Source organism: Carassius gibelio, chromosome A3 (assembly GCF_023724105.1).
Source record: "Carassius gibelio isolate Cgi1373 ecotype wild population from Czech Republic chromosome A3, carGib1.2-hapl.c, whole genome shotgun sequence".
Classification (NCBI taxonomy): domain Eukaryota; kingdom Metazoa; phylum Chordata; class Actinopteri; order Cypriniformes; family Cyprinidae; genus Carassius; species Carassius gibelio.
The window spans coordinates 30,171,870-30,316,048 of record NC_068373.1 but is presented as its reverse complement, the minus strand read 5'-3'; the positions used below and the strand labels follow the sequence as shown (position 1 = coordinate 30,316,048).

The window sequence follows — 144,179 nt, the reverse complement described above, 5'->3', positions numbered from 1 at the left end:
ACTTGATGAAGCTCAGTGCTCTCTGGATCTTCTCCCGGCGCTTCTGACGCTCACCGCTCATGTTTGACCATCACAGACCTGGAAAACAAACAAACACATGTGCAAAGGTCCACGTTTACCAGCTGTTCACCACTACACTCTCAAAAGACACCAATGCTTTCTATGTGAAAGGGTGCATTATTAACCAAACAATGAGTCAAAACCCAGTTGGCTACAGAGACAGCATTATTATTATTATAGCATTATAAGAACGATTAGCTAACATTTCTGTTAAGCTACGAAAATGGTATTTCTGAATGATCAAGACTTTTTATTTTTAGAAATCATTAGACAAAACATTAAAGAAACGTTCCATGTTATCATTTTGCAAACAATATGGGAAAGCAGGGCTCGCAAAATGTAAAGATCCCTGGTCGCCCTTTGTGCAGGTCTTAAGATTTTGGTGCCCGTAATTTAGCCCATATTTTGATTTAACTAGCTCAAAAAAATAAAAATAAAGTTTTATTGTCAATCAAAAATATTTTCAATACACGTATATAAACAAATGTGAAGGAAGGAATTTTATTCTCTATTTACAGGGTATTTGCACATTTTTATTTTTTATTTAATGCAATTTATGACCCACTTTAAATGTAAAATGAACACTGTATGAGTTTGGTTGGACAATGTCTATGGTAACATACAATACTGAGCCATAAGATGACATGACTTACAGTTCATATACAGGTTTTCACAAAAACAAAAATCTTATACAACTGCATTTCAGCCTTTAAACCATTTTTTTTGAAAGACGATAAATCAAGGATATAAATTATGTTCATTTAAAATGTATAAATATTACTGTCTTAATTGTTCAGATTTTCTGAAGACGTCTTGAAATTATAAGACATTTCTTATACCACTTAAGTTTGTTACTACTCACTTTAAGAGTTTTTAATGATCCTGGAAAGTTACTTTTTAAAGGATCAAAATACTATCTATGTTGATGCCACGATTTCAAATGAGAGAGGAAGTGACCAATATCGGTATCGGCAGATAAGTATTGTTAAAATCAGTATCTGCCCCCCAAAAAAACATTTTGTTTTTATAATCCGAGTCTTATCTTGTCCCTGTCATCCTGTTGGACTGTGAGCTTCTGTCACCGACACAGATTCCTCGTGAGTTCTACGTGTAAACACATAACTGGCACAAACTCTTTCTGACTAACGTTACAGACTGAAACACGCCCAAACTCACACGACTTCACTTCCTCCCACACACAGTTTCCACAAAAACGAAACCGAAGCAGCTGGAAACAAACATCCAGAATGACAACACAATAATCCATAAAGTCGGTCACAAAAGCAGAGGATAAAGGATAAAGTTAACATTAGAATCGCAGCTGTGGACTGGAAAACTTTCCATATGACTCCAGTTAGAGTCTTTACTCACCTGTCTGGAGAAAACCACGACAAACAGCTCTTTCCTCTGACTTTCGAGAGTGTTTGTCTGGCGGTTTGTGTGCAAAACACTAGTGTAACCGCTGACAGATAATTATCTGATCGATCTCAAGACATTTGCCAGTGCATTTCTGTGAACGCTTCCCCGCTCCCTCTCCGTGAACCCGACTAACGTCTCCAGCTAATAACGGCTCGCGGTGACTCCGCCAGAAGGCGCTCGGTGGCTGGTAGAGCCCAGTCCCTAATTCAAATAAGTTCAACTCTCTGGACGTTTTTTCGCATTATTGGGAACGTATATAATATAGGAAATGTATTATTTTGAGCATGTACATTTATAGAATTGATAACCTGGATACAAATTAAAATACACTATATCAAAGATTATAAAATTGTGTCCGAGTAAACCATGTCAAGGAATCAACGAACAACTGTGATTGGTTCATCCTGACCGGCGCTGAGTAAAGTAACACGTATCACGTGACAGTGACGATGTGCTGAATTAACGGTTGTTAAATATTATTTTATTTTACCTGTATCTTAGAACTTTAACTTAATTTTAAACCATTACGTTTTTGTCGTTTATATTTGTTTAGTACTTGTATATGTTGGAAATCAATTAAAAAAACAGTTTAAATGTAACATACTATGCCTTAAACGTTTTAAATAAAATAAATCACTGAATATACTCTCAAAAACACGCATTGACCTGTTTTTTGTTTTAGTAAAAAAAAAAAAAAAGAAAACCTGAAACCAATTAGTTTCGGGGTTGAAAAGCAACCCGTGTCAACAGTGTTAGAGCGCCCAATCCCACAGGAAAACTGCGGTCAGGACCTGGCAACACTGGTTAGTTTGTTAAATAAATGTGTCCTTGAGTTTTGGTTGATTACAGTGGCCTTGAATTCCCTCCAAGCAGCGCAGTTACTCTACAATAATTTAGTCACTGTGAATAACGTATTTTTAAGTGATTACACTCACGCCACTCTTTAACATGAATTATTATTTAACATTAACATTATTTATAAGAATATTTTACGTTTTAACATGTACAGTAGGTTTACTTGGGATGAAGTTATCAGTGAAGTTTAATTAATATTATGAAAATATTTGAATTACTTATTTACATTGTTAATAATAGTAAATAATGTTAGTAAAATGTAGTGGGTTTGATTGTAATGTTTGTCAGATGTTATCTTTATAATACATATGAACTTTGTTTCTTTAACAGGAGAGTTAAAATCATGTTAAACTCTTGTGTCCATGTGTTTTTCTTCAGGTGGTGTCCAGATGGAGTCAGATGATTTGGCAGATCTCACTGACTCATTGGCCAAGTAAGTAAATTCATGCAGTCATGCATCATTTAGACAAAAATAAATCAACGTATTAATTTTTAAACAGCAGGAGAAGACAAATTAGATCTACACATTTAGCTGTCATTTGATCCAATTTAATCAAATTGAGACCAATGTCAGGTTATGTGACTTGAGTTAATAATAATAATAAAAATAACCATCCAGATGACATTTAATACAGGTTTGCTTTCAGCAAGAAAAAATATGATTTGTGTCATTCACAAATTTAACATGAAAATGCATCAAATATGAGGTGAGAAATAAAATTAGGAATTATTCTTCAGTAGTTTATCATGCAAAATCTTTGTGTTCCCCTAGGAATCTTTGGATTTTTCCAAGTAATTTGAATATAGAATTTTATTAAAGTATCATTTTTAAAATTTAAATATAATTGCTTATACTTTACAGTAAAAAAAAAAAAAAAAAAAAAAAACAGGAACAGACTAAGTCACAGCGCTGGCACAGGCCTTTCAGGTGCTGAACCACATCTGACTCATCCTCCAGAATAATATTAATATTTCTCTTGCTTTTCGTTAATTTGGTGTTTTAAAATCTACCTGATTGCTGAACTTTGTCATTTGGTGCATGATAGATGTTTTCAGTTTCTTAGCTGATTGGTCCTTTGGTTTTGGTTCATTGCTTTATCTTCCTCATTGGTCATCTGGTGTTGATCCATTGGTTCATTGCTTTATCTTCCTCATTGGTCATCTGGTGTTGATCCATTGGTCCATTGCTTTATCTTCCTCATTGGTCATCTGGGGTTGATCCATTGGTTCATTGCTTTATCTTACTCATTGGTCATCTGGTGTTGATCCATTGGTCCATTGCTTTATCTTCCTCATTGGTCATCTGGTGTTGATCCATTGGTTCATTGCTTTATCTTCCTCATTGGTCATCCGGTGTTGATCCATTGGTTCATTGCTTTATCTTCCTCATTGGTCATCTGGGGTTGATCCATTGGTTCATTGCTTTATCTTACTCATTGGTCATCTGGTGTTGATCCATTGGTCCATTGCTTTATCTTCCTCATTGGTCATCTGGGGTTGATCCATTGGTTCATTGCTTTATCTTACTCATTGGTCATCTGGTGTTGATCCATTGGTCCATTGCTTTATCTTCCTCATTGGTCATCTGGGGTTGATCCATTGGTTCATTGCTTTATCTTACTCATTGGTCATCTGGTGTTGATCCATTGGTTCATTGCTTTATCTTACTCATTGGTCATCTGGGGTTGATCCATTGGTCCATTGCTTTATCTTACTCATTGGTCATCTGGCGTTGGTCCTTTGGTTCATTGCTTTATCTTACTCATTGGTCATCTGGGGTTGATCCATTGGTTCATTGCTTTATCTTCCTCATTGGTCATCTGGCGTTGGTCCTTTGGTTCATTGCTTTATCTTACTCATTGGTCATCTGGCGTTGGTCCTTTGGTTCATTGCTTTATCTTCTTCATTGGTCATCTGGGGTTGATCCATTGGTTCATTGCTTTATCTTACTCATTGGTCATCTGGTGTTGATCCATTGGTTCATTGCTTTATCTTACTCATTGGTCATCTGGGGTTGATCCATTGGTCCATTGCTTTATCTTACTCATTGGTCATCTGGCGTTGGTCCTTTGGTTCATTGCTTTATCTTCCTCATTGGTCATCTGGCGTTGGTCCTTTGGTTCATTGCTTTATCTTACTCATTGGTCATCTGGCGTTGGTCCTTTGGTTCATTGCTTTATCTTCTTCATTGGTCATCTGGCGTTGATCCATTGGTTCATTGCTTTATCTTCTTCATTGGTCATCTGGCGTTGGTCCTTTGGTTCATTGCTTTATCTTCTTCATTGGTCATCTGGCGTTGATCCATTGGTTCATTGCTTTATCTTCTTCATTGGTCATCTGGCATTGGTCCTTTGGTTCATCCTTTGGCTAGAGTTCTTACTAGACCATATTAGCCCGGTCCTGTCAACACTGAACTGGATCCCTATCAAACATTGTATAGATTTTAAAATCTTGCTCATTACTTATAAAGCCCTGAATGGTTTATCACCTCAGTATTTGAACAAGTTGTTTTTACATTATAGTCCTCCAAGTCCACTACATTCTCAAAACTCAGGCAATTACTATAATACCTAGAATATCAAAATCAACTGCGGGCGACAGATGCTTTTCCTATTTAGCGCCTAAACTCTGGAATAAACTACCTAACATTGTTCGGGAGGTAGACACACTATTGAAGTTTAAATCTAAAGTAAAGACCCCCACTTAGCACCTGTTTCTCTAATGAGTGGGGAGCAAAATATTTAACTTTGCACATTCCCATCTTTTTCACATTCAAAAAGAAAAGTAAAAACAGACCAGTGAGCAAACGTTTCATACCATAGCTTTCTTCAGTTCTCATAGAACAAACAACATTTTCACAATTACAAATTGTCACCAGCTGAGCTTATACAATTAAAGGGTTTTGCCACTGAGCAAAAAAAAATTAATAAAAACCTTAAAGAAAACATGTAAGATCCATTTCTTCATTTATTCCTAAAGGGGACATTGAGGTCAAGATATTGTCAATCAAAAACTCACCAGCCAATGAGAACCCACAGCTTCTAGCCCCGCCCCCTCGAGGGATTTTGATCAAGGATGGTGAACAAAAACAATAGTAAACAAAAACTTCAGAAGTGTAAATGAAAACTCTTGACAGCGCTTTTGTAAGTCCAGATCATCAAAAGAAAGAAGAAAACTGTTAGCAATTAAAGCATACAGTATATTATTTAACAAATTAAGTTCACTAATTGTATTGTTCTTTATTGAAACCAAACAACAAACAAAATATAAAAGTATAAGTGTTTCTTTCAATAAACCAACATGAAAAGGAAAAGGTAACTTCATTAAATTCCACAAAAGCCAGAAATTTTTTTATATACATATTTTCAGTTCTTCTGATTATCTGATTATGACAATCTTATTATCATTTCCCACTCCCACAATACTACCATTATTACATGAACCTTATAATATACTGTCATATCTGAAGTATTTAGAAGTTCAGCTGTTGATTTAATATCTAGAAAATAAAATAATCCATTAAATTTCAACTTTATTGTTTTATCGTGGTGCTTAATACATGTAATATAACAATATTTTTGCACAATATCTGTATCATTAACATTATTTTGCCAAATTCGCACTGGAAAGGTGGCATAGGAGTGCTTCAGAAGTGGCATTTAGATGCTCAGAGGTGCCATGAATGCACTTACACAGCGTTTCACAACATTATACTTTGATACTAGAAGCATTACATCTGTACTTAGAATTGTTCAGAGCTTGTCTGTGTATAAGAGCTAAGCTTAATTGCGTAGACGACACAGTTTTGAGGTCGAGTAGAGACCCAATCCGAACCCAGGATAGAGCGGCTGAGTGAATGTGGTCTGTACTCTGTGGATGAGACTCATTGTGTCTGAGACGCTGTAGAAGGACAGAGTTCCTGCGCTGTGATCCACAAACACTCCTATTCTATTACTGGACACTAGAGGGAGATTACAGTTGATGTTGTTGTGACTAAATGAGCACTTCGAGGGAGAAGAGAACAGTATCCAGGACTGATTATTACACCCGAATGCACACTCCAAACTCTGTCCCTTTCTCCTGATGCTCTTATATGCCACTGCCACATACACACCTGCACTACCGCTGTACTCCAGCTCCCAGTAACAGCGTCCCGTCACACTCTCTCTACACAACGCCTGAGCGTAATCAAAGCGCTCTGGATGATCGGGATAACCATAGTATGTGTTGGTGTAAGTGATCACTGTGTTCCCCTCAGAGAGGTGGAGGCATGGATGCACTGTGTTTGGATCCAGAGAGAGCTGATGGAAATCTGGTGGAAACAACACAACACAAAACACAGTGTGTTTAATTGCTACAGAAAAGGCTTAACAAGTGTTTGTGTGGGTTTTTCTAGTAACTCACATTGTAGGAACTCCTTTCTGGTGTCATATTCAGGAGTCTGAATGATCTGGACGGTTTTCACTACGGACACCAAAACACATCTGCTGTTTAATTCCCACACCAACGCGAAATTAAACCTACATATACTGCATTTTAATATTCAGTTAATGGTGGTGAGTTCAATTAATATTCACCTGATCCAGATATGTTTTTCATAGTCTCTCTTAAGAACTGGTGTAGTTTGTCTCTGAGTTGCGAGACAGATTTCATCACATCGTCGAAAGGCACATGAGAACCGCCAGTGATGCCTTCGGTAGATCCAGAGAGAGAGGCGGACGACAAACTCTACACAGACAAAGACAAAAACTCCCTGTAAGTAGGAAAGATTTTTGAAGTCCTCAGTCTTTGAGACCAGCAGTCTGCTGTGTTTGAGAAGATCTGTTACCTGGAGGAAATGAATATGATCATCCGTGTCTGAAAGTTGCTTCAGTTCGGCGTCTTTCCTCTTCAGTTCATCGATCTCCTTCTTCAGTCTCTTTAGTTGTTCTTCAGCTCGACTCACTGCAGCTCTTTCCTGATCTCTGATCAGCTTCATCACCTCAGAGCGACGTTTCTCAATGGAGCAGATGAGTTCAGTGAAGACCCTCTCACTGTCCTCCACCGCTGTCTGTGCAGAGCGCTGTTACAGGACACACATCACAATCAGCTCATTCACTAATGGTTCTCACTGATTGATTAGTCTCAAAGTAATAGTTCCTCCATTTACTAAACTGAATTAGTTTTTTTTTCATACAATGAGATTGTTCTGTCAAGCTCCAAAATGAACAGCACTCTCTTCCACCCTCAATATCCATGGCCTGAAGTGCCCTTGAGCAAGGCACTGAACCCCCAGTTGCTCCCCGGGTACTGGATATATAGCTGCCCACTGCTCCTGGTGTGGGTTCACGGTGTGTCCACTCCTCACTGCTGTGTGTGTTTAACCCAATGCAGAACACCAATTCTGAGTACGGGTTACCATACTTGGCAAATTTCATGACTTCAGTTCACTAAGCCTGACTGTAGACTTTTATTTTATTGAAAGGAGTAGCTCAGACCTTCTTCTTCTTATACTCTTTGAATAAAGGATTTCAAAAAGCACTAGAGTAAATAAATCACGGCAGGATTTCCCATCCTTTTCCAGCTGTCAGCAGATTCTCTTTCTCACCTTATGAGACTCCACCGCCTCTCTCAGCTCCTGAAGATCTTTCTCTCTCTTCTGAATTCTCCGATGAATTTTCTTCTCTGTCTCCTCTAAATGTGCCTGTGTGAAACAAAAATATTGTTAAACCAGAGGAAAGGCGGGATGCACAATGCTCTTCCATGTTAATGGAAGTTGATGTCCTAAGAAGCCTAACTTCATTGTGTTTGCTTTAAAAATCATCTTGCTTATGTTAATACACAAAAACGTCTAAGTTACGTATGTAACCCTCGTTACCTGAAGGGAATCAGTCAGACAGAGACAGATGAATGAGGTCTTGTCCGAGAGCCCAATCACCTTCGAGTGGTAACAAAATGAGCCAATGGTAAACATTGTACCTTGGTCTGCGGACTGATGAATGGAATCCCGTACAAAACGCTACATGGCTTTCTTCCAGTGACCTGTGCGAGTGATAGCACCCTGTCATGAGGCCAGCATGAGTGAGGGCCTTTACCTAACACAGAATGGACTGGGTATCAACCCTGCAGGACATCAACAGTGCTGGAGGAACCCAGGGTTCTGAACTCAAGAACTCACCTGAGGGGAATAGAGTGGAATGGTGCAGCAAGTGGACTGACACAGAGCAGGTCCTCACTGGCCCGAAGAGGTGAGTACCTGGGAGGACACAGGCTCTACACAGAGATTATTATATACAATCTTGCAAATGTGTTAGATGTTGCCCAGTCCGCAGCTCTACAGATGTCTGTTAACAAGGCGCCATGCACCAGCGCCCAGGAGGAAGCTAAACTCCTAGTTGAGTGAGCCCTCACCCCTAGGGGGCATGGCAGGTCTTCAGCCTGATAAGCCAGGACAATAGCATCCACTGTCCAATGGGATAACCTCTGCTTGGAGACAGCCTTACCCTTCTGCAGGCCTCCATAACAAACAAAGAGCTGGTCTGAGGTCCTGAGGCACTGAGTTCTGTCCACGTTTACTGGACGGAGCAGCGCAAGGGCTTGGTCTGCCTCCTCCAGGGCCAGCGCTTGCAAGTTCACCACCTGATCTCTAAAAGGAGTTGTGGGAACTTTGGGCACATATCCAGACCGGGGTCTCAAGATAACGTGAGGGTTGGCTGGCAGAGGGGACTCTATACCTTTTAAGGTAATCAAGTCTCCATCTTAACACATAGATGGTCATTTCCCCGCAATAAGAGCATGAGTCATCCACGAATGCAGTCTCAGCATTCTGAAAACCCAGACACGTGACACAGCGATTGTGGCCATCACGAGGAACCATATATCGACCGCACCCAGAAACCAAGGGGCAGAATGACATCTTTAAAAAGACCCAAACACGGGAAGTCGTGGCCTAAGGGTTAGAGAGTCCGACTCCCAATCGAGAGTTGTGAGTTCGAGTCTCAGGCCGGCAGGAATTGTAGGTGGGGGGAGTGAATGTACAGTTCTCTCTCCACCTTCAATACATGACTTAGGTGTCCTTGAGCAAAGGCATCGAACCCCCAACTGCTCCCCGGGCGCCGCAGCATAAGTGGCTGCCCACTGCTCCGGGTGTGTGTTCACAGTGTGTGTGTGTGTGTGTTCACTGCTCTGTGTGTGTGCACTTCGGTTGGGTTAAATGCAGAGCACAAATTCTGAGTATGGGTCACCATATTTGGCTGAATGTCACGTCACTTTCACTTTTTTTTAGAAGTTCTTCAGTGGTGCTGAAGTGCTCAGGGGAACGCAGGAGCTGAAAACAGGAAGCTCTTGAACCGCTGAATCACGCTGTCACACCAACACCAGCTGATTTGCTTTGTAAGCACTCCGGTGAAACCAGCCGAGGATGTGCTTGGCCCCTCAAAGTGAAAGCTTGAATGCCAGTTGCTTGTGCTGCTCCTTGTATACCCACACAGCGGGGCGGAGCTCGCGATGCAAATCCCATGGACCAAGGTACACTGTGTACCATTGGCTCATTTTGTTACCACTCAAAGGTGATTGGGCTCTCGGGCGAGACCTCATTCTCAGTCTCTTTTTGACGTAAAATCTAATGTGACCAACTGAAAGGGAACTGTTTGGATATCAGGGACTTTAACTTAATGAGATCCTCACAAATTCAGACTTACCACACACTGTAATGGGCTAAATTAAATTTATGCTTGCAGGTACTGAAACTTATACTAACCCTGAAAGAGTGTATTTGGCATGTGCCTAAACATTCCTGTTTGTGTTTGTGCCAGTAAACTCACACACCTCAATTACGATTAATTCTGTAGTTATCATGACCACATCAATGTTCAGTTCATACCTGTTTCTCTGCTCTTGCCACTGCAGTTGATACAGTGTCGTGATTTTTGTGTTCATCCATCAAACACGTCATGCAGATACAGCTCTGGTCGGTACGGCAGTAAATTTCCACAATTTTATTATGATGAGGGCAGATCATCTGCCGCAAACGTCCAGTGGCATCCATCAGATTGTGTCCTTTGCCTCTGAAGAGATTCTCATGCTGTTCAAGATGAGTTTGACAGTAAGAGCTCTGACACTCTCTACAAGTCTTCACTGCTTTCTGTTTAATTCCAGTGCAGGAGTCACACTGAACATCTCCAGATCCAGCGTGAAGACGACGGCGAGCAGGAACAGGAGGAGGAACAGGAGCAGCTTGAAGTCTCGTCTTCTTGAGCTTCTCCACCATTTCAGCAAACACCACATTTTTACATAAAACTGGTCTTGGACTAAAGGTCTGTCTGCACTGAGGACAGCTGTAGATTCCCTTCTGATCGTCCTGATCCCAGCACTCTGAGATGCATCTCTTACAGTAAGTGTGTCCACAGGGAATCGTGACTGGATCCTTCAGCAGATCCAGACACACTGAACATCTGAACTGATCCTGATCCACTGAAATATTGGCTTCTGCCATTGAACTGTATATGAACACACAAACAGAGACGATACTCACAGTAGCTCTACAGTCAAGTTCCTTCTTCTGAACTGGAGGGTTGATATACAGTATATTCCTGATGACATTCTTGAGAAACAGGTTTTTCTGTAGGGAGTGATTTACAGAAACTTGTTTTGGTTTCTTTTTATAATTTTTTTTTTTTTAACACTGATTCCAGTTTGGTTGGCCGAAAATGGTTGTCCATGATTGTGGACAATAACCAAAATGATATAGATTGTCTCTTTGCAGGATGCATCATCCCACAATACAAATCACCACAATATCAAAACTGGTTCATGATGAAAACTTCATTGAAATTGAAACTTTTTTTCCCAAAGAAAACCATTTTAATAAATAGAGTGCAATTTAGGACTGCATTTATATTCTCATCTGCTGGCCTGTATAGAATATCCATTATCAATAATGTGTATATTGAATATTGTTTTTAATAGGGCATATTAACGCATTCATTTTTTCATATTTTTAGTTTAACACTGGCTGGCTTTCTTAGTGACTGAAAAACTGAGGGAGAAGCTGTATATGGATCGCAAGTGTGCAAAGCTGGCACTCTGTTTAGAGGTGAGCTCAATATTTTGGCTTAAAACAGATGGAAAATTGACACGTCTGTGTGGCAGTTCAAAATTTATTAAAGGTTTTCATCTACACAACTCCCCAGACACATGACTGAAACTTTTCCAACACAAACAAGCACCATCTGGAAAGATAATGAGCTGTCCTCAAGCTTAGCGTGTTTATCCAGTTTTGTTGCTTGCCCGTATTACTGTTACATTTTTCTGTAACCTCTTTCAGATCTCACCCATCCACATTACTAAACCTCTACAGAAAGTTCAGTGCTCTTAATACTGTGGAGATTCTGAATAAATGTGTTTCAGTCAAAAAAGGAAAGAATTTGTAACCAAAATAAAACATTTTACAAACGTGGAAATACCTGGCTGGATATGGCGGCAAGTGGATTGCAACATTGTGGGATCATTTATTTAGGTTTTGATTTACCATGCACTCATACATATGAACGTTTCAAAACTGAAAATTCTTTATAATTCATAAAGTCACATTAGTTTTTGGTCAGTGTCTATCACTATTTAACAAACAAAATCTTACCAATAGATGGGCAAATCTGTGCAAACAATGGGCAATTTAAAGATTATCCCTACAACCAGGTGCGTAGTCAACTTTTGAGGGGTGAGGGGGAAGTGAAATGATTCGCGAACCCGCTACGAACTCGCGAATTGATTCAAATGATTCGCGATCCCGCTCCGAACTCCCGAACTGACTCAAATTATTCGCGAACCCGCTCCGAACTCCGGAACTGACTCAAATGATTCATGCTCCGACCTGCCAAAATAACTCAAATGATTCATGCTCAGAACTCCCAAACTGAATCAAATGATTCGCGAACCGCTCCGACTGACTCAAATGATTCATGTTCCGAACTCCCAAACTGATTAAAAGGAATCACACTCCGAACTCCCGAACTGACTCAAATGATTCGCGATCCCCAAACTGACTCAAATGATTCGAGATCCGACTCCGAGCTCCCGAACAGACTCAAATGATTTGCGAACCCGCTCCGAACTCATGAACTGATTAAAATGATTCACGCTCGGAAATCCCGAAGTGACTAAGATGATTCACGCTCCCGAACTGATTCAAATGATTCGCGATCCCCAAACTGACTCAAATGATTCGCGAACCCGCTCCGAACTCCCGAACTGACTCAAATGATTCGCGATCCCCAAACTGACTCAAATTAACTCCCGAACTGACTCAAATGATTCACGCTCCGAACTCCCGAACTGATTAAAATAATTCACGCTCCGAACTCCCGAATTGACTCAAATGATTCATGCTCCGAACTCCCAAACTGTCTCAAATGATTCACGCTCTGAACTGCCAAACTGACTCAAATGATTCGCGAACCAGTTTTGAACTCCCAAACTGATTCACGCTCCCAACTCCCGAACTGACTTAAGTTTCTATATTCACTGAAAATATCCCACTTGCATGTATTCTGATGAATTGATGGCTTTTAAGAAACTTTTATGGTGCTTTATCATCAAAAATCTGACTGTCCTCTTGTTGCATTGAAAAGAGCAGCTCAGACTTTCTTCTAGACATCTCCTTGTGTTCCTTGAAGGAGTCGTCCAGTGGCGTCCATCGGATTGTGTGTTTTACCTCTTGTAACGGATATGCAGATCATCGATTCATGTGTTTAATTCAGATTTTCCAAATGAAACTCTTTTTGCACCAAGTGCCTGGCCTGGCGCCAGCCTGGCTGGACTTAAATTATTTACGATGCCCATGCGAGCTTCAAAGAAGAAATTAAAACCCCCAACCACATTCCCACATACACAAAAGGAAACCTTTCGTAAAGTTCCTTACTTTTAGAGCCACGTTTCTGCAACCCCCATCTTTGCAGGTCGTAAAACTTTACGACCACCCTGGACACTGGAGAGGAGAGAAGCCAAATCTTCTCTCCAATGCATTCTATGGAATGAATTCGTTACCTGTTAGTTTTTATGTTTTATAAATGTATTACGTATTCCCTTTTGATACATTTAGATGTTTCCCAACATCTTCAGTGTTATCATGTGTTAAGCATGATAAACAAGTTAAATATGTGTAATTCTACATTTGAATGTAACTTCATGTTTTGATCATATATATATTATGCTTAGTATCTTTCTAATCGTCATGCTCTGACAGACCCATTTATCTAGAGCAAAGTAATGGAAAAATGTATGTAATCTGAAGTACGAACCGATAGAAATATCCCTGATGGAATCGGACAAGCACTAGATCACCGGGGGGGTTGTCTCCACAGAGACAAAGGAACTTTTCCCTCCGCTTCAGATCGCGGACTTTCATTGGCTGTTTACGCGAAAAAGGGTCGTGAACCATTTCAAGCCATAAGAACGACCGAACAAGGTCCGCCCTCGCTCTTCTTCTCCTTCTCCGTTCTCGGACACGCTGCTCTCCAACGTTGCTTCCGCGCGGCCATAGGCCGCGCTCATAGCGCAAGCCCCCCCCTCAGCACAGGGGCTGAGAGAAAAAGCCATTTTAATGGCTCCTATGGAAGCTTTCGTTTTTGTTGTTTCTTTTCTTTTCTTTACTAAGTTTATTCAACTATTCGCCTCTCCACGCAAGGAAGACGAATTCGGGAACATTGTTTGTTGAACCTTTTAAATACCGCGCTAGGACAGAACAAAGGACCACGTGCTCCACGCTCACGCCAAGATCAAGCGCAGCGTGCACGCGCGTCACATGGCCTCCGGCACACGCCACGCACATTTGGACATTTTGCAAGTATCACTTTCTCTATGGAGATTTAAATGCTGCTTTAAATTGTTGCTATGATCTGATTTGTTGTTGGCTTCCAAAAGTTACTGACTATGATTTTCATACCTGAGCTCCTTATGTGATCTCATTCTATTTTCTCTCTCTCTTTTATTTGGATTCGTTATGTCTTGTATAAAGCTTACTGTTTGTAGTGTCGTACGTATATTTACTCCGTGTGATGTGTAGTTTGATGTATTACTAGTTTAATTATTAAAAACCCATATACTGACGATTGGCATGGACTCCACCCCACTCACATTATGAGTCACTGAGATGTCTGATCTATAGCTACAAGCTCTAAATTTAGAAACTAAATTTATCATAAGGATAGGATAATATTTTCATGGCCAGAGAATATTTTTCCTTGAATTATAAGGCGTGATAACTTTATTGAAAATTGATAGGTCAACAGTGGTCTGCTGGACAAACCGCTGTTTGATTTGCAGTAATTTACAGTAAGAGCTATCACAACAATTGATATGAAGAATGGAATATTGACATATTAATGAGTAAATTACAATGCCCTGTAATTATTTATTGATATAGGCAAATTGAGCTATTTTTCATAATCAAATTTAATGTAACTGTCATCTGAGATCTAAATTAATCATATTCCTGATTAATTATTCAAATTCCCTATATATCATTTGAGTTAATTATTCTGTAAAACTCATTGTTGCTACACTCTGAAGAGACTAAGAAGTTTGACAGTAAGAGATACGACACTCCAGTTATGATTTCACTGCTTTCAGTTTAATTCCTGTTTAATAGTCCAAAGAAGAATAAGCAAAAGGTTCAAAACAAAGGTTTTTAAGTGACTAAATTGAGTGGAAAACTATGCAAGACAACAGGATATGAAACAAAACCAGCTAAAAGTCCATGATAGTGAAAACTAAATAAACCAAATAACACATCACCACAATATCAAAACTGGATCATGATTGAAACTGAAGCATTTCACACACACACACACACACACACACACACACGTTGCAAAGAAAGCAAACCAGCAAATGACTTCAGATTTTTATATTATTATTGTTATTAACTGCATTTCTCTAAGGCTTTTTGCAGCATGTTCTGTAGTTAAATCAACTAAACTCATTTTAACTAGTTTTCTCAGCTCAGGTTTGGGTCAGTTCAGTTTGTTGTTGATGTTGTTTGTCTGCATTACTGAAACATTATGATAAAAGTTTCTCTATCCTCTTTTAAAATCTCTTCAACCACATTCCTAAACCCCATTCAGTGCTTTAAATAATGCTGTAAAGTTTTGTTTATACTGAATATGTTATTCCAAACAGTTAGTTACCTCCTTCTCCCAAAAATATTCTTAATGGGGCGGGGGGGTTGGCCCCCTCCCACTCCCCCAAATACACCTACAGGGGCGGGGGGGGTTGGCTCACTCCACCGCATAACCATACTGGGACGGGGTGGTTGGCTCCATCCCACTCCCCCAAATACACTAAATGGGGCAGAGGGATTTGGCTCACTCACACACACAAACTCTCGGGGGGTTTCGGACCCTCCCACCTCAAATGTGCTTGTGAAAGCTGCAATTTTGGGGGTGGGAGTTGGTTCTTGGAGCATGCACCTCCTCGATTCAGAAAGTTCTCCAGGGAGTGGTTCCCAGGCGATATTGAATATGGGCTCCCCATCTGAGGACATCGCTAGTTGGAAAGCAGATGGAGATAAACATTATTATTCAAGACCTTCCATCATTGATATTACACATAAGCATAAACAAATCTATGGCAAACACTCTCTACAATGATGGTACAGATAAACTAATCATTTAAGAGGTAACAAGTGTCTCACCTCAAATGAATGTGTTACTGTAATTTATTCTTGTATGCTAAAGGCTAAACCTGATGAAATAACATTACAAGTGACAAATATGGTTAATGTAAAATCTAAACCTACTTTTTTCCATCACTAATTAAGATTTTCATAAGTTCTCACAGATGCAACTAATCCATAATGACAATTGTTTATGATTATTATCTGTTGTGTTAATTATTCAGAGTAACTCACAGGGTAGGAACTCCTCTCTGGTCTCACATTCAGGAGTCAGAATGATCTGGACGCTTTTCACTTCAAAACACATCTGCTTTTTAATTGTCACGTCAAGGGGAAATTCAAATTAACCTATTGATTTCCACAAATAAACCAGTATTTACCTGTTTTAGATATATTCTCTATCTCATCTGTGCAGAACTGCTGCAGTTTGTCTCTGAGTTGAGAGACAGATTTCACTACATCATCAAAAGGGATATCTCGAGCACTGACCGTGAAGCTGTCTGTAGAACCAGTGAGACAGACAGACGGCCAACTCTACAGACACAACGACAAAAACACAAACTCTGTGTAAATAAAGAAGCTTAACATCACCGTTTGAGAAATCTCTCTGTTATACCTGCTTAATAAAAAATACAAATAAAAAGTTAAATGAATAAATGTAAATACCTGGAGGAAATGAACATGATCCTGTGTTTCTGAAAGCTGCTGCAGCTCAGTGTCTTTCCTCTTTAGATCATCGATCTCCTTCTTCAGTCTCTCCAGTTGTTCTTCAGCTCGACTCACTGCAGCTCTTTCCTGATCTCTGATCAGCTGCTTCACCTCAGAGAGACGTTTCTCAATGGAGCGGATGAGTTCAGTGAAGACCCTCTCACTGTCCTCCACCGCTGTCTGTGCAGAGCTCTGTTAAAGGACACACATCACAATCAGCTCATTCACTAGTATCAGTACATCACACAACAGTGGTTTCTGTGGGACTAAAAGAACTTCAGAACTGGAGGAGAGACTCAAACTTTTCTTCTTCTCTAAACTCACCTTATGAGAGTCCACAGCCACTCTCAGCTCCTGAAGATCTTTCTCTCTCTGATGAATCAGTTTCTGGAATTTATTCTGTGTTTCCTCAAAATCTCTCTGCAGAAAACATTATTTGATGAATAGAAAGTTCAAAAGAACTGCATAAAAAAAGAAATCTTTTGTAACATAATTTCTTTATAAGGGTGTGCGATATGATGACTTTTGAAAATGTCTCTACGACCTGCTTTTGAAGAAACAGTGCACCCTAAACAGCCTGTCAAACTGAGCCTGATTCCTGGACTAAGTTTTCTTTGGCGTCTGATAGCAGTAATACTTTCTAAAACACTCAAGGTTTACATGTAAACACCGTTGGTTATGTCTTATAGGTGCATCTCAATAAATTAGAATGTCATGGAAAAGTTAATTTATTTCAGTAATTCAACTCAAATTGTGAAACTTGTGTATTAAATAAATTCAGTGCACACAGACTGAAGTAGTTTAAGTCTTTGCTTCTTTTAATTGTGATGATTTTGGCTCACATTTAACATTGCGCCACAGCCCAAGATGGCCGCAAGATGGCCACCAGCCCAGCACCACAGCACAAGATGGCCACCAGCTCAGCGACACGATGCAAGATGGACGCCATCCCATGACAGCCACAGCTGACCTTCCAGAGTCGAGTAAGTTGCTCATGGACCCTCCAGAGTCAGGGCTAGTCACCGTTGACACTCCGGAGTCAGGGCTAGTCACCGTTGAACTTCCAGAGTCAGGGCTAGTCACCGTTGACCCTCCAGAGTCAGGGCTAGTCACCGTTGAACTTCCAGAGTCAGGGCTAGTCACCGTTGACCCTCCAGAGTCAGGGCTAGTCACCGTTGAACTTCCAGAGTCAGGGCTAGTCACCGTTGACGCTCCAGAGTCAGGGCTAGTCACCGTTGACCTTCCAGAGTCAGGGCTAGTCACCGTTGACCTTCCAGAGTCAGGGGTAGTCACCGTTGAACTTCCAGAGTCAGGGCTAGTCACCGTTGACCTTCCAGAGTCAGGGCTAGTCACCGTTGAACTTCCAGAGTCAGGGCTAGTCACCGATGACCCTCCAGAGTCAGGGCTAGTCACCGTTGACCCTCCAGAGTCAGGGCTAGTCACCGTTGACCTTCCAGAGTCAGGGGTAGTCACCGTTGAACTTCCAGAGTCAGGGCTAGTCACCGTTGACCTTCCAGAGTCAGGGGTAGTCACCGTTGAACTTCCAGAGTCAGGGCTAGTCACCGATGACCCTCCAGAGTCAGGGCTAGTCACCGTTGACCTTCCAGAGTCAGGGGTAGTCACCGTTGAACTTCCAGAGTCAGGGCTAGTCACCGTTGACCTTCCAGAGTCAGGGGTAGTCACCGTTGAACTTCCAGAGTCAGGGCTAGTCACCGATGACCCTCCAGAGTCAGGGCTAGTCACCGTTGACCCTCCAGAGTCAGGGCTAGTCACAGATGACCCTCCAGAGTCAGGGCTAGTCACCGTTGACCCTCCAGAGTCAGGGCTAGTCACCGATGACCCTCCAGAGTCAGGGCTAGTCACCGTTGACCCTCCAGAGTCAGGGCTAGTCACCGTTGACCTTCCAGAGTCAGGGCTAGTCACCGTTGACCTTCCAGAGTCAGGGCTAGTCACCGTTGACCCTCCAGAGTCAGGGCTAGTCACCGTTGACGCTCCAGAGTCAGGGCTAGTCACCGTTGACCTTCCAGAGTCAGGGCTAGTCACCGTTGACCCTCCAGAGTCAGGGCTAGTCACCGTTGACCCTCCAGAGTCAGGGCTAGTCACCGTGGACCTTCCTGAGTCAAGTTAAGTCACTGGTGATATTCAAGGACAGAGTTAAGTCACTGGTGATATTCAAGGACAGAGTCAAGTCACCATTGATCTTCATGACCAAATGCAAATCACCAATGATCTCCATGAACAAGTGCAAATCACCAATGATCTTAATGAGCAGAGTCGTGCCACCAATGTTCTTCAGGAGCAGAGTCAAGTCAGCATTGATCTTCTGGAATCCAGTCTAAACACCATGGGATTACCAGAGCCTCTCCATGTCTCTGCTGAACTATTGGAGCCTCTCCTCGTCTCGGCTGGATTACCGGAGTCTCTCCACGCCTCTGTGGAACTTACAGAGCCTCGTCACGTCTCAGTCGAACTCTCTGAGCACCCGACTGATCCTGTCGTAGCCACGGAGGCTACCCTTAACTTGTTCATGTTCTTTGTTTCAGACTTGCCCAACCAGACTTGTTCTCCTGCCAGTCCGATCCCACTGTGGTGGTCTTCGGCGCCACCCTGGTGGGCTTCGGTTTTGACCACACGGTTGTGGTGGTCTTCTGCTCCGCCCTAGAGGGCTCCGATCTCGACCACACGGATGTGGTGGTCTTCTGCTCTGCCCTGGTGGGCTTCGGTTTTGACCACACGGTTGTGGTGGTCTTCTGCTCCGCCCTGGGTGTCTGGGTGTCTGTCACTTCATGAACCACATTCCCCAAGTTCTCGGTCTAATCATTGCACTCAGCTGTCACTGGCCATTATTCATTGCACTCAGTCAATTCCCCATTAGCGTTTGTCATCTCCCTGTGCTTTTATAACCTGTCTGTCTTAGTATGTGGCATGGAGTCCTTGTTTGATTATCACGTCCATTTCAAGTCTTGTTCTCGCCTTGTAACCTTGTCAGTTTATGTTGTCTGGACTGATGTTTGGTTTTGACCCCTGCATGGACTGTTTACTCTTTGGATTACCCCTAATAAATGACATACCCGCATTTGGATCTCTCGGTGTGTTCCTGTATCCCGGCCGTGACAAACATGACAAAGAATCGTGATAAATTCGTGAATCATGATTCAACTTTATATTATATTTATGCTAAATCACCATGTCTCTTTAAAATAAAAATAATACTTATCCCAAATTATATTTTAGAATTAATTATCTAATGTCTGTATAAGTACTGCCCATCAAAACACAGTTAATTAAATCAGCTTCCCTAACTGAGAGAAAACCCAACAAATAAAGACAGAAACAACATGAACATCACTCATGAGATCCAGTAGTAAGCAGTACCTGTTTCTCTTTTCTTTCTGCTGCAGTTGATACCGTGTCGTGATTTTTGTGTTCATCCACAAAACACAGCATACAGATACACTGTTGATCAGTACGGCAGTAAATTTCCAGCAATTTATTATGTTGAGAGCAGATCAGCTCCTGGAGTCGTCCAGTGGCGTCCATCAGATTGTGTTTTTGATCTCTGAAGAGACTCTCATGCTGTTCAAGATGAGTTTGACAGTAAGAGATAAGACACTCCAGACACGACTTCACTGCTTTCTGTTTAATTCCAGTGCAGGAGTCACACTGAACATCTCCAGATCCAGCGTGATGAACGACAGGAAAAGCAGCCAGAAGTCTCGTCTTCTTCAGTTTCTCCACCATTTCAGCAAACACCACATTCTTATATAAAACTGGTCTTGGACTGAAGATCTGTCTGCACTGAGGACAGCTGTAGAATCCCTTCCAATCCTCCTGATCCCAGCACTCTGAGATGCAGCACATGCAGTAAGTGTGTCCACAGGGAATCGTCACTGGATCCTTCAGCAGATCCAGACACACTGAACATCTGAACTGATCCTCAGTCCATGAGATACTGGCTTCTGCCATTTCACTATCTACACATACAGAGAGAGAACACAACAGCTGATTAGATTATAAATGCACTATTCATGTTCCTTTGATTCAGTCATTGAGTGGGATTATTATAGTGCATCTCACATGTCTGACCAGTTGTTCTTCTGACTAGATTTAAATAAGCAAGTGGCATGTATTTATTTAATTCATGCTTTCAGTTGTAGTTCATTGAATTGCTTTGGTATTTAACACACAGGCTGATTTAGGTCTTAAATCAACAAATTAGCCCCTTTAATCAAGATGAATGTGCAAAGGGATGTGATAATTTATGTTTATTGATTTGTGCATGGATGCATTTAGGCTTCTAAAGTTCTATCATACAAAAATAAAAAAGAAACAGGTTTTTTGTAGAAGTTCAGCTGTTATGCATAAATTTACAATTATGATATTCATAATACTTTTAAGATATCACAGGTACGTCTGCAAGAGGTCTGTTAAAGATTTCTTCGTCTGGAAAACATTTGCTGTGTACAAACATCTGACAGACATCTTTAAGATGTCAGTTTTACATTCATTCTAAATCATAAACATCTATGGGAATTTCTTTGTTATAAGTTGTAATAGAAAGTAGGTCAGTCTCAAAACTACGAAAAATGCATGCCATGGTTTGGACTAAGTTGCTTCTATCGTCATTAAAATTTGAGGGGAACGTTCCTCTTATCATACAGAACACATTTCAGTTTGTGTCATTTTTGTGCTCAGGCCCTAATAATGACTACTGATTAGGTTGCAACCCTCTACGGACACGTTGGCAATTGAATCGCTATTGGCTATTGAATATTTTAGTTTACTCGCCAGACTGATTGAGATATATGTATATGTACACACACACACACACACACACACACACACATACATAATCATTCATATAAAGCGTTATTCAAGCTTAAAGGCAGGGTAGGTAAAAAATGTATAAACAACTTTCTTCCAAATTGGTTTAAACTTTCTATATATATATCAATGCATAATTAAAATGTAAGTACTCTGATAAAAAGAGTATAAAAATCGAGTGACTCTAGACCGTTTAAACTGTATTAAACACAGCTCATTATTTCATTTCGGGACGAAACATAGGATTGGCTTAGGCGACTGTCACTCTCTCGCAACCATGGCAACCACACTTTTGCCACACATGACCTGCCCACTTGCGCACGCACGTTTGATTTGAGGAATTCAAGAGGCACGGATCCTAGGAATACCAAAACAATTGTAGAGAAACAGCAAGCAAAATTCACAGTACCGGCCTATGCAGTTAGTGAAGGCAAACCAGGCAAAAAAAGGAAGACAGTAACTGTACAAGAAAAGGCAATGAACAAAAAGTCTTTGGATAAACAAAGAAATAAAACGTGAGTTAATATCGGCGTGGCTTTCCAGTGATGCGAGAACTGAGGGAACTCAAGGGGCTGAAAAGAGACTCCTTGATGGCTTTATTTCTGCTGGACAGGTAAATCTTTATTTTTGTATTTTGATCATACATATTTTTTTGTTTATTTTCTCATGAAGCATGTGTCATTAGCACACGTAGCTGCATAATATAGCTAACATAACATTACTTAGCGAGCCGTAGTAGAGACGATAAATAATCTATAGGCCTAGCTCAAGATGATAGCTATAGCGTGGCTTTGGAAGGAGCCCAGAAGGGAGGGGGTGGAGTGAATGGAAATAATGAGCTGTCTGAGAGGTCGTGAGAGGTCTACAGACACTCGATTTGTATACTTTCTTTTTCAGAGTACTTACATTTTAATTATGTATTGATATATAAATAAAGTTTAAACAAATTAGAAAAAAAAGTTTTTTATATATTTTTTACCTACCCCGCCTTTAATAATCAGGTATTATTTAATATAACTTAAGTAATTAGAAGTAAATTTGATATTCATGTTTGAATGCATATTAGTAATTTTAAGTGAACATTTTAACTTTGTTGTTTTTTTCTCTCATTCAATGTTTCTGCCAAAAAAAAAGAAATTGGGGAAAAAACAAACAAAAATACTGATAGGATAATAATTAAAACAGGAACGATAATAGGTGAGCGCCAGCCAATGGGATTGTCATTTGCCCATTAACTCCACCCACTACCCAATGAGCAGTATAGAGCGCCTTCTCGCGGCTATAGATGGTAATGTTTTCGCTTGGTTCATTTCTCTCGGTTTATGTCAAATTAATTTTGATAAATAAGTCGCACCTGACTATAAGTCGCAGGACCAGCCAAACTATGAAAAAAAGTGTGACTTATAGTCCGAAAAGTACGGTATTCAACCCACCAAAGTGGCTAGTTACCCGCATTTTGGCGGATTGGCGGGTGTTAATGTCAAGCCCTGCTTCAAATACTTAAAACTGCTGCGATGTGATGGAAGGCGGATAAATATTGTTCCAATGTCAACGACTGCGCATGCGCCTGTCGTCTGAGCAGAAACTCAGCTGGTTTACAATTGTGACGTAAAATAATATGCATTCGTCTACCAGGCAATACTAAAGACAAATTGTCAGACGAAACTTTTATTGAGCACTTACATTATATATTATAAGAAATAAAACCCATTCTATCTTTTTCTATCCATATGTAACATACAATTTGAAATTGATAAGGCTGCAAGGAAACCGCCCAGTTGTGCCATATGTGAGTTTCTTTTTGAGTTAATAAGAATAAAAATTACATCGTTCATATAATGCCCGAGTTTCGCTTTCTTTATTTTATTATTTGAAAGTCCGTTAAGGCGTAAGCTTGGTCACTCCGGATCCGTTTAGGCGCAGCAAAACCGAAACTACAACAAACATCGAGACTCTAAAAGTCATAAAAAGCTAAAGCTTGAATAAATCCTCAAAAAAAGAACAAAATACACTCACAAAACCACAGCTGTGAATAAGTGAGTCCTGTATTTGGAGAGATTTCCTGAAATATTTGTTTTCAATCTTGGGGCAACCTCCTGGTCTCTGTGTGAACCCAGAGAGTGAAACTTCAGCGACTGGCCGCTTGAGGCTGGCTGCAAAAGGGAGTCAGTCCCATAGACACCCCATGTTAAAATGCCCAACTTCACAGCTGAAAAAAATTGTGTTTACAACCTGGTTCAAAATGAGTTTGGTCTATATAGCTAATTTTACCCTTCATGAAAAATGTGAGAGGGTAAATTATTTTGTTATAACCGTTTCAATTATATTAAGCTTTTAAATTATGCATAATTAAGGGAGTGACCACTTGAATGACAGGTGGATTGACGCTGCTGTCACCGGTGTCGAGCGTATTTTTGCCTTTAGGCCCCGTTTCCACCAAAGCGTTTTCCCCGGGGCTAGCGTATTTCTTCAGTTGTTCTCAATGGGAGCGCCGCGTTTTTTTCTTCTTTTTCTCCCTGAGCTTGACTTGTGTTAATTTGTATTCAAAACTTTTATTTTATTATTGATTAAATGGCCACGTTTACATGCACAATATATTTATCTATATATCTATATATATATATATAGGCCTATATATATATATATATATATATTTTTTTTTTTTTTTTTGTGGTACAATCGGACTGAATTCATTGCGATTGATGAATCTAATTGTAGTGTTTACATGAACGCTAAATAAAGTGATCAGTGCGCGTTTAAATGTCACAAGCTTCAAATTTGAATAATATATATGTATATTATTTTTAATGTGCGCAAACTGCTCAAATAGTGAAAGTGAAGTGAAAGTGACATATATATAATAGTTTTTCACTGTTTGCACATAATAACCAATAACTGTCGACTGGTAAGGATTTATAGATTACAGAAATGGTATATTGTAATATGTGTGTGTGTAATATATATATATATATATATATATATATATATATATATATATATATATATATATATATATATATGAACCGTATTTCTAATGTTTTTAAAGAACTCTCTTCTGCTCAAGCAAGACTTGCATTTTTTTTTACTATTTAAAATAAGTTTTTTCTATTTTAATATGTTTTAAAATGTAATTATTATGTTGGCTTGGCAACAAGCCAACATACTGTTATGCTATTTAAACTTCTTCTTTTTCTTCTTATTATTTTTCTGACAGAAATTCTGAACGCTACTCCTCCTAGGGCTTTAAAGCCACAAGCCCCAAACTCAGCAGACACCTGCGGGATAGAGCGGTGCTGGTTGCTATATCTTTTCAGACTGATCAGACTTAAAGTTTTTTTTTTATTAATTTTTAAATGTCAAAATACATTACCCATAGACTTACATTGTCTGAGAAAAATGCGCCCCTAGTTGCAATAACCGAGATTAAAGGGAGGAGTCGGGTTTTGTTTCACTTTTAAACCGGTTAAAAATACCAAGTAAATAATACAATTTCCCTCAAACTGACAAGCTAAACCAACATATCTGATTATTACAGGGGTCAGGGCTCATTAATAATTTATTTCTGGGCAGAGAGCAGTCAGAAAGACGAGAGAAGAATCACTGCTGCTCAGCTCAGGCTGTCTCCACGGAGCTCACAACGAGCGAATTCATTCTAATTTAAGACCTTTTAAAACGGCGATTGCACGCAATCCACACGTTAGAACACACCAAGAGCTAAATTCAGATGTTTCTGAACTGTTTAAAGTAATAACATGATATATTCGCGGCAGCCAAATGTCCGCGAGCTCGATGTATTTCTCTGAACACTTGAAGTCCACATGACAGCCGCGTTTCGGGGCGAGATCGGACAAATAATAATAGGCTACACATTTCATTCACACTGACAAGCTAAACCAACATATGTTATTATTACCGGGTCAGATCTCATTTATAAATTATGTCTCTGGCCAAAGAACAGCGAGAAAGACGAGAGAGAAATGAGCGCGTCATCAGCATTTTTTAAGCGCTTCCAAAAATAATATCACAGCGAATTGCACTAATCCACCCATTAGAACACAACAAGAGCAGAATTCAGGTGTTTTTGAACTGTTTATGTGTGCAAAATGAAATATAATTTGACAGCGTGATACAGCTTATGAATACTTGATGTCTGGGCAGAGAGCAGTCAAAAAGACGAGAGAAGAATCACGGCTGCTCAGCTCAGGCTGTCTCCACGGAGCTCACAACGAGCGAATTTATTCTTATTTAAGACCTTTTATAATTAAATTATATCGGCGATTGCACGCAATCCACACGTTAGAACACACCAATAGCTGAATTCAGATGTTTCTGAACTGTTTAAAGTAATAACATGATATATTCGCGGCAGCCAAATGTCCGCGAGCTCGCGATGTATTCCTCTGAACACTTGAAGTCTAAATAGAGAATTCACAGCCTTTCACATTAAAACACTGCAGCGAAACGGCACAAAACAATTAGAAGAATATATTATACACATGAAAATGAGTGTTTATATGTGCTTGTGAGATTTTATCTGTCAGGCTGAAGTTCTGAACGTCACATCAATTGCTATCCATCGTCACAACATGATAAAGTCATTTATATATATATTTAAGAGCTTCTTAAGATATTAATGCACACAATCCACTCATTAGAACAAACAAGAGAAAAATCCAGGTGTTTGTTGAGCCGTGCAAAACGAAATATCATTTGACATCGAGGGGAAAAAAGTAACTGTAACTCCATGAATACTCAACGAAGAGACAGAGATATATCTATAGAAAGCTTGACATGTCTACTTTTAAACCAAACAAGTGCTGCCGAACAAATATTCTGTGATAAAGTAATCCATATCAAAACAACGCAATGTCCTTTTTTCACGTCTAATGTGTGGAAGGCCAAGAGGGTCAAATACACGTGAATTTTAACGTGTCTCTGTGAAGGGTCTACTTTTTTTGGATACAAACATAATAACAACAAAACTTTGGGCACTTATAAAATAAAGATAACAAACAAGGTGTGCTGTCTGCAGCCTTGGTCTGCGCTGATCTTCATTTACAAACACGTCATTAAAATGAACTATAACTCCATGAATACTCAACGAAGAGACATGAGAGATATATCTATAGAAAGCTTGACATGTCTACTTTTAAACTAAACAAGTGCTCCCGAACAAATATTCTGTGATAAAGTAGGCTAATCCATATCAAAACAAAGCGATGTCCTTTTTTCACGTCTCCTTTCATTATATCTAATGTGTATGGAAGGCCAAGAGGGTCAAATACACGTGAATTTTAACGCGTCAACAACACGTTAAATACGTGTATTTCATGCGTAGACAACACGTATTTAATATTATTTATTTATCGGCGCTGCACAACATGGTAAAGTCATTTATAAAAAAATTTAAGAGCTACTTAAAATACTATATTACTCCGATGTTATATCCAATATTATTTAACGTGTTAAATAGTGTTGTTTACAAGTGAAAAATCAGCGGGTATTTAACATGTATTTCACGTGAAATACACTGAAGTACACCTTAAAAATCAGTTTGAAGAGGTCAATGTCATTGGCTGCTGAGGACTTGGGTCAAACCACTTCTGTGAGCTTAGAGGGGTGTACCATTCATAGACAGGCAACCACCATTTAACATGCTATAGATCAGCTTATTCAGCCTTATTATTTAGTCTTTTTTCGTAACTGTTTTGTATAGCCTATAGAAATAATATATTTAAGTTTCAGTTTTATGAAATATTTATTTTTTAATAAATATTAATTAAAATTTTGTGGTGATAGTATAACGTTTATAAAAGTTACAGTATTTTGTAATGAAACAGGACTTTTTGTTTAGCTCTTGACTCACCGAAGTATACTATATATAGTGTCCCTTCTTTAATTTTTCAGTAGTGTGATAACTTAAAATATGTTGTCAGTACTATTAAAATTGATTATGGTTTTTGCATGACTTATTTCGCATTCAGCTAGACAACCCTGTCGTAGCTGTTATCATAGCCTAGGCTTTTTATTAAAAAAGAAAACAGCAAGGGACCATGGAAAAAGACTGTTGCAGGTGTATTTTTTATGGTATTATTATTTTTTTATTTTTTGCAGTGGGGCAACTCAAGAATGTTGGGCATACAAGTACTGTGGCTCTTTTGCCCCATGGCCAAGATGGCCAAGCCAACATCAAAGTTAGTTCACTAACTTTTAATTCTAGTTTATCTCTGTGTTCAAAGGTGTATTTTCAGCATAACTACTCCATTCGTCAGTGTCACATACTTCAGAAATTATTTTAATATACTGATTTGCTGTTCAGTAAACCTTTTTTTAATTATGTTGGCTTGCCAACATACTGATATGCTATTTAAACTTCTTCTTCTTCTTCTTCTTCTTTTTTTTCTTATTATTATTTTTCTGACAGAAATTCTGAACGCTACTCCTCCTAGGGCTTTAAGGCCACAAGCCCCAAACTCGGCAGACACCTGCGGGATAGAGCGGTGCTGGTTGCTATATATTTTCAGACTGATCAGACTTAAAGTTTTTTTTTTATTAATTTTTAAATGTCAAAATACATTACCCATAGACTTACATTATCTGAGAATAATTGCGCCCCTAGTTGCAATACCCGAGATTAAGGGAGGAGTCGGCCGGGTTTCGTTTCACTTTTAAACCGGTTAAAAATACCAAGTAAATAATACAATTTCCCTCAAACTGACAAGCTAAACCAACATATCTGATTATTACAGGGGTCAGGGCTCATTAATAATTGATTTCTGGGCAGAGAACAGTCAGAAAGATGAGAGAAGAATCACTGCTGCTGTCTCCACGGAGCTCACAACGAGCGAATTCGGTTTACTTTCACTTTTAAATCGGTCAGAAATTCCGTAAATAATACAATTTCCTTCAAACTGACAAGCTAATCCAACATATCTGATTATTACAGGGGTCAGGGCTCATTAATAATTTATTTCTGGGCAGAAGAGCAGTCAGAAAGACGAGAGAAGAATCATGGCTGATCAGCTCAGTCATTGTCTCCACGGAGCTCACAACGAGCGAATTCATTCTTATTTAAGACCTTTAAAAACGGCGATTGCACGCAATCCACACGTTAGAACACACCAAGAGCTAAATTCAGATGTTTCTGAACTGTTTAAAGTAATAACATGATATATTCGCGGCAGCGCAACTGCCCGCGAGCTCGCGATGTATTTCTCTGAACACTTGGAAGTCCACAGAGAAATTACAGCCTTTCACATTAAAACACTGCAGCGAAACGGCACACAACAATTAGAATAATATATTATACACATGAAAATGAGTGTTTATATGTGCTTATGAGATATTCTCTGTCGGACTGAACGTCACAGCGATTGCTCAGCGTTGCATGACATGGTAAAGCAGGGAGCTACACTGCGACAAAAATGATCGCATATGCATCACTGATTATTTTTGTACCTGCTTATGTGTTATGCTATGATTTAATATGAGCATTTATTAAAACAGAAATGTGTATTTTAAGAATACGTTTTATAACGTGCTCCGAGCATTCAACACATCAAGTTGGCTTCAAGAGATTCCAAAAATAATATCACAGCACTAATCCACCCATTAGAACACAACAAGAGCAGAATTGAGGTGTTTTTGATATGTTTATGTGTGCAAAATGACATATAATTTGACAGCGTGATACAGCTTATGAATACTGGAAGGAAAAAAGTCACGACAGCCTTTTAACTCTGGAGTCGATTAACGCATATACGCGTTTTGAGTCATTTTCTGCTGATAACCCTGACAATTACTTAAATTACATTTTCAGTTTTAATCGTACAGATAAGAGCAATACATCAATCGAATCTGTAAAGGGTCCACTTTTTTTGTATAAAAACATAATAACAACAAAACTTTGTGCACTTATAAAATAAAGATAACAAACAAGGTGTGCTGTCTCCAGCCTTGGTCTGCGCTGATCTTCATACAAACACGTCATTAAAATGAACTTTAACTCCATGAATACTCAATGAAGAGACATGAGATATATATCTATAGCAAGCTTGACATGTCTACTTTTAAACCAAACAAGTGCTGCCGAACAAATATTCTGTGATGAAGTAATCCATATCAAAACAACGCGATATCCTTTTTTCACGTCTAATGTGTATGGAAGGCCAAGAGGGTCAAATATACACTTTAATTTTAACGTGTCTCTGTAAAGGGTCTATTTTTTTTTTTTGGATACAAACATAATAACAACAAAACTTTGGGCACTTATAAAATAAAGATAACAAACAAGGTGTGCTGTCTGCAGCCTTGGTCTGCCCTGATCTTCATTTACAAACGTGTCATTAAAATGAACTGTAACTCCATGAATACTCAAGGAAGAGACATGAGAGATATATCTATAGAAAGCTTGACATGTCTACTTTTAAACCAAATAAGTGCTGTTGAACAAATATTCTGTGATAAAGTAATCCATATCAAAACAACGCAATGTCCTTTTTTTCACGTCTAATGTGTATGGAAGGCCAAGAGGGTCAAATACACGTGAATTTTAATGCGTCAACAACACGTTAAATACGTGTATTTCATGAGTAGACAACACGTATTTAATATTATTTATTTATCGGCGCTGCACAACATGGTAAAGTCATTTATATATATTTTTAAGAGCTTCTTAAAATACTATATTACTCCGATATTATATCCAATATTCCTGTCGTAGCTACGCTGTCGTAGCTGTTATCATAGCCTAGGCTTTTTATTAAAAAAGAAAACAGCAAGGGACCATGGAAAAACACTGTTGCAGGTGTATTTTTTTATGGTATTTTTTTTGCAGCGGGACAACTCAAGAATGTTGGGCACACAAGTACTGTGGCTCTTTTGCCCCATGGCCAAGATGGCCAAGCCAACATCAAAGTTAGTTCACTAACTTTTAATTCTAGTTATTATTATTATTATTATAAATATTTAAAACTATAAAAAAAAAAAATTAAAAAAAAATCGGGATTCTTTGACTAGAAAGATCCAAAGATTAGCATTTATGTTAAATAAAAAGCATTTGTAACATTATACACTATATCATACAAAAGCTTAGAGTCAGTTTTTTGGAAATAAATGTTAGAAATTAATACTTTTAAAATCATGGTGTGCACCAAAATAACATGATTACTACAGTTTAACTGCAGTATTGCTGCAATATCATTATATCTGATGTGCGTTTACATCTGGAAAAGGTATTTTTAAAAGGTATTTTTAGAGTGTTTAGGACTTTTCCTGTCAGATGTTAAATAGACATTTTGAAAATGTCTTGAAAGTTGGAAGTTGTAATAAAAGTTGGATTCATATTCACACAAGCAAACCAAAATCCCATGCTTTACTTTTAACTAGTCTATTTTGTATTATTTTTATTTATATCAATTATTTATTTTTACAGAACGTGTATTATAAATTAATTCTGTTATATCTGATCATGCAGTATGCAGGTGTAATCTGTACATTTCTTTATTTCATTTTCTTCAGAACTTGATGAGCTCAGCGGAAATAGTGGAACAATTGAAGCAAGAATTAATTTAAAAGTGCTTCAAGAAATTTGGAGATGTCATGTGATCCAACTAGGAACCAGCTTCACTTGCTTTCTCCACCCTGAAATGCAACTAAATACAATAAAAAAAAGTTACAGTATTTCTGTGTTATTAGTTTAGACAGATTGTGTTTGTCTAGAGCCATAAAATAAAGTTTTACAAGTTTATTCTTGCCACTTTATTCATCAAAATTATTTTACTGGGTGATCTGAAAACCTTTGACAGTTAAATGAGTAACATTAAATTTTAACATTATTTTCATTTTCATTCATTATCAGCTCTCTTACACTACAGCCGTTATTACATTCATCGGATGAGAAAATTTACTCCATTATTAAAGTAATTATATTAAACTATAATTATAAGCATTATTTCTGATTAGAACTTTAGAATTTTACTGACACCGATTCAGCATGTGATATGACAAAATTATCGACAGAGTTTCACCCTTGAGTTGCTATCCAGTCCAAACACAGCATAGAGCGGCTGAGTGAATGTGGTCTGGACTCTGTGGATGAGACTCATTGTGTCTGAGATGCTGTAGAAGGACAGAGTTCCTGCGCTGTGATCCACAAACACTCCTACTCTACTGGAAATACTGACTACAGGAAGGACAGACTCTGTGTTATTGTGCCAGAATGAGTAAGAGATAGGAGTGCAGTACAGTCTCCAGGACTGGTCATTACACCCAGCTACACTCTCAGGATTATTGCCCTTCCTGCTGATGCTCTCATATGTTACTCCTATATCCACTCCTGAGGGCTCTCTGCTGCTCCACTCCAGCTCCCAGTAACAGCGTCCAGTCACACTCTCTCTACACAACACCTGCCACCAATGATCAAATCTGTCTGGATGGTCAGGATAATGTTGATTTGTGTCAGCGACAGTAATCACAGTGTTTCCCTCAGACAGACAGAGGAAATAATTCACTGAGTTCAGATCCAGAGTCAACCGACAGGAATCTAGTGGACATAAACATACAGTTATTCCCTTTCAGATTCAGTTCAGAACAGTTCTGATGGATTTTTATAATAAGATTTTTAAAATAATTGCCATTTCATCGGAATGGTACAAAACCCAATAAATGTTATGGTGGACTTGATTTGAAAAAGCTAAATGGTCGTTAAAAAAAATGTGTTATACTTGTGTTGTTCACGGTCAACAATGACCGCCAATGGAAATGAATGGTAAATACACACAGACTGTATATGAACTAGTGTGACTGTAACACAAAACACACTCACTTACACACACAACACTATAATACACACACACAATTAAACTGGTGTGGCTGTAACAATATGGCAAAATTTTGCCAGAAAACTCAAATAAGTAGTTGAAATCAGATTGATAACCTCTGGTAAAGCATTCCTGTTCATATTTGTTACATTTATGCTTAACTTTGATGTTGTGTGTTGACAAAATGTCTTTCTTTGTGTGCAGGTTTGACTGTAGTAAAATAAACGCAAAAACTGACATTTCAAATCAACATTCCTCACAAAATGAAAAAAAAAAAAAAAAAAAAAAAAAAAAGATTTCAGGTGTTCGGTCACTTTTGACCGTGAACAACACAAGTGTTACCCCCAAATGTACAATGCCAGAGGATCAAATGTGTCTCTTACTGTTAAAATAATCAATTTATCAGTCTATCAATTTAAAATAAAAATCTATAAGAATTCAATTTTAGGCTGCAAATTACAACAATTTTGATAAGTTGCATTTGAAAGTTACTAAAGTCTCACTGGATATCTACAAGCAGGAATGAGCACTGTGTTTGCTAAAGCTTATGGGGCAAATGTTTCTCCAAAATACTGAAGCTTGATTTGATAATGTTTGTGTAGCTGTACGAACAAATGGTATTTCAGCCCACCAAAATGAGAAGGTCCATCTGCCTGTATAAGTTGGTGCTGAATGCCATTTCATTAAAAAGACTCCATCAGCATTGACTCATGCAGCACTTTAGCATGGCTGGATGTGTTCATTATCTCAGGGAACCTGGGTTATGTTAGGGACCAAACGTTTTCCCTTTCCATATGGTTCCCACATTGTGTTCACTAATGCTTATGGGGAAGAAAATCCAATGCCACCAAGCTATAAGTGCAGAATGAAAAGGCATCCTGTGAGCCCAGGCCCAGGGCATCCAAGGTAAGGGTCTTAAGGGAAGTGTGGACTTATAAGGAACAGAGCTAAACAAGAATCAGTGAGGTTCAGGCCATAAGGCCAGAGTCAAGTCCATCCTTAGGGGGGTGCCCTTGTCGGAGTCCTTAGACGGAAATAGACTGCGAAGACTAGCCGGTTGGCCCACAGATACTTTTACAGACTTACCCCTGGTGGAGTGGGCCCTCACTCTGATGGGGCACTGTAAGCCCACTGAGGTGTAAGCTAATGGCATGGCTCTGAAGCCCATAAGGAGATGATCTGATTACTGAAACTGGCTAGAGTGCTCTACATATACTCCGAGTATGTACATATACTCCTTCACATGTCCACTTAGATTGGAAAACCCAAGGTCCAACACGAGACCCAAATAGTACTCCAATACTTCAACAATACTTGTACCTTGAACATGGGTTGGGATCGGTATTAGCGGCCTCGGGTCTTGTGTAAACATGCTTTTTCAAATGGACCTGATTAGACCTGAATTTTTTTAAACTATAATGAAGGTGTAGGTTACTTTCACTTTTGTGTTAAGTGAGGAACCTATATATAGAAAAGGAATATACGTCTGCAACCTCAGACAGAACCTGAACCAGGAAGATAATGTGTGCGGCCTGGTCATCCACTATAGCAGGAAGAGCTGAGAGAGTAATAACATGTGCTTCGAACAGAGTAGAGAGCACCTTAAGCACATAGCCTAAGGTCATTAGGCCCAAACTCAAGGCAGAATGTGTTCACTGAGAGTGCCTGCAGGTCACCCACTCACTTGACTGATGCTAAAGCCTTAAGTCTTAAGTGTCAGGGGCTTTACAATTACAAATATGTAAAGGCTCAAACAGAGGACCTCACAGGACCCTGATGGTTGTGGATAGATCCCTGGTAGGAACAGTATAAGGCCATAGTGGATTGAGTCTCCTGGCTCCCCTCAAGAACTTCATGACCAAGTCGTTCTTCCCTATTGACTGGCCGGCCATGAATCGGCTATCGATTTATTATTTATCAGGCCAATGGTCACAATTGAAATCCGAGCTCAGAAATTACTTGCATCCATTCCTGTTGGAGTCTTGGAGGATATTTTGAAGTTGCTCCGGGCTGGACCAGGAACTGGAAGCCGGTCTGCCATCGCACAGTTCCCCCCAAACCTGAGTTCGAAGCATTTGTCGTGACAACCTTCCTTCTGGAAAACAGTCCCCAGCTGGATGCCTTTGTGATACAGGAGAGGGGTCTTCCAAGGGGCCTCAGCCTTGAGAGGCAGAGGCAGAAGTGTCCTATATGCCAAGCATGGGATGGGAAGTGTGCTTTTAGCCAGAATTGAAAGGGCTGCATATATAGGCCCAAGGCAACCACAGAGGAGGTGGCCACTATCAGGATTAGCATCTTGAGGGGAAGATAAACCCCCACTTCGAATGACGCCTCGAGCTGCTGAATGTTCAGGAGGATTCCAGCATGAAATAAGAACTAAATGAATCTCAAGAATGGTCAGATCCACCTATAAGATCCATTTCCCTGGGAAAACTTGGGTGAGGATCTTCTTTCAGGTCTACATCTTGAATAGTAAGGTCTTCAGGATGCAGTCCAGGTGCCTACAATTGAGGATGGGCCTGAAGACATCATCTTTCTTTGAAGCAAGGAAATAATTGCTGTCATAGCCAGACCCAGTGAGTACTGGCAGGACTGTTTCAACAGCACCCTTCGCCAACAGACACTCTATTTCGGAATGGAGTACATGTATCCTGTACCAAAGTTTGGACCACACTACTGAAGGTCTGGGAAGAGGTCTTCAAGTGAATTGGAGTGAGTGGCCTCATTTTATAGTCTGCACGACCCAGCTTCCAAAGCCTGACTCCAGGCAGTGAGGGGTCTGGGCTTTTCAATTTTTTTTGGTCCCCTATAACAGCAGTAGTATGCTTGGGTGCATGCATGGTAAGCAATATGGGCCAAGTGTTGCAATGGGGGATTGGAAGACAAATGGGTGACTTCTTGGAGGGATGTCTGGCCGCAGCAGGACTTCTGCTTCTTCTGTCCTCATGCATCAGGATGGATTATATGGCTTAGGCTCCAATGTCACCTTGAGATGGGGGCCTTGGCACTTGGGACAGTGCTTGCCAATCTGAGGGCACATTCAAAGCTCAGGCTCTGGCTTTAGTGCTGTTAACTGGGCAGAGCCTTCTGGCGACTTGAAACAGCTGCTGAGCTGGAGAGGCTGCAGTGAAGCATTCCGCAAACTCATCCACAATGGGGCCAGAAAGCACTGTGGGGGAAATTCGGGAGTCGAGAAAGGCATCCTTGATCTCTGTTGAGTTGAGCCAAAGGTCTGGCCATTCTCCAAACAATTGACTAGACGGTTGATTTTGTAGCACAGACCCAGGTTAGTAGCACTGTGCAGCTGTTTGAATTCAGCAAGGTCTGGGCTGGACTAATCCATGCAGCGGAGTTTGGCATGAAAGACCTAGAGGACCGCCATAGTATGGAGTCCAGGGCCAGCTTGTTAACCCACGGAGTAGACCTTAACTACTAGGACTGTGGTGGTCCTGCAGGGATTAGAAAGGTGAAATGCCTTGACTTGACATCACTTGGTTTTCTGTGAGCAAAACAAGACTTATGCTCGCTCTTACAGTGAAAGCAGTCCATCTCTGTGATCGCTACTTCAGAGTTGAGATGACCCTGGCAAGAGACATTCTCACCTTGCTCATCAGAGGCAAGACATTTTGCAACAAAAATTGCAGAAATAGGTTTAATTAGAGTGGAATTTGATGTTAAGTGTCGCCAGATGGCCGCAGAGGAAAAGCGCAGCGAGAGTGAACGTCTTTCCGCAGTTGGTGCTCTTCTAAAGTAAGTAGTAGGCTTCTTTGTCTAGCGAGGAGACAAACTTTGCACTGAAGGAGAAAGACTGATGTAATGGCATTCTTCTCTGACTTATATTGGTAGGCAACCCCACTTTTTTTTTGGCAAACTGAAATGCCATTGTGCAGCTACATGAACAATGAATTCAGTAAAAATCTGCTTCAGTATTTCGGAGAATTGGCCTTGCCCCATAAGTACTAATGTGAGTGAACCATATTAATAGAAAACTTAGAATTTCTCAGTGGCTTTTCATAGTAACTCACATCGAAGAAACTCCTTTCTGGTCTGAAATTCAGGAGTGCCAATGACCTGGATGGATTTCACTACAGATACCAAAACATATTTGCAGTTTAATTCTCATGAAGAACCTAAATTAAACTGTTTATATATTTTTAACAAATGGTGCAGAACTAAAATTTGAGAATAAATTAATATTTACCTCTTCCAGATAGGTTTTCTAAAGTCTCTCTGGAAAACTGCTGCAGTTCATCTCTGAGTTGAAACTGAACTTTAACAACAGCATCCAAAGAGAGATCAGAACTGACAGTGAAGTCATCTGTACATCCAGGGAGAGAGACAGACGCAAAACTCTACAGACACAAAGACAACACAAACTCCAAACACCCTGTAATTACAAAAGCGTATTAAAGTCTTCAGTGTTTGAGAACATCTCTGTTACCTGGAGGAAATGAACATGTTCATTAGTCTTTGAAAGCTGCTTCATCTCAGCATCTCTCCACCTCAGATCATTGATGTCCTGCTCCAGTTGCTTCAGTCGTTTTTCAGCTCGATTCATTACAGCTCTTTCCTGATCTCTGATCAGCTTCATCACCTCAGAGCGACGTTTGTCAATGGAGAGCATGAGTTCAGTGAAGATCCTCTCACTGTCCTCCATTGTTGTCTGTACAGAGCGCTGTTATAGGACACACATCACAGCTTATTAGTATTGGTAACTCATAGTGGGTTTCAGTGGGACAGTAAGTGGGAGCATGAGCACAGGAAGAGTTTCTCAAACTTCTCTTCTTCTACTCACCTTATGAGATGCCACAGCCTTTCTCAGCTTTATCTGCCTCTGCTGGGTTATCTTCTGTATTTTTAACAGTGTTTCATCAAAATGTCTCTGCAGAAATTATACGGGACTAAGTTGTTAATATTTTCTCTACATTAAATATATGTGAATAAACGTTCTGCTCACCGTGTTTATGTAATCATTCTAATGAAATCATTCTTAAATGCTCATTAAACATTTCTGATAATTATTAATGGTTAAAACAATTGTCCGGCCATTTATTTTATTGTAAACCATGATACATTTAATTTTTTCAGGATACTTAGAAAGCAGTACCTGTTTCTCTTTCCTTGCCGCTGCAGTTGATACAGTGTCGTGATTTTTGTGTCCTTCCACCAAACACAGTTTGCAGATACACTGTTGGTCGGTACGGCAGTAAATTTCCAGCATTTGATCATGTTGAGGACAGATCAGCTCCTGGAGTCGTCCAGTAGCGTCCATCAGATTGTGTTTTCGATCTCTGAAGAGACTCTCATGCTGTTCAAGATGAGTTTGACAGTAAGAGATAAGACACTCCAGACATGACTTCACTGCTTTCTGTTTAATTCCAGTGCAGGAGTCACACTGAACATCTTCAGATCCAGCGTGATGAACGACAGGAAAAGCAGCCAGAAGTCTCGTCTTCTTCAGTTTCTCCACCATTTCAGCAAACACCACATTCTTATATAAAACTGGTCTTGGTTTGAAGATCTGTCTGCACTGAGGACAGCTGTAGAATCCCTTCCAATCCTCCTGATCCCAGCACTCTGAGATGCAGCACATGCAGTAAGTGTGTCCACAGGGAATCGTGACTGGATCCTTCAGCAGATCCAGACACACTGAACATCTGAACTGATCCTCAGTCCATGAGATACTGGCTTCTGCCATTTCACTATCTACACATACAGAGCAAAAAAATAATCAGATTGGTATTTCTTAATTAAGTTGTTTGGGATTTGGGATCTTGGGCTGACAATACCACGGCTGAGGTGCCCTTGAGCAAGATGCTGAACTCCCAACTTCTCTCTGGGTGCCGCAGCATAAATGGCTGCCCACTACTCTGTAGCCCCTTTCACACTGCACGTCGGACCCGCAATATCTCCAGATCATTGCCAGGTCGCCTTCTGTGTGAAAGCAACCACATCCTGGGATTGATTACCGAACTGAACCCAACCCGAGTCGGGGACCTAGTAACATTGCGGGGTTCGACCCGGGACGAGCGCTGTGTGACCAAAAGCCAGATCTAATTCCGTGTCGAAGTGATGACGCGTGTTATCACGCGACTCTTTTACCGTCTGTTTTGATGGAAGATCAACGTTCGCGACGAAAACATATGTAATGAAGCAAACTGTAATGAAGCAGAGATCAGTTAGTTCCTCACTTTCCGCGCTGACGCCGAGATCGTTTGCTTGCTTCAGTGAAAGTATAACGTGCCTAGCGTTGTCGACTCGTACATTACACGTCATGCGCTGATGTCATGTGTCGTTACAGGATCTTCAAGGGTTGTGTGTGAAAGCACGCACATATAGCGGGTCATCACCGGCAGTGTGTAAGTGCAAAATCTAGCGACCAGGGAACAATTGCAGGAACACTTTACCCCTGTATTTGCCGGAATGGCAGTGTGAAAGGGGCTTGTGTGTGTGTTCACTGCTCCGGGTGTGTGTGTGCATTTTGGATGGGTTAAATGCAGAGCACGAATTCTGATGGGTCACCATACTTGGCTGTATGTCACATTTTCTAATAATTTTCTTTTTATTTATTATAAAGATTCAGGATTTATGGTTGCCTACGCCCTTCAAAGTGATCAGACGTTGATTCAGTGGAGCAAGTTGGTTCAGAAGAATCTCAAATGTTTGAAGTCACTCAAGTACCTCCAGTCCAATTGCGGCGGTCTAGAAGAGCAACAGCAGGGAGGCATTTAACCCATTTAATCTACCCAGATCTTTTGTGTCTAATGGAGAAGATAGTTGGGTTGCAGAGTAGACTATAACTTATGAAGGACACTGGGCTTTTGACGATATCTGGAACATTTCTTTTAAGTTTTGTGTAGGTGGTTAGTAAAATGAATTATAAGCTTGTCGGGATGATGATTAGTGGTGGGGGAGGTGAATGTGATGGCTATGGTGGTCCTGTCTGATAGGGTGAGCACGGTTGTTTCTAGCATGGCATCCTTTATAACCATGTATGAGACACATAAAAATCTTGAATCTTGAGTCTTAATGAATGGGATGGTATTATCTTTGGATTAATGGCGGGTTGCACAATGAATCCCAGATAGTTGACTGTGATTTCATTCTTGAAGGTAAATAAGTTGTATTTGTTGTGTTGGATGGAAGACTGGTTTGATTGGTTTGACTGGGCTGATTTGGTTTAATAAAGTGCCTTAAAATATTTTGTCCAGACGGCACTGATTGTTTGTGCCAGAGTTGGAAAACTGTTGTCATAGCAGGTACTAGGTATATGATATATATGGTTGAAGTGTGTTTGTTTTATATAGTGCTGTATTGAAATGTGTATTTTTGTATTTCGTAGTTATAAATGATTTTGAATGTTCTAGCACAATAAACAAGGCGCCTTATTGCTCTATTTTAGGAACTGGTCTGTGTCAATGTTTTAGTTATATTGTGGGTGTTGAATCCTTCCGGTATCAACTTGCTACCAGCTAAGCCTATTTATGTTTTATAACTTTTTATGAGTTGTTCATAAATGAATTACATGGACGATTTAAGTGGAGAAATCTATTGCTTTTCATAGATGGGCTTTACACAAGCATCATCAGTTATTTTTCTGTTCTATAGACTTACAGAATATATTTACTATAAAAACAAAACAAGCAAACACACACACACAAACCTTGCTAGGAAATACTTTTAGTCAAAACCCCGCCCACGCTCCAGATTATGTCTGACTCTAGTTGAATGATTCACAGATGATCAGACGACATTCCCGCGGATTCTATAAATAACTCATTTTCGGTTTTCCTGTCAGCTGATCTACAGTAAATGGAAGTCACGTTGGTGCAATTCATATTCATAAAAGCTCAATCCAAAAATCTGTGCTTTCCTTTCGACTTACTTATACCCATTTACAATATTAAACCTGTGGGCGATTGAACCGGTTAGTCATAAAAACATCAAAATAAAATAAAATTAAAATATGTATTGAACAAACAAAACCGAAAGTAAATTTTATTTCGTAACCATTAAATTTATTATCCACGTGCATTTAATAATCAACACTCAAAATATAAAAGGATTTTTGATGTAAACAGATGCCCTTAAACAGATAAAAGAAAATTAAGTTAACCGTTTTTAATCCCAGTCCTCTTTAAATTAAAAAAAAAAAAAAAAAAACTTCTCGTTTATTGGGGCATGAAACGTAAGATCTGAATAATTAAAAAAGTTTTATTAGCTACGTAATACTGTCAAATGAAACATTTATAGTTTAGTCCTACATTTAAAATACCAATACCTATTTAAATGTATTCGTCAGCGTCGTTAACTAAAAACTAAACCTGGGCCTACACTGAGACTCTAAAAAATATATAAAACATCGCTAAAACGTAGCCTCGATAAACAAAGCACAGTCACAGCAAAACCCCAGTCATATTGAAATACCTGTAGAAATCACCACAGACAGCGAGTTCTGCCTCTCTGTTTTTGTTCTCTCAGGTTGAATGATGGACAGATGATCCGTCGATCAGAAGAGTCTAAGAAATGGTGAAGTCGGACACTTTCTGCTTTCCGTACACTCGTCTGATCAACACTAAAACGAAAGTCACTCAGTTCTTATATCTAAGCAAAACCAAAAGCCCAAACTTGTGGTAACTTGTAGATTAAATGTACAGGTAACGCTAAAAATACAAGCACTTATGCAATGATTATGTTATTAACGTCATCAATTAGAAAAGAAAGATGTGATATGATTAAACCGATAGTCAGTAGGGCTGTCACTTTTCGTTCGAAAATCGATTGCACAATCGATCTGAACAACCAAAACAAGTTTCGAAAATGAAAATAGGGAATCGATTTTAACCAAATATGTACACTATTATTTTTTTAGGAGATGCTGAGTTATGAAAAGGAGCCACCATTGTCAGCTGACAGCGGCCGGCTTTTCTGGTGAAAGATGGGCAGTAAATACTCCGACCTTGCGCAGCCTAATTGCCTTGAATTGCCTAAATCATAAATGCAGCTGGGTCGAAGCCAGTGATGTTTTCATTTATGTTATGGCAGCAGTCTCCTCTGCATACTATATTTTTTTCGAGAATGTTGCACTCCGGTTGCTGTTTTTTATTCTGCACGAAACGTCATGCCAATTAGAGCTGAAGATCTTGGGTTTGGTCGGGTTCGGGCTTAATTTATTTCATCCGCGGCTCGGGCTTGCGCTCCGGTTTGCGAGGTAAACGAGCGGTCATGTGTGTTTCGATTAGCGCGAGAAAGATGCGAAAAAGAATGCGTAGGTGTAACGGAGGCTTGCCTCTGGCGAACATGTTTTGGTTGCACCAGCAACTAAAGCAAAGTTTGAGGTGTGGAAAAGTTTTGTCCTGCTGTTTATAATGAGAATAGTGAGTGAATAATGACGCATCATCAGTGAGCGCAGGAACGCGCTGAAGACATCTACAGGGGATTCAATCATTTTCCTCCACAAAACATGTAGACCTAGCCTAATCTCTGTGAGTAAAGGTTTTTCAAATGATAACTATGTATTCATTGAGTCTTAAATGCATAATGTGGACAGAGTATATACGCTAATGTTGGCATTATTCTTTTATTAAATGTCAGCTGCTGGCGAAACAAATCCAGCGGAGCCTTTACCTTAATTTCGTTATTGGCAAACACCCATCTTAATTTAAAATTTATCTTAATTTAATTTGTTAAAAAAGACTCGTTTAATTGGTGATTTGGTCTATTTATAGGCTAAATGAGCCTATTCCTATTTAGAGTAGGCTATATTACGATGTCACAGAGGACTTATTTTGTTTCTTTATTCCAAATTCCAAGTGTATAGATGACTCATTCTTGACAAAAGACAAAAGAGCTGCGCGTGCGCGCGCATATTGGAATGTCGGACTGTAAACGGGTTCTGTCTTTTAAAAAGCTGTCAATCAAAATGTACCTACTTGTCGGGCTCGGGTCCTTTCGGGCCTAACTAACTTTTTAACATTTACAGCTCTAATGCCAATAAATAAGAAATATTGCTGACTTGTATGGTTCCAGCGCTCGCTTTTACGTTCATCTGTTATTTGGCGTTGAAAAAGAAAACGTCTTTTTTTTTTTTTTACATGGAAAATCGATTTTACAATGGATTCAATGAACCTTCATGTCTTAAAAATCGAAAATGCTTTTTTCACAAAAGTGGCAGCCCTATTAGTCACCAATTTAATTTTTGCAGTTGACCAGAACAAAAGTGGCATATAGGCCTAATTTATACTTGAGTAAAATGGTTTTACTTTAACTTGCGTAAAAAAAAAAAAAAATAAATAAATATATATATATATATAGACACACACACACACGGGATAAAGATTTTAAAAAAATATATATATTATCTTCAAACTACGCAGAATAATAATAAATAATTATTTTGACATTTATTCACTGAACCCAGAACCGTTTCTGTCAGACGCCTCTGTAAATGTTAGTGTTTGATTAAAATAATTTGTGAATTGTAAACTTTCATCTGAATACATTTAATAAGCGTTAATGAATAGTGTTTTCCACTTTGTTTCCAACTCCACTGTTACTGAACTGTAAAGTGAAAATATTGTGTGATATATTTTGCATTCAGTTTTCAGTTAAATATATTTGACAATATCAAAGTTATTGTGAAACGTTGTGAACATACCTAAACTCACTGGTTAAATCTTATGTGTCCTCCAGAAGTGTGTGCTCTGCAAGTGAACGACTCCTTGTGGTGCCATCCCAAAGAAGTTCACAATCACCCTCATGGATCTTTTCCTGGACTGTGTCCAGCTGCTGGAATGACCTCCCAATCTCTTTACTCATTTTCAAGAAACATCTAATGACTCATCTTTTTCACCAGCACTTAACCAGCTAATACTGGCACTTTTCCTTCTTTTCTTGTCTTTCATATAAAAAAAAAAAAAAAAAACAGTCTATGCGTTCTGTACTAGACTAACTGAGACTTGTCATAGCACTTGTTTACTGTTGTTGTTCTCTTGTACACCTGACTGCTTCTGTTGTTCTCATGTGTAAGTAGCTTTGGATAGAAGCGTCTGTTAAATGATTAAATGTAAATGTTTCTACAGGACGGTACAGAAAGTGCACAAGTGGGAGAGAGTGGAGGGGACGGTGTCAGAATGGACCTAGCGCTGGGACTCTTTCAAGGACCACCTGAAGCACAACTACACTATACGCACGAAGCTGCTGGTTCTAACATTTTAGAGTCTCCTTTGGTAGAAATCTCATTCTGCATTCCCCATGCCCTCTCTCACGCTGGGCCCTTGGAAATGGTCCTAATCTTCCCTCCCCTTACAGCGGTCCTGGATGAAGGTTCCCTTCTCAAACTGTTCAACACATTTTCACTGCACAAATGTACACATCTCTTGTCATGAGACACATTACTAAAACATGTTTTTTACAGAAACTGTAGTTTTCCTCCAAAATAAAAGATCCACTGGTTTCAGTCATAAAGGTACAAGGGTTTCTCTTGCAAGTACCGCAGAAATGATGCATTTATATGCCAATTTTTTTTACAAAAACCTTTAAATATTATTGTTTTTGGATTGTTCTACTACATGTTTTTAACAATACATTCATGCATACTCTGCATCATAAAGTTTGTGATTATTTTCATCTGTTTTATACAGTATGTTTCCAAAATAAAACTGCTGCTTTACAGTTTTGTGCGTGTGATAGTTTATTGAAGTTGAAAGCCAGTGCTGCCAGTCATTTGATTGTTAGTCTTTATCATGTTGAATCAAGGTTGAAATGCTGGCTGGGTACATATATATATACATACATACATATATGGCATCCACCAATCCTACAATGCATCGCTGCTGCAGGTTAGGCTGCACTTCAGTCAAAATTAATTAATTTTTTACTAATAACACATTAATGACCAACAATGGACAAACTGACTCAAATGATTCGCGAAACCGCTACGACCTCCCGAACTGAGTCAAATGATTCACGACCCCGCTTTGAACTCCCGAACTGATTCGCGACCCGCTTTGAACTCCCGGAATGAGTCAAATGATTCGCGATCCAGCTATGAACCCCCAAACTGAGTCAAATGATTCGCGACCCCGCTTTGAACTCCCGAACTGACTCAAATGATTCGCGAACCCCGCTTTGAACTCCCGACAGGGCCGTCGCCAGAACAAACCAAATGGGGGGGCATTTAATTTTCATAGGGGGGCACACTTTTTTTTAATGATCTGAGACAGACCATAACATAAACCCTTATTAGGCTATAACTAAAATAGACCACAATAGTCTTGTTTTGTTCAATTATTCAAATAAAATACTTCACCGTTTGATCTCAACGTCTCTGTTTATTGTCTCTTAACATTTCCAAAACTGCCAAAAATTTATTCTGAGATCGCATGCAACGCGCAGCTCAGCTGCGCAAAGGAATTGCGTATAAACAATACAATACTGTATGCTTAACTAAATGAATTGCATGATTTATATATACATATACATATACTTACACACAAACTGCATATTGTAATTTGAATTAATAAAACTACTAACACAAAAATAACATATTGAAAGGTCTGCTGCTGGAGACTTGCCATTGGCTGTTGTATTTGAATAATTAATGAGGTAGGTCTTTGCAAGGTTTGGGTGCTGTTTTGGGATGTTTTAACAGTCATTTATGAATATAATTATATTTAAAATTATGTTCTGTGTAATAATGCGTTGAATAAGGAATCGTCTGAATCATTTCTGAAGGTAATGTGTTATGCATTTCTAGTGTTACCGTTGTAGTGATTACTGTTCATGTGAGCTAAGTTCTGCTGAAACAACGTTATTAATGCAATGATCTAATTCATTATCATTAATTCATTCCAATAACATTCAATATCAAACGTCTAACTGCGCGTTCACACCAGCGGCGTCGGGAGCGTCAAAAAACGCCCTTGCTGTTCTGTTCACGACGCTCAGAAAGATTCGTGAGCGCTCAGATGCTCTGACGTAGACGGAATGCTTATTTTGTATTAAAAGTGGCCGCAAAGCAAACAGGCTTGTTGATCTGATGCAGACTAACCACAAGGAGGTTGACGTTATAAGTTGATCTCATTAAATGTTGTTGTGGACGAAATATTAAGATCCTTTACTTAAAATGAACGATCTCAGACACCTTGGTCCACGTATCACTTTTAATTATTTTTTTATGTCCCTGTACGCAAACAGGGACACATCATAGATTAGTGCAAACGCGAAACAGCAATAATCAACCTGTCCTCTATTTTGCTTGGGAACTAATGTGATCGGAGCTGCGTCCTCTGGAATCCTCTCAAGCGGTTGACTTCTACGTTCCGATTGGTTGCTGCCCAACCGCGTCATAGCTCATTACCATAAAGTTGCCTTGATTTAAACTCTGCTCGATGCTCTCAAAGGCCAAGTCGCGCTGCGCCCTCGCCGCTGCTCGACGCTGGTTTACATTGAAAATGAATGACTTCCGGCCACTTTGACGCTCTCGACGCTGGCGGTGTGAATGCACAGTAATGCAAGTTTGGTTAATTGTTCTGTGCGTTACGTTTAGGGGGGCACAAAAAGTCATTTGGGGGGGCACTGCCCCCCAATGCCCCCCCTTGACGACGGGCCTGACTCCCGAACTGATTCGCGACCCCGCTTTGAACTCCCGAACTGACTCAAATGATTCGCGACCCCGCTTTGAACTCCCGAACTGACTCAAATGATTCGCGATCGCGCTACGAACTCCCGAACTGACTCAAATGATTCACGATCGCGCTACGAACTCCCAAACTGACTCAAATGATTCGCGATCGCTTCGGAACTCCCAAACTGACTCAAATGATTCGCGATCGCGCTACGAACTCCCGAACTGACTCAAATGATTCGCGAAACCGTTACGAACTACCGAACTGAGTCAAATGATTCGCGACCCCGCTTTGAACTCCCGAACTGACTCAAATGATTCGCGATCGCGCTACGAACTCCCGAACTGACTCAAATGATTCACGATCGCGCTAAGAACTCCCAAACTGACTCAAATGATTCGCGATCGCGCTACGGACTCCCGAATTGACTCAAATGATTCGCGATTGTCCTCTTTCTGTGAGGGAGGCAGGTAACTGTGAGCTCAGCTGCTGCTCGTTATAACTGACCGCTTGGTTGGTCCCAAATTATTTAATATTTGCCTGTTCATTTGTTATTTATTTATTTTGAGTGAATTTGAGTTGTGACATGTCAAAGGAGAACAAAAGCTGTGAACACAAGAAGGGTCAGATGTGTTCTGCGAGCTCCTATGCAAACACAGTGGCAAAATGAGGTAAGAAAATCGCTATCTTTATTATCTTTTGAAAATAGTAAAGTATAACCAGAGTTTACAAATGGGTAGCTTAAAGGATATGTAACCTACAGAAGATAAATAAATACCTGTGTGTGTATTTTGCATTGCTTTATCAGATGATCAAGTTAGATGCTCACCTAATGTGTTGCTGGTAAAGTTGTGTTAATGTCTGTCTTTTAGAGATTTTACAATTTTAATGAATTAATAAAAATGAATTTAAAAATGAGGATTGTTTAAAGCAGTGGTTCTCAGTGTCAGACCCTCTCTAGTGGTTATGCCGGTGAATCACTAAATTAAATATTAATGTTAATACATTTTAATTTAATCTTTGAGTAAGGCATTTTGTACATTTAAGTACAGTTAATGTACCGTAAATGTATGTAACTTTTCTTATAACTTTAATTTAAACTAAGTTTTCATTTACCTGTGTATGAAAGCACAGTGTAGTGTTAATGTTCAAACTGTATTTACCATGGTAAAGTGGCTGACATCAATTAATATTCTTATTAGAATAAAACTGCCTCATTTTTTAACTGTAGACCTGTAGAGCTGAATAGTTTGGCCTACTACGCTGCTGAAATGTAATGTTGGTCATTATGGTGGAACTTAATATTTAATAACAAATATTTTCTGAAGTGGTACTTGGTATAAAAAGTTTGAGAACCAGTGGTTTAAAGAAATGGTATAAAATGAAATCCTGCTTTTTAAGAACTTTTCAGTAAACCATTTCTTCTTTCCCCTTGTAGAGTCATCGAGGATCCAGCTTGTTCTTGAAACATTGGTAAGAAATTGTTCTGCTACATTGCACTGTCACTTCTGCTAGAGATGCTTTGACCTTTTGTGATAGGTTTTGATTGTACTTAATTTAATAAAAATGTACTTCATTTGATTTGACTTGTTTTACAACACTGTAATGTTAGTGTTTGATTAAAACAGTGTAACTGGGGGCTCTGAAAACACTGCTTGTGAATAATTTGTGAATGGTAAACTTTCATCTGAATACATTTAATAAGTGTTTAATGAATAGTGTTGTCCACTTTGTTTCCAACTCCACTGTTACTGAACTGTAAAGTGAAAATATTGTGTGATTTATTTTGCATTCAGTTTTCAGTTAAATATATTTGACAATATCAAAGTTATTGTGAAACGTTGTGAACATACCTAAACTCACTGGTTAAATCTTATGTGTCCTCCAGAAGTGTGTGCTCTGCAAGTGAACGACTCCTTGTGGTGCCATCCCAAAGAAGTTCACAATCACCCTCATGGATCTTTTCCTGGACTGTGTCCAGCTGCTGGAATGACCTCCCAATCTCTTTACTCATTTTCAAGAAACATCTAAAGACTCATCTTTTTCACCAGCACTTAACCAGCTAATACTAGCACTTTTCCTTCTTTTCTTGTCTTTCATAGTGTTATGGAAATTTTTTGTTTTGTTAATTTAGCATTGATTGCATTCATTTCATTTAAGTATCTTTTTTAACATTCAATGAATAAGGTAGTATATATAGTCCATAGGGACATCGAGTTATTTTATGTAACTTGTGCACGTAACTGCTTTAGGTTGAATAACAACATTTAAGGGAAAACTGTGTAGCAGAGACAGGCAGTTTTTGAGAGTAACCAGGCATCTATGATGAGATGTGCATGAGATGTGCATGTGTTATTATGTGATGTGCACTGAGCAACATGATTGGCTCAAAGGTCCTAGTCTGTCCTTCAATGTATCTTTTTACATTCTATAAAAAGTGGTCTGTGAGTCTGTGTGTTATCTTTTTGCACACAGACTCAGAAGCTGTGTGTAAACCAGATCATTCTCTGCAGAGAATTAAAGCAATACAAAGAAAAAACTCTGTTTGGTTTTTCATTCTCAGTCTCTACAAATTGTTATTGAATTAGAATTTCCGCAACAATACATACATATATATACATATATATATGGCATCCACCACTCCTACAATGCGTCGCTGCTGCAGGTTAGGCTGCACTTCAGTCAAAATTAATTATTTTTTTACTAATAACATGTTACTGCCCAACACTGGACAAACTGACTCAAATGATTCGCGAACCCGCTATGAACTCCAGAACTGACTCAAATGATTCGCGAACCCGCTATGAACTCCCGAACTGACTCTAATGATTCGCGACCCCGCTTTGAACTCCCGAACTGACTCAAATGATTCGCGACCCCGCTTTGAACTCCCGAACTGACTCTAATGCTGTGTTCACACCAAACGCGAATAGAGCGTCAAATTCGCGTCTACCGCGCCTAGTTTGCTGCTTGACCATTTTGAGATCATTCGCTTCATTCGCGCGAGTAATTCGCTTCATTCGCGCGTGAAATTAACTTCACAACAGACGCGAATTCGCGTCATGGGGGGGCTTCTGCCAGCTGAGTTCACGCAGCATTTTCAACCGCCATTTTTATTCGGATAATTTTCAAAAATATTACTGTTATTGTGTCATGAAATGTAGTTTTAAAAGTATTTCAGGTGAGAATGTAGTTGTTTTAAACTCAAATATGCGGTTTATTTATAATGACAGCGTCTATTTAAAAAAATGTGTTTCGCAGATCTCGGAGATCAGCAGGAGATCATCATGTATCCGCTGAGAGCAGCCTCACCTCGGCTAGATCTTCTGACATTTGCCGCTGGCTCTGAAGTCTCTTTAGTGGTTCAAGATAAAATATAATTCGTTTGGGGTAAAATGAAACGTTTCTTATCTTTGGCCTTTATTCAATTTTTCTATTAATATGTTTATATATATATATATATATATATATATATAGATAGATAGATAGATAGATAGATAGATAGATAGATAGGTCCTTTTTATTCCTGTTTATTTTGTCATATAGCTCCGGTTGACTGCTCACTGACAACATCAGTCGTTCCTCCTTGTTGAATGAGTGGAGAAGGGTATTCCTGCACAACCGGAGGCTGCAGGAACATACTGTTGAATGAGTGACTCCTAGCAGGCTCCTGATTGGTTAACGCGGCGCGAATTGACGCCAAAGTTCAAATTTTTCAACTCGAGCGGCAGACGCGAATTCGCATCAAACGCTAAATGCACAAAAAGCACCATTCGTATGGCGTGCATTTTGTGACACATCTAAGGCCTTAGCAGGAGAAGGAGAAGGAGCAGTCGACCCTTCCGTCGCCGTCAGTCCGTGTTCATTTTTGAATGGGATTGAATGGGAGGGCAGACGACAGACCCGCGGCGACGTCGCGGCGACGTCACTGTTGGAACCAATCATAGGCGGCGACGTGACGACGGCGTACGTAAGAAATTTAACAAAAATAGTACGTGTTCTCAGTACGTCTGAACCTAGCTACGTATGGAAAGCCGTTTGGTTCACAATTCGTCATCAACCAGACGCCTGGTGTAGAGAAAACGCCGTATTTCACGGCGTTTAAGACAAAAAGACGCCGTAAAATACGGCGTTTTCTCTACACCAGGCGTCTGGTTGATGACGAATTGTGAACCAAACGGCTTTCCATAGCTACGTTGCCTTAGATGACGCCTGATATATACGCCGTCTCAATATACGCCGCCTCACAAGACGCCTGATATATACGCCGTCTCAATATACGCCGCCTCACAAGACGCCTGATATATACGCCGTCTCAATATACGCCGCCTCACAAGACGCCTGATATATACATCGTCTCAGTATACTTCGCTTTACACGAAATGTAAGGTTTGCATTACAGTAGATGCATTTGTAACAGGTTGTTTTTAAGATATTTCCCAAAACGTGGTAACAGTGCATAATAATAACTGCATAAAGTCTATTTTATGTTTGATAAATTATGTTTATCTGTTAAGTTGGTGTTGAAGTGAAGTACAAGCACATTAATGTTCAGTTTGCTTGGATGCTACAAACAGTAGGGAAAAACTGAGAGGAAATGCATGATTTCTGCTTGAATTACATTTCTTTCTTGTTTCCTTGTGATCTTGACATAGAAGAGTGTAATTTTAACAGAAATAAAGTTGTATTTATAATAGATATTCATTAGACATTCGATCTTTAACATTAAATGGCATCGAGAACAAAGTCGTTCTAAGCAAACATGCTTAATTTTATTAATTTATCATATTTGGGACGCTAAGGCAGTGATATTAATGTTGTCCACTAGATGACGCCATGGGATTGATTTTAACCCAAATATAAGAAGTTTTTATTCTTATGAATTGAAAAAAAAACGCGAATGATTTACTTAATTTGGATAACTATGGTAAACTGACAGTATAGTTTATAATTACAGTACATAGAATGCTTTGAAATTTATATTTATCATTATTATTTTTAACTTTTATAGACCTCAAGACATAAAACATCTCGATAGGATTAAATAGAAACCCATATTTAATATTTATTTGATTGACAAAACTGCAAACAAAATTTTCAATGTTTTCACTGACTAAATAAACAGTAATCTGTAAATATAAGATAAATGGGACAGAAACACGTTTCACACTGTGTCACGTCAACTTTCCTTTTAATTTCAGTGTTCAATTGTTTGTAAATCGAGGATAATAATTGTTTCTTCTTCAGCTGCTCATCAGTCTGTGGTCATCATTGCCTGAATGTCCTTTTCATGATCGGTCACACATGTTCAATATTCAGACAGATCTGGACTGAACATTCACTCTGTCTACCGTGCTTCTGTAGCACATTTTCAAATTCAAACGCAAATTAACAATGACAAGGATATCCCCAAGAACATTATTGCACAGCAATATATAGATCAAAGCTATACATCGTGGTTGCACATATACACAGATGGTTCTAAAGATCCTGCCTCTGGAAGAACTGCTTCTGCAGTGCATATCCCTAAATTTCAATGTGATATCAGCAAAAGATTAACTGATAATGTATCGGTGTATACAGCAGAACTTATTGCCATTCTGGTAGCACTTCATTGGGTGGAGGATGTAAAACCTAGGTTAGCAGTCATCTGTTCTGATTCTTATGCAGCACTTTCAAGCCTTGCAAGTGGACTAAAATCAACTAGGCAAGATATTATTTTTGATATTCTAGCAAGTTTATTGAGAAATAGTAATACTAGTCTTATTATGTTTCTGTGGGTCCCTGCTCATGTGGGAGTAGAGGCTAATGAAGTGGCTGACAAACTAGCTAAGCAAGCTTTAAATCATGCAGATGTTGACATACAAGTGGCTCTTAGTAAAAAAGAGGTTCAGGCTAAAGTGAAAGAAGTCACTCATAGTAAATGGCAAGAAGCATGGGATGTTGATAGCAAGGGCAGACATCTTAATAGCATCCAACAACTTGTAGGAAATGGAAGAAGTGTATATAAGAACAGGAAGGAAGATATTATCATTTCACGTCTTAGAATTGGACATTCTGGACTAAATCATTCCCTTTTTAAAATAGGAAAGCATGCAACAGGTAAATGTAGAAATTGTGATGAATCAGAGACAATAGAGCATATTTTATTTTCATGTCAACAGTACGAAAATGAAAGAATATTGCTTATTCAAGAAATGGAAAAATTGGACATTAACACTTACAATATACAAAGCTTTTTGGAATGTAATTTTGAGCAATGGAAGAAGTATAGAGCCATTATTAAATTTATTAAAGACATAGGGTTATACGGGATAATTTAGTTTTTATTTTTTTTTATTATTATTATTATTTTATTTTTATTTTTTTCATTTCCTTGCTTGTCTGAGCTCCACACTCCAGTTTGGTAGGTGGCGGTAATGCACCATAAGCTGGTTTGCCAACCGCCATAAAAATTCAGAAGAAGAAGAAGAAGTCAGTTGAGGCGGTTTACTTATCACGCGTCTGTTGAGGTGACGTCAGTTGAGGCGGCGTACTGATCACGCGTCTGTTGAGTATGGAAGGCCAAGAGGGTCAAATACACGTGAAGTACACGTGAAGTACGCGTTAAAAATCAGTTTGAACGGGTCAATGTCATTGGCTGCTGAGGACCTGGGTCAAACCACTTCTGTGAGCTTAGAGGGGTGTACCATTCACAGACAGGCAACCATCATTTAACATGCTATAGATCAGCTTATTCAGCCTTATTATTTTGTCTTTTTTTGTATAGACTATAGAAATAATATAATTTAATTGCAGTTTTATGAAATATTTATTTTTTAATAAATATTAATTAACATTTTTTGGTGATAGTATAATGTTTATAAAAGTTACAGTATTTTGTAATGAAACAGGACTTTTTGTTTAGCTCTTGACTCGCCAAAATATACTATTTAAATACTGTTGCTTTCTGAGTGCCATACACAAAAATAGCAACTCATAACTCCACGAATATAGCAAGGAGAGTCAAAAGTTATAGTCTGAATCTACTGTGACGATCCAAGGGGCTGTAGTATTTTATTTTGCCCAGCAGGTGTCATGGGGTAACACTTTTTGTGTCTTTAGGTTAAGTGCTGTGATGCAGGTGTGGAAAATTGATTGTGATTAACCATGCTGCCTATAAGATGCTGGCTTTCTTACCCTCTGGAGGGAAGGAGATTGGGGCTTGGTCTCTGCTGGTCTTGCTGTTTGGTGGTCAGGCGGACTTTCTCACGCTCTCCAGTCCAAGGCTTGATGCTGTGTTTTTGTATCTTTATATTTTTTTTATGTTTTACCTCAATGTGGTTATGGCTGTTTTCTGATTAAAACACATATTTGTGCAAATTTGATTATGTTGTATGGACTCTCTATTCATGTTGCTACTCCTTGATCCAAGGGGTTGTAACACTACGTTCTGTCAAATGTTTAATAGAGCTCTCCAACTGATTCATGGGTTTAGGTATTATTTACATATGAAAGATCATCATGGATTGTTTTGATTTTGGACTCATTTCAATCTGGAGAATCGGCTGTAAATAATGATATGCCATTTTTCACAATCAGAGCATGTTTCATGAAGTTATAAAGGTAAAACCATATGTGTGTATTTGGAGTTTTTTTCTTGTTTTGTTATAATTCGATGACTGATATCTTCAAATCTGAATGACAGATTATTGTAAAATTGGGCTCATTTTAATCGAGAGAATTTTAAATTTTCCAATATTATTAAAATAACTAAATTACTAGTAACTACTTCCTGCTCAACTCTGACTTTCAGTAACTAAAAAAATATATATTTGCACATTCTCCTGCTGAGAAATAACTGACAAAATGTAAGAAAAAATATAGTGTTCAAGATCAATTATTTATATCCATCTTATTTGATATTCAATATCTCAGGACATACATAAGTTTAGTTAAAGTATCTGTTTCAAAAGTTTTGTGATAGTATAAGACTTAAGTTAGCATCGAGCATTAACATTTGTGTGGGGGAAATAGTTACAATTGAGGTAAGCAGTCAATTCAGGTTTAAGATATACAAACCATTGAAATCAATATCTGTCTTTAGAAAACAATCATCTCAGGAATCAACAGCTTTTATTGTGCTTACATTTACAGCGATTGCCAAGCAGGTGGCATTTATTGAAACCTCTTTTTTTTGTTCAGCAATTCTGCACTTTTTGTTCAGCGATGCACTCATCAGACAATCAGTTATTAGGGACACAGGTGATGTTATAAGACATAAGCATTTAAGACTTTCAGGATTAGAATGAAAACTTGTACTAGGGTCAGGACAGAAGTATTCTACTGCTACCACCATCAAAACCAACGCATCAATATTACTAATCATATTTTTCAAACTGCTGAATTAAAATCAATAAACAATAGAAATCATTTGAAAGCTTAGAGTCTGAGCATTACAATGCATATAGCATGTTGATCAACTCCAAAATAGTGCTGAGAAAAAAAAATAATAATCATCATTTTGCCATGTACTCTAATATTTATAAAAATATCACACAACTTCACTGTTAAAAATTTATTGTAATTTTACAGGAAATTCCTGGCAACTAATTGCCGTGAATTTACAGCAAGTAATATACAGGTAATATATTGTTTTTTTAATACAATAGAGTCCTGTATTTTTACAGCAGTGCTACTGTGATTAAAGTAGCATTATTACAGTAAAATGCTGTAATTTATTTTAATTTACTGTATATTTACTGCAACTCAGTTGCCAGGAATTTCCTGTAATTTTACAGGAGACAATTACAATATTGTAATTCAAAATATATAGTAATTTCTAAATATAATAAAATACTGCAATTTTCCATCTTCCAAAATTAAAACCAAAACAATGGCAACTTTTTATTATTTTTTTTTTATTAACACACTATGCAACATCACATATTACAAACTTATTTTATCTTTTTTTCTTCATACAAACAAAATTACAATTTCACTGAAGAATCTAGCTCACTTCCAGACGTCCAGACAGTCTATCATCAGGGGGAAGATGGTAATAAATAACAAAAGGTCCCAACCAGTCTTGAACTGGGGAAGCTGTGGGGTGTGGGTGGGCATCAATACTAGCCCATCAACTCAAAGCCCAGGAGTCTTCTTAATAAGGTGCAGACAGGTGCGTTGATCCCCCGTCTCTTCACTGCTTTGCTGACATCTTGGAATTGATTCCACAAAAAGCTCTGAAAAAAAGAGAGTGAAAACAAGTTTTCATATCAGGTAATGATAAATACTGTGTAAAAAAAAAAACATAAGTAAACTTGCTTGTAGAAAAAAAATGACGTTGATGTAGTTATTTAACATCAACACATTTAACAACATAACATTTAGAATTACATTGGCTTTTACATTGTTTTTCTTAAATATATAATGTCACTGTATGCACTGTAAATTGAATGTCGCTTTTGACAAAGGTGTCTGCAAAATGGGTCATATGACGTTGCTAAAAAGAACATTATTTTGTGTATTTGGTGTAATGAAATGTTTAAGCGGTTTAAGGTTAAAAAAACACATTATTGTTTCTCCTCTACAGGTACTCCTCTCCTCGCCTTCTGAAACGTGTTGATTTTTACAAAGCTCATCGTTCTGAAAAGCGAAGTGTGCTCTGATTGACCAGCTATCCAATCTATCTATCATGTGACTGAAATGTAATGCCTCTTAACATACTGTGCCCTGTCCGGCCGAAGCAACGAGACAAACATTTAAATATAATGTTTATTTCATTATAATGTCAAAACCCATTATAAATGTGATATAAACATGATTTCTAGTCGTGTTCTCTTTTGGAAGGCCAAACAAAGTAGTTTCCCTTTTTAAAGAAACCGTGTTTAAGAGTGACGCTTCAATTCAAACGAACAAACACATGAGAGCAATTTCAAAAGCATAAAGAGCTGTCTGTTCTGCTCTCTTTAGCTCTCGATCGACCTGGATGTTTTAGGCAATATTAAAATCCTGACGGGGACGTGTCCCATATGAACGGTGCATATGGCCACCCTGAACAGATCTTCTTCATTCACCAAGAGCTTGTAACACTCCAAAGAGAAAGGAAAAAGTAAAATCACATCTAATGACTTTAACCCCCAAAATTTACTTAATGAAAATTGTAATGTTAAACTGCTGTCTGTCAGACTTTTCTGTGTTTACATAAATGTCTTGGAGGGCAATACCAACTCTATATTAGACACTTAATAGCATTAGCTTTGTCTCCATCCAGCTTTTTAATGCACATTTTAACATTTTGAAAACAAACAAAATAATCCTGATCAAATTCACATAAAATATTCTAATGTGAATAAAACTTTTTATGTGGATTGACTTGCTAATAAATGCAACATAAATGCACATTTGTTGCAACTCTATCGGCTGTTTTAAGTTGCCCCTTAAGTTTTGATCCCACATCGTTTCATGACTACTCTCCTGTCCATTTCTAATTTACATAACAGATCTGATGGAAATGCTCTCCAGTTATAGGGTTTCTTTGCCAAATTTCTACGAATGCGCTTAAAAGGTGCAAAGGAATTGGATGGAAACCTGTCTTTTGACATCAATGCATAGAGTATATCATAGAGTCTATTTTCTTTATAAGTTTGCAAACAGTTTTAACATACCTTTAGTGCTTGAGGCCTCTTTAGGATACTGTTAGTTAGACATGTAGACAGCGAAGGTCGCTGCCCTCCATTCAGAAGGTTGTTGTGGGGCACCATCACAGTTGTCCCTTCCAAAGACATCATCCTTTTGTCTGCACTTAGTGCCTCTCCTGAAATGCATACACAATATGATAACTAAAAGAGCACTAGAATGCTTCACTACACACGCATGAGTGGCAGTATTGGCAGAATTGGCAAAAGTACCAATTTTATCAGGTGGGAAACAAAGTTATGGTATGGTTTTTCCTAATTTAGACTAGGCATTTTAAGGATGCAATAGGATTATGTTGAATTACAGCCTTTCCTTTCTTCTTTGACATATAACCATATGACAATTATTTACAGGGCTTAAAGCAAGCAAACGTATGTTCCATCTAGCAGCCAGTGTGCAGCTGATCCTGCGGACGGTCTACAGCTGTTCCCGCTCAGTCTTTTCCTTCTGCCTTGACCGTTCATGACCGTGGTACAGTTATGCCGCGTTTCCACCGACCCCCCCTCATTTCAATAAGACGAAATATGATATCAAACACCACTGCCTCCTTTCGTTCTCATTTTCATTCGTTAAACATATTAATAGCCGCAGAAATGAAGTTCAGGGAAATGTGTAACGTTAGGCCTTCATAATATAAAACAAAATATTATACCAAACAGTACCCTATTGTTTCCTTTTTTTCATTTTAACATATTAAAAGATTAACTGAATAAAGACCAAAGATTACCTGTTCGGTTCACCCAAAACGAATTATATTTTATGCTTTACCACTAAAGAGACATCACAGCCAGCGGCAAATGTCAGAAGGTCTAGCCGAGTTGAGAGTGCTCCCGACGGATTAATGATCACTGAGCTCCCGCTGATCGCGTGGAGTTGACCGTCTCCGACATCAGCGAAACACATTTTTTAATAGACGCAGTCTTTATAAATAAACCGCATATTTGAGTTTTAAACAACTACATTCTCGCCTGAAATAGTTAAAACACTATACCTTTCATGGCACGATGACAGTAATATTTCAAAAATTATCAAAAGAAATGGCGGTTGAAATTACAATGCTGCATTGCCACTCCCGAAAGCTCAGTAACATTACCTTTGAACAAGTACCTCGCGAGCAGGGACTTTCTGAGGGGCATTTTTTTTTACCCATAACTTTATTTAGATCATGGAAGCTGCGGTGGAAGCACACCGAGTTCCAGCTCAAAGTCCATAGTTTCTGGGTAAAGTTCTTGCGATGTAAATCAGGATAGAGTATGAAGACGCGATTTTAACTAACTTCACCCAATTCCACTGAATTATACCAAATGAAACAAAATCAGCACTCACTCAGATCACCAGTATTAATATATAAAGACTTATAAAACAAATTTTATGTTACATACCTGAGACATGTTCTTTCTTCCAAAAAAATGTTAAAATACTTCTGGTACCGTCCGTTGGCCGCTTAATTTCAAAATTCAAACAGCAGCGATCCCACAATGCTATGCGGTTGCTGTAAAAAAATGCTTCTACAGTGTAGTTACAATAATTTTACAGGACTGTCCGTTAATTTCCCATCATGCATTTGGATTTACAACAAAAACATGAATACAGTGCGTTGTTGTAAAATTTATTGTAAAAATTACATCAATTGCTAACAGTGTTGGATACACATGTGCCATCTGAAAGGTCTCATGAAGTAGAATAAAACAACAGGGCTCTAGGCTAATTTTTTGCACTTGTTACACTAGTGCGCCTAACTTTTTTCTTACAAGTCCACTTTTTTTTTTTTTTTTTTTTTTTTTAAAATCGCTGTCCATATAAACAATATTGACTTGTAGCCTAAAAGATTAACTAACAATCTGGTTAACATAATGTATTTGAAGTACATTTCTACAAGAAAGGTAACTTACTGAAAAAGTTTTGGTGCTTAAAGTGTTTCACTGAGGTGAAATTTAAACCTAAAACATCTCAAGATATATGAAATAAAAAGAAAATCTAAATTAAGGTTTTAAGGGCTTCAAACTGAACATATAATGGCTCAATGTCTTATGGACTATCCTCCACTGCAGTCACATGCCCCTCAGATGGACAACTCCTGTAGTTTGGCCTTCTTGATCTTTGGCCTTGGCTAATCCAGCTGGCCACACTCTCTCTAGCAGCAAAATCTTCCAGACTTGGCCATCTACACTGATTCTTATCAGATCTTCCACTGTGTCTGAAAAAAAAAATGGGACAAATCAGACAAACCTGTCTGATTTGAACAGGTGAACAGTCCCTAAACAGCTTACACTTATTGGATCAGCTATTAAAATAGTTCAGTTTTATATGTAATAGAAAAGTGATTATATTTTGTTAATATAATATATTTTATTAAGTTAAGTTAGAAAAGCGTTTGGAGCATTTTATGTTTGTTAAATATAAGTTTTAGGTTTTTTTAAGTAACGACCAAGCTGCCAGCGGCAGACAGTGAGCCTATATGTTTGATGAATTTAGCCTTCTCAAATCATCACGACTTGCCTAAAATAAAATCTATAGATATAAAACAGTTGAAGCATATGACAGTGTTTGTTAGACCCAGATAAATGTAAGCTATCCAATCATTTGTGAGGAGATGCTTCAGAACAGGGAGACGGCAGCATGATCACTTGCAATTTTTTTCTTGGATATGCCATCATTTTTGCTTATAAAAGGTAAAAATAATACATTATTCGTAACTGTATACACAATATCAACAAAACAGTTGCTCGTTCTGCCGTGTTGTCTTTAATAGGAGTAAAAAAATTAACCGAAACTCAGTGAAAACATATACATATATATATACATACATACATAAATATAGCTTTAAATAACTACTTAACAAAAAAAAAAACTCTTTCATTATAATTATAACCCATAAAGATGTACTTATCTCTAAAAGCGCTTCTAATGAAGAGATGACGAGTCGGGATTGCAATTGTCATGATCCCAGTTCGGTCTCCATCTGCTGGTTCTTTCTTTTCCTTTGCGCTCACTTATCTCTACTCTCATCATCTTCAGCTGTTCCTCGTTCTCTTCCGCTCACCTGCTCTCTATCTCCTATCATAGGCTCTCTATTTCTAGCTCTGTCTCTTTCCATTCCCTGTTAGATTATTACTAACCACTTTAGATGTTTCTGACGTTTTTGTGCTTTTTCTACAGACCATTAGTCTAGTCTAGTCTAGTCAAGTCCTGTCCTGTCTAGTCTTGTCAGGTCGTTTGGAGAGTTTTGTATGGACTGTTTGTTGTTTGTCTCGTTCTCCCCCAGTTATCTGCCGTGAGGAGTAACGAGGGGTCCCCTGCCTCACCTGTAACCTGTCTCGCTGATCACAGGCTTCCCAGACCAGCCACTTTAGGCTCCATTGTTTTGACCAGGAATTATCCCTGTACTCTGCCTTTGTTTTTTGGCCGTTGCGGCTTTGCCTTATTTCTACTAAAAGAGCATTAACTTGCCATTAGCCTCCTGGGTTCTCTCTCTCTCCCTCTCTCTCTCTGTTCCGTGACAGCAACTTCATTCTTGTGATACAGATTCAGAAAACACTAGTTTATTAGTAAATTAAAATATCTTCTTCTTAAGCCTATTATTTGAACGCAGAACTGTTCAGCAGTTCTAAAATATAAAAGTAAGAAGAAGTCAAACAGACTGGAGGCCCGGCCCACATCTGAACAATCGAAGCCCGGCTCGTTGCACCGGTGCGACTTCAGAGTTTTTTTTAGTCGCACCATTGAGAAATTGTTTGAGGCTTTGAATAAACTAGAGCGAGTTTTGTAAAAGAAGTCAACCCCAGACCCATATAATAATAATAATAGGCCTATTGATGTCACCATTTCACTTGTAACCTCATAAAACAAGATTTCAGTGTAAAATTATGCACCAGCATTTAGATTATATTCTCCTTTTTAAAAGAGCCCAAAACTATCTGTCATTTATATCTAAAGATTTTCCTCATAAATTTATAATGCACATAAAACTGCACAGAGAGCATGTAGTTTAGCCAAAAATCTGTGGTAGCTGTCATGTAGGCTTTCCACTGATAACTTCATGAAAAAGCATAGGCTATATCATAAAAAAGACAAGTCACTATTTGCAGATTAAACACAGTCGAAACTCACCATAAAACATAATTTAGATCTAAATATATATTTCATAAAGATATAACACATAGAAAAAAACTTAGGTAATATATCTTAGAAAAAAAAATCAGAGGTTTCAGTCCCGTGCCTCTTAACTTCACCAAACATGCATAGATCCTATGATCAGATCGAAAGATTTCGTTCATAGAGCTGTGACACATGAAAGCAGACTGGCGCACTGAGGCTGCAAAGAAAAACAGCTCGATACTTCACATTTCGTTTTCATTCATAGCTTCAAGAATCATGCATAGATCATTATTTTCAGAAAATTATCCCAATTAAAATGAGCCCAGAGATACTGTAATCCATGGATGAGATCCAAATATATTGCTATAACACATAAAACCCAACAGGCACAGCGCAACAAATAACTTTAGTTTCCCTTTGCGCTTTTATTAATAACTCCATGAAACATTAGATCATGCAAAAAAAGTCATTTTTTTAGAAAATTCTACAGATTAAAAGGAGCTCAAATTCATCATAATTTGTACACTTGATCTAAATATATTACTTACGATATTATCACACACATGAAATCATTCAACTGAGAAAATAACATAGGTTACGTTTCCATTCATAACTTCATGAAACATGCATAGCTCGTGGAAAATGTTACATTCTCTCAATTAAAATGAGCCCAATTATACAATAATCTGTCATTCAGATTTGAAGATATTCGTAATCGAATTATAACAAAACAAGAAAAAAAAACTTCAAATGCGCACATGCTACAATATTCTCATGGTTTTACATTTATAACTTCATGAAACATGCTCTGATTGTGAAAAATGGCATATCATTATTTACAGCCGATTCTCCAGATTGAAATGAGTCCAAAATCAAAACAATCCATGATGATCTTTCATATGTAAATAATACCTAAACCCATGAATCAGTTGGAGAGCTCTATTAAACATTTGACAGAACGTAGTGTTACAACCCCTTGGATCAAGGAGTAGCAACATGAATAGAGAGTCCATACAACATAATCAAATTTGCACAAATATGTGTTTTAATCAGAAAACAGCCATAACCACATTGAGGTAAAACATAAAAAAATATAAATATACAAAAACACAGCATCAAGCCTTGGACTGGAGAGCGTGAGAAAGTCCGCCTGACCACCAAACAGCAAGACCAGCAGAGACCAAGCCCCAATCTCCTTCCCTCCAGAGGGTAAGAAAGCCAGCATCTTATAGGCAGCATGGTTAATCACAATCAATTTTCCACACCTGCATCACAGCACTTAACCTAAAGACACAAAAAGTGTTACCCCATGACACCTGCTGGGCAAAATAAAATACTACAGCCCCTTGGATCGTCACAGTAGATTCAGACTATAACTTTTGACTCTCCTTGCTATATTCGTGGAGTTATGAGTTGCTATTTTTGTGTATGGCACTCAGAAAGCAACAGTATTTAAATAGTATATTTTGGCGAGTCAAGAGCTAAACAAAAAGTCCTGTTTCATTACAAAATACTGTAACTTTTATAAACATTATACTATCACCAAAAAATGTTAATTAATATTTATTAAAAAATAAATATTTCATAAAACTGCAATTAAATTATATTATTTCTATAGTCTATACAAAAAAAGACAAAATAATAAGGCTGAATAAGCTGATCTATAGCATGTTAAATGATGGTTGCCTGTCTGTGAATGGTACACCCCTCTAAGCTCACAGAAGTGGTTTGACCCAAGTCCTCAGCAGCCAATGACATTGACCCGTTCAAATTGATTTTTAACGCGTACTTCACGTGTATTTAACACGTGAAATACACGTTAAATACACGTTAAATACACGTTAAGTACGCGCTGATTTTTAACACGTAAACAACACGTATTTAACGCGTTAAATACGTGTTGTTTACGCGTGAAATACACGTATTTAACGTGTTGTTGACGCGTTAAAATTCACGTGAATTTGACCCTCTTGGCCTTCCATAAAGTACACGACTGTCGACTTCGGCAGGTAATCCTGTCACATTCCACCCGCCATACATTCGCGCCTAACGCGCGTTTCGCGCGAAGCGCCCTATTCGCGCGTCAATTCGCGTCATTCGCGCGAACTAGATGCGAGAGTGAGGCGAATTCGCGTCTTCCGCGCCGCGCTTAACGCCCCATTCGCGCCGCGAGACCTCCAGACGCGCGTAAACGCGCCTTTGCATTGACTTAACATCGAAATCATTCGTGCCAGACGCTCTATTTGCGTTTGGTGTGAACACAGCATAATGATTCCCGAACCCGCTATGAACTCCCAAACTAACTCAAATAATTCGCGACCCCGCTTTGAACTCCCGAACTAACTTAAATGATTCGCGAACCCGCTATGAACTCCCAAACTAACTCAAATGATTCGCGAACCCGCTCAAGGACCTACGTATATGATGTCTATGCTTCACTTGAGTACTTGCTCCTTTGCCCCTTGAGTGCCCTTTTGTCAAAGCAAAATTTCCTCGAATTTTTTTGTAATAACATCCCCTTTTGTGAATGCCTGCCCATGCCCAATCATAATATTATACAATTTATTAATAATAATTTAGCCGTAAATAAAATGATCAACATGATGACCTTTTACCGGACCGGGACGATTCCTCATGCCGCACGTGCATTTTTAAATTGCTAAAAGATATTTTCAACACCGCAGCAGCTGGTAAGTGGTGTTTCATTCTCAGCGAAGTGATTTTGATGTTTATTTACTTATTATTATTTTACAATAACGATGTGATGTGAGAACATGCAGATATGTTGCTGTGTGTACCCTGTAGTGTAAAAGTAACGCTAGCGTGCTGTTTGAGGGAGAAAAGCTTCACAGGCATTGAGGGGTCTGGTCTTTTTTATGTTATTTGACTAGACTTTTATTATAATACAGTACTTATTTATTTTTTAACACGTTGAGTGCCTTAAAAATAATTATCACAACACTGGTAAGGCTTATTCAGATTTTCTCATTCTCTGAATTATCATTATAAAAATATAAACAATTCAGAAATTAATTATATAATTATATTTTAAATGTGATGCAAATCTTTTTTTTCTACAATAGCAACAGTGTTTACAACAGCAAGACCACTTTAGCCTGTAAACTCAATAATATCTCACTGTAAAAAAAATTTAAAAATGTAAATAAAAAATGCATAATATTCCTGACATCAAAATTCAGTGTGAAAGATATGAATAACAAATGTAGCCTGTCATTTGTTTACATTGCAAAGGTGTTCAATTTTAGACAATAACAACTACAACAGTAATAATAATATTAATCACTATATTCCAGTGTATCAGTTTTTTAATGTTTTGTATCAATATTTAAGGTGGACTTATTGATTAGGTGCAAGAGTAGTAGTGATGGTTAAAATAATAGATTAATGCTGAAATAGTAAATTGAGCCTTGTTCCTAGATGAACAGAGACTGGAAAGTAATAGATCTAATGAGGAGATGGAGATAGAGGAAGAAAAAGAGGGAAATGTAGAGGCACAAGTGACAGAAAGAGAGCAGGCAACAGCAAGCCAAGAGACAGAGGCTGGTGAGAAAGAGGAAAATGTAGAGGCACAAGTGTTTTCTATAGTTTACTATTTACTATATCAGCTGTTCTTAATTATTCTGTAGAACAAGAAAGAAAAAGCCATCAGGTTGGGACAAATTAAGACATTTCAGTTTCTAATCCCAGAGCTATTATTATTTTAAACTTAAAATTGTCTTCTCTATTGTTTCTTTTTCAAAACTGCATCAAAGCATTTGCTGCTGTATCAATACATAACCCTCCATATCTATACGTGAATCCGCAAGGAATGCATCACAATATATTGTTGTACTGATATTTTGAACCGCACCATTTAAAGCCTTGTTCCATGTGCCCCTTTTATACTTTGAGCACCTGCCCCTCCAAAGGTCTCTGCACGGCCCTGTTCAGAGGGAGGGTCAGCCACGGTAAAAAAGTTAACCGCTTAAGTCATTTGTGGATTAATGCATATTAGAGACGCGAACTATTTCAAACAATTCAGTTCGATTTGGTGAACTGGTTCAAGGAGATACAGTTACATCGAATGATTCGTTCGTGAACCAGATATCACTACATTTCAGTGTTTTGAAATCTCACACAACAGACACTGAAGAGAAGACAACGCTGAATGAAATCATAGTTTTTGCTATTTTTGGACCAAAATGTATTTTCGATGCAGTAATATGCAGTTATTAGCCGTGCCCACTGTATTTTTTGTTGGTTTTCATGAGACCCCCCTTGAAATGACCAGGACCCCCCATTGCCCCCCAATCAAAATTGTCTGGAGCCGCCACTGTCTGTAAGTGAGCAGTGAGTTTCAGAAACAGATGAATCCTTGAGATGTTTTATCTTAAGTCATGTGCTCAGTGTTCCAGTAACAGACACAAAACACAATTTCTTTAAACTTAAAACTGATTTAGAAAAAGAGATATGCCAATATTAAATGGTATTTGTTATAATACGCATGTGCAGAAAACTCCTTTGATACAGAGGCAGGAATAAGACTGAAAACCCTGTGTATAAATATTTTGTTAATAATAATTTGTGAGTTAATACATTTTGCAGTAGCGATATCTTTGATTTAAAATAAGTTTCATAAAATCGTAATCCTGTGATATAACAAAGCAATCTGTAGAATGTATATAGTATATTTATAGTCAAAATCTGACAGTAGGTAAGTTGTGTATATGGTAGGTTTTTACTGTTTTACTTCATTGTTGTGTGTCTGTATTTGTCGTTCTACTGTATGTCCACACATGTGAGGAACGACAACAGAGAAACCTCTCTTCTTCTCTGTCCTCACCTCATGACACTCCACAGCTTCTCTCATCAGCTTTAGGACTTTCTTCTTTTGCTGGATTGATTCCTGGATATTTCTCTGCAGAAGACAGAAGTATGAATACATATGATATTTAATACTTAAAAATACATATTTTTGTAAAGTAACTTTTTTTAATAAAGTTATTTAAGGTTACACTTATATGATCAAAGAATACAGTAAAACATTAATTTAACTGTTTTCTATATGAATGTTTTGTAAAATGTAATTTATTCCTATGTAAAATAATAATAAAAATAAAAATAAATTGCATCAGTTTCCCTGATTGAGTTAAAAACAAAAACAAATGAGGAGGCTGCTGGTTTGAGCTGGTTCTGAGCTGGTTTGAGCTGGTTCTGAGCTGGTTCTAAGCTGGTTTGAGCTGGTTCTGAGCTGGTTTGGGCTGGTTCTGAGCTGATTCTAAGCTGGTTTGAGCTGGTTCTGAGCTGGTTCTAAGCTGGTTTGAGCTGGTTCTGAGCTGGTTTGAGCTGGTTCTGAGCTGGTTCTAAGCTGGTTTGAGCTGGTTCTGAGCTGGTTTGAGCTGGTTCTGAGCTGGTTCTAAGCTGGTTTGAGCTGGTTCTGAGCTGGTTTGAGCTGGTTCTGAGCTGATGTAAACTGGTTCTGAGCTGGTTTGAGCTGGTTTAAACTGGTTTGAGCTGGTTCTGAGCAGGAGCTAGTTGCTCAGGACCAGCTCATGACCAGATGAGGACATCAGCAGCTTTAGATGCTATTAGATGCCTAATGCACTGCTTCAGTCTGTATATCATTATTTGAAAAGTCACCAGGGCCACTAGTGAGGTCCATAATACCTAACAGAATTAAACATTACCCTCTTTAAAAAAGGTGCTTATAAAGGTTCTTCAAGCGATGCCATAGAAGAACCATTCAGTCAAGGTTCTTTAAAGAACATATGCAGCGAAATTAATCAATTAATGCTCATTAAATTTACAATATGTATAACTTCTCACATTAATGAAAACTAGGCTAATAAGACAGATTTAGAGGCATTATTTGTACAACAATAAATAGTGTTGTGTTTTCTCTCCGCTGGGTGGCGCTAGTGTTCAGGGTTGTGTTTAACTGTGTTTCCTGTCCTGGGCTCTAGGTGGCGCTGCAGTGACGGACGGGGGACCATATTAAGACACACGGGATGGATTGTCCATATTAAGACAAAGACCATATTAAGACAATGGCCTCTTCGGTGAAACACGGTGTACTTTCTGTCGCAACTTCTGTTTGCTGAGAGACACAATGTCCTGAAGGACGGAGTCACGAGTGTTTACACAGCGCACAAACACGGCTCCACGTGTTTAATTAAGATGGAAAGAAACATCTATATTCTATGGATTTATGCACAGTCCTCAAAAAACTGAAGTGAAAGTGAAATGAACTGCGATATTAGGACAATACCGTGTGTTTTTGTGTGTTATCAGTTATCAGGTTGTCCCTGAACAGGTTAAACATAAATCAGTGATTTGATGATCTCAGGTGAATTTGGATGAAACAAGATCACGATCATCACGTCCATCATTTACTGAATTAAACATGTTCTGTTCCCCTGAAAACCCCAAATAACTTACTTCTGAGGAGACTGTCATAGACAACAGTGTTAACTTACGAAATAGATTCCCAAACAAAACCAGTGTTGTTTCTACTGCAGTAAAATTGTGTTTTTTAATTAAAATATAATTGAAATAAAATAGATTTTTTTTAAATTACAGAAAAGTTGTATTAAATTATTTCAATTTACTAAATTAACATGCATATTCTGAATGCATTTATTTGCTATTAATATAGTCAATAATTATCTAAAAATGACAAAAATTCCAAATTAAAATATTGTATTTATTATAGTGAATATGTTATTTGGGGGAATCATAGTCTGTGCAAGTTAAGCTGCTTTGAAACTCACAACTAAGAAAAATGCTTGAAAAAGTTTTTTTTTATTTTTTATGTTTTATTATATCAGAAACATAATACACTCAAGTAGCAACAGTATGAATGATGGAAACGGCAGTAGTTTTGCTGAGTATTTATTAAAGCGTTTCTCTGTTGCAATCGGCTGCAGAACATGTCAAACAAACACATGTAAAGCTGTACAGATTTCAGCATGTCACATGTAATAGTTTGTGTACTCTCCTCTGACTCTCTGAGAGGGTTTTGCGTAAGAGGCTGGAGGTCATCGCTCTTATCTGCTCCCTTCATTCAGACGGTCTTCACTTGGGCTGATGACCCTCAATTAGATCAGAAAACACTGGCTGGCTGTTTCTCCTGTGTTTTATTTGGCTGCACAACACGTAAAGATACCCTGTCAGTCATAACCATATCTAAATTTCAACAAAACAAACGTATTATTCTGGATGAGGTTAGCACTTCTTTCTGCTAAAACAATATAATATATAGACTATAAAAGCAAACATATGTCTTAAAGTCTCTCATTAAGTGCACATTCATAAATACTAAGCATTATTTACTCATAAACAGACCAGAGAAGCCGAGCGGACGTATTAAAGTGCATTTTAAAGTTGACACGTGTTTTCATTGAAACTCAAACGTGGATCACAGTCAGTTCAGATTGTGTGATGCGTCCCACACTGAAACTCGGGACGTCCCGTGTGAAGATCTCAGGATCTGAGGCCCATCTGAGCCATCAGCTGCTCGTACACCGTCCACGCCATCGCCGCTATCATGGTCCTCCTGAGCGAGCGAGGAACCGCGCCGCGGAAGAACCCCACCAAACCGTGCTCCTGACACACAAACACATTCAAATTACAGTTTTATTTGTTTGTAAAGATTCTGAGAGTTCTGGAAACATTTCTAGTTCCCATTTAGTTTGTTTAATCAAATGTTTATATTTAGTTTTAGTTCAGTAAATGATGTTTCAGAATAGTTTTAGTTGTGGTTTTTGCTAGCTATAACATTGCAGGTTAGTCTAATCAGATTAAATATGTGGATGACAAATCATTCACTTATAAATCTCATTTCAAAGAGTTCCAAATGGAATCTTGGAGACTTTTTTAAAATTTTTGGAATCTGAGGAATTTAACAGAATGCTGATTCAAACGGAATCAAAACTGTTACACATTGACAGCCAATCAGAATCAATCCTGATATCACAAGCTGCTGGAGAATTTAAAGCGGCAGACACATGTGCACTCATGGTATTGCTCGCTGGTGTGGACGCTAGTATTGTTATCTTGGTGTGAACAGGCCTTAAATATGATTTTTCACTCAATACAGTAGCATTATAAAACAAATAGTTGTGTGTCTGATCTGATTAGTCGAGCTGTGCTGCTTCTGGCTTTATTAGAGAGCTAGTCTAAAGCAGCAGAGAGGGTCACATCAGGGTCTCTGTTACCTTGTAAATGAACTGCACCACGTCTGATGTCCTGCTGAAGATGTCTGGACTCACTTGAATGTGAGTTTTCACCACATCTGCTGGCTGGGTCACGACGGAGGCCAGGACGCCAGCCAGGACCCCGCAGCTGAAGTTTGCTAGTGGAGCGTAAGACGACTGACTGATCTCTGAAACAGAGAGAGAGAGAGAATCAGTACAGTCTGATCCACACGGCTGTTCAACCTCTCACTTCATCTCTGAGCCACTCAACGGCTGCTCATCTCTTATGAAGAAGCATTTCTAGACCAAGAGCAATATTCCTGATGTCTCATCAAATATGGTGATGGACAAAAAGAGATTTGAAGGAAAAACTCTTATGTTTGCATCGCCCTCAGAAATGTGTTGCTCGCTTACATAATTTTGTTCCTCTGAGAAACTTTATGTGTCCACTTTTGTTTGCTCATAAAACATTTGCATCCCTCCAAGAAACTCAATCTTGAAATTTTTCATATAAATCTTTAGCATTCTTCTAAGAAACTTAACTAACACTTAGAAAAATGTTGCATTCCCCAAGAAATATTACATTCACCAGTAAAGGACTCTTTTCCTCATTAAATGAACCATCTGGAGTGCTGAAATCCTATTTTGATCACATGCACATTTCAAGCAGAAGTGCATGCAGTATATTCTCACACACACCTCGTGGCAGTGTGTACTTGGCCTGGCTGTAGATCATGACGTATATCCCAGAGAATGGTGCGTCTCGGAGCAGTGTAGCAGTCAGACCCGAGAACAAAGTCTTCGCTCCCTCGGTCCGACACACACACTGCAGCGCTCCAAACACACTGCTGTACTTATAGCGGCCGCTCTGAAACACACACATACGCCGCGTTACACAGTGTGTGTACAGAGGGTTTGTAAGCTGTTTGTGAAAGAACCTCATCAAATCTACATTTGATCAAAAATACAGTAAAATGTAAGAATATTATTACAATCTAAAATAACTGTTTCCTATTTAAATATGTTGTGAAATGTAATTTATTTCTGTGATCAAAGCTGCATTAAATGCATAATCTTTTTCGGAGTAGAAAAGTTAAAATAACAGCATAAAAGAATTTAACGCATTCTTAATGAACAGAAGTATAGATTTCTTTCAAAAACCCAAATGTATTCACACACACACACCTCAAATCGTGTTTTGATGACGGTGACGGGCAGCATGCAGACGCCTGCCACACATCTGGCTCCGGCCCCCAGCAGTGCGGCCTGTAAAGGCCCCGGGGCCCCGTCAACGAAAAACCGCTGCTTAAGAGTGAAATATGTGCTGAAGTAGATTCCGACTCCTGGAATACAGCGCACAAACGACTGCGGAGACAGAAATACAGAATATAACCATGCACACACAAACACAACAGAGCTTTCATAGCAAATCAGGAGTGATCCTCACAGGAGAAACGCCTCTCCACAGTCCCAGGAGCTTCTCTGTGCGCAGGACACTCACAAACACGGCGAGCATGCCGACACGACCCGACCTGAGGAGCAGAAGACGGTTCATTAACACTCATCCAGCCGGACTGAGAGCTGGGCCCGTGTGTGTACTGACCCGGGCTGGACGCCGCTCTGTAGCGTCTGCAGACGAGTCTTCACCAGGTCCAGAGGCTGGAAGAGCAGCGTGGAGCACATCCCGCTCAGAGAGCCACACATGAAGGCCTTCACCGCCGGATGAGCCTCAATCACACACAGGAGAGAAACCGCTCATATAGGAGTCACATGGGTACAGTTACACACATTAAACACTAACTACAGTCAGTCAGCAGCTGCTTCAATCACAGCTGATATTTAAAATGATCGTAGATGGATCACAATGCTTTGAATCAAATTTGTGTTTACAAAACAGGGTTAAAAATACAACTCAAGCTGTAAAATAATATTTTTGGTTATATTCCTAAAACATTAACTGAAAAAAAAAAAAGATTAAAATTACTTACTTATAATAAATTCCATATGAAACTTATAGTTTGTTTTATTTCATCTAATGGCCAAGGCAAATTTTCTCATTTTTCAACAGCTACATTTTATTAAATTAAGTGCTGAATTACTGAAATAACAAACTGAAATCAAAATAAAACATTAAAAAACGAATAAAAACACAACAAAACAATTGGTAAATACTAAAATTAAAAAGGAAAATATTAATAAAAACTGTATTTGTATATCGATACTAAAATAACCAAAAAAAATTGTTTTGGCCCTCATATAAACCCTGATAAATGATCTGATCTCGTAAGTTAATGAGTGTGAAGTAAAGTTCGTCTTCTGCTGGACTTTAACTGAAGTTTCTCATCTGAGGGAGTTCGCTCAGCCCCGCCTCTTTTGACCAGCGCCATGACAACCGAATGTTTACCGATGCCCTGCCTCACACGGACCAATCAGAACGCAGGAAACAAGAGGCTCGGCTAAAGCCCGCCCCCTCATTGGCTGCTTCACTTCGCTTCTGCGAGAGCTTGAAGCACAAAATAACCGAGCTACCTGAAGAAAGTCCGCTCAGATCTTCAACAGTTTATTCCCGTGACTGTTATCACACTTCTATAGATACCTATGATCACACACACACTATAAACCACGAGATATAGCGCAGTAACTAGCGCTCACACTGCCCTATCACTGACCAGATAACACGACTGATATATGACCTGCAGAAATGGAGCAAGCTGAGGTGAGCGGATCAAGTCAAGAGGTCAGAGTTCAGAGGGAAACTGCACAACAGACGAAATTTCATTTCGACTAAATTGATGTCCTCATCAACCATTTGTATTTTGCATTATATTAGATTACATATTGTTAAGCCTATTCTGGCGCATATAAGTTAGTGTTTGTGGGTTACTGTACCGAGCGCGGTGGGTTGTATAACGTGAAGTCTATTGTTGTAAGTCTACAGAGACATGGAAGTTTCTCCGTGTCTAACATAAACATAACATAGTTAGTTTTTTTTTACATCTTTAAAAAACAACAACATAAATACAAAATCTATCAAATAAACATTTAACAGGAAAAAAACAGGATGATTTGATAAAAAATATATTCCAGTGCTCGAGGGCGAACGGGAACGCGCAATACGCGAGAGAACGCTGCAGTTTTGAGCGCGAATGCCATATTTATGGATAACTTATTTTCTCTCTCGCTTTTTTTTAAAAGATAGATCTTATATAAGAAACATATGTTTAGCGGGTCAAAACTTGTTTCTGGAAGTTACACAGGTTTACAAAAGCAGTTAAAACACAAACACACAGAAGCTTACCGGTGAGAACTCCATGATGTTTAAGATGATCAGTCGGTTAATGTGTTCTTCTGCACTGCTCTGCTTCTGAAAACAGCAGAATATCACACACGCACACAGTCACGCAGTGTTCATTATACTATCAGTGTGCACGGTGCCGCTCATTATGCGCGCGCTTCCCATGTGAGGAGCACGTTCACGTGCTTTGAATTTCTCAAGACAGAAATAGTAAGGTGTAAATAAACTACAGTTTAAACTGCTCTTAAATAAATCCGCTCACCTTTTCTTACTCTGTGTTCACGAGCATCATTCAGTGTCAGAAAATGATGTTTCCAATAAAATAAGAAAAATAAAGAAGAACGAAGATAAATAGAAGTGAAGTGAGAACCAGTTGGTCCAGTAAAGCGGTGCTGTCTGTCCTGCTGTGCACGCGCTCCACAGATAGGTACAAGAGAAAGGGGCGGGGTCTGAAGCAAGGTGCGCAGTAAACTCAATTTGATTGGTCAACTGTAACGCCTGCAAGACCAGTGACAAAATATAACGGTTGAGAAATAATAAATGCAACTGTATAAAATACATTTTATCCAATATGTCTGAAGCAGAATTCTAAACCGAAGTTTTAAGAATAATAGATTAGCCCAATTTTAATGAATTAATGAATTAAGCATTAATCTGAGAATAAATGAGAATAGAGAATGAGGACATACAACAAAGCTTAGTATTTATGCCTCGCAAAATAAAATAAACTAATAAAAATAAAAAATAAATATATATATATATATATATATATATATATATATATATATATATATATATATATATATATATATATATATATATATATGTATGTATCTCAGTAACACAGATTGAAAGGCTGCACTAGATTCGCTTCAGTGTGACGCGGATAAAGCTGCTCAGAGCACCGCTTTGGAGCGCTTCAGTTGCGCGGCATCGCGGTCACGTGCGCGCTCTCGCGGCGGAGCTCAGTAACTGTTCAAACAGATTACTGACCAATACATGAGCATAACTTACTCTGCAGGACAGGTAGAGATACTCTCCTAAAAACTCGTAAAAGAAAGCATTTACATCAGTAATCATTAAAATTGCTGAACATAATTGATGGTGATTATAAATCAAGGGCGTATGACATGTCCTTAATATCCTCCGATTACTAAATTGTCGCAAGCAATACTTTTGATCAAACAATTAAATATGTGTTACCACTGTTGTAATCTAGGCATCTAAATAGGTCACGCGATTAAGTAAATTCGCAAGAAAACCTCGCTCTTTCAAGGACGCACATTAAGCTGTTTATCTGATTTATTTATATAGACACACAAGACAGTGTTTAAACGTGCACGGTTTAACTTAATGATCAAATTTACCCTCTTTAACTTATATGTTGTATAACGTACAAAGCTGAAATATCCACAAAATAAAAACCAACACTGAAGAGCGCGCGGTTTAGCTGTGCATCAGATGCGCGTGAAGGTTTTCTTTCAGAATCAGCATTGGTCCGATTCATATTTAATATTAAAATAAAGCGATGCACAGAGTGGTTACTGCTGGTTTTACATAGGCTAATCAATTAATTATTGTCTAATGAATATGCGCTTTTATTATTAATTATGAGTATGTTGGCATGTAAGATATGCGAAAATATTGGGAGTAGTACTGCCATGTCCTGCCAATATCAAAATCAAACCTTCGCCCTTGATATAAATAACTTATATATATATATATATTAATTAAAATTACGTTCTGTACATTAAACATGTTTCGTAACCTATTTTGCAAAATAAAATAAAAAAATCTGCCCAGCAACACTGTGAGGCGCGGGGGTTTTATTTTTTCTGATTGGCTAAATAATGAAAAGAGAAAGAGAAAATACAGTATTGTTCAAAATAATAGCAGTACAATGTGACTAACCAGAATAATCAAGGTTTTTCGTATATTTTTTTATTGCTACGTGGCAAACAAGTTACCAGTAGGTTCAGTAGATTCTCAGAAAACAAATGAGACCCAGCATTCATGATATGCACGCTCTTAAGGCTGTGCAATTGGGCAATTAGTTGAATTAGTTGAAAGGGGTGTGTTCAAAAAAATAGCAGTGTGGCATTCAATCACTGAGGTCATCAATTTTGTGAAGAAACAGGTGTGAATCAGGTGGCCCCTATTTAAGGATGAAGCCAACACTTGTTGAACATGCATTTGAAAGCTGAGGAAAATGGGTCGTTCAAGACATTGTTCAGAAGAACAGCGTACTTTGATTAAAAAGTTGATTAGAGAGGGGAAAACCTATAAAGAGGTGCAAAAAATGATAGGCTGTTCAGCTAAAATGATCTCCAATGCCTTAAAATGGAGAGCAAAACCAGAGAGACGTGGAAGAAAACGGAAGACAACCATCAAAATGGATAGAAGAATAACCAGAATGGCAAAGGCTCAGCCAATGATCACCTCCAGGATGACCAAAGACAGTCTGGAGTTACCTGTAAGTACTGTGACAGTTAGAAGACGTCTGTGTGACGCTAATCTATTTTCAAGAATCCCCCGCAAAGTCCCTCTGTTAAAAAAAAGGCATGTGCAGAAGAGGTTACAATTTGCCAAAGAACACATCAACTGGCCTAAAGAGAAATGGAGGAACATTTTGTGGACTGATGAGAGTAAAATTGTTCTTTTTGGGTCCAAGGGCCACAGGCAGTTTGTGAGACGACCCCCAAACTCTGAATTCAAGCCACAGTACACAGTGAAGACAGTGAAGCATGGAGGTGCAAGCATCATGATATGGGCATGTTTCTCCTACTATGGTGTTGGGCCTATTTATCGCATACCAGGGATCATGGATCAGTTTGCATATGTTAAAATACTTGAAGAGGTCATGTTGCCCTATGCTGAAGAGGACATGCCCTTGAAATGGTTGTTTCAACAAGACAATGACCCAAAACACACTAGTAAACGGGCAAAGTCTTGGTTCCAAACCAACAAAATTAATGTTATGGAGTGGCCAGCCCAATCTCCAGACCTTAATCCAATTGAGAACTTGTGGGGTGATATCAAAAATGCTGTTTCTGAAGCAAAACCAAGAAATGTGAATGAATTGTGGAATGTTGTTAAAGAATCATGGAGTGGAATAACAGCTGAGAGGTGCCACAAGTTGGTTGACTCCATGCCACCCAGATGTCAAGCAGTTTTAAAAAACTGTGGTCATACAACTAAATATTAGTTTAGTGATTCACAGGATTGCTAAATCCCAGAAAAAAAAAGTTTGTACAAAATAGTTTTGAGTTTGTACAGTCAAAGGTAGACACTGCTATTTTTTTGAACACACCCCTTTCAACTAATTGCCCAATTGCACAGCCTTAAGAGCGTGCATATCATGAATGCTGGGTCTTGTTTGTTTTCTGACAATCTACTGAACCTACTGGTAACTTGTTTGCCACGTAGCAATAAAAAATATACTAAAAACCTTGATTATTCTGGTTAGTCACATTGTACTGCTATTATTTTGAACAATACTGTATGTTTTGACTTTCAGAAAGATTATTAATAAATATTTAGGGGTAAACAAAAACATTCGTCGGTGATCGAGAATGAATGAAGGGTCCAGAAGCCTGAATTTAGTGATTTTGTCTTTAACTGTAACTAAAAACCAGGACAAAACAAGACCAAATCAAGAACTCTTGCTAAAGTGGTTTTGAAAAAGCCATTTTATTGCATCATTATACCAATGATTCATGATAAATCTCTCCAGATATCATTCAGGAGCTGCAGACAGAGAGAGAACATAACAAAATCACAAAGTCATTATTGAGAGAGAGAGAGAGAGAGAGAGAGAGAGAGATAAATGCTCTATCTATCCTATCCATACATAATCAATAAGTCAATTTCTCTCACTTCCCAGCAGTGTGAGCAGAAAAAAAGCAGAAACCGAGCACGAGCTTCGCTCTCTTTAGATCTTAACGAGAGCACAGATCGCGGAGTAATCAACTATGACGTCACAGAGTATTACACGTCATCAGAGGTAGCCATGGAGGCGTTCCATGTTATTTAAAAAAACTCCCGCCAAACAGAGGATTCCCGCCCAGCCGTGCTCAGCGTTTACAGTGTGTGCGTGAGAGAAACCCTCCACCAATTATGCCCTGAACTTCAATAAAGACACATATACTGGAAGAAACAGAGGATCAGAAAATATCCAAATAGTAGGTTTAAGGCGATAGTGCATAGTGCCATATCTAAATGAGTTCGTGCTTTGCCTACTCCTTCTTTATTCCTTCAATCCGCCGCTAAAGTCTGATAAAACATGTCAATTTTATTACTCAAAAAACATTTCACGTGCATATATGGTGGCGTGGGGATCTTTAATATTTTCTGTGCTGGTCTGTTTTACTAAATGCATTATTGTGTGTGAGTGTATATATTATCAGTAATTCTCAACACAATCATATATTTTATTCATCAGCAGAGGTGCAAGAGAGCAAGCGCTATGTTCATCCATATACCATTATAAAAACGTATGAATGAAATACAGTTTTGTAGAAAGCAAGTTTTGCTTTGGTCCCCTTCAAATACGTTCTCTTCTTTACTATCTTTTAATCCTTTTACTTAGAAAAATAGATCCGGACTAGGGACAACAATTGACGGAATGTGTCCTTACAAAAATATCATTGCGCTCTTTTTGTATTTTAGACAATGATATGAAAACACAAATTTGGTCCTCGTTGTGTGAGTAGAAGCTGTGTGTGATTGTCAGGAGAACCAGTGTGTGTGTGTGTGTGTGTGTGTGTGTGTGCGCGAATACACTATGGCACTAAAATAAGAACCAAAAAAGAAAAACAAAAAAAAAAGACAAGGTATCTCTGAGTTTTCAGGGATGTTGTTGTCCGAGACTTGTGTGTTTGCGAGGGAACGCTGCGGTGCGGCTTCTTTCACTCAGGTTTGGGCTCGGGGGTTTCGCTCTTGGCCTCCGGGTCTTCATCGCTCTCGATTCCCGAGCGGCTGACGATACGGCGCATGGTGAAGGGCAGATCGCCCCGTCTGGACACAAAACACACTTATTACTATGACAGACACACATCTGATCACACGCAGGACTCAGGGAGGTAACACACTTCAATTACGATCAATCCGAATTATAGGAAAACAGAACAATAGTAGAACAATTTAGAAAAAATAGAAAGTATAGAGAAACTGATGAAACAATAGATCTGTTTTGGTTATTTTTATTAGTTGTACTTACTTTAGTACTTCAAATAAATACCGTATTTTCCAGACTATAAGTCACACTTTTTTTCATAGTTTGGCTGGTCCTGCGACTTATAGTCAGGTGCGACTTATTTATCAAAATTAATTTGACATGAACCAAGAGAAATTAACCAAAAGAAAACATTACCGTCTCCTGCAGCGAGAGGGTGTAGACGGTAATGTTTTCTCTTGGTTCTTGGTTCTAAATAAATGCGAATTATAGTCCAGTGTGACATATGTTTTTTTTTTCGTCGTTGTGACGTATTTTTGGACTGAAGCGACTTATACTCAGTTGTGACTTATAGTCCGAAAAATACGGTAAATAACTTTTTTTAATGTCCATTCAGTTTTTTTATTAAATTTTTAAACAAAATTTCAGTTTTATTGAATAGCTAATTTTAGTAATTAATCTCCAAAATAACGTTATTATTCGAATATATCTTAAGATTTTTTCTATGCATAAAAAAACGTTTTGTCATTTTAATTTCAGCTTTAGACTGAACAAAACAAAAATTACAAACATGCTCTAGCAGCCATGTCAAAATTGAGCTATAATTTCTTTTATTTCAGATAACACCATTTTTTTATGGTTTTCCTTAAACTACTAAAAATATTAGATTTTGTTTTTACATAAATCGACATAATTTTAATTTTATTGAATTTTAATTTATTTTAGTACTTAGTTTAACGTAATTCTAAACGAAAATAAGAAATATATATTTTTAATATATCTATTTACTTTTTATAAATTAAATTTTAGTTAAGTACTTAAAGTCAAACTAAATGAATTAATCATTTTTTAAATAGTTTATTATTTGCTATTATTTTAAATCCGTTATTTTAGTTCTATTTAATGACACTGATGTGAATGTGCACTACTTCTGATGAAACGGTGAATAATGTCATGTTTCAGGTGAGCATCAGCCGCAGTGTTCTGGTGCATGTGTGACGCACCGGAGTTTGCTCTTCAGGCTGTTGACCTCTCGGTTCATGGCGTCCGCAGACTCGGTGGCGTCCTCCAGCTCTCGCTGTAGTTTCCTGCGGTTGGCGTTGGCTCTCTGCGCCTCCTCCTCGGCCTCCTCCAGCTGCCGCTTCAGCTGCTTCATGCGGCTGTTCAGCTTCTCAGACTGCAATCGATCACAGACAGACGTTAGCATCACTGAACCTGAACCCTGAACACACATCTTGTGGTGAGCATTACCTGGTCTTTATACTGCTCTGTGTTGCGTCTCTCGTCGTCCACCTGCAGAATCACCTCCTTCAGCTTCTTCTCCGCACGACGCACCAGTTTAGAGGCCTGCTGCCGCTCTCTGAACACAAACATCATCATCACTTACACCGTGGACATTATTTGACATCTGGAGACATGAATGTTTAAGTTGACGGAGTTGTGTGTGTGTGTGTTGCTGTACTTGGTCTCCACGTCGAGCTGCTCCTCCAGCTGGATGATCTTGGCCTCCAGGGCGGCGATGGAGGCCTTGTATTTGCTCTTGACGGCTCCCTCCAGCTCGGTGAGTTTGAGCTTCAGCTCTTTGTTCTGGCGCTCCATCTGTGAGCGCGCTCCCTCCAGACGCTGGGTGGTGCTGCGCTCCGCCGTCAGCTCCACGTTGATCTGGTCCGTCTGTGGACAGAGAGACTCTGTGAGTGTGCTGTGGGGGTCAGAGGTCAGGGGTCAGAGGTCAGTGGCGCTCCTGACCTGCAGCAGGGCTCTCTTCAGCCGGTCGTTCACCAGCTCGGTGTTGTTCTGCTCCTCCTCAAGCTCCTCCTCCAGCTGAGCGATGCGCGCCTCCAGACGCCTCCTCTCCTCCGAGCCCAGAGCCCTGAGCACAGACACACACACACACACACACACACAGACAGACACAGACACACAGACACAGACACACAGACACAGACAGACAGACAAAGGATTATGGGTCGGTATACCACAGCGTGTCAGCCAGCAGAAATCTGTCAGTTTTAACTACTGTTTTTTTAGTTGTTCGTGCGAAACTGTGACTTGTGTAATTATTTTTTAATAATCATAGAATAATTATTTTTTAAGGAAAAGTATTTTATTTTTGTTTTGTTTTAAAAATAGTTTTAATACATATTTAATAAGATAAAATAAAAAATAACATAAAAAATTGTGAAAACTATTCACTTCAAGTGTTTTTTATTGTTATTTTATTATAATATACACATAAAAAAGTCAATATTTAAATTTTTTTTTTATTTTTATTTAGAGAAATTGAATATATATATATATATAAATATATATATATATATATATATATATAAAATGTAATTAGTTTTTTGAAAATCTGTTGCATTTTATTATATATGTCTTTTAGAGAAATCATATAGTAAAAAGAGATAACCTCCAAAAAAAGGAAGGAAAAATGTTTGGTATTTTATTGCTCCCCTAGGTATCTCCTTAAAATCTGAAATCTTTTTGGTTTGATTGAAGAGGCAGTATTTCACAGTGTTGTTCATGTCTAACAGTCAGATGAATGTGTGTGTGTGTGTGTGATGTCACTCACCCTTTGTTGGCCTGGTTGTTGATCTCGTCCTGCAGCTCGTCTCTCTCCTGCTGCGCTTGTCTCTTGGCTCTCTCCGCCGCCGCCAGCTCCTGCACACACACACACACACACACACACACACACACTCGTCAGACATAAGCCACGGCAGACTCGGCTCTCCAGGACACACACACACAGAGACACACACTGACCTCCTGCAGCTGGATCATCTCGGCCTCCATGCTCTTCACCTTCTTCTCGTTCTCTTTGCTCTGCGCCAGGATCTCCTCACGGGACACACGTGTGTCCTCCAGCTCCCGCAGCAGGTCCTTCATCTGAGCCTGGAGCGCGCGCACACACACACACACACACAGCTCTGATCAGGACACAGAAGCAAGCGCTCCTGGAGCAGAGTTCAGTCCTTGATTCTGATTGGCTGAGCCACGTTCGAATCATACACCTTTGTTTACTTCCGTGTGTTGCTCGGCAACCACAGAACCCCAGCTGATTCTGCAGAACTACACTGTTTTTATTAATATCATTACACTTTACTTGCTCTGCTTTATTTACTGGAACTTTACTACATGTATGCAATAACAGTTTTATAACAGCAGTAACCCCTGTGAAGCTGTGGTTTACAGTGAATGTATAACAGCTGAGGGGTGTTTGTTAGGTACGACGCGAGGGCTTATTGGGACATCATTGCTTTATTAAGTGATGTTGTGTATCATGACATCGGTTACTCCACAAGCTCCTGGTGTGAGAGACGAACCTGCACTTTCTTGAGCTGTTTGAGCGCCTCTTCTCGGTTCTTGTTGGCCAGGTCGATGGCAGCCTCCAGCTCCTTCAGGTCCAGCTCCATCTTCTTCCTCGCCGCCATCGCCAGCGTGCGCTGCTTACGCTCGTCCTCCAGCTCCATCTCCATCTCACGCACCTGACACACACACACACACACACACACACAGGAGAATAATAACATCATTAACATCAGTAATAACCCCAGCAGTGCTCGAGCACAGATTACACTTGATCACCGATTTATCTAGTCTGATTAAATAGATATATGTTTAAATGAAAAAAAAAAAAACGGCATATAAATATGCTAAAGTAATAAATTGATTGTTTATTTCATTGATTAATCAGATAATATACGGACATAATAAAAAAAAAAAAAAAATCTAAGAAAAATTTAAGGAAAAATAATTCCAATATTATTATTTTTTATGTTTTTTATTTTTTAAAACAGTTCTTACTCAAAATATCTGATTAAAAAATAAATAAATAAATAAACGATGAAATTAAACATGAAGAAATATCTTTATATATGATAACTGATTTATCGGTAATGTATTTCCTTACATAATCAGGTAGACCTAAACAATATAAAATAATTAGATTTTTAAAGTATAAATGTATATATATATATATATATATATATATATATATATATATATGAAAAAAAATTAAATGCTTTAAGATAAAAATGACATTCCTAAAGCAATAAAATAAATAAAGTTTTATATAAGATAACCGATTCATTGGAAATGTATTTCCTTTATTAGTTGAATATATGTGTGTGTATGTATGTATGTATATATACTTTTATTTTTAAGTTAAAAAAGCAAAATATCTGAATCATTTTACAAATAATAAAATCCTGTATAAATTATAAGAATGTAAACTGAAAATTCCCATGCCAGGTTTTTCTTTTTCTAAAGTAAATATAAATATTTTTCTTATATTATAATAGATTAATTGGTACATTGATTGGACATACATACATATATATATATATATATATATATATATATATGAAAGCTGGTTATATTTGTATATATATCGAGTCTGATGAATAGCGGCGGTAGGCAGCGTCTTCATGATGTCTGGTGCTCAGCTCGCACCTGTTTGAGCAGCTGTCTCTTCTTCTCCTCTCCCAGCTCGTCTCGTCCCTGCAGGTCTCTCTCGTACTGCGCCTTCATGGCCTGCATGTTGACCTCCAGACGTAGCTTGGCGTCTTCAGTGCCCTGCAGCTCGTCCTCCAGCTCCTCCAGCTGTGTCTTCATCTCCTCCAGCTGCTGCTCCATCGCACGCTTCGACTTCTCCAGATCGTGCACCTGAGACACACACACACACACACACACACACAGCGTCAGCCTCCAGCCGTTCAGCGGACCGGCTCGTCTCGGAGGACAGCGAGGCGTCTTACGCTCTTGCCCACGTCGTCTTTCGAGGACACCAGGTCCTCCATCTCGGCGCGCAGCAGTTTGTTGGTGCGGTCCATCTCGTCCTTCAGCTCCGTGAGGGTCTCCAGCTCGCGGGACAGCGCTAACACACGCGTGTCCTTCTCACGGGCCTCGGCCTCGGCGCGGTCACGCTCCTCAGCGTAACGGGCAGAGATCAGCTTCTCCTCAGCCAGCATCTGACGACAGCAGCACGCAGAGAGTTCACCATTAGACACACTCACATTCACAAGAGGAGCAGATCTATACAGTATTATTGAATTATCATACCATTAGCTTAGCTTGTATTTAAATAATTAACCCTTCTAAGCTGTCTGGGCTTGTTTGTTTAATTAGTTTTTAAATGAGATGAGACTTTGTGAGTCAGAATTTTTCAGAATGAAAAAACCTTGGCAGTTGAGCTAAAGAGTGGTGCTCTGCTGCCACCTGCTGGATATAATGGTCATTTCACGCCATTTCCAACTCTAAATTCTTTGTTTTTTAAAAATCAAGCTCATGCTCGTTCGCGGTCACCTGGTCGAACTTCTTCTGCTTCTTCTCCAGGTTGGACACGATCTGTCGGAGGTGGTCCTGGTCCACCAGCATGTCGTCCAGCTCCTGCTGCAGGCGCGTCTTGGTCTTGTCCAGCTTGTCGAAGGCGGCGTTTCTCTCGTCCAGACGCTGCGTCACGGCCTCCAGGTCGCGCTGGACGCGCTTCTTGGCCTCCTCGGAGCTCTCCAGGAAGCTGGCCTCCTGCTCCACCTTCTTCTTCATCTCGGCCAGCTGCGGCAGAGCAGACAGACAGACGCTCAGCACACGTCTCCGTGTGAACGGGACAGGTGTTCTGCGTGTGTTCGTGTACCTGCGCCTGCATGCTGCTCATCTGTTTCTCCAGGTTCCTCTTGGCCTCCTCCTCTTCCTCCAGCTGCTCTCTCAGACCGCTCTGCTCGTCCTCCAGCTGACGCAGACGTGTGTTCAGCGCTAGCTTCTGCCGCGTCTCCTCCTGAAGCACTTCCTGTGAGGACACGGTCAGGTTCAGAGAGCGAGCCAGGCACGCACACATCCCATAATCCCCCGGGCCACCGTACGTACCTGGACGTCCTGCAGCTGCGACTCGACGGATGAACAGTCCTTCACCGCTTTGATGGACTTTCCTTCGGCTTCGCTCAGCAGAGCGTTGACGTTATCCAGCTCCGCCTGAGAAGAGACAGAAGCACCGTCAGCGCTAATGCTAATGCTAACGCTTCATCGCGCAGCTAGGGCTTGTGTGGTTCTCTCACCTGCATCTTGGAGACTTTCTCAGCGAACTCGATGCGCTGGCGCTCGCTCTCGGCGTGTTTGACCTGTAGCTCCTGCAGCTGCGTCTCCGCTTTCTTCCGGCGCTGCTCCGACTCTCCTTTGCCCTGCATCAGCGTCTTCAGCTCGATCTGCAGCTCGTTCCTCTCCGACTCCAGAGCCTGTCTGGTCTTCTCCACCGACACCTTGTTCTAGAGACGGAGAGACGGAGCGTGACGCTGCTGATCACGTGGTGTGAGTGTTTTCAGTGTGTGTGAGGGAAGGGGAGCGTCTCGTACCCGTTTGACCTGCTCCAGCTGCTCGTTGAGCTCGTCGAAGGCCTGACTGTGCTTCTGTCTCATCTCAGCCACCACCTGCTCATGAACCTTAGCCTCTTCCTCCAGAGTCTTCTTCAGCTGAGCCACTTCAGTCTCACGCTTCGTCCTGCGGAGGAGATATATAACTGATGGGTTTGTGTGATAAACATCTGATACTGCTGCTGCTGAAACATCCAGACAACAACCAGACTCCTTTGAGGGACCTTAAATCCTTACAAGAACCAACAAAGAGAAAGCACTATTAATTAAGTGTAATAAAAATTATTAAAAAAAAATAACTGTAGTACAATTGCAATGTTAAAAAAAAATGAACATATACATTAAAAAAAAATGCTAAAATGAAACTTTAATAATAAAAATAAATAAACACAAATTTATAAATTGATATTTTAATATTATTTAATTGTAACTAATGACCTAAATGGAGAATTATAATAGAATTGTACCGGTAAATACAAAATAAAAATAAAAAAGAATATTTAACAAAATAAAATAAAAATTATGAAATTAAATTATTGTTCTTATTACAATTATTTTTATATTATTATTTTAAACCTAATCATAAAAATAAACTGTAATGCAATTGTACTGTTAAATAATAAATAATACCTAATAAAATAAAATATAATAAAATTATTATAATAGTTATTTTAATAGCGGTTTTATTATTTTATCTATAATTATAAAATTGGCAACAATCATGTTGTTAAATTAATATCTAATAAAATAGTAATTTAATACAAATAATAATAATATTAATAAATACTTAAATTATGTTTTACATGATTGTTTCAACGTAAAAAAATTAAAAAAAATGTAATGTAACTTTATAAAATGTAAAAAAATGAATATCTAGAAGAAAAAAATAATAATAATATTGTTATGATTTAATAATGATAATAGTAAAAATACTGATATTTATGTGTTTATTTCTTCCACCTTCTTGTGTCAAACCTCTCAAACTTTTATATTTTGACAGCAGGGACACCTTTACACCTCAGGTTCATAAGAGCTTCTCATCACAAACCCCTGAGACGCTGTAAATGACGCAGACATGAGGTGAAGATCTTATAATCACAGACCTGAGCTCCTGCTGCGCGGCGGTGGAGTCGAGTGTGTCCTCCAGCTCCGTCTTCAGCGCCTCCAGCTCTTCTCCCAGGTCTCTCCGGTGTTTCTCGGCCTTGGCTCGAGCCGCTCGCTCCAGCTCCAGATCCTCCTGAAGCTCGCTCAGCTGAGCCTCCAGCTCCCGGATCTTCTTCTGCGCCAGATTCTTCTGAGCCGCCTCCTCCTCGATCCTGACGGGAAACACAGTCACTCAGGAGCTCTGACGCCTCATTAGTGATGCTCGGCTGTGATTGGACACCGTGCGTCTCACCTGGCGAGCGCCTCCTGTAGCTCCTCCTCTTTTTTAGCGAGCTGTGCGCGTAGTTCGGCGATCTGAGCCTGCAGCTCTGCGATCTGGTCGTGCAGCTCTGTAGAGTCGCCCTCCAGCTTCCTGCGGTTCTTCTCCAGCTCCTGACGCTGCTTCTCCTCGCGACGCAGACGGTCTGATGAGACAGGACATATAATTTACTGAGCCTTCCTAGATTTACTGATGTCAACAACCAGTCCTTCCAGTGGATTTGAGTTCACACACACTATTAATGAGTTAAAAACCCATCCGAACATCCAACCATTACACCCTCTGGGCTCCATACAGAGGCAAACTACATTTACATGATTAAAGAAATCATTAAAACATTAATTTAAATTCATTATAATCTTAGGCATCAGAATCATAATAAAGACATTTTTACACTAACTATATAAATATGTATACAAAATATACTGTATATGAACACACATAGAAATTATATATATATATTTTAATATAAATTTACAATACATTATACATATTATGCTATCTATCTACACACAAATATGCATACACAAACTATATAACCCTAGATTTTACACTTATTTTCACATTATGTAAATTCATATATAACTGTATACTTTACAAAATGTAGATATTTTAAATTAAGTCTATATATTATGCTAGATTTTGCATATTTTACATGTATTACACATATTATATTTATATAATTATATGTTATTCTATATTTGTATATGTAAATATACTTGCATAATAAATTCTCTATTTTACAAAAGTTACAGATTTACCATATTTTATGTGAAATGCATATTACGAATCATTTACATTAACAGATATTATGCTATATTTCATTAATATTATACTTCATATATAATTCTACATATAACTAAAGTTATGAATGCTATATTTTGCATATTTTACATCGAATATCATGAACTGTACATTAATTAAACATGAACTATTTACTTATTCGTGTAATTACCATGACATGAATATTTCATTACATGCTATATTTGCCAATTACTACATAAAATAAATGTTACATTTTTCTATATTTAAATGTATAAATTAGGCATATTATAATATGACTTACACATTATGATTTAGACACATTTTCCTATATTTTAAAATGCACTGCTTTGTACCATTTCTCATGTGGATAAAAGCATCTGTTAAATGAGCTATACATGATCACTGATGACTGTATTGACCTGATGCTCTACAGCGTAAGGTGTATTTGCTCACCCTCCAGGTCGGTGATCATGGCCTCGTGTTTGTTCTTGAGCTTCTGCAGACTCTTGGACTTCTCCTCCTCCTCGGCCAGGTTCGTGGTGAACTCAGCGATCCGTTCTTCCATGAGTTTCTTCTCCTGCACCAGCACACGAACAGTGAGGAACAACAGCCAGCGTTTAAACCAAACCTCAGAACAGTGGCCCCTGCAGACAGACCTTGGAGAGTTTGTTGTTCTGGTCGTCCAGCACCATCACGTCCTCTTCGGTCTTCTTGAGTTTGGCCTCCAGCGTGACCTTCTCCAGCTGCAGCTTCTGGCGCGCCGCCTCCTCCTCGTCCAGCTGCTGCTCCAGGTCGGCGATGTTCTGCTGCATCTTCTTCTTCTCCACCTGCAGGTGATTGGCTCGCTCCTCCTCCTCCTCCACGCGGGCCTCCAGGTCATGCAGGATCTCCTCCAGCTCCTGTTTCTTGGCCACCAGGCGGTTCCTCATCTCATCGGCCTCGGCGCACAGATCCATCTCCGCCTGCAGCTGCTCCTGAAGAGCCATTTTCTCCATGTTCAGCTAAAGAGAGGAACAATCACAGCATTAACTTTCCCACTGGAACGGCATTGTGTCTTAGTGTCCACGATAAACCCCCAAAACAAACAGAATTGGTAATGTTATAATCTGTAATAATTAACAAATACAATAAAATAAAGTAACAATATTTCATTTTGTATGTATACTTCACAACATATAATTAATGTGAAACATTACCTGATGCTGTTTGACCTCCATCTCCTTCAGCTGCTGTTCGGCCACCATCTGCTTCTCCCGAACCTTGTTGAGCTCCTCGTCTTTGGCCTGCATCTCCTCTTCCTGTCGGCTCACCTGCAGCAGCGGCTTCACCTGAAACACACACGACACACGCGGCCTCAGCACCGAACACACCTCAAGAATAACAGCTCATCTGAACATGTATGTGTGTGCTTGTGAACCTTAGTGAAGAGTCTCCACCACTGCCAGTTCCTGAGCTTCAGATACGCAGCGCAGTTCCTCTGGATCACCCTCATGGCCGTCAGCTGCTGCTGCCTCTTAGCGAACGCCCTAGATGACAAACACACACCCCGTTACACACCACAGGACAGAGGTACTGGGCTTCTGTGGACTTCAGTGCATGTGTACATCTAGAGTCTTTTTATATACACTCTGTCCTCTAGGAATCACTTCAATTCCATAGTAGCACCCTAACATCCACCTGAACACCCTAGAAACTGGCTAGAACTACATAACATCACCCTAGCAACAACTAAATCCAATAAACTGGCCAAGAACCACATAGTAACGCCCTTTTAACCACTAATCCCAATAAACTGGCTAAGAACCACATAGCGAAACTCTAGTAACCACTAATCCCAGTAGACTAGCTAACAACACCCTAGAAACGGGCTAAGAACAATATAGCAACACCCTAGTGACCAATAAACACAAATACACTGGCTAAGAACACCCAATAAACTGGCTAAGAACCAAATAACAACGCCCTAGTAACCACTAAACCCAATAAACTGGCTAAGAACCACATAACAACGCCCTAGTAACCACTAATCCCAGTAAACTAGCTAACAACACCCTAGAAACGGGCTAAGAACAATATAGCAACACCCTAGTGACCAATGAACACAAATACACTGGCTAAGAACACCCTAGAAACTGGTTAAGAGACACATAGGAACACCCTAGTAACCTCCAGACCAAATAAATTGGTTAAGAACAATATAACAATGCCCTAGTAACCACTAATCCCAATAAACTGGCCAAGAACCACATAGCAACGCCCTAGTAACCACTAATCCCAATAAACTGGCTAAGAACCACATAGCAACGCCCTAGTAACCACTAATCCCAATAAACTGGCTAAGAACCACATAACAACGCCCTAGTAACCACTAATCTCAATAAACTGGCTAAGAACCACATAGCAACGCCCTAGTAACCACTAATCCCAATAAACTGGCTAAGAACCACATAGCAACGCCCTAGTAACCACTAATCCCAATAAATTGGCTAAGAACCACATAGCAACGCCCTAGTAACCACTAATCCCAATAAACTGACTAAGAACCACATAGCAACGCCCTAGTAACCACTAATCCCAATAAACTGACTAAGAACCACATAGCAACGCCCAAGTAACCACTAATCCCAATAAACTGACTAAGAACCACATAGCAACGCCCTAGTAACCACTAATCCCAATAAATTGGCTAAGAACCACATAGCAACGCCCTAGTAACCACTAATCCCAATAAACTGGCTAAGAACCACATAGCAACGCCCTAGTAATCACTCATTCCAATAAACTGGCTAAGAACCATATAGCAACACCCTAGTAACCACTAATCCCAATAAACGGGCTAAGAACCACATTGCAACACCCTAGTTACTACTTATCCCAATAAACTAGCTAACAACACCCTAGAAATGGGCTAAGAACAATATAGCAACACCCTAGTGACCAATAAAAACACATACACTGGCTAAGAACACCCTAGAAACTGGTTAAGAGACACATAGGAACAGATTAGTAACCTCCAGACCAAATAAATTGGTTAAGAACAATATAACGACACCCTAGTAACCACTAAACCCAATAAACTGGCTAAGAACACCCTAGAAACTGGCTAAGAGACACATTGCAACACCCTAGCATAAATTATATACAATAAACAAAAAGAACAATATCGAAACACCCTCTTAACCAATAAACCCGATAAACTGGCTAAGAACACCATAGACAGAAACTGGCTAAGAACCACATAGCAATACCCTAGTTACCACCTAGAACCTCCTAGAAATGAGCTAAGAGCCACATAGCAATGTTCCTTCAACTAATATCAACTGTGTCAGACTAGCAATAACTCATTTAGTTCTGTTTTATATGTTGAGTGAATATTGTTTAAAATGAGTGTTATTTTGACATCAGCAGTTTGACGTCAGTCTCTCATTGTTAAAATCTATTATATATAATATTGATGCTCACTTGCGGGCGACGTATCCACGACACCAGGCCTGGAAGTTAATGATGACGTCGGTGATCTTCATATCACGCTCCTCCTCCAGGTGAGCCAGAACTCCAGCACGGAAAAACACTTTGCTCTGTCCGATCCGGTACAGGTTTGGATCCAGCTCCAGCGCTTTGATCTGACACACAGTTTAGGACACTTAATGAAGTAACACCAGATGACTTTAACCCAGCTTATTTAACAGTTAAACTGGTCTCACCATCAGCACGCAAGCCTGTTTGCCATCCATAAAGCCTTTGGGAATGGAGTTGGGCGTGAGGATTTCATACCTGAGCAAAAAAACACAAACCACTGTTAAAATCAATTAAAAACACACAATCAGGTCTAGAATTAGTGAGAACTAAATCTCAGATGCTAAGAGAATAAGATTCTTAAGAGGAACAATTAAGGAGTTTATTCTGAAGAACTAATTGCATTCAGAAAAAAGCAGCGAACCTCTGTCTGAACTCCTGGAAGACGATGCGGTTGGGGAATCCCTGTCTGCAGATACGGATTCCCTCCAGCACACCGTTACACCGGAGCTGATCCAGAACCAGTTGAGGCTCCAACTTACCAGCCTGAGATGGACAGAGACACGATGAATATTGATATATGTTTTTTTTTTTTTTTTTTTTACATTTTCTTTCATTTCTTTCTTTCATTGTAACATGTATGCAATTTCCCCCTGGGATGAATAAAGTTCTTTGAACTTAATTTAATTTATAGTTACTGTATGTTATTGTGAACGCTAATATAGTTAACATTATAAGAGTGAGTAAAACTATGGTTTTAGTGTTATCGTTACAGCGATCTTTACAGATATCGAACTTGGTGTGGACATTAATACTGTTATCGTTACAGCGATCTTTACAGATATCGAATTTGGTGTGGACATTAATACGGTTATCGTTTCAGCGACCTTTACAGATATCGAACTTGGTGTGGACATAAATACGGTTATCGTTACAGCGATCTTTACAGATATCGAACTTGGTGTGGACATTAATACGGTTATCGTTACAGCGATCTTTACAGATATCGAATTTGGTGTGGACATTAATACGGTTATCGTTTCAGCGATCTTTACAGATATCGAACTTGGTGTGGACATTAATACGGTTATCGTTTCAGCGATCTTTACAGATATCGAACTTGGTGTGGACATTAATACGGTTATCGTTACAGCGATCTTTACAGATATCGAACTTGGTGTGGACATAAATACGGTTATCGTTACAGCGATCTTTACAGATATCGAACTTGGTGTGGACATTAATACGGTTATCGTTACAGCGATCTTTACAGATATCGAATTTGGTGTGGACATTAATACGGTTATCGTTTCAGCGATCTTTACAGATATCGAACTTGGTGTGGACATTAATACGGTTATCGTTTCAGCGATCTTTACAGATATCGAACTTGGTGTGGACATTAATACGGTTATCGTTTCAGCGATCTTTACAGATATCGAACTTGGTGTGGACATTAATACGGTTATCGTTTCAGCGATCTTTACAGATATCGAACTTGGTGTGGACATTAATACGGTTATCGTTTCAGCGATCTTTACAGATATCGAACTTGGTGTGGACATTAATACGGTTATCGTTTCAGCGATCTTTACAGATATCGAACTTGGTGTGGACATTAATACGGTTATCGTTTCAGCGATCTTTACAGATATCGAACTTGGTGTGGACATTAATACGGTTATCGTTTCAGCGATCTTTACAGATATCGAACTTGGTGTGGACATTAATACGTTATCGTTTCAGCGATCTTTACAGATATCGAACTTGGTGTGGACATTAATACGGTTATCGTTTCAGCGATCTTTACAGATATCGAACTTGGTGTGGACATTAATACGGTTATCGTTTCAGCGATCTTTACAGATATCGAACTTGGTGTGGACATTAATACGGTTATCGTTTCAGCGATCTTTACAGATATCGAACTTGGTGTGGACATTAATACGGTTATCGTTTCAGCGATCTTTACAGATATCGAACTTGGTGTGGACATTAATACGTTATCGTTTCAGCGATCTTTACAGATATCGAACTTGGTGTGGACATTAATACGGTTATCGTTTCAGCGATCTTTACAGATATCGAACTTGGTGTGGACATTAATACGGTTATCGTTTCAGCGATCTTTACAGATATCGAACTTGGTGTGGACATTAATGCTGTTATCGTTACAGCAATCTTTAAAGATATCGTACTTGGTGTGGACATTAATATTGTTATCGTTATTGTGATCTTTACAGGTATTGTTCTTGGCATGGACGCTAACACAGTAATCTTTATAGCTTACTATCTAGTTATATAGTTATCGTTGTTGGTGTGAATGCTATGCTAGGAACACATCATTTATTCCAGTATGCCGAACAGTTAATACCTTTTTCTCATGGTTGGGAATGATGCAGCGAACAAAGTTGGGGTTGGTGTTTCTGAGCGTGGCCATGAGTTTTGACAGCTGCTCCTTATAGAGCTGCCCGACTGTCCGGAACATTCCCTTACGGGTCTTAAATGCACCCGGCAGCTCAGACATGCCGGCCACCTTATCCAGACCCACGATACGGTCCACTGAGAGACAGACACACACACAGAGAGACCGACAGTTACCATGCTGTAAGGGATTGATCTCAGGCATGCAGTCTGGTCATGATGTGAAAACTACCCACAGTTCAGTGGGCCGTACACACGTCAGCACTGGTGACAAACTACAGACACACACGATGCTGGTGAAGAGTGGGGGGGCACACGGGAAGATGATCCAAATCAATGCAGTGCAGGTGACATGTACGTGTATGTGTTTGTGTGTGTGTGTGTGTGTGTGTGTGTGTTCAAGGATCCAAAATAAACACTCGCCTCATTCATGAAAACACAAGATGAATCGAATGACACAGATTTCAGAACAATCACAAACAATTCATTCAGCTCGTGTTTCATGAATGAGGCTCAACAACTCATTTTGGTCATTTTTTTAATTTTTATTAAAAGTAATAACTGCCATAACTCAGGTGATGTATGTTATGCACTGTGTTCACAATGCACTTATTCATTGACTAAAATTAAACAAGATTTAATTAAAGCTATTATAAAAGAAGTTGTAGACTAAAAAGGTTATAATATTTTATAATATGTTGATATGAGACTGGCTAATGTACGATGCTGAAAACCTTTGGAAAACAGCTAAATAATTAATATAATATAATTATTTTCATGTAGTAAAAATTTATATTTTCCCAGATATAATTCACAATTTAATTTTTTACAGCTGTCATTGTCAGATTTAGTTCAAGTGAATTCTGGACCCTGCGAGTGTGTGTGTAACTGCATACTGAGGTCATGTTTCACTGGTGAGAACAGAACCAAACCCATGCAGTTTATACCCATTTCTGCAGTACCACAGACCAACAGCGGGGGCGCCAAAGCACACTATATTATACAGAGAGGAGAGACAGCAGAAATATCAGATATATCAACACCTCAGAGAAACAGTCACGCAGGACAGCTGACGGAGATGGAGAAGGACTTCACATGAGAGAGAGAAAGAGAGAAAAACCAAAGATGTCACCTGGCTCTAAATGAAGGAAAGGAAAACGCTGATAGAAATAAGCTCTCTGACAGTTCTGGACCTCTGAGAGAGATTGACAGATAGGAGACGGTGTGTACAGAGGTCCAGGAGGACGTGAAACAAGGGGTGGATGGATGGATGGAGAGGGGAAGAAACAGAGGACCAAACGCCAGCGGAAGAGAACAAATCCAGTAAGTTTCCACCAATTTTGGCATGAAAAAGGCACCCAGAGTGTAAATGTTAGTCATTCTTTCTCTTTTGTTGAGTTTAAAAGCTTCACGCCCTTGTATCCTACACATTTTTTCATCATTTACAGTCTTGTATTAATTTAAGAGGTGATCCAATGTGATATATCGACTCACCATCCTTCCACAGCTCTGAAACGAACTTGTCAGTGGATTGATTGAGCAAAGTAGCCACGTTATCGTTCAGTGGGTCCATGTTCTTCATCAGCCACTCGTCTGCCTTATAATCCACCTGAGAAACACAATCACAGATGTTTCAAAGTCCCATATAAGGTTATGAAATGGCACACGGGTTCAGCGGAGGAGCATGTCAACACCTTTCCAGCGTAGTGGATGATGCAGAAATCTGCCTCGTCCTTCAGTTTCTTGGGTTTGTGGAATTTGGGGTGTGTCCCCTGCTCCTGCAGGACCTTCTCCACGAAGCTCTTGTCTGTGGCTTTGGGGAACCAGCACTCCTCGTCCAGGAGAGCGAGGATCCCTGGAGGACTCGCCTGGAAACACACAACACAGATTTCAATCCAAGTCTTCACCATCAGCAGAAGATCAGGACTCAGGAAGCTCAACTAATGACTATATATTGGTCAAACCCAAACCCAATTTGGACCAGTTAATGACCATTTTGACCAGGTAATAGCAATTCTCACAAGTTTGGACAAGCTAATGACCATGTTAAACCAGTTTAGAGCAGGTAATAACCATTTTTTACCATATCTGTCCAGCTAATAATCATAATAACCAGTTAAGAAAACCTAATGACCATTTTTAACCGGTTTAGACCAGCTAACAACTGTTCTGGACCAGTTTAGACCAGCTAATGACTATTTTGATCATACTGGTCCAGCTAATGTCCATTTAACCCGTTTGGACCAGCTAATGACTATTTACGTCCAGCTAGGATAAGCTAACGACCATTTTCAATCTGTTAGTACCAGCTTATGGCTATTTTTGCCATCTTGGTCCAGCAAATAACCATTTATGACCAATTAGAACCAGCTCATGACAAATTTGACCTTCACGGTCAGCTAATTATAATTTTCAACCAGTTTGGACCAGCTTATGCCCATTTTTAACCAGCATGGAACAGCTAAGACTATTTTTGACCTGTTAGAAACCATGCATAAAAACCATCCATTTACATCAACAGAAGAGAAGACATTGAAATCAAACAGATTTATGGCGTTTTTTAAATAAAGGATTTCCAAGTTCTCAATTCTGACTAATATCTTAATATGAAGACAGTTCTTTTAAAGGTCACATGGTCATTCTAGCGGTTATGCAAATTGGTGGAGATTGGTTTACATTCTCTACCTGCTCTAACCAGTTTCTCTAGGATGATGTACCAGGTCATTCTTGGCCCAAATGGCTGGTAGTCTAGCTAATTAACCTTACAAACCAACTTGAAGCAGCTTTGACCTACTAGAAGCCATGTAAAACCAGCTACTCTCTTTCTATATACAACAACAGAATTTCATGAAGACATTATGGAAATCAAACCCTATCATAAACACTTAAACAGCTCCATTAAAGGTCACATGATCATTCTAGGAGTCACACGAATGGTGGAGGACACTAACAGGTTTCTCGATGAGGTCGATGCAGGGCTGTAGGTCGAGGCCGAAGTCAATGAAGCTCCACTCGATGCCCTCGCGCTGGTACTCCTCCTGCTCCAGGATGAACATGGTGTGGTTGAACAGCTGCTGGAGCTTCTCGTTAGTGTAGTTAATGCACAACTGCTCGAACGAGTTTAGCTGCGGGGAGGAACAGAGACACAGTTACTGCTAGGAATTGTGGGCTATCCCACTGTAAGCACCCTTGAGGTTGAAGGAATGTGCCATACCTCAAAGATCTCAAAGCCGGCGATGTCCAGGATGCCAATGAAGGAAGCGCCCTGACGTTTGGTCTTATCCAGAGCTTTGTTGATGCGCATCACCAGCCAGCGGAACATCCTCTCGTACGTGGCTTTGGCCAGAGCCTCTACTGCGAACTCAGCCTGCTCCTGCGTCTGGGCCTTCTGCACATAGTCACGGCCCACCTTGATCCGGGGCGAGAGGATGGCGCGTGTGAAATCAGTCACGTTCATGCCCATCAGATGGCTCACCTTCTGGGCAGCTGGAGAAGTGAAGGGAAAGTTGGTTGGAAATAGTAACTTATAACAACAATTGCTAGATTATCTTCTCTGCATACTCTAACCAGCTTGACCAAGAGGTTCTACCATGTCAACCTTGGCCTCGTCAGCTGGTAATCTAGCTAATTAAACATTCAGATCAGTTTGAACCAGCAAATTACCATTTTTGACAAGTTTGGACCAGCTAATGAGCAGTTTTGACCCGCTAATAACCATTTTTGGTCAAATGTCTTTTTTTAGCCAGTTTGGAGTAGCTTATGATCATTTTCAACCAGTTGGACCAGCTAATGACATTTTTTGGCCAGCCTGTAGCAGTTAATGACCATTAATGACCATTTTTGACCAGTTGGACCAGCTAATGACAATTTTTGAGCAGTTCGACCAGCTAATGACCAGTTTGGGGCAGCTTGGACCATCTCTTGGCCATTTTCTTGCATTTTTTACCTGCTAATAGCCATTCAAAACAATCTGTAGCAGTTAATGATTATCTTTTAAAGTTTTGGAGCAGAAAATGGCCATTTTTGACCAGTTTGGACTAGCTAATGACCATTTTTGATCATTATGTAAAAGTTAATGATAATTTGTGGCCAGCATGTAGCAATTAATGACCATTTTCGACAAATTTGGCCAAGCTCATGACCATTATCAACCAGTTTGGATCAGCTAATAACCAGTTTTGGCTAGCTTGGACCAGCTAATAACTATTTTTGACCAGTTTGGCTGGCTAATGACCATTTTACTACATTGGACCAGCTATTGAGCATTTCTGACCACTTTAGACATGACTAATGTCATTTTTGGCCATTTTGGAATAGTAAATGACTATTTTTGATGAGTTGGACCAGTTAATAAATTTTCTAGCAGTTAATAACCACTTTGGAATGGCTAATGAACCATTTTCAACCATTTTTGACAAGCTAATGACAGTTTTGACTTGTCAGAAACCATGTAAAACGACCAGCTAACTTTATAGTGATAATATAGCTACATATTACCAGCACAAAGCGTGATGGACGTGTTTTAGTAAAGTCATAAAGATGCATCTACCTGTGTCATCAGGCATGGAGGCCTGGTCCGAGTGACGTTCCTTCTTAAAGGACATATTACCCAGCTGTAGCACAGACGAAATTACCCTCAACAGACCTGCAGGGGGCAACATAAGATTAAAAACCTCAAACGTTTTACAAATAATATTGTCATGTTTGAAAACAGCAGTATATATTCACCGATATGTTCTTCCTCAGAGAAGCCCATGATCCTCATGGCCTCCACAGTTTCCAAGTACATGTCTCGGTCCTGCTGTCCTGGGATTGTCACGTTCCCGTTGGACAGGAACCGGTACTTACTGTAGCTCTCCAGACAGAGTTCAGCTGATGAATGAAGAAACAGATTGATTCATTTATATTCATTACCAAACATAAGAGCTTCATCCTACAATTTTAGTAATATGTAAGCATCAAAACAGTTCAGAAATCATGTTTTAAAGCAGCGAAGGACACCCACAGCGCAGTTTGTCTCCCACACCGCTGAGCATGTAGTAGAACATGTGGAAGGTTCTCTCTTCTTTAGCTTGACGGATTGCACGGGACTTTTCCAACAGGTCTGACGGTCAGAGTCAAGGACACACAACAGAACAGATGCACGAGTATTGACATGAAGGCCTTCAACAGCCTGGGTCTTTATCAGCCAGTTTCAGTTCTTACCTCAGAACCATGTAAACATTTAGCAGACGCTCTGTGCTCATTGTATAGACACAGAAACTATCATTAGTCTTTTAGCATTTACTTATCCAACTAAAGTGACCCTAATTTAACCATTTCAATTGAAAAGGCTTCTTTTACACATTTTTAAAACCCTCTCATATTAACCAGCTCATAAAGATACAGGTTTCAATATTGGCTCCGACGATGTAACCGTTAACATCAAAGTTGATTCTGATGAACTTTCCCTGAAACACAGAAAATACAAAATATAAAATCACACGCATTCATAGACTAATGTGTGAAAAGTCTGTCCTAACGGGAAGTCTTACGAATCGAGAAGAGTTGTCGTTCTTGACTGTTTTGGCGTTGCCGAAGGCTTCGAGGATGGGATTGGCCTGCAGCAGCTGCTTCTCCAGCTCACCCTGTGCTCAAAAACACACCATCCACATCAGTTCAGACAATCACTGAGAAGAGATGATCACGCCTGGCTGTCAAAGCAAAGCTCTTAAACACAACATCACAAGCTTTTTGCACACAGAAGAGCCAATAAGCCGAAACAAACACATACAAAGATAAGCACGTTCTGATCCCCGATCCCAAACCACCACGAAAGTGAGCGGCCCGTCACCTCCGAAAACATCAAACCAATGACCACACGACTCTTAAATCTGACGCTCATCTCACACAAACACAAACGTTCATTCACTTTGAAAGATATATTCCAGACTAAACACATCTTCAGCTCTGTGCAGCATCTGGAGCCAAGGTTATTATCATTAACTAAAGATGAAACAAAAATTATAACAAAACACTCTCTTTACTTGAAATAAAATAAAACTATTAAAAAGAACTTATTTTATTCCAATTAGTTTCCAAAGGAACATTCTAAATAAATACAAAAAAAAAAAACACATAAAAATGACAAAAACACACAACAAAATGACTTAAACTTTAACTAAAATTAAAATTGAAAAATAATTGAAAACCTAATAAAAATTACAAAAAAACAAGATCAACTGTTGCTGTTTTTTATTAAAATGAAAACTGCTAAAAGAGAAAACTAATGAAAAATGAATACAAATGACAAAAATGCACTATATTAGTAAACCTGACCAATTAAAATTAAAACTAAAAAAAAAAAAGCTGCAAAATAAGAACAATCAAAACTAAGAATAAGAATTACAAACAAAAAAATGACTACAACTTTTAACTAAACTTAATTAAAAAAATTACAATACTTTGTTAATTATAATAAAATAAACCTGCCTCTCAAAATCTTTAACTTGAGGCTCAAGTGTCTATAAAGAATGGAAATCATGTTCAAGTGTGAAACAAAAGGAGAAATGTGAAGTTAATTTATTCATACGCATATGTAATTTGTGTGGACTTCTAGTGGGCGGAGCTTGATTATCTAATTTACATGAATTAAACTCCACCTGAATCAATGACGTAAGTACAATATCCTCAGCCTAGAAAAGCATTTTCACTATTTAGAAAATATCTCCCACATGCAAAGTTGTTGCACAAGCGTTTAACTCGTACCGGCTGTTCCTTTGCGTTAACACAAGCAGAAATATTCCCTGTTTTAACCTCCTACGACCTGGAGTCCACATATGTGGACATCACATTTTTAGTTGTGTGCACCATAAAACTTAATTCTGTGTAACTGGAACCTGTTGTACACAAACATGGACACTTACACTGCCATCCGGTGGGGTCAGAAGAGAAAAACACTTTACACAGAAATTCCAAGATGGCGGCGAACACATCTGAAAAGTCAGGCAGCCACACCAGACCAAAACGTCCACAAGGTAAAAAATCTAATAAAATTTAATTGTTGATTCTTGTTAAGTTATGCATAATGGTGTTGTATGATTAATATGGCATGAAAATTTGACAAATTTTTGTAACAGTAAAGATTTACTATTTCGCTAAACTTGAAGTACACATATGTGGACAGTGGGACTTAACTTTGTTGAAAATGTAAAAATGTAAGCAAAAAATTTAACTGTGAAAACATAGTTTGTGAAGAATTTGTTAGAAAACATCAATTTACAATAATTTACAACAGTATAAATTGACATTGCACATGTGATAAATTACTTTACATTGATTTTTAGTCTTTGAAAATGTAAAAATGTTAGCAAAAATGTAGTCTGGGAAGAATTAGTTAGAAAACATCATTTTACAATAGTTTACAACAGTATAAATTGACATTGCATGTGTGAAATAACTTTACATTGATTTTTAGTCATTGAAAACGTAAAAATGTTAGCAAAATTGTAGTTTGGGAAGAATTTGATAGAAAATATAAATTTACAATAGTTTACAACAGTATAAATCGACATTGCATGTGTGAAATAAATTTACATTGATTTTTATTTGTTGAAAATGTAAAAATGTTAGCCAAAGTGTAGTTTGGGAAGAATTTGATAGAAAATATAAATTTACAATAGTTTGCAACAGTATAAATTGAAGTTGCATGTGTGATAAATAACTCTACATTGATTTTTTTATTCACGCGAAAATGTAAAAACGTTAGCAAAAAATTTAGTTTGGGAAGAATTTGTTAGAAAACATCAATTTACAATAGTTTACAACAGTACAAATTGACGTTGCATGTATGATAAATAACTTTACATTGAAATTTATTTTATTTTTCTCCTGATATCATTTTCAGGGCGTATTCCTCTTTCAAAGGCACTGGAATTAGTTTTGGAGTCAATTGCTGGGGACAACTCAGAGGTAGAGGACTTGTCTGACATTGACGACCCCATAGAGGACGTTGATTACCATCCTCCACAACAGGAGCCAAGCAGCAGTGAGGAGGAGAGTAGTGGGGATGAAGACCCCACTCCACAGTCCACTGAGGCCAGCCGGGGACGTAAACGTCTCCTTGGTGAAACTTATGGTTATCGTTCAGACCATAGCATTGCCATTTTGCGCACTCCCAGACGTCAGACTCAGCAGCTTCAGTCTGATGGCTCAAATGATGACCCTGAAGAGCCAATACCAGGACCAAGCTTTCCAAGACAACCCATGCAAGGATGAGGAGTGCGCTGGAGGGCTGCTCAATTGACCCCAAACCTAGCCAGTTTGAGCCTGAGGAGTAAACTGAGCTCGACAGAGAAGGCTGGACCCCACTGGACTATGTAAACCAGTATATTGATTAAGATTTAATGAAACTGATTGTATACTGCTCCACTGCTACAGTACTAGCTAGGAGTGGGTACCCACTCAACACATCAGTTGGGCTGTTAAGTGATATGACAGCTTGTTTCTTACAAATGGTGTATTTCCAGATCCATGTTCACAAGCTGAAACATTTATATATGCAACAGTAACAATAAAATTTGTTCAGGTACAGTACAAAGGATTTAAATAAAAGAGATTTGCACTTTGTTACACAATGGTGTCTTGATTGTTTTCTGTGAATACAGACCAAGTGTCCACATATGTGGACATCATTTTTTTCAAAAAGAGCTTCATGTTCAAAGATAATTTCTTGTTATTATATTTATTGGTTCCTCCTAACCCCAAATAGCTAGAAGAAATCTAAAATGCATGCCAAACCAATGTTCGGGTCTTAGGAGGTTAATAACACAGAAACTAACGACCATCATCTTGTTCAAATCAAATCATGTAATGACGAGAAGTTCCCCGCAGCTCCTCTGTAATCAGTTTCAGATTGCGCGCGCTCTCTCTCTCTCGTAAAGCAAGGCTCGTTAACCTCGCGCCAGAAGATCGTTCCAACAGCGCGAGCTTCGTGTTCGCTGATGTCATCGTTCGCGCCGCGGGAGGCTCGCGCAGAGGGGCGAGTGAAATAATAAATAAACACACACACACACACACTTAAAATCAGACAGAGGAGATCAAACCAAAACTCATGAGCGCAGATCGGACAGATTCACCACGCTATTCAGACACATGGGAAGTTAGAGAGCCGAACATGTTCATGTGATCACTAGAGCCGGGGTGAAAATACCCAAAATTATCATCTTGATGAAGCGATTTCGATTCTTAAATCCCCAGAAGCGATCTGTGCTGTTTTCAAGTGGATGTGTGAACAAAACAATATTTTGTGACGCGCCTTCCATCCAACAAATCGCAATAAACCGTATGCCTTGTTACGTTTGATATGAAACAAGGTCTCAGCTTTCAAATTCTGCCAGTTATTTTTTCAAATTCAAAACAATACAGTTTGGCGCTCTTTTATGTGGCGCGACGGTTAGATTCATAACCGAAGAGTTACTTCTTAACACGTTTCGACGCAGTTACTAGACGAAATAAACAAGAAGGACAGCAGAAGGTATGTAGAGATAGATAATAAAAGAATCATATCTCATGTAATCGATCAATCAGTGTATCAACCGATGAAAGACATCAATCAAACCGCTTGTAAACATTTATAAACGTCACATTTACCTCAGAAATGACCTTCAGTGTCCATAAACGCCATAGTTAGCTAGCCAAATATATCCATTATATTACATAATTATTAATTATATATTTTCTTAACCTGTTCTTCAATATGTAGTAGGTTTGAATGAATCCCGACATGTACTGTAAACTGGAGTAGAAAGATTAATATATAATTTAAAATTTATTATAATAGACATTTATTATAAAGACATTCAAATGTCCGTTTACGGGCTTATTGTATAGTCTACAGCAGTACTAGTTGAAAGATTTCTTCCTTTAAAAATAATAATAATAACTGATTTATACTGTACCTGATTGATTTATATCACAATTAATTAATATTTAATCTGAAGCTTGTGAATTGAATCAAATCATGACATTTCTCATTAACCAGCTCAAATGATCACATAAAATTTAATTTACAGAATTTATTTAGGCAAATCTCAGTAAAAATGTCAGGATCTGGATCATATTTAACCCCAAACAAACTGATTTAACCATTTGTTTCTGCATTTTGACATCATTTTCACCAAAATCAAACACACTTATAGCTGTGTTTTCAAACCAGTCTCTTTTTCTGAATGCAAACTATTGATTTTAGGGTGAAATATGAGCCAGGCTCAGTGATATTGATCTGGTTCTCGGTGTCATGTGTCTGAATCGCTGTGCGGGCTTCGGTTGTTCACCCAGCAGCAGAGAGATAACACAGAGACATGAAAGAGACAGAGAGAGACAGATGGAGAGATGTTAACTCACATGTGACAGGACCGAGCTGCTCTGTTGGTATAAAGAGAAAAACACTCAAACCTTCAACTTACAGCCAAAGGCCAGATCCAGCGATCGGCCGATAATGACCAACAGAAACATCAGGGACGGGTTTGGACCGAATCCCAAAAAACACTTCATCTATCTTCACAAAACACTTCTACAATGTTTCCATTAATAAGGTGCACATGAGGACAAAACCCAGTTACTGTGAGAAAACATTAATTTCATTTATGAGAGTTTATCATAAGTGATCAATACAAAGAGAAAGTGGGTTGCAAATTAGACTTCATTCTTAATACATTTTAACTTGTGTAAATTTTAATTTGTATTAGAATATATATAAAAAGTATGCTAAAATAATTAAAAATAAATATAAAAGATACATGAAACTACATGCCGAAAATTGACCCAACAGGATTTTTTTATATGCAGAAATATGGCCTTAATAACGGGCTTGCAAAAATAAATCAGTACGTATATAAAAAAAAACATTTCTAAATTAGTTTTATTTCTTATAAATGTATTTTACAGTATGCAAAAATATGTATGCTAATAAATAAATGTATAAATGGTTTTGAAATCTGATTTGAACTATATGCAAATAAAAAATGCTTGCAAAAATAAATATAAAAGAGAATAAGTTTAATATAAAAATAAAGTACATTTATTAAAAAAAATTATAATTCACTTGGTTTTATTTAGTTTAATTTCATGAAGGTGAAGCACCTGTTTTCACTGATCATTTAAAAAATTTTTTTCCAAAAATGCTATCTTAAAATCTTAAAAGTTGTGTTTAGACGAGGGCCATGTGATGCTATATTTGGCTTGAGATGTCACACTGGATGTCTGGCATCCTTCAGATGTCTGGGTGGATTAAACTGGACCGGGCAGTTTGTGAAGTCCCTCCCAAACCTCAGAACTACCCACATTCCTCCGGCTCGCCCTGATCTGATAAGACCCACATCTCTGAAACCGAAAGACCCCGCAGTCTCATGAAGAACTAACCTGGTCCTTCTTGGTCTTGTGGGACGAGGCCACGTGGGCCAGATACTGAATGACCTTCTTGGTGTTTTCGGTCTTTCCGGCTCCAGATTCGCCCCTGAACACACGCAAACAAACAGACATGAGAAATCAGCACATCTTTAATCATCAGGTCCTAAAACACACACATGCAGGGTCATGTGACTCACGTGCAGAGAATCGATTGGTCCTCACGGTCTGTGGGCGGAGACAGAAAGAAGAAAATTAATCATTTGCACAGCGCAAACACTTTGAACATGAAACGACATTCACTAGGCATTTCACTTGTATGTGTATTATTTAATTTTTATTTTTTAAACAGGATGTATTTTATGTATCTTGAGTGGGCAGGAAATATTTTATTTGGCAGGAAATAATAGTTTTAAATTTTATATAGTTTTCTTTTTACTCAGATTTTTATTTATATTCTATTTTATTTATTAAATGTTATTTTAATGACTTCATTTTTTTTTTTTATCCGAAAAGGAGGATATATGTTAAATATTTTAAATGAGATTATTTGGCATGAAATAATATAATATTTTATTTTTAAAAAATTACTTTATTATTATTTAATAATTTTTACTGTATTATGAGGGAGATTAATTGGCAGGAAAAACGTTTTCATATTTTACTATATATTATAAATATTGTTTTTACCTTGATTTGATTTATTTTCCTTTATCTTATGCATTAAATATACTGTAAGTTTTATTAGTTGGCAGGAAATAATCATTTTAAATGTTAAGATTCATTATTATTTTTACTTTGATTCCCTTTATATTTTATTTTAGTGTTTCATTCTTTACATTTTTCTGTTTGACAAGCAGGATGTGAAATAACTGTTTCTTATCAATGGCAGGAAGTCGTTTCAGAGGCAGAGAAAGTGTACAGTAAATGTCTTCTTTAGAAGCTCATGAACTGATCAGCTAAACAAGCTCAAGTTTGATGGATTCGGTTCACTGATGTTCTTTAAAGCGTTTGCTGATCATTCGTCATGCTGGTAAGTTGCTTTAACCAAACGAGCAGCTATAAATTCCTCTAAACGGAAAAACGCACCACCCATTCGCTCTCAACAAACCCCTCTGAACTTCTCAAGCAGGAAGAGCTCAGACCACAAAACAGGAAGTCAATATCTGACTTCCTGTAACTGGAGAGGGTGCCGCCTTTCCAGAAAACTGCAGTAACGGTCCTCGTAATGACTAACTCTTACATTTGCTAAACTACTTCTAAAAAGACATGAAAACTCAGAGCATAATAATAGAGGAGGAGATTTTTTTTCAACGTTAATACTAAGTGTTGGGGGTTTCATCAGGTCACCGAGCCCAAATCAGAGCAATAAATGTCTTGGCAAAGCTCCTTTAAAATATTCCATCCCCAACAAAAGCCCTAGAGAGGATTAAAGCGCATGTATGAATATGATCTGCTGTCGGACTGTAACGAGTCCCGCTGCGGGAGGCCTGTGGAGGATTTAAGAGGGGAATTAAACCTGACGGGGGGTCGCAGTAAATGAGGAGCCACGGGACAAACACTCAACCTTGTGATCCCTTACTGTGTGTGTGAGAAGCTGTGCAACATTCCCCGTCAAAGCAAGATTTTACTCAAGATTGTGTGTGTGAATAAAGTTGAACACACACAACAAACAACAAACACAAACTTGTTTTTATTTCGTTTTTATTTGGCGTGTGGATTTTAAAATGTTTTACATTCGACAAACAGAATGTAGAACCGCAATTCAAGTTTGAATACAAGAAAACAGAATTAAACTGTTGTTTTAAGTACTATGTTTTAATCCACACCCCAAACTTAAAGAAACTACTTTATTCTGTAGTTTTTTTCTTCTATTGGACTTTAAGACACATTTTTCTAGAAATATATATATATTTTTTTTTTTTTTTTTGAACCAACAGATCCAAATAATTATTAAATATTATTAGAATTTTTCTCGGGCATATTTGTATATTTGAACTGCGATAAACAGGACTTACAATAGAACTCCAATTCAAATTTGAATTTAAAAAAGTAAAATTCAAATAAAATTAATATAGCAGATGTAAGTGTAGTTTTTATATTTATTTTAATATTTATTTTATTATTTTCATTTCAATTTTAGATAACCTAAAAATGTAATAATAATTATAAAAAATTATTTTAATTTTTTATTCGTATAGTTCTATGACTAAAAATATATAAATAAATAATATATTCATTTTTTTCAATTGGGACTGTGAGTCTCCTGTTTCTTGAGACAGGATTCAACAGTAGATTACACTCTAATTGTAAAGTAACTGTTTTTGAATCAACAAAACTGACAAATTACATGCACGATTTGGCACAAAGCATTTTCTCGTGGGCTTATAAATATTTAATTTTTTTTTAAGGCATACGGTTTTCATTGTTGTGTATTGTTCTGACAGCAGAGAAAAGTTAATAAAATCTATTAACATTTCAGGACATAAATACACATAATTAGTTAATTAATGATGTAATTATTTATATTTTCTCTGTGTTTGACTAATCAAAATACTTTATTGTGTAACAGCTGTTTTTCCTTCTATTGCCATTCAGTCAATTCCTCTTCCTGCCATTCAGACTCTACATCCTGTGGGAGAAGTGTGTGTGTGTGTGTGTGTGTTCACCCTGCATCATGCTCCTGTAGGCCGTGTCTGTGATGGCGTAGATGTGCGGTGGCATCTCGTGTCGTTTCTTGCCCTTGTACATGTCTACGATCTCCTCGGAGTAGATGGGCAGGTTCTTGTAAGGGTTGATGACCACACAGAACAGACCTGAATACGTCTGTGAGAACAGAGACATTCAGTCACAACACACACTCAACATCAGCATTCAGACGAATGAGCATGAACTACACAAAACTACATTCACTTCAATATTTAGGATTGGGCACAGAGCAAGTCAACATGTTGAACCATGTGTAAACACATATGTGACCCTGGAGCACTAAACCAGTCTCTTGTCTCTGGGGTATATTTGTAGCAATAGCCAAAAATCATTAGGATATTAAGATCATGTTCCATGAAGACATTTTGTTAATATCCTACCGTAAATATATTAAAATGTCATTTTGATTAGTAATATGCATTGCTAAGAGCTTGATTCTGATACATTTAAAGATGATTCTCTCAATATTTAGATTGTTTCTTGCTCCCTCAGATTCCAGATTTTCAAATAGTTGTATCTCGGCCAAATATTGTCCTCCTAACAAACCATGCATCAATGGAAATATTATTTATTCAGCTTTCAGATGATGTATAAATCTCAGTTTTGAAATATTGACCTTCATGAGTGGTTTTGTGCTCCAGGGTCACATTTCACCAAACATCGTTCCCTAAAATCAGCACAGAAAACGTAACTTCACAGAGTCCGTGTGCTAATACTGTTGAATTTGTCTATCTGAGTTTAAAACAGCTCTGATTGGACAGTTATTTTTTTGTTATGAAACCACAGGAACACAAAAATGTGAAGTGAAACCTTTCGATTGTTGAGTGTTTGATCTAGGTACTGTGGTAAACAGGTCGAGCTATTCTAAAACGTTTTTACTAAGTTTCAGAAAGATTGTTTAATTGTCTAGCTCTATCTGGCCCAATGCAAAAAACATTAAAGAGAATGCAATTGTTTTTTTTTTTACCAATGCAACGCTAGTGTGTTCTAGGTTCATTGCTGAGCAGCACCTATGATGGGATTCATAACCTAGACTGGATCAAGCAAGCCTGACTTATCTTAACCAGATAAGATGAGCCTGACTATGTCTAGCAGAGTCTTTTCTCAGATGCACTTCTGCTTCCTTCATCTCCTACCCATCACCCCCCACCCCAAATAATTTCCTGTCCTCCAGGAGCACATTGTTCCTACAGCTTCCTGTTTAGAGAAAACGCACTAAACTATTTCAGCGAGCAGGTCAGCGAGACCCTATTATCTACAATCAAGGCCTTCGAACCTCTTAATATTCCTCAAAACAAACCCTTGCTACATTGTGATAACGTCCCGAGCAGTCACAAGGAGGATCAATACCACGGGGGCAAAGTTGGTGCCCAAAAAGGGTGTTTTATTTCAAGCAGATGTGCAAAATGTGCAAATAAATATACGTTTAAGAGCTTAAAACAAAGATTATTAATGAAAACAGTCTGAAACCAGAACTGCCAAGTACTTAAAACAGCAAAAATCAGTGCGTCTCAGATCTGTTTGTTTCCAGAAGCTTCTCTTTCACTGTTCCTCAGCGGTGAAATGCACCAATTGCACATTTCTGATCATTGAGAGTCTCTGAGCTTAATATAACACTAAATATATATTCTCAGACTCACGTAAATGAGGCCGGAGTAGTATCTCTCCTTCAGGTTGTGCAGCACGGACGCCTCGTTCAGGCAGGTGAGCTCGGCCATGTCCTCCACCTTGCTGAATTTGGGCGGGTTCATCTTCTGGATGTCGTCCTTGTTGACCCGCACTTTCTTCCCCGAGTCGGCCAGCTCCACCACCACCTCATCGCCGTGCTCCTCCTTCACCGTGCCGGTCTCGAACCCCAGCCGCTCCGACGGCACCCACACCAGCTTCTTGGTGGCCCAGTCGGCCTGCGCCAGAGGGTTGTTCACCATGTTGCGGTCCACGTACAGGAACTTGTCGGCGTCCGACATGGTTGCTGTGGGCGAGAGAGAAGAGAGCGAGACGTTACGGGTCAGAGATCGGTTGTTTATGGACCATTAAACATTACAGAAGTGCACACTTTAATAACAACAAGCATGTTTAATAACGAACAGACTGTTTATTTCAAACACTGACCAGCAGAATAAACCAGCAACGACCAAAATAGAAGATTACACCAGCTTTTTCGGTTTATTTTTGTTAATAAATGCCATCGAACATGCTGTTCTAGACAAAAATGTGTTTATAATGTCTGAGAAAAATCTAATAACTTTTTTTTTCTAATGTAACTAAGTCTGGACCATTCCAAAATTGGATTTTAAAACATGTGTTTGGATATTTTTCTGAAAACATTAATCTTTTTTATTATTATTATTGTTTTCTATTAATATAACTAAGGTTGCACCACTGCCAAAAACAGTTTTTTTATTTTTTTATTTTAAAGGAAAAATGCAAGTGATGTTCACCAGTGCGAAGCACATTTTAAGTCATTGCTAGCGTCTTCTGAGCATTTTAGCCTATTGTTATGCAGTTGCTAGGGTGTTCAATTGGTTGCTAGGGTCATGGTGAGGTCGGAGAAGATCTCTGATACCAGAAACGAGCATCGTCAAATAAACAGCAGCTGAAGAGGCTCTTCGACTGATGCTAACAACAGAGAGAGGACGAGAAGCAGATCTTTTCTTGCTCTTCTTACGCAGGTCTTCAGGAATGCTGGGTCTGTTTCGCACGCCCAAACACACGCTAGATCAGCAGCTCGTAAAACACGGCACACTTCAGGAAGGTGAGCTCACGCTCCTGGCGGCCACATGAAATAACAGCACCGCACATAATTACAGTCACGGCATCTCAGACACACACACTTTGTTTTGAATGTGGTCGGGCCAAACACACTATTAATTCCTCCGTTCAGAGACGTGTTTAGACAATGCAGGAGCATGTTTAAACCGTCAGAGAGCAGCGGGCCTCGTTCAGACGGCAGGGAAAAACAACGCTAAATGCTAATTCATTTCATTTTCATTTCATTTATCTGACGCTTTTATCCAAAGCGACTTACAATTGCTATATATGTCAGAGGTCACATGCCTCTGGAGCAACTAGGGGTTAAGTGTCTTGCTCAGGGACACATTGGTGTCTCACAGTGGATTCAAACCCAGGTCTCTCTGACCAATGGCATGCGTCTTATCCACTGCGCCATCACCACCACTAATAAAACAACGCAACTAGCCATATAATCACGCAAAGTTGGTTTACTAAAAATAAATAAGTCAGACAACACTTCCCATATCTTTTACCTTTACATCTGTCATTTCCAAATTTTTTCCATTTACAAAATGACTTACGAGACGTCGGCCATCCAAAGGAGGCAATAATATTCAAAATGCTAAGAATAGAAGAGCACAGGCTAGAACAGGGACGGAAATAAGACACAGTGCTCATAGAAAATATGTTTTAGAGGTCAGGGAAGTTCGTAACTCGGTTTATATTATTGTGTGTCTGATCAAACTCTATAGTGTTGGGGGAAGTTACTATTAAAAGTAATGCATTTCAATATTGCGTTGCTCCATAAAAATAAGTAACTTATCACGTTACTTTTTATGTTAAGTAATGCATTAAAGTATGTTACTTTAGCAAAATGAATAAGCTTCATGCCGAAGTAAGTATCTCTGCACTATGATGATTTCTCTCAACACAGAGACAGGAACAAAACAGAGTCGCTTGTGTTACTAATCTGAAAACGCAGATATTCCCATATTTACTAAAAAAAGTAATGTGTAACTTTACTACTTAATACTACTTAATTAGTAATGTGTATTACTTGTAATGCATTACCCTCAACACTGACTACATTATTGCATTACTCCATAAAAAAGCAACTAATAGCATTACTCGTTACTTTGTATGGAAAGTAATGCACAATGTTACTTTCGCGTTACTTTGATTACTTGCGTTACTTATATGAAAGTATTCAAAAGTATTTGAAGTATTCTAAATATAACATGCATTACTTGTAACGCGTTACCCCCAACAAGATTACAATATTGCATTACTCAATAAATATTAACTAATTGCGTTACTTGTTACTTTTTATGGAAAATAATGCATGATGTTACTTTCTCGTTACTTTGATTACTTGCGTTACTTATATGAAAGTATTCAAAAGTATTTGAAGTATTCTAAATATATAGCATGCATTACTTGTAATGAGTTACCCCCAAAAAGATTACAATATTGCACTACTCAATAAATATTAACTAATTGCGTTACTTGTTACTTTTTATGGAAAATAATGCATGATGTTACTTTTGCGTTACATTTTTTCACCTGAGCTGGGCTTGCTTATTTCTTTAATAACAAAAAATCCCACAAGTTATATTTTTGGCTACCAAAAAGTGAAACTGATAAGCCTCAGGTTGAAAGAAGTGCCTCATCCGTTATTAAAAAAGGAAATTTTAAAAAGTAACTCCGATATTTTCTTGTACATTTTAAAGTAATGCATTACGTTATTAGTAACTTGAAATAAGTAATCTGATTTACGTTACTGATTAAACATGGACAGGTTTGTGTGACTCCCTGATCCTCCAAAAACCAACTCAACAGAAGACAGAAGAAGATCTGACTCCAGACGGTTGAGTGTGTTTTCTGAGGTGCTAGAATAAAGAAACAATAGTGGTGAGTGACTCCAGGTGGATTGGATCTCGCACCGTTGACGATAAGCTCTTGGCGTGAAGGAGCCCGTCAGGTGTGTAAACTCACGCAGGTGTCAGGTTAACACTGTCGCCCAGGGACATAAACAAACTCAGAACTCAGTTGAACCACAACACTGCGAGCCCAAACAGGCTCAAGATGGCCGCCAGTGGTTCCCACGCTCCACTGCTTCTCAAAGCGTTCAGCTACAGGAGAGGGAAACACAACAGGTCTTACCAGATCAGACACACACACAACAACCTCGAAAGACAAACACACATGCAGCTTCAATGACTGAAGGCACCATCTGCGCTTGAGCTTTCTGCCACTTGAAATTATGGGCAAAAGTGATGGGAACAAGGCTGAAAATGACAACGTTTCCCAAACACTCCAGCATTTTATAAAGGGTTAACATTCTCAAAAAGCAAAAGAATGTTCTTCTGAGTGGCACACGGTTTCCTGCGCCCCAGGGGAACCTCAGGGGAGCTGGTTTGGGTGTTTGGTGATTTGCAGCGGCACACTCCATTGAGTCTGTCAGGGCCATGAGTTATTTTAGTGCTCGACTCTCTTCCACGCCCTGAGCAAGAAACAGATTGCCACACGGGAGGACTCTGGCTGATCCAGATTTGAAAGAGCGATCTGATGGGTTTGTACTGATGAGCTGGAGGTTTAACAGCCATCACTGATATCTAGAGAGCAAGTGACTGATATAAAACCAGTTTATGACAACGCTGGAGAGACAGTGAACTCTGGTCGCTTTGAGATGATGAACATCAAGCAACATCTGGTCAATGGGGTTGTAGATTTTGGAAAATGTCTGTTGACTAGCCATTCGGTCCTAAACACAGCTTAGTTAATGGGAATGGTTAAAACAGCATTACTGGTTAATCAATGGTTAAATCTGCACAGCATTGGTGGAGTCTGTGTGTGTGAAAAACCCTTGAGAAAACACATCTGCAACACTCGGTATGCGGCACGACCGCTGGGCCGTTCTCATGACCCCAAATTAGCTGTGTAACTGAGCCAAGACTGATGGGAAATGTAGTTTTAACAGCCATAAACGAGTGCACAGGAGTAATTGCTCGTGGAGTCATTCATCTGGTAAATGCGGTCATTAGTCTCTCTTGTGCTCGAACACCCATCGCCAGGTTTAACAGCTTTATCAAAGAGCGCTTGAGTTATTACACACGTTTCTTTCCCCATTTCCCTTTTTCCTGATTATTATGCAGCATAATTTAACGATACAAGCACCTAAACATTGATTTCACACAACACTCAGTTCATTTAAAATAGACACTGCATCTCCACCGAGAATAACTCTAGATTTCCACATCTCAAAATAACACAAACATCTGTTTTTAATCAGATTTAATGAGGTCCTGCTCTTTAAACTCCGCCCATTTATCAATGTCAACACAAATAAATAAAGAAATAATCTGACATTGTGGTTTCTCCTTTCTTGAGTTTGAGATTCAAGGGGTTCGACACACTTGAGTCTCAAATAATAACAAAAACAATTGAATATATACATATAACACATAATATACTTCTGTATTATTATATTAAGTACAATAATAAGAATATTAAAAAAAAAATGTTGATTTAATCATTTAGCAGAGCTTTAATCATAAGAAACTTAGGACATTGGGAAATATAGGAATTTAATTTATTAAACCATTTACATTAATTTATTACTTAAGTGTATATTAATGTCATATAATAATAAATTATTTATCATTTAATTTATAATTAAATATATTAATTTATATATTACTTCTACGTAGTAATTTAAAAAGAATACATTTACATTAATTTAATTAAAATAATACAGGTAAATTCATTTAATAATATATAATTAATCGATAATTTAATTCATAACTACATATTAATTTATTTAATAGTACTACTACTACTAATAAACAAAAACAATAATGCATACAAATATATTACTTTACAATAACTATATATTATATATATATAACTATATATATAAAATATATTTATAATTTATATATAAATTATATTAAAAATACTAATAATAAATAAAATATTTTCATATTATAGTCAAAGAGTATTTGGCGTTTTATAAGTGTGATGAAAATAACTTCACCATACAAAACATCTTAATAGCAATGAACATATCATAAATATTTTTTTTCTTTTCATTTTGTGGTGAAACATGACTCCGTTATCTGTTTCTAGATTCACTGAAGCACCAGAACACAGAAGCGTTTCTAAAACTAATCTCAGACTGTAAGGATCTGTTTCTGCAGCGATATCTGATGATTGAAAGAGATGCTGTCCAATCTGACCCAAGCTCCCGGAGGAGAAGCAAGGGATTGTGGGAAACCTTGCTCCAGATACCAGTTTAAATGTGACCCAATGTTCAGCTTTATTTGTATGAAAGAGTGTGTGTAAGTGTGTGTGTGTGTGTGTGTGTGTAAGTGAGTCCCTCCAGCCAATCAGAAGACAGTAGCTCGTATTTACATATTAATCAGGCCCCGCCCTCGTTTCCTTCCTGTGAGAAACGCTCATCCTGTGGTGTTCAACACATCGGCTCATATTCAGTCAGCTTTCATGATTAGAGCAAACCGTTTCTTCTGTTACGTCTCTCACAGAACTACTAACTGGGTTTCGTTCGTGATTCATAATCAGAATTAATCTCACCGGTTTATGAATCCATTCTTTCACAGAGGGCTGGAAGAAGAATTTGACGACTTACGCAAGAACGGTTTCATGAAGAATTAAACAGCAGTTAATTTAGCTGATGACAGATGAACGAGGCACAATAGTGCAGTTCTGCTCCGAGGCTGGAGAGAAACGGGAAACTGAGCATGTAAACAAACGAAGGAAATGACGGAGAGTTTGTGTCTTTAACAGAACAAAGCATCAGCAAACAGACATCACTTCAGACGCTGAGCTCAAACACGTATTATTACATCATACATTTACATTAAAGTATTAGTATTTAATAGTGAAACAAATAATACATTTCTTCCATAATATTAAAACCTTAAATGCATTATTTTAATACAATAATATATATGCAAAATATTTTACAATCATGCATTTTACTAATCGTGATTAATCAAATAAATATTTTATTTACAGAATCATAATAATTTGCATTAATAAACATTTACATGAATTCCTTGTTAATATAAAAAGTACAATTAATTTATAAATGAATTATAATTAATAAAATGAAATGTATAGCTTAATATATACAATTTAATTAATATTATACATAAATATTAAATATAAAATAAATATTATATATACAGTTAAACGTAAGTAATCTAACCTTGATATGCACAATAAACTAATACAACACGTACATTTATTTATTAGTTTAATGAATACATGGAGTAATTTATTCATTTAGAACTACATATTTAATTTAATAGATTAATTTATTAATATTTAATAATAAAAACATAATACTTATACAATTAAAAATTTAAATGTTAAATATTATATTAAATATTATAATAAAACAAATATCCAAAACTATTATTTATTTGTATATAATCAAGACCACACACACACACACACACGTGTATGTATAAATAGACTGTGAGCTCATCATCTCTCAGCGCTCTGGAGCTGGTCTGAAGGCAGTGTAATATCAGCTCATCTCTGCTGCACAAGGAAACATTTACGAGTGCTGTTATCAGTAAAAGCCCGTCCTCTGGTTTCACTTCTAATCTCTCTCAGTTCATCTGTGTTTGATGACTCCACACCCAATCAAATCACAGCTCAAAGTCCCGCTGTAAACGTCTCGAGAAACTGATGAACCACAGAAGAAGAGATCAGACTCAGACTGAACACCAGTCACCGCAGCTCAGAGTGGTCCTTGTGTTTCATGATTATTTGTTTTTATATTATTAAGAAATATCTGTTTGCATGCAGCAGTTCAGTTTCAGAGACACAGGAAATAATTTAAATATTTGATTAATCATTATATTCATGAATATAATGTTAACCCATTATATATATATATATTTATTATTGGTCATGTGCATCTAATATATTTCATTATTATTAAATAAAACTGTAAATACATCATTATGAATAAATTATAAATAGTATTTAATTATAATACATTATTGAAATTATACTTATTTTATTAGTACCGTAGTAGTAGTATTTTAACTAAAAATAAATAAAGGATTATTAATAAATTAAAATAAATAATAAACTAAAAATGACTTAAGTAGAACATAATATATTTATATTTTTTATATAAAATGTCTACATTTGATTCAGTGCTGAATATGTTTATTACTGTTGCATATGTATAGCTACATTTTATTTTGATTAAATAATAAATATAAATATCATTATAATAAATTAAATCACTTCAGAATTGTATTAAAATGCAACTAAAATAATATGTACATACTATTAAACTTATTAATAAATTAATTACTTTTAAGTGGAATCACAAAAGATATTTCAAAGAATGTTTATAAATGAATGATTACATGTCTAATATGAAATAAAACCGAATCTTGACTGACTCATGAGTTCAAGAGAAAACCAGACACCTGTAACAAGCCCTGATCTGATCTGATCAAGACAGAGAGGAGTTCTGCAACAGGAAGTGACATCACGTCTCTGACAGTGGGCCACTGAGCAGGAGGACAGACAGTCGTATGAGCGCTCTCACTTCCTGTCAGTGTCGTGCTCTCCTGCTGCACAGGTGCACTATGGGAAGGCCTGCTAGACTGGACAGAAAGCAAGCCAAATGAGGAGAAGGAGGATGAAGACAAATCTTGATCATGATCATCACTTCCTTCCAAACCTCTCGGACTGTTCTTCTGCACAGCATAAAAGAAGAGGATTTGAGGAATGGATCGAGGGGATATTTGACCCCATTGACTTCACTGTGAACACTCAAATATATTTTACATTCATTTATTATTGAATCATTTGAATATGAAACATAAATAATACAGAAACATTCTCTGAAATATTTTCTGTGTTCGATTTAAGAATTTATTACAATAATTTATATTAATATTAGAATATTTAGTGGAGAAATTCTTTATTTTTTTTTTATATATTTTTAATTAAACTGTATAATAATTATATAAACAAACAACTAATAAAATAACTTTCTGAAACTGAATTCCTAATATTAAGTCAAGTTTATATATATATAAAAAATATTTTTTTGTTTTACTCAAGTAATTAATTTATTAATATTACATGTACATTAATTTACTGTGTATTAACTTATATAAATGCAAGTAATAAATGCAAATATTGTATTCATCTACTTTAATAAAATAGGTCTAATTTAATGTATGAATATTTATTTAGTAATAAACTCCAGTAACTGTATAAACAGTGTTCTGTGATGTTTCTGTGATGTTTAAACATCAGACTCAGACATGATCGTTTCAGCTGATCTCTCCTGTAACCTCCGGCTCTCTTCCCATGATGCACTGCGGGTGATGTCATCACACAAACAACCACAGCAGCAGATCTCTCCGGAGGGAAACAATGGGATCCTCACTCCCAGAAACACAGAGATGAGACGAGAGGAAACTCATGTCCACCCCCCGAGCCCCCCCACACGCATCAGTTACCCACAATGCCCTGGGGCTCGGAGGAGCTGGAGCTGGATGCAGGTCCACACCTGTCGATCTCAGAGCTGCTGAAAGATACGTCTGAGCTCATTAAACACACACCAGTCTCCTGAAGAACACGTGCAGACGGATCACTGCCACAACACTACCATCACAATCACTGCTACTCATCAATAACACTGAGAACGCTACGCTAGTTATGACACTGATAGATAGATACACACACACACACACACACCATTTACAGTCTGATTTCAGCCGGATTTGCTCAGGGACTAACACACTTTGCACATGATAGAAATCACTGTAATGCATGACATGTCACATATAATTGCAACCAAATGGCAAATTGGACGTTTAAAGACTGAAATAGTGTTTTCTTGGAAGACATGCTCCAGTAATCTTTGTTGCATTAACAACATTGAACATTTAGAAATAAATAAGGGCTTTTTTAAATCGCTTTTATTGCAAAATGTCCTCATTTTTGACATTCTGATAAAATAATGGGAGGTGAGAAGTCGTAATTACATCATCTGAGCGTTCAAGTTACATTTGGTCAATTCACATAGCTACTGTTAACTTCACTGTCCCATCATAAGTGTATAACACAGCTAGTTTATTATAAATTAAAAAGATAGCAGTGTTATCCATTGTGACATAATTACAGTCAAACTACAGACGTCGGCCATGTTTTCTCACTGACTCGCCCCCAAACATGGAAGCTGTGGGCTCAAAGAAAGTGTCTCCACCCACGCTGAGCTTACGTTGGAGCGTGGTTGTGTAAACTGATCTCTGTGGCATGACCAGGACTGTGCTCAGGACCAACGCTAGCAGAAACACTAGCATTCCCCAAACATGTGCTGGATTAACACACCAGAGCAACCCAAACACCACGCAGAATAACACCAGCATGAGCTTTTAATGGGTCACAGCGTCCTAGACACACACACACACACACACACACACACTCGCTCGCAGAAAACCAGGTCACACACACACACACACACACACACTGGCCAGGTGTCTACTGCAGACATCTAAGACAGTGAAAATGGTTATAGTACGTTCACACCAGCAGTATTTGATCATTAGCACACTGATGATAACTATATGAACACGCAGACACAAGTATAATGATGATGATCGAGACTGTAGCACACACTCATATCGGTGTGAATCTGAGCGGTCACGAGGATCAGACGCAGACTTGGGTGCGATTTCAAACCACCACAAATCACTATCAAATCAGTCCACAGCTGACGTCATCACGCGAGACGACTAACGACTGACATCCTGATCGCTTTCCTCTAAAAGAGTCAATAACAGGGGTCTAACGGTTCACGATGTTCTTCAACAAAATTAGATTTAAGACAAATTATAAATTAAATGTGTCCTTTTATTGTCGCTTGGACAAAATGCAGCACATTTCTAGGGGAGATACTTATTAGTAATATACTTATATAGCTTGTTTGTTTGTTGGTTTCGATTGCTTCTGTTGTCCTCGTTTGTAAGCAGCTTTGGATAAAAGTGTCTGCTAAAGGACAGAATTTAAACAAAACTAAACCGAAATTTAAAACAAGTCCCAAATCAAATTTAAAAAAAAGTAACACAGATAAAATAAATCTCTTCATATAAACAAACTAAGGCTTTGTCTGTGCTCTTTCCATTAATAAACATGAGATGCAACCATTGTATTTTAATCATGATTCACACAAAGATGCTGCATACATGCAACATGAGCAGTTTATGATCTAAGCTTTTCGAATTTGGAGCAAAAAATAATTGTTTTGACTTCAGTTTTGTGAAACTATAAACAAATAATATCGGTATGAAACGGAAACAGCAGACGAATTGAACGAGACGCAGATTCACACTCTGCCAGCAGGTGGCGCTTACAGCGTTTCCTTGGTTACCGCTGTAAACAAAGCAGCGCTGCACTTATGAACTTTAATGTGCATTATACAGAGGCAAGATGAGAGAAAATACCATCTCAACTCTTCTAAAGACAGTAAGTTCCCTTCAGTCATTCATCAATATAAACTCCTGCATCCGAAAACTCCTCCAGTTGACTTTGCAAGGCAGCGTTTTTGCACGAAGGCATCTTGTGAAACTGATTTCGGACAAGCTTCTGAGGCGGCGTAACAGTTTAACGGTCTACTACAAAATAGAACGGGCTTTGGTGATAAAACGAATAGTCAATTACTATAATACTGGTTTCTCGCTAGAGATGACATAAAAAGCACGAAGAGTTAAATATACACGTACACACACACTGACCACCAAACGCCACTTTCAGACGCCATCTTTATGTTTTAGACCTTCGCACAGGATTGTGGGATATCAAAGACAGCGAATGATACATCTCTGCAGCCTTCAATCGATCAGAAGAAGGTACCTCCGGAGACAGGAAGTGAAGCTGAATCTGGACTCGGACGTGCTTTGATGTCTTCCTGCCTCCGAAGGAAAAGTGTTATGCAGTTATTAAGCGGGCACGGATGCGCGAGCCCGGATACAGAACTTTGAGAGCGCGCACGTGCTCCGCTTAACCAACTTGCAAGAACTCCCTGAAAGCGTTTACCTCCGTCCACGTTAAGTTTTCTACTCAGATAAGATCTCGCGAGTTCAGGTTAATCCGCACAGTGACATCATGCTCAGCACAGTACTCCGTGCTCTAACGTTTCTCCGCGCAAATAACGTTCTTCTGTGCCATCACTGCACTTCCGCGTACCGCGGTGCTCCTGCAACTCACCGCTCGCGCGTCCTGGCCGACCTTGACGCGCGTCACAGCTTATCAGTTCCTCGCTACAACGATGAAGCGTTGCGATCTGACGCACAGAAGTTTGAAAGAGCAGCGAGATCAATCAGATCGGGTCCCCCCCAGCAGCGCTTCCTGCTTTACCTGCTGATCAGATGCAGACGCTCTCAGACTCAGTGTAGATCCGGATCCGTGTCGCTGCGATGCAAACTTCCCTTTTCAATCCGCAGAAACTGCGCACAAGTTCGCTCCCCTCGCCTCGTTCTCTTTTCTATTTTTTCTCTCCTCTCTTCCTCTTCTTCCACTCGGTAGTTGAACTCCGTCCTGCTGTAATGGTTCGGGGCGCGGTCCCGAGAGGGCGGGTTCTGTTCTACGCAGCTCCGCCCATCGCCCCGCCCCTCCGCCAATCACAGCCCGCTTGCTCTACATTCCCGAGCGCCTCGGCCAATCACGAGCGATGTGTGGGCGTGTCCGAGCGGCAAAGTACGCGTCACAGGGTGCACTTGAAATAGTGGCCCGTATGTGTGTTTAATGTCTGAGGTATGTGCGCAACTTTGGGATTTTGTGACCATATAAGTCGCCGGACCGTGTTTACACACACACACACACACACACACACACACACAGAAGAATGTCTGGAATCAGGAAATTTCTTAACAAACACTTTATTTTAATAAATAACGAGTGCCAGTGTTGACATACATTCCACAATATGACAATTTTATTTGATTATTTCCATTCAAATATTTATGAGTCCATAATTTATTTTACTACTTTAAAAGTTTATTTTAGTATAATCACGGATCTTGTGCATCCATCTATTGGTCTGTCTAGCAATATATCTGTGTCTCTATCTATCTATCTATCTATCTATCTGTCTGTCTGTCTGTCTATCTATCTATCTATCTATCTATCTATCTATCATTATTTATTGCATGTGCATAGAATAATTTTATTAATGAAATACACTCTAATGCTTACATTTTATAAGTGTTATTGTTAAATTAAATTCTGGATAATCAAACTATAACTGCTTTCTGTTCAAACTGACATTCATTCAAAACATCCCAAACATGAAAAATCAAGATAAAAGCACGCAAACACGCAAAACCCGAACGATATCTGCACATCTTACTGCAGAAGTACAGAAATAAATGGTCACATTATTTATTTTGCATTACTTTTCAATTCAATTCAAATGGAATATTAATAGATGGATTCTTACTCATTTTAGAATAGTTCTGGATTAAAGAAACAGTTAAATATTCCCCACTTATGCGATAAAAATGTGCAGTACCCTTATATTAATTTGTTATCCCTCCAGTACATCCTTGCATCTTACTCAATCCTGTTCTATTATAATTTATTGCACAACTGTTTATACACTTAATTATTTGCAAAGGCTTTAGTTTTTTTTGTCTGTGTATTGTTGTCTCCGTCTACTGGAAGCTTATGTCACTAAAACAAACTCATTGTATGCACAAGCATACTTGGCACTAAAGCTCTTTCTGATTCTGATCCTGAAGATATAATACGTGTAAATGTGAACGTGTGCTGTTTTCGGGCACCGATCAAACACGAGTGATCGCCTGCAGGAGGCTGGAGCGTCTCCAGCTGCACACGACTGGAGTATCTGAGGAATGCGGAATTAGGATCCAGGGAAAACGAAGGAAAGACCTGCCAGGAGTGTTTTATCAGCATGTAAGGAATGTTTGTGGGAGTCTGCAGTGGCCTGAACTCACGCGGCGATCAAAACACAGCTCTCGGGCCTTTCACTCAGCGCTGATTGGACACTACAGGACTCTCAGACGCAGGGTCAAAGGTCACTGACGGAGCGATGCCAGATGCAGTGAGACACACAGAGAGAGAGAGATGACCAAATAAGGCCACTTCTGACCTCTCTCTATCACCCTCTCTCTCTCTCTCTCTCTCTCTCTCTCGCACCCTCTCTCTCTCTATCACCCTCTCTCTCTCTCTCTCTCTCTCTCAGTCTCTTTCTCTCTCTCCCGGAGGTTTGACCCGCTTCACTCCTGCAGTGTGTGTGTGTGTGTGTGTGTGTGTGTGTGTGTGTCGCCCGGTCTGGGTGTGTCCCAGCTCTGGGTGTGTGTTCCTGTATTATGGCACACACACACACAGTGTTTCTCTGTGAATGCATGCGCTGCAGAGACCTCACCTTTCATTACTGTGTGTTTGAGAACTTATTCTAGGTTTAATCCCCCTTGAATGTGTTCTCCTTACCGTGACCCATGCGTGATTCTTTCTCATGACTGATATTCTGACGCTCGTGTTTGAGTGTGTTTGTCCTGAAACGGCTGCACACAGAGCCTTGGATTAATTAAAGGCCCCAGCGTGGACACAGGAGCAGGAGAAGGCCGACGCATCTCACAGGAAGTGAGAAGACGTGTGTTGACTCACTCCCTTCGGGAATGTTCTCCACCAGTTCCCTTTTCTTGTGAAATCTGCCCTCCTCACACTAGAAATACCCTCTGTTACACATCACAGGCTGTCATGAGAAGAAAAACCGTGGCTGAGCGAGTATCGGGTTCAGAGTCTGTTTAAATGACAAATAAAGCTTCTGCAAATATTGATATTTACTCTAAACGATTAGAGGTATTTTGTGTTCAGACACCCACACTTAGTCACATAGCTATTCACTTTTACATAACCATATTATATATATATATATATTTATATATATATATATATATATATATATATATATATATATATATATATATAAAATATGGTTATGTAAAGTTAATTATAATTACCACAGACCAAACCCTACATAAAATTGTATTTATTTGTAGATTTGTATGGATGTTTTGTCATCAAATTACATGTAAGAAGGTCATTCATTTTACACTGATTTGCACAAAATGGAAAAAGAAAATGGTAATATATATATATTTTTAGTAACAACAAAACAAAAAAATAAACATGTTTTATGAATGCAGGGATAATGTTTTCGTAGGCACTTCTGCTTTCATTGTCCTGAGGTCAACAGCAGTGTTTCCACTTTTCTGAATGGGTTTTTGGTTAAATGCCTGAAATAATGTTTGTGGTTAACACTAGCTCCAGATATTTTTACTCTCACCAGATAAAGCTCTTATTTTCCTTGAAAAAAGTGCCAACACGTGTCTATAAATGGGACTACAGAGGTGGTCATTAAAGGTCCTCGCACAAAACAGTAAACTCATCTAGTGTTGGGAGTTACTTTTAATAGCAATGCACTGCATTAATCCATAAATAAAAAGGTAATTAATTGTGTTACTTTTTATGGAAAGCAATGCTTTGCATTACTTTTCAGCTGGGCTGGGCTTGCTTATTTGTTTGATTTTTTTTTCTCAATAAGAAAAACCCGAAATTATATATGTGTCGACAGTAAAGGCCCTTTCACTCCAAAAGTGAACTGTCAGTCAATAAATGGTACAACAAAAGTACTTATTTGAGTAAAAACAAAAAACATGCTAACACCCAGGTTGGCCTACAAAAACTGCATTTTAGAAATCTGACTGGCTGTTGTTTATTGATGCTTTCTCACTAGTGTGCACACTTTAAGACTAGTCAGGCAGATTTGAAACTACAAGTGTACTACAAGAGCACACATCAAAGACCAGCTCGAGGCGGTTAGCTTCAAACATCTGGGGACAAACGTCTTTCACTAGCTAAAGCTAAATAAACACACAAACCCTTATCATTAGCATCTGAGGTGTAGCCTAGCGAGAACAACGCAAATGAGCACTTTTTTGCTTTAAAGTCAAAGAGCCTGAGAAAAAGTAATTATTAAACACGAGCAAGAGAAAAGTGACGGAGTGTGAAAGAAACGAGAGCGCAGGAATTCTGCAGCGGCGCTTGATCAGGGTCTCGCGTTTTTTACCTTATATGGTCACAGACGAGAGAGAGAGAGAGAGACAGAGAGAGGGAGACTGAGAGAGAGGGAGAGAGACTGAGAGAGAGAGAGAGACTGAGAGAGAGAGAGAGAGAGAGAGGGAGGAGGTGTGGTCTATTGTTTGAAAGCGGAAGAGGTGTTCAGTTTCTCTTCCGTCATTCTTTCACCTTCTGCTGGGTTGTTTTGACGCAGCTCTCAGTAACTCAACAATGCGTCTTTCAGCAGCACATTCAGCACCAGTCACTGCAGTACACTTCCCCAGTCATTCAGACTCAATACAGCCTACAGTGCTTTCTACTGGGATAAAAACCTCAGGTTAGGAAGAAGGGGTTTTAATCCAATGCTGAAAAAACAATACTAAATAAACAGCTCAAACCAGCCTAAGCTGGTGGGCTGGTCAGCAGCTGGTTTTAGACCGGTTTTCAGGGTGGGAGACCAGTTGAAACCAGCTGTTTTTTTTTTTTTTGCAGGGATACTTAAAGGGGTCATGATGCACTTTCATTTTTTCCTTTCCTTGGTGCATAAAGAAGATCTGTAAAGACTTAAGTCTCGAACCTTAATAAATATTCTTTATCAAAGATAAGTCTTGTCCACGTCCCCCCAAAACTTTTCGTTTACACATGCCCCCACATGTCTACATCACTGTGTGGGAAGATTTGCATAACACTGCCCAAACGTTCACGCAAAGAAAGAATGCGTTACTTTTGTTCTCGCTGGCGCCATGTTGTGAACAGGGGCGCTGGACTGGGGGTAAAACAGACAAACGCTCGTCTGTAATTATTTTATTATTTTTGTCTCGTCTGATGTCTGGATCATGAACGAATCTTTCTATTTAACTGGATCTTTTGAGTAAACCGGTCAAACCAGTTCACCAAATCGAACGATCAGTTACTCCTAACAGTATTGACTGAACGGCTAAAGGAGATCTGATTATGTTGTGCATGAGCAGAGCAGCTGGACTGAGTCTTGTCTTGCTGGGAGACAGCTTCACAGTATGGTCACACGCTTGAGGCATTCGGCCAATCACAACGCACTGGACAGCTGACCAATCAGAGCACACCTCGCTTTTCAGAGCAATGAGCTTTGTAAAAATCGACATGTTTCAGAAATCAAGGCATAGAGAAGAAACAATAATGTACATTATTATGGAAAATAATGTGTATTTTGAACATTAAACCACAGACACATTTCATTATAATCAAAATAATCTTCTTTTTAGCATCATCATGATCCCTTTAACTTTGTCACCCCAATGTCAAAGAATAAATACAATAAATTATGTTTAGCTTTTTGTGTGTTAAAACGTAACCATTAGATGCTATATTATTTGTTATTTTAGCTATTTCTTATTTCCATTAAGTTTCGCTAGACATACTTTATATACAAAAAAGAAAATAAAAATCTTAAGTTAAAATGAAATGGCAAATTAAACCCAGATTTAAAATGTAAATATAGAAGTCAACAGTTATATGAGAGATACTGAAATACCACTTACTCTTTCAAGGGGAAGCGCTTCTGGCTGATGACGTCATGTGCGGTCAGATCATGGCGGGCTGTGATTGGTGGCTGGAGTTCTGCTGGATGACATCACGTGGCTAGAGGACCGCAGCGCAGTGAGGGAGACGGACGCGATGACGTCATCGCAGAGAGCGCAACACAAGTCACTTTCGAGAGCTTTCACTCACAGAAATTTCTCAAGAAAATACCTATTCTTTTGTTAGGTACATTTAATCAAATCGCTGAGAATAATTAATAAAAATAAAAAAGTATGAAGTATGATCTTTGATGTAACATGACTGATACCTGTTTTGCTTTGTTTTTTTCTCCTCTTCCTTTTGTTCTTTCCTTTTGGGTTTACGTGAGAATTATACATTATGCAAAATGTATTGTACTTGCGTAATCTGTTTGCACTATTATTATGTAAATATTTGTACATGCATATTCATAATAATAATTAAGAGCCCTATAACATCAGCCACTTGTAAAACATCTGCTGTAATTATAGCTGCACATGTTGCTTGAGGTTAACATGTTGCTTTTTATTTTTGTTGACAGTTTATAACTCATTTCACAGGTTTTGCAGTTTAGCTTCATCATCTGCTGAACTGCATCACTGCACTGAAATATGAAGATCTTTTTGGTGGCTGAACACGACCTGTTTGAGACACGCAGACAGACGGCTCGTGAATGAGTCGGTCATTAAGTTACTAATGGTTTAGTTTAAGAGAGCCTCGGGCTGTACTAAAACCAGATCCACGTCTCCAGAGAGACAAGAGAGAGAGAAGACACATCTGATCAAACACACTCGAGAGCGCCACACTCTGGACGAGCCTACAGGACGTTTACAGTAAAAACAATAGTTGTGAAATATTACAATTTCATATTATAATTGTTTCCTGTGCATAGTAAATGTAATTTATTCCTGTGATCAATGCTGTATTTTCAGCATCATTACTCCAGTCCTCCGTGATCTTCAGAAATCATTCTGATATACTGATTTACTGCAGTTTTCTATTCATAATTTTGTTTTTATTATTAGTTCAAATTGGAATATTTTTTTTATGTCTATAATTTTTATTATTATTTTTTACAAAATTTTTAATTTTTCTTTTAATTAAACTAGATGGATTTTCCTGGCAATTCGTCGAAATAAAATTAAACATGCTGCTGCTTGATATTATTGTGGAAACTATGATTCATATTATTTTTCAGGATCCTTTGATGAACAAAAGGTTCCAAAGAACAACATTTATTTGAAGCAGAAAAATTGTGTTGCACAATAAATATCTTTACTGTCTTTTTTGACACATTTAATGCATCACTAGTAAATAAACATAGTCTTTATGGACCCCCAAATTTGTTTTTAAACCAGGAATACCAGAATATGAAACACCAGACAAAAGCTGCCAGTTAAATACAGCACAGTTACTTCATTCATAATTTCATCTGACTAGTTGTTTATATTACAATTTATATAAGTTACAGTCTAAACAAACGCATCATCAATCCCATGCATCCAGCACCAAATTCACAGTCAGATCCAAAACGAGAGATAAAGCATGCACACTTTCTGCAAAGCAAAGTACAGCCTCTACACGACGCCAAACATCTTTACCGTGGTAAAACACGATGCACTGCCACAGATTCTCTAAAAACACATCAGCTGAATCCGCCCGTTTCTAATGAACGTGATCCACTGCAGAAGCACAGAGGACTACACTCACACTCTGGGAAGTCTATATACAACACACAGGGGCGGATCTACCGGGATGGCCTAAAAGAAAGCCTTGCCACCCCTGCTGCCACCCTAGTTGGCAGCAACGAATTAAAGGTTTTGGCCAATTTGAAAATTTACGAGAGCGAATCTTTCGTGATTCGTGATCCTGCTCCGAACTCCCAAACTGATTCAAATGATTTGCGATCCCCAAACTGACTCAAATGATTCGCGAAGCCGCTATGAACTCCCGAACTGACTCAAAAGATTCGCGAACCCGCTCTGAACTCTCGAATTGATTCAAATGATTCGCGATCCCGCTCCGAACTCCCGAACTGACTCAAATGATTCGCGAACCCGCTACGAACTCCCGAACTGACACAAATGATTAGCGAATCCGCTCTGAACTCTCGAATTATTCAAATGATTCGCGATCCCGTTTCGAACTTTCGAATTGATTCAAATGATTCGCGATCCCGCTCTGATCTCTCGAATTGATTCAAATGATTCGCGATCCCGCTCTGAACTCTCGAATTGATTCAAATGATTCGCGATCCCGCTCCGAACTCCCGAACTGATTCAAATGATTCGCGAACCCGCGCTGAACTTTCGAATTGATTCAAATGATTCGCGAACCCGCTCTGAACTCTCGAATTGATTCAAATGATTCGCGATCCCGCTCTGAACTCTCGAATTGATTCAAATGATTCGCGATCCCGCTCCGAACTCCCGAACTGATTCAAATGATTCGCGATCCCGCTCTGATCTCTCGAATTGATTCAAATGATTCGCGAACCCGCTCCGAACTCCCGAATTGATTCAAATGATTCGCGATCCCGCTCCGAACTCCCGAATTGATTCAAATGATTTGTGATCCCCAAACTGACTCAAATGATTCGCGATCCCGCTCCGAGCTCCTGAACTGATTCAAATTATTTGCGATCCCCAAACTGACTCAAAGTAATATGTTTATTGTTGTTTTTGTTATAAAAACAGTCCTAAGCCATCAATAGCCTTTAAAATGACTTAAATGTATTATATAAAAAAACAGGACGATCAAATCCTTGTTTAGGCTACTGACCAAACATTTAATTCAGATATTCACTAAATCTTTCATTTTTGGCCATCTATTTGCTATAGATGACACAGCATTTATAATTTCTTCAACAAAAAAAAAAAAAATACAAAAAAATGTGCATATCACAACCCTTACAAAAATAAACCATGGTTTTATCATAGTAAAACTGCTTAGTTTCCTTCTGCATGATTTCGGAATGCTTGAGACTATCAAATAAATTAGAGTCATAATAAAGTTATAGTTAATTAAAAAAACACAGAAACTCTGGTTACAACCCACCAAAATAAAAGTTTGGTCTAACTCAACGAATTTTTGTAAGAAATTGCACAGTAAAATATACTTTAAAAAAGATATACTAAAACATTATTTTGAAAGTATAAGTTTTAATTTAAACTTGCCAAAACAATAACACCATAATTTTCAAAAACAATTTCTAAAAGTACATTTGTATTTGTGCCTATAATGTTTATTTATTTATTATTATTGTCAGCTAATAAAACCTATGCTTCAGGACCATATTCATATAACATCTAAGGCTAAATGTAGCTCTTGACTGGTTGAGTTAGATGATGATTAACACTAAACACTAGAAAATCAGAGTCTCTCCAGCTGGAAATGTCATTGGCTGTTAAAGTCTTGTTTCTTATAATAACATTGACATATTGATAACACTGAACCTTTTATAATGCTCTTAATTACATGTCGATGCATACTGTATGTATTAGTGAGTGTGAGGGGCTTATGGGGTATCGTCACTTATTCCTTATATGAACTGTTTCAAATGCAAGACATTGATTGCATGAGATTAAGTTTGTAAATGATAGCCTGTGTCCTTTTGTACTGTGCACATATATTTATCATCAAACTGTGATAACTGTGACTAAATTCAGTATATATACGTCTGCCATATGTTGCCACCCCTCAAAAATACCTGCCCCCTTCTCGCCACCCCATCAATATTTTTCTAGATCCGCCCCTGACAACACACCTGCTACTTTAAAGACATCTTTAATATGACGTGGTGCAACCATCCTGTGCACATATTAATATGTCGTTTTAAAAAAAGTTTTTTAATTGCATATTGAGTCTTATATAACAAATACTACTCATTGACAAGTATAGGTGTTTTTGGTTGGAAGTGCGCCCTCTCGTGACCATCGTGCGCTCCTACACCCAAATGTTCAGTTAAATAATTAATCAACGTATTTTGAAGTTAAATATTTATATAAGATAATTTTAGTACTGATCGATCATCCGACTGATTGAAATAATGTTAGGATAAAACTAAAAATCAAAAGATTTGACAACATGTTGCAGTAATTTAAACACTTTCTGCGTCATGATGTAATAATAACACATCATCATAATGCATAAGACTTAATTATGACTGGCGCATCCAGTTAAAATAGTTTTGAAATGTATGAGCTCTTAAAGTATCATTTCTAAAAAATAAATAAATTAATAAATTAGTTAAAAAAATGTGAAAAAAGGCATTTCATATTGATCATATTTCTCTTTGTGAGAAAGAGACAGCTGTGGGTTGCATGTCTCTTCAATATTTTAACATATTCACTCATAAAATACCTCAGATTTCTATTTTCCATTTTTATGTGGGGGGGGGGGATCTAAAATCTTGTCTAGGGCACCAACAGAGCATGGGCCGGTGTAGTTACGGAAACATACTACAATTCTTGCGTAGTTGCCGTGTTACCATCATAGACAGTAAAAGAAAGGTTACCATCATAGACTGTAAAAAAATATGGTTACCATACGTACGACCAGAACCTTTTACTGTCTATGGTCAGAACCAGAGCCATATAGAGAGAGAGTTGCGACAACGGAAGTTCGAAATGTTTGGTTGTCACGTGATTCGTGTAGACTTCAAATAGTTCCAGGAAGTGCATTGGCGGCCATTCAAACTGATAGAGTAGAGTGACAGAACTGCGATTTCTGGTAATAAGGAGTCAATAAATGCATTTATTTTATATGTTTATACAACACACTGACATATGTATGTAGCATGAGTATGTAGTTACAGCGATGTTGTTTTTAAAATATCAAATCGGGTAATATTTGAGGATTAGTGTTCAATTACCGTTATTTTAAAAACGTATTTCAAAAACGCTAACGTTAAGTTTTATAAACACGGGTTGCTGTTGCCTTTTTACGTTACATATTGTCCATTTTTTCACTGATCTAATGTTAACTCATGTCATATTGATGACTTTCAGGTAGTAGAGACAGGCTGGTGACAGGTGATTTTCAGCTCGCACTGCACTATGGGTCAATTAACTGTTACCAGCAGTAATTAGCATGTTAAATAAATGTAAAATGAAGCTTACTGTTTATAATTCTTACAATTACATATAGTAATATAATTATGTATTATAAATAATATACCTGTTATATCTAGTATAATTCTTACAATACTTATTCATGTACACAATATATTCAGGTTTAAAACAACTTAAGCATGCTCGTATATAAACATGTACACTGCCATTCAAAAGTAATGATGCTGAAAATTCAGGTTGGCATCACAGGAGTATATTCCATTTTAAAATAGAAAAGTTATTTTAAATTGTAATTATACAATTAAGTATTTACAGCAATTCATGAATACATTTCTAATAAATTTAATAGCATGACAAGCATTTTGTATGTGTCCTTTCTTTAATGTTGTCCTTGCATAGTCTCCACCATGGTTTACTGTGCTGCATGGGGTTGCTCCACTCAGTCAGAGAAAGGTGTGCGAATGTATATCTTCCCCGCTGACATAGAGAGGAGCAAATAATGGTTGGCTCAAGTCAGCAGGAGCAATCTAAATACAAATAAAAATTACAACAACAAAAAATTGTTAGGTAATTATACTTACATTTATTTGCACTTTTTTTTACATTGACAATGTTTTACTAGAAATAAGGAACAAGCAAAGCCTTGCAAAACCCAGGGAGCTGAGACTCATGGTGAGACATTGCAGGGAGTCATCAGTGTTACCTATAACTGTGCATTTAACCACCATGTGATATGTACTGTATGTGGGTAGACAAAAAAAAAAGGTGTGTGTGGAAACTAAACTGAAGTCAGTATGCAGACAAATTGCAGCAATGCAATTTGTCATGACCAAAAAATTCAAGAGTAGGCTGAGACCAGATGCTATTCCCACAATCTTTGTACACCGTCCTGTGGTCAAAAATAGGAGGGCCCTGCTCCACGATGCACCCCTAGACCTGTGAACATACAAGAAATGGCTGCTGATTACAGCTATGTTATTTCAGGTGATTCATATATAATAAGTACAAACTCGTACTAGTTGAAGTAAAGTGATGTGATATTTTCAATATTTAAAATTAGCAAAACCATGTATTCTACCTCTATCAGTTTCAAAGGTTGAGGAAAAAAGAACGAGGACACTCAGAGAAGGGAAAGTGAGAGTGAAGAAAAAGGACATGGCTAGAGAGGAGAGACAGGGACAGGTGACACTGCCCAGTCAACCAGCAGCAAGTCAGTCAGCAGCCAGTCAGCATTCCAGTGAACCATCAGCCAGTTACCTGGGTCTATTAAAAAAATTTAAGAGACAAGAAAAAAAAATAAAGATCAAGCAATGCAAAGGCAGCACTAAGAAAAATAATGAAAATTCAGCTATCAAAAAAAAAAGGTCCCCTCAGCTCTCCTGACCTGCATCCTCACTGATGCTCCATCCCAGAACAGTGCAGTGGCACCACTAATCCTCCACCCACCAGAACCCACAGAATGTTACAGTATGTTACTTTTATACACTAACAAGTCTAAGTATATAATACAGTATTATTATATAATATAGACAGGTAATAGTAAATGAATCACAATGACTAAAAACACTCCACCCATGTTTTTGCAAACTCAATTCACTCTAAATGTATATCAATAGGGCGCATTTTATTATTAAGTAATTTAATACGCGTAATAAGGAACAAACTTTATAACCTAATTTTTACCACTTCCACTCACCGCTGTCACACGTTATATTGAACTAACGTAATAGGCTATGTAACGTTAGCTAACTTTCCCCACCCTGCAAAAAAATATGTTTATACTCCTTTTTTTCTAATTGCAAACACGATGGATGAAACTGAATTATGAGAACAGATTTTACAATTATTAGGGTGTTCGTTACTAACTTTATGCAGCTCCAATCCTAGCCTAATCTGTTAGTTATCTGATAACAAACCTTAAATCTACTCATTTAATCAGTGATTATCTACTAGAAGGTTTTAATTTGCAATTTATTGTTATTAAGATGTACTGATAATATTCAATCTTATTATTTAAACGTCTTACCTGTTAAAAGTGCGTCGCAAACGGTTTGTTCTGCTGCATCTTCTACGGCGCGGCATCGGTTTGCCGCTACTTCCGGGAACTATTGAGAGGCTCCACGAGCCGCCATTGTATGGTGTAAGATCACTTTCAAAAAGATGTATGCACAACTTTAAGCATTCATATTCGTATTTTTAAACATTTGTGCGTAAATTAACTTAGTCACGCAAAATTACGTTTTCATACACGTGAGTCAATAAAATTACATTTGTGTTTTTATGTGAGTGTGACTCTAGAAGCTATGACTGTAAACATTCACGAGTACAACTCTGATTTCTACGACTACGAATTCTTCACTATGAACACAAATTCAAGTTTGTGGGTACGAGTAAAGAACAGTTGAAATGACGTCACTGCCGTCCCAGGGCAGGTAATCGAACCTCGATTCCATCTAACGCGCATGCGTCAAAGGTGAAAGATGGCTAACAACAGACCTGAGGCTGCCAACCTAGGCTCAGCATCACAGGTAAAATAAATAACGTGTTTATTCAACATTTTTTATACGATTTTACTATTTTGATAGCACTTTATAATGATATACATTTCTGCAACTCATAGACGTTATTGCTTTTGCTTGCAACCTATTTACTCGCTGTTAACTAGTGCTAGACGACGTTAGCGTTGATGAAGTGCTCTGTGTTAAAGTAACGTTATAGTTAGTGATGTTAGAACTAAACTGCTCTGTTATCATATGTTTAGCAATGTCGACCAAATCAGTAATGAACAGACGAAGTAATTGCTTTAGCTTGCAAAATAATTATAACGTTAACTTAGTTACGCCTATTAGTTTGCAAACATACTTCAGTTGTAATGTTTTGAATGTCTATTTAGCCTAACGTTACATAATGTTGAATTGGTACGGCTAAGGTAACGGTACCATGTATTGCATCTAATATGTATTTTGGCATTTACAGGGACCACTGGCTACTCAGTTACTGCAGCGTCTGGAATCAAGGATCACTGACACGTTAAGTCAACCATACTTTAATTTGGACTACTTCCAGTACGTTGTAAATCAGGAAGCCTTTATTCTGACATCTGCATCTAGCATTTTAAACCTCCCAGCTGAAATTGTGGAGTGTCTTTTATCCCTTCAAAGAATGATCCACGCAGCTCTTTCCCAAGAGAGTCCTTGTGTTTTTATTAGAGAAGGAGGACGCGGCCGACCAAAATTTTGTTTTTCTGAGGAGCTGCTGTCCCGGCTCATTGACATGCCCTTACCAGTGTCTTGTATCGCCAACCTGCTGGGTGTCAGCCAAAGTACAATTTTCCGGCGTATGCATGAACTCAGGTTGTCCACAAGACTTACATACAGCAGTTTATCTGACAGTGAACTGGATGATGCTGTCATCTCCATAAAAACCAGGATCCCAAACGCAGGATACAGAATGGTTAAAGGTTGTCTCCAATCAAATGGACATAGAGTTCAGTGGAATCGCATCAAGGAGTCCATGCACAGAGTTGACGCTCCAGGAATTTTGGAAAGAATGACACAGCTGGGTTGCATCGTCAGGAGGACATACTTCGTACAGCGGCCTTTGTCATTAGTGCACGTGGACACTAACCATAAGCTCATAAGGTAAGATATTCATTTATTTATGTACTTTATTATGGGTGTTGAGTTAATGCAGCTCATTGTCATCTCATCCTTTTAATTTCAAGGTACAACATCGTCATATTTGGAGCAATAGATGGTTACTCAAGAAAGGTGCATCACTTTTTTTTTTTTTTTACTGCTTTTATTATAGTGCTTTATTCTTCCTGTATATGTTTGTGTTCATGTATTCACTGCTGATAGACTGCATATGGGTCCGTCCGTATTATTATTATTTTTTTTTTCATTTTTGAATCCAAAACGTATAATGACAAAACCAAATTCAAATAACTGTCTGATTTTGGTTTTTGCAAATTCATTTTTTCGTTTCTCCATTGAATTAAGACATTAAGAAAAACAAGACAGTTGGGTCAGATGAAAAGTAAAAATGTCAAAATAAAGGACAACAGTAGTTGATTACATGCAGTTTAATATTGTGCATTTATCCATGTGCACAGCAAAAGTCACGTTTAATGAGCAAATTTTTGGTGCATTACATTTGGTAATATACTTTAACCTAAGTCATTATTGTGTGTGCAGTAGGCAATGTGAGTATATTTAAACGTTTGCAGATTCACTATATGAAACTCTGTTGTCTGTATAGATACTGTATCTGGAACCAGCAACAAATAACTGCTCAAACACTGCCCTTTCATTTTTCCTCAAGGCAGTGGAAAACTTTGGCTGGCCTTCCAGGTAAATAGTGATATCTTGTGCTACTGTTTCTATGCTCTTGTTGATCATTTCAGTAATGTTCAATGGAATATTCTGTTGTGATAAATGATAATTATAACTGAGCATTTCCCCTATTCATTTTACAGGGTCAGGGGAGATGAAGGCGTTGAAAATGTCGCAATTGCTGAAACCATGTTCAGTGTTAAAGGCACCGGAAGAGGGAGCTTCATCGCTGGGCGAAGCGTACACAACCAAAGGTTAAAATGATAATTTACATAATCTACAGTATATTCATAGTGAGAATGTTAAATCATTGTTGTAAAGTATTTTAAGTAAGACTATGTGAATGATTACTTTTGAGTTGAATAAGGCCTGTTATTTCTTATTTAGGATTGAACGCCTATGGCGAGATGTCTGGACCTCTGTCACTCATCTGTACTATGAAGTTCTTCACAGTCTAGAAGAAGATGGCCTATTGGATTTGTCAGATGCTGTCCATCTGTTTTGTGCCCATTATGTGTTCCTTCCGCGTCTGGCAGAGACCCTTCACACATTCACAGAAGGCTGGGACAACCATCCCTTACGATCTGAAGGTGGACTCACCCCTAACCAACTCTGGGTTATGGGTCACATGCAGAACCCTTGTGACGCAGATGAAGATTTGCAGGTTTGTTGAAGCTATCTCTCAAAGTGCAGTAACAAAATGCAGTTCAAATGTTTTCAACCTGAAAGTGTCGATTTAGACTTATATAAAAAGCTGAAATTTAAAGTTTTTGAATGGTGTCAATAACTCTTGAAGAAAGTTATTGAATAATAATATAGAAGTATGTAAGAGTAGTGTGTTGCTTCACTTAAGCACACAATTAGACAGTCAACTGAGCTTAATTTTGATTTTCATTTCCTTTAGTCACTGCACTAGGCCTTTGTACGTCAATGTGTGCTTGGCAGTGTTTTCAAATATTTCTAAATGTTGTTTCATACAAAATAACATTATTTTCAGAACACGGAGCTGTTTGGAACTGACTGGGAGATGTTTGATGGTGTGCCTGAAGAACCTTATGGAGTTGAAGTCCCAGAAATTGAGTGCCCGCTGACTCCAGCTAGTATGGAAACTGTACAGTCCATGATCGATCCCTCTGCATCGTCAGAATCATTTGGCAGAGACATTTATATATCAATGGTTCAGTGCATTGAAAGTCTATGTGTGACACAAAGAAACACCTAAGATATAAGCAGTCCTTACAAAAGATTTAATGGAATGAAGTTGAACATTTGCAAACAGACTGCCAGTTACAAAAGGCTTGCTGTGATATTACTTCATTTTATCAAGGGAGTAACAGTGAGGTAAAAAACTAACTCCTCATTCATTTTGGTTTTAAAGTGAACCATTAATAACAGCAAAACAATGGTTTTGTAACAATGAATAAAGTTATTCACAGAAACAAGAAAATGGCAAAGAAAATGGCAATAAAACCAAACAATTCAATGCCTATTTTGACTTATGCAGTTACTTGTTACACCCTGTCAAAAGTTTGCCCATGGCATATTGCTAATGTCATAATGTTTTTGAATTCACTGAATGTTTTCAGGTGTGCTGAGGGAAATGTGACTGTACGACTGCAGGCGCTGACAATAGGAAAACAAACAGTGTGCTGTGTGTCACAGTCATGGTGGAATTTCACATTTATGACAAAGTCCTTCTTTTCACTAGGCAGAAGGGGCTTGTGTCCCTGTCCGGTGAGCCACTGCATGATTCGTCCAACAGTCAAACTTTCTGGAGCAATACTGTTGTTGCTTGGGCCATCTTGTTCTTAAAAAAAAAAAGAGATTAAATGTAAGTCTGGATAACTAAAGGAAGGCAGCATCTTTTTAATAGTTTTTCAACTTAATACAATTAGTTAATACAATCCCTCAATTAAATCAGATTAACATGTTAAGCATAGCCCCTTTTTGGGTTGGGAGCAGGGGGTGTTAAAAGCCCTGGCTGTCTGTAAAATTTCATGAAGCAGTGTTATTCTAGAGGTCATAATATTAAATTTCACATCAAGATTCTGCAAAAGATATATTAAGGCTTGTGAATTTATTGGAGTATGTAAATTCGTAGCTAGCCATTTCCACTGTGCTGTATAAAAATTACTGCAGGACAGCAGAAGAAAAGCTTACTACTTCTATATTATTCAATATTGGCTAAAACACACCAGAATCCTCAATTTCCTGAAGGTAGTCCTGGAAAAAGTTCATGATATTTGTTTCCATGCGGTGTTTGGCAGAACCAATCTCACTGAAGACAGGGCGGCTGTTCTCCAAAATGAAGACTGCATCTACCTTTAAGAAGAAAATACATTTCAGTCTGCATTCAACATAGTAATTCTTGCAGAAAAAATAAATGCTTAATTAAAAGCAACCAGAAACCCATGTCGAGCTACTAGGACGTGTTGTTACAATCCCTATGAAGAATCTGCACTTTTTTTGGAACAAATCCCCACATCCTTGAGGAGCCTGGTTGTTAAAATGACTACAAACTCTCCACATCCAACCTCAGCAGGAAGCATCCAAGTATGCCAGCCGTACAGTTCTGCCTCGGCTGCTAGTTCTGTGTACTTCTGGCTTTTCCATTCATATGCTTCCCCAACGGCAACCTCCCATGGTACTGTAAGCCCCAATATGTACAGGGACTTCTCTAAGTTGACCACAAAATCAGGTCTGGCCTAAGAGTGTCTGAGACAAGAATGTACCTTATCATCTTCCCCTGTAACAAACAGTGGTTGGCAAAGGTCTTGATGGGTATTCATGATCTTTGGTAGTTCATAGAGCTGCAGGCCTTTTCTGAGCTGGTCGAGCATCGGGATGAGTCTCATGGTGGAGTGAAGTATAACAGCTCTAATAGACAATATAAAAGTGTTTCATCAGGAGATTCTACTTTTGTGGTAAAACTGTTTACTGTAGGAAAAAATATATAATTGTTAAATTATAATTTGGTGACATTTAAAAGTGGTTTCACAACATAGCTTTGCAAGAAAAAAATCCAAATCAAGTCACAAATTGTTGTACAATACTCCCTTGCCATAATGAAAACCAAAAATGTTAATATACCTTATTATGCTGTCCCTTTTATCCACAGACACGATTCCAGTGTATCCGCAGGTCACAATGTCACCAATCAGGTCGCTGATGTTGTCATCATTGGCGGTGTTTATCTGAAAGTCGATTGGTGTTAAGTGAAAGTTGTTCTCATTGCATAATTGTGCTCTACGGTCAAACAAACAACTCATTAGATTTGTGCAATCCATGTCATAATGAAGTTAATACTATTATTGACTGATAAAATTGGACTTACCTTTACAATTAGCTGTGACAGTTCCAAATCTGTGACATCACTGGCAGACACTTGAATGCTGTCAGAGTCACCAGAGCAGAGATAACTGAAGCACCATTCACGCAGGAAGTTAGGGCAAGGTCCGCCTTGTGCCAGACTAGCTGCCATGACTTCTCCTGCAGTCCTAATAAATGGAATAATTAAACAATTGCATATAAACTAAAGTAGTACTGCAATTAATACGCTTAAAGACAACATGCAAAAAGAACTTAATTACACACCTGAAGTAATTACAGTCCAAACTGTTAAGGCAGTAAACGGGATTCTTCCCTTTCTTATCTGGACCTTCAACAAAGAGTCTTTTTTCTATTTCTACCAGCATTTCTGGAAAACAACAAATACATGAAATACAAAAGGTCTCTTCAAATGTTCATTTTTTCATCCAATCAGCATTTGAGCCCATTGCACCACCAAAGGCCCCCTGTTGACATATATGTGTCTGATTTAACAAATATGGACATACACCTGTACCTGTGAGGAATTCTTTGGTAAGGGCACCATTATCAATGCCTGCCTCGGCAAAGAATGTGACCTTAAGTCTACATTTGGGTGAGGTCTTCTTCTGCCGTTGCCACTGTTGCATGCCTCTGTTGTAGAGATCAGTTCGCGACACACAGATGGAAAATGTGTTTGTCTCATCAACTTGAGAACCGATCCAGTTCAAGATATCCTCAGAACTGAAAAAAATAAATAAAAACAGACATTGAACATTTGAATCACAACTAAATCTATGAGTGGTTTTATGATTTCATAGGTGGTTGCTACTGTCTCTCAGGGTGGCCGTTAGGCCTGGTACAATACTCGCACATCCTCCTATACTGGTGAAGTTCTCAGGAGTGAGGTGAGGCTTCAATGCAAGTCCAAACGGGTAAAATATCACAAACATACCATGTTTCTGGATTACTAGATTTCTCTATGACCACACATAACATCACTTTTCAACAGGAAAAAGCTAATTGATACTGCAGTATCTCTTTAAAGGTTTATTGTTCAGATAACATCATTCACCACCATAATTCCCTAATATACAATTTTACCTTTGAAAGGTACTGATTGGATCACTTGACTCATGGCCATCATCATCTGAAGTTCTGCACACAAAGTAAACAGATTGTCCTGAATTAACAATAAACAATTACATTTAAAATGTAAAAATTTGGCAGGAACTCTCCTTACATCTAATTTATTGTCAAATCAACATTCAACATAAAAAAGTAGCACTGAAACCAACATTACCGTAATCCGCAACTGGCTGCATGGAACTCAATGATTTCAGGATGAAATGCATTTCCGCACACAGGACACTCAGCTGTCTAACAAATGAATTTACAATGCATGTGAATAAAGCATCACACTACTCCTGAAATATAAGAAAACATATCGAAGCTAAAGAAACTTAAACAACACTTGTAGAGCCTAAATTTATAGCACCAGCAAAGTGACATGTATAACACCATGACCTGCAATTGGTGCAAAGAAAATACCTTGGAAAAGACCAATTACAAGTTACAATGCTGTTTTTACATATATTTGTGAGTGCTGATAAATGGCATTTGTAAATTAAACTTAAAAATAACAGCAAAAAGTATCTTACCTTGCTTTTCTCATAGCAAAGGGCAGCTGAGCATTCATCTTCATCTTCTTCCTTGCAGCTTTCCTGGGGATGAAACACAATAACAACACTTTTCAGCGCAGTACACAATAAAAACATGTAATTTTTCAATCCAATAAATCCTGAAATAATGCCTAAAAGACCAAGCTTTAACATACTTCTTCAGCAGAATCGCACAAATCTACAAGTTGTTTTTTGCATTCCTTTATGTGTCCTGGAAGAATCTGAAGCGGAACCATTTTCTTGCAGGTTGTACACTGAGCTTTGGGCATCTTCTCAAATTCCTTTGCTTCTGGTGGTAAAGGAATTGTATCCAGTTCTTCTTGTAAAGGAGCAATGTACATTGTGTATTTTCCATTCCCGCTCACTGCTTTTAGCTGCTGGCCGGTATATCCATTTAAATCTGGAGGAATAACAGCCAATCTCCGCTGCCCACCCCCACCTAAAATTGAACAGTTGTAGATACTAAATATAGCCAATCTGGATATACAGCAATTACTCATCTAGGGAGTACATTGAAACACAATTTGAAACCATGGACATTAATACAGTGTATATGCCTACATACCTGTGGACTTGTGCAGCAACCAGCCTCCACAGATATTTGCCAGTCTTGGATATGTGCTCAAAAGCAAATCTGAAAACTAAAATGACAGAAGCAGGATTAAAACTGTATTAAAATGATTTTTATTTGGTCATACTAATATTTATTACATCAAGCATTAATATGAATTGTAAGATGGGTGTTTTTAATCTTTAGATATTACTTTAGGCAAGGAAGTTAATTAAAGATTACATACCTCTAAATGTGTGATGTTTTCATTAAGGGTTAATGAACGTTTTCCAAGGCCAGCCAGTACAAGCTGCAGTTCCTCTTCTCCATTTGGTGTTTTTTCACGTTGCTTTTCAAGAAGAAAAAAGTTCACCAAAAAGCTCTTCCCAGGTTGTGTTGGTGTATATGGTGCAAAACGCTTTTTGCCTCTTGCCTCCTTTCGGAAAAATCCAGGAAAAGACCTAAACATATAAGATGGCAAACTATTATTCTCATATGTTATCATCCATCAACACAGAACAACCTAACTTAAAATATATCTACATTCTCAATGACTGATTATGTTATGTATATTTTGCTTACATTAGAATCGGGGCCTAGTTTGTCTAAAAGTACCTACACTGGGTGTGCAATTACAAAATGAATGCAGACAAACGACCCATGTATCCTACCGAGCCATTTCTTGTTTCACAGACTGTCCAGAGTCATTGCGCTGAGGCCTCACTGTCGGCACTGACTGTGCTCCCTGTCCAACAGCAGCTTCTCCTGTACTGCCCTGACTGACTGGCATGACATTTGCCAGTGCACTGTTTCTCAACAGCAACACCAGGTTTTGAGCTGTGCTTAAGATGTCTGTTAATTGGCCCTGAGTAATAAGAAAGACAATAACTAAATGCCAAATGTTGTAGCCATAGGTATTTTTTAGTATTACACAGAACACCTGCAAAACACATTAATCATAGTAGGGCTTGTCAACGCCCGGGTCTTGGTCCACATTTAGACCAAAAAGCAAGCTCGTCCGAACCCGTGCAGTCCATACCTCCTGCGGCTGGTCTCAAGCAACTGACTGTCTGGCTAATAGAATGCATGAATGTACTGATGACCTTGAATGACTGGTTTTGAACAAATGTTGCATTGCTTATCAATAAGTTAATTAAACGTTATTTTATTACCCTCAATCGTTCAGGTACTCTGGTCGTGAATAAAAAGCAGATACTGAATCACGGAGTCAAAAGTTTGTATTAGCACATTATGCTCATTGACATTCCAATGACTTGCTGGTTGACGTTAACTCATATATCTGGCTCAGTTGTCATTACTGATTTGGTCGACATTGCTAAACATATGATAACAGAGCAGTTTAGTTCTAACATCACTAACTATAACGTTACTTTAACACAGAGCACTTCATCAACGCTAACGTCGTCTAGCACTAGTTAACAGCGAGTAAATAGGTTGCAAGCAAAAGCAATAACGTCTATGAGTTGCAGAAATGTATATCATTATAAAGTGCTATCAAAATAGTAAAATCGTATAAAAAATGTTGAATAAACACGTTATTTATTTTACCTGTGATGCTGAGCCTAGGTTGGCAGCCTCAGGTCTGTTGTTAGCCATCTTTCACCTTTGACGCATGCGCGTTAGATGGAATCGAGGTTCGATTACCTGCCCTGGGACGGCAGTGACGTCATTTCAACTGTTCTTTACTCGTACCCACAAACTTGAATTTGTGTTCATAGTGAAGAATTCGTAGTCGTAGAAATCAGAGTTGTACTCGTGAATGTTTACAGTCATAGCTTCTAGAGTCACACTCACATAAAAACACAAATGTAATTTTATTGACTCACGTGTATGAAAACGTAATTTTGCGTGACTAAGTTAATTTACGCACAAATGTTTAAAAATACGAATATGAATGCTTAAAGTTGTGCATACATCTTTTTGAAAGTGATCTTACACCATACCATTGCTGTAAAAAAAAGCGTTCCATTGGAGTCAATGGAGTTGTCGCAACTCTCACTCTATATGGCTCTGGTCAGAACTAGCGTTCGCAAGAAGCGCGACTGGATGTACGGCAAGTCAAATGGTTCAAAATACCTTCCTAAATCCTAAACTTGAAAATAGGTTTAAGACTAAATTCATCCTTGCTGTTAACATAAACAGTTTATGTCTCACAGCAATAGTGAAAAGGAAAATATTTAGTAGCCTTTTTAACCATTTATCAGTGTCCATACCTCACTTTATTATGAGAAAACGTGTCAGTGTAGAGGAGTTATCACTTACATTACTTTGCTTACCATCAACTTGGAAACTGGAGGGACATCTGCAAATGAAACATTTCTGCTCTTTTATATATATATATATTACTAAGACATTTTTATATTTATATTTCCAATATAATATTTTAATTGTAAACATTCACTCGCTATATATGTACTATTAAAGATATTAACACAATTATTACTATAATTAAACTATTATTTCCTTTCATAATAGTAATACGTTTACTTTAAAATATATATATTTTAAAACTACAACATATTTTTGTGGCGCTACTAAATATTACGCACTACTAATCTGTTTTAATAGCGCATAGTCTCTATAGGATCACGTGTTTATACCATAGACTGTATAAAAACAGGTTTATACTCGTGTTTTGACAGCGGTTGTGTGTAAATCTGTGAGGTTTTTATCCTCCACGTGACCTGCAGTTTCTGATGCGTTACTCGTATGTTTATGTTCATTCTGGGGCATGTATGAACACATGTACACAGCGGATTTCTAAAGCTTCGGTGTTGTTTCATATGTTTATGATAGTTATGAGACACAGAATACACTACCGTGAGCTCTGGAGTCCTTCACTTTTCCTCCAACGAGCAGCAGCAGCTGGTGCGACACAGCGACACGCCGCGACACGGAGACAAACTGCAACTACAACTGCACTTCTACCTGTAGAGTGGGTCTGCTGAATACAATAAAATAAAATAAACCATGATATAATAAAATAAAATAAATTTACAATAAAAAATAAAATAAAATAAAACATGATAAAGTTAAATAAACCATAATAAAATAAAATGAAATAAAATATGATAAATTAAAATAAAATATAAGAAAATAAAATAAAACCTGGTAAAGTTAAATAAAATAAAGTTAAATAAACCATGATAAATTAAAATAAAATTAAATATGATAAAGTAAAATAAAATAAATGTAAAATAAACATAAAATAAAATATGATGATTTAAAATAAAATATGATGATTTAAAATAAAATAAATTAAAATATGCTAAAGTAAAATAAAATGAAATGAAATAAAATAAAATCACTAATCTGTTTCCTAATGGTATAAAATAATAAGGAAATAAACAAAAAAATAAAATAATTATAAAATAAACAGAACAATATTGAAAATAACCAAATAAAGTAAAATCGTAATAAAAATAAAATTAAGTAAACATCACAAAAATCAGTGACTGTTTTTTATCAATTGCCTGTTTGTCCTCTACTCTGTTTGCTGATAAAGAAAAATGTAAATTAATTTAAAATAATATAATATACTAATATTTTAGTAAGTAATAAAATGCAAATCTTGGGGTCAGTCACTGTGTGAGATCATGTGGATGTCAGACAGGAATCATGAAGGATTTTGAGTGTGTCGGTCAGAGCTTCTGTCCTGCATCTGCTTCATAATTGATGGACAGACAGATATAAAAAAAGAGGCATGATTCAGAAGTGCATCACATGAAAGAGAGAGAGAGAGAGAGACAGACTGAGAGAAAGAGACTGAAAGAGAGAGATGCTGATTGGTCTCTCCGGACTCCATGGCAACAGATACTGAGTGTGTCTGATGAGAGATGAAGCGTCAGACTGTAAGTGTCTCTTCATGTTGATCTGTGAGTAAATCTGACCTCTTCATCATCAGGTAGATGTTTGTTTCTCATTCACTCTCTCTTCCTCTAAACTGAGCATCCTAACAGTTTCTCTCTTCATCTCTTTCTCATACAGTATCTTGATGTGTCTCTCTGTTTAGTGTTTCCATCTGCTTTATTCTTGACATCATTGATGATGTTGCTTCAAAAATAATTCGACTTTACTGAAATCACACACTAAGACCATGTTTACTTTAAGTTAAACCATGGATTTCCAAATTCATATGGCATTGTTTCTACAGTATAGTTGCTTTAGATTAGATTAGATTAAATTAGATTTAACTTTATTGTCATTATGCAGAGTACAAGTACAGAGCTAATGAAATGCAGTTAGCATCTTACCAGAAGTGCAAGAATATAGTGTTTTTTATACATAAGTGTAGAGTAAGTAAAGCTATGATATACAGAATGTACAGTGGAGTTGCTATATACAATATTGAGCAGAGTATATACAGAATATAAATATGACAGCAATGTAGGTGTATATATACATTATGAATAGCAGGAACGTGAGAACAGTGATAATAAATACAGTTGGATGAGTGTGCAAAAGTATTGCAAAAGTATTACTAACAGTAGTGAAATGATATTTTACTGTGCTTGTACAGTAACAACTTTAGACAGTTTATAGTGTAATAGCTTTAACCATGTGCAGTCTGTGCAAAATATGAGTAGTGCAATACATGTATGTAAAGTACTGTGACCAGTGCAGTAAAAGAGCAGATGCAGGTTAGATTGGTGGTGTGGCGTTCAGGAGTGTCACAGCCTCAGGAAAGAAGCTCTTCCTGAGTCTACTAGTTCGAGAGCGTAGGCTCCTGTAACACCTGCCGGATGGAAGGAGGGTGAAGAGTCCTTGGTTAGGGTGAGAGGCATCCTTGATGAGGTTTCTTGCCCTGCCC

The 144,179-nt window shown here is 38.3% G+C and overlaps 7 protein-coding genes and 1 long non-coding RNA gene across 14 annotated transcripts in view; 1 reads left to right on the top strand and 7 right to left on the bottom strand.

Moving 5' to 3' along the window:
- Positions 1 to 1,658, bottom strand: part of zc3h7ba (zinc finger CCCH-type containing 7Ba) — an 11,068-nt gene extending 9,410 nt beyond the window's left edge. The window contains exons 1-2 of the mRNA XM_052537736.1: positions 1,432 to 1,658; positions 3 to 78 (exon numbers count right to left, since the gene is read on the bottom strand). Of these exons, the coding sequence (XP_052393696.1) occupies positions 3 to 61 (59 nt within the window). The 5' untranslated portion in view covers positions 62 to 78; positions 1,432 to 1,658. The remainder of the gene's footprint in view (positions 1 to 2; positions 79 to 1,431) is intronic.
- Positions 1,659 to 5,222: 3,564 nt separating this feature from the next.
- LOC127942149 (E3 ubiquitin/ISG15 ligase TRIM25-like) lies at positions 5,223 to 40,903 on the bottom strand. 3 transcript variants are annotated; one of them, XM_052537766.1, is made up of 7 exons: positions 40,765 to 40,903; positions 20,069 to 20,667; positions 17,018 to 17,113; positions 16,652 to 16,885; positions 16,366 to 16,519; positions 16,220 to 16,279; positions 14,885 to 15,855 (listed from the first exon to the last, which is right to left on the bottom strand). In XM_052537766.1, the coding sequence occupies exons 2-7, from the start codon at positions 20,657 to 20,659 to the stop codon at positions 15,494 to 15,496; spliced, it is 1,497 nt and encodes a 498-aa protein (XP_052393726.1). In that variant the 5' UTR covers positions 20,660 to 20,667; positions 40,765 to 40,903; the 3' UTR covers positions 14,885 to 15,493. The 3 variants fall into 3 exon arrangements, with proteins under 3 accessions (XP_052393735.1, XP_052393718.1, XP_052393726.1); XM_052537775.1 differs by lacking the exons at positions 14,885 to 15,855; positions 16,220 to 16,279; positions 40,765 to 40,903 and adding exons at positions 5,223 to 6,646; positions 6,739 to 6,798; XM_052537758.1 differs by lacking the exons at positions 14,885 to 15,855; positions 16,220 to 16,279; positions 16,366 to 16,519; ... (2 more) ...; positions 20,069 to 20,667; positions 40,765 to 40,903 and adding exons at positions 5,223 to 6,646; positions 6,739 to 6,798; positions 6,912 to 7,062; ... (1 more) ...; positions 7,922 to 8,017; positions 10,196 to 10,928.
- Positions 30,878 to 40,903, bottom strand: LOC127942167 (tripartite motif-containing protein 16). The gene is made up of 7 exons (XM_052537788.1): positions 40,765 to 40,903; positions 37,445 to 38,043; positions 37,133 to 37,219; positions 36,779 to 37,012; positions 36,539 to 36,689; positions 36,363 to 36,422; positions 30,878 to 32,060 (listed from the first exon to the last, which is right to left on the bottom strand). Exons 2-7 carry the CDS (start codon positions 38,033 to 38,035, stop codon positions 31,528 to 31,530), a joined length of 1,656 nt encoding a protein of 551 aa, XP_052393748.1. The 5' UTR covers positions 38,036 to 38,043; positions 40,765 to 40,903; the 3' UTR covers positions 30,878 to 31,527.
- Positions 40,904 to 67,522: 26,619 nt separating this feature from the next.
- Positions 67,523 to 72,651, bottom strand: slc25a38a (solute carrier family 25 member 38a). Its single transcript, XM_052537946.1, has 8 exons — positions 72,493 to 72,651; positions 72,234 to 72,299; positions 70,539 to 70,663; positions 70,383 to 70,467; positions 70,121 to 70,300; positions 69,635 to 69,803; positions 68,957 to 69,123; positions 67,523 to 68,345 (listed from the first exon to the last, which is right to left on the bottom strand). Exons 2-8 carry the CDS (start codon positions 72,246 to 72,248, stop codon positions 68,223 to 68,225), a joined length of 864 nt encoding a protein of 287 aa, XP_052393906.1. The 5' UTR covers positions 72,249 to 72,299; positions 72,493 to 72,651; the 3' UTR covers positions 67,523 to 68,222.
- Positions 72,652 to 75,901: 3,250 nt separating this feature from the next.
- On the bottom strand, positions 75,902 to 119,365 carry LOC127942115 (myosin-9-like). Of its 4 annotated transcripts, none has more exons than XM_052537699.1 (40): positions 119,143 to 119,365; positions 107,628 to 107,959; positions 105,948 to 106,104; positions 103,479 to 103,506; positions 103,294 to 103,387; positions 102,277 to 102,297; positions 97,428 to 97,520; positions 97,280 to 97,343; positions 96,899 to 96,997; positions 96,622 to 96,765; positions 96,443 to 96,538; positions 95,108 to 95,379; positions 94,845 to 95,018; positions 93,588 to 93,761; positions 93,388 to 93,502; positions 91,844 to 92,031; positions 89,894 to 90,015; positions 89,658 to 89,727; positions 89,416 to 89,576; positions 87,371 to 87,479; positions 87,150 to 87,281; positions 86,610 to 86,954; positions 86,407 to 86,530; positions 85,162 to 85,333; positions 84,869 to 85,081; positions 83,748 to 83,892; positions 83,454 to 83,660; positions 83,266 to 83,370; positions 83,036 to 83,188; positions 82,708 to 82,956; positions 82,161 to 82,373; positions 81,856 to 82,068; positions 80,727 to 80,888; positions 80,167 to 80,295; positions 79,976 to 80,064; positions 79,150 to 79,273; positions 78,866 to 79,074; positions 78,655 to 78,763; positions 78,408 to 78,580; positions 75,902 to 77,246 (listed from the first exon to the last, which is right to left on the bottom strand). In XM_052537699.1, the coding sequence occupies exons 2-40, from the start codon at positions 107,952 to 107,954 to the stop codon at positions 77,138 to 77,140; spliced, it is 5,883 nt and encodes a 1,960-aa protein (XP_052393659.1). In that variant the 5' UTR covers positions 107,955 to 107,959; positions 119,143 to 119,365; the 3' UTR covers positions 75,902 to 77,137. The 4 variants fall into 4 exon arrangements, with proteins under 4 accessions (XP_052393659.1, XP_052393666.1, XP_052393674.1 ...); XM_052537706.1 differs by lacking the exon at positions 119,143 to 119,365 and adding an exon at positions 118,993 to 119,129; XM_052537714.1 differs by lacking the exon at positions 102,277 to 102,297.
- Positions 119,366 to 129,129: 9,764 nt separating this feature from the next.
- LOC127942321 (uncharacterized) lies at positions 129,130 to 131,649 on the bottom strand. Its single transcript, XR_008149286.1, has 3 exons — positions 131,503 to 131,649; positions 130,555 to 130,739; positions 129,130 to 130,412 (listed from the first exon to the last, which is right to left on the bottom strand). It is a non-coding gene; the product is annotated as an uncharacterized LOC127942321 (long non-coding RNA).
- Positions 131,650 to 131,727: 78 nt separating this feature from the next.
- On the top strand, positions 131,728 to 135,299 carry LOC127942176 (uncharacterized). 2 transcript variants are annotated; one of them, XM_052537823.1, is made up of 7 exons: positions 131,728 to 132,004; positions 132,453 to 133,117; positions 133,201 to 133,246; positions 133,800 to 133,828; positions 133,954 to 134,064; positions 134,198 to 134,474; positions 134,808 to 135,299. In XM_052537823.1, exons 1-7 carry the CDS (start codon positions 131,957 to 131,959, stop codon positions 135,030 to 135,032), a joined length of 1,401 nt encoding a protein of 466 aa, XP_052393783.1. In that variant the 5' UTR covers positions 131,728 to 131,956; the 3' UTR covers positions 135,033 to 135,299. The 2 variants fall into 2 exon arrangements, with proteins under 2 accessions (XP_052393783.1, XP_052393774.1); XM_052537814.1 differs by having other exon boundaries at positions 131,738 to 132,004; positions 133,737 to 133,828.
- On the bottom strand, positions 135,037 to 141,597 carry LOC127942138 (uncharacterized). The gene is made up of 15 exons (XM_052537748.1): positions 140,918 to 141,597; positions 140,020 to 140,213; positions 139,596 to 139,809; positions 139,364 to 139,439; positions 138,954 to 139,237; positions 138,778 to 138,840; positions 138,420 to 138,496; positions 138,221 to 138,274; positions 137,655 to 137,860; positions 137,405 to 137,507; positions 137,145 to 137,307; positions 136,901 to 137,004; positions 136,543 to 136,687; positions 136,006 to 136,132; positions 135,037 to 135,617 (listed from the first exon to the last, which is right to left on the bottom strand). Exons 1-15 carry the CDS (start codon positions 140,963 to 140,965, stop codon positions 135,322 to 135,324), a joined length of 2,154 nt encoding a protein of 717 aa, XP_052393708.1. The 5' UTR covers positions 140,966 to 141,597; the 3' UTR covers positions 135,037 to 135,321.
- Between the last annotated feature and the right edge of the window lie 2,582 nt (positions 141,598 to 144,179).

What these genes read in the sequence shown, in the direction of transcription:
- slc25a38a (XM_052537946.1), bottom strand. An exon ending in CAGAGCGGCGTCCAGCCCGG is followed by an intron (nt 70,468 to 70,538) that starts GTCAGTACACAC and finishes TCTGCTCCTCAG; the next exon opens with GTCGGGTCGTGTCGGCATGC. An exon ending in CAAGTACACACTGCCACGAG is followed by an intron (nt 69,124 to 69,634) that starts GTGTGTGTGAGA and finishes TCTCTGTTTCAG; the next exon opens with AGATCAGTCAGTCGTCTTAC.
- LOC127942149 (XM_052537758.1), bottom strand. Translation starts at nt 10,807, where the DNA reads ATGGCAGAAGCCAATATTTCAGTGGATCAGGATCAGTTCAGATGTTCA. An exon ending in TGGCAAGAGCAGAGAAACAG is followed by an intron (nt 8,018 to 10,195) that starts GTATGAACTGAA and finishes TGTTTCACACAG; the next exon opens with GCACATTTAGAGGAGACAGA. An exon ending in AGGCGGTGGAGTCTCATAAG is followed by an intron (nt 7,397 to 7,921) that starts GTGAGAAAGAGA and finishes GTCCTGTAACAG; the next exon opens with CGCTCTGCACAGACAGCGGT.
- LOC127942176 (XM_052537814.1), top strand. Translation starts at nt 131,957, where the DNA reads ATGGCTAACAACAGACCTGAGGCTGCCAACCTAGGCTCAGCATCACAG. An exon ending in ACCTAGGCTCAGCATCACAG is followed by an intron (nt 132,005 to 132,452) that starts GTAAAATAAATA and finishes TGGCATTTACAG; the next exon opens with GGACCACTGGCTACTCAGTT. An exon ending in TAGATGGTTACTCAAGAAAG is followed by an intron (nt 133,247 to 133,736) that starts GTGCATCACTTT and finishes TTGTCTGTATAG; the next exon opens with ATACTGTATCTGGAACCAGC.
- LOC127942138 (XM_052537748.1), bottom strand. Translation starts at nt 140,965, where the DNA reads ATGGCTAACAACAGACCTGAGGCTGCCAACCTAGGCTCAGCATCACAG. An exon ending in TTTGCTATGAGAAAAGCAAG is followed by an intron (nt 138,497 to 138,777) that starts GTAAGATACTTT and finishes TTCATTTGTTAG; the next exon opens with ACAGCTGAGTGTCCTGTGTG. An exon ending in TGTCACAGCTAATTGTAAAG is followed by an intron (nt 137,005 to 137,144) that starts GTAAGTCCAATT and finishes ATCGACTTTCAG; the next exon opens with ATAAACACCGCCAATGATGA.
- LOC127942167 (XM_052537788.1), bottom strand. Translation starts at nt 38,035, where the DNA reads ATGGCAGAAGCCAGTATCTCATGGACTGAGGATCAGTTCAGATGTTCA. An exon ending in CGGCAAGGAAAGAGAAACAG is followed by an intron (nt 37,220 to 37,444) that starts GTACTGCTTTCT and finishes TAATTTCTGCAG; the next exon opens with AGACATTTTGATGAAACACT. An exon ending in AGGCTGTGGCATCTCATAAG is followed by an intron (nt 37,013 to 37,132) that starts GTGAGTAGAAGA and finishes GTCCTATAACAG; the next exon opens with CGCTCTGTACAGACAACAAT.
- LOC127942115 (XM_052537699.1), bottom strand. Translation starts at nt 107,954, where the DNA reads ATGTCGGACGCCGACAAGTTCCTGTACGTGGACCGCAACATGGTGAAC. An exon ending in TGTGGGAGACAAACTGCGCT is followed by an intron (nt 96,766 to 96,898) that starts GTGGGTGTCCTT and finishes TTCATTCATCAG; the next exon opens with CTGAACTCTGTCTGGAGAGC. An exon ending in TTCCCAACCATGAGAAAAAG is followed by an intron (nt 90,016 to 91,843) that starts GTATTAACTGTT and finishes TGTCCATCTCAG; the next exon opens with GCTGGTAAGTTGGAGCCTCA.